The 143881-nt window shown below is 40.0% G+C and overlaps 5 protein-coding genes across 17 annotated transcripts; 2 read left to right on the top strand and 3 right to left on the bottom strand.

The window, feature by feature from the left end:
* Positions 1 to 4069: 4069 nt before the first annotated feature.
* Positions 4070 to 18566, top strand: LOC138106547 (arylsulfatase D-like). Of its 4 annotated transcripts, none has more exons than XM_069007359.1 (11): positions 4070 to 4159; positions 6476 to 6525; positions 7053 to 7202; positions 9099 to 9220; positions 10629 to 10751; positions 13810 to 14233; positions 14972 to 15108; positions 16340 to 16474; positions 16859 to 17021; positions 17310 to 17431; positions 17722 to 18566. In XM_069007359.1, exons 2-11 carry the CDS (start codon positions 6500 to 6502, stop codon positions 18090 to 18092), a joined length of 1773 nt encoding a protein of 590 aa, XP_068863460.1. In that variant the 5' UTR covers positions 4070 to 4159; positions 6476 to 6499; the 3' UTR covers positions 18093 to 18566. The 4 variants fall into 4 exon arrangements, with proteins under 4 accessions (XP_068863460.1, XP_068863433.1, XP_068863449.1 ...); XM_069007332.1 differs by having other exon boundaries at positions 6428 to 6525; XM_069007348.1 differs by lacking the exon at positions 4070 to 4159 and adding an exon at positions 4354 to 4609.
* A 4270-nt stretch (positions 18567 to 22836) lies between these two features.
* Positions 22837 to 46537, top strand: LOC138106530 (arylsulfatase D-like). 7 transcript variants are annotated; one of them, XM_069007277.1, is made up of 12 exons: positions 22837 to 23070; positions 23940 to 23987; positions 30566 to 30759; positions 31085 to 31225; positions 31993 to 32114; positions 33011 to 33133; positions 35244 to 35667; positions 36548 to 36684; positions 39232 to 39366; positions 40807 to 40969; positions 41715 to 41836; positions 45623 to 46537. In XM_069007277.1, exons 3-12 carry the CDS (start codon positions 30566 to 30568, stop codon positions 45991 to 45993), a joined length of 1932 nt encoding a protein of 643 aa, XP_068863378.1. In that variant the 5' UTR covers positions 22837 to 23070; positions 23940 to 23987; the 3' UTR covers positions 45994 to 46537. The 7 variants fall into 7 exon arrangements, with proteins under 7 accessions (XP_068863378.1, XP_068863388.1, XP_068863398.1 ...); XM_069007287.1 differs by lacking the exon at positions 23940 to 23987; XM_069007297.1 differs by lacking the exons at positions 22837 to 23070; positions 23940 to 23987 and adding an exon at positions 24512 to 24569.
* A 4512-nt stretch (positions 46538 to 51049) lies between these two features.
* GYG2 (glycogenin 2) lies at positions 51050 to 72879 on the bottom strand. Of its 3 annotated transcripts, none has more exons than XM_069007247.1 (9): positions 72601 to 72879; positions 66220 to 66361; positions 64324 to 64498; positions 62906 to 63068; positions 62243 to 62369; positions 61115 to 61337; positions 58657 to 58797; positions 56821 to 56931; positions 51050 to 54918 (listed from the first exon to the last, which is right to left on the bottom strand). In XM_069007247.1, exons 1-9 carry the CDS (start codon positions 72671 to 72673, stop codon positions 54757 to 54759), a joined length of 1317 nt encoding a protein of 438 aa, XP_068863348.1. In that variant the 5' UTR covers positions 72674 to 72879; the 3' UTR covers positions 51050 to 54756. The 3 variants fall into 3 exon arrangements, with proteins under 3 accessions (XP_068863348.1, XP_068863329.1, XP_068863339.1); XM_069007228.1 differs by lacking the exon at positions 72601 to 72879 and adding an exon at positions 71937 to 72017; XM_069007238.1 differs by lacking the exon at positions 72601 to 72879 and adding an exon at positions 71937 to 72017 and having other exon boundaries at positions 54832 to 54918; positions 56821 to 56945.
* A 2458-nt stretch (positions 72880 to 75337) lies between these two features.
* XG (Xg glycoprotein (Xg blood group)) lies at positions 75338 to 93144 on the bottom strand. Its single transcript, XM_069029283.1, has 9 exons — positions 92868 to 93144; positions 84884 to 84925; positions 84497 to 84553; positions 80797 to 80832; positions 78190 to 78255; positions 77259 to 77315; positions 76574 to 76612; positions 76173 to 76292; positions 75338 to 75975 (listed from the first exon to the last, which is right to left on the bottom strand). Exons 1-9 carry the CDS (start codon positions 92926 to 92928, stop codon positions 75959 to 75961), a joined length of 495 nt encoding a protein of 164 aa, XP_068885384.1. The 5' UTR covers positions 92929 to 93144; the 3' UTR covers positions 75338 to 75958.
* Positions 93145 to 97453: 4309 nt separating this feature from the next.
* Positions 97454 to 128908, bottom strand: CD99 (CD99 molecule (Xg blood group)). Of its 2 annotated transcripts, none has more exons than XM_069007222.1 (11): positions 128708 to 128908; positions 108358 to 108396; positions 107961 to 108011; positions 107457 to 107489; positions 106503 to 106544; positions 106319 to 106351; positions 104895 to 104966; positions 103358 to 103399; positions 102727 to 102837; positions 101850 to 101903; positions 97454 to 99262 (listed from the first exon to the last, which is right to left on the bottom strand). In XM_069007222.1, the coding sequence occupies exons 1-11, from the start codon at positions 128766 to 128768 to the stop codon at positions 99237 to 99239; spliced, it is 564 nt and encodes a 187-aa protein (XP_068863323.1). In that variant the 5' UTR covers positions 128769 to 128908; the 3' UTR covers positions 97454 to 99236. The 2 variants fall into 2 exon arrangements, with proteins under 2 accessions (XP_068863323.1, XP_068863313.1); XM_069007212.1 differs by having other exon boundaries at positions 101850 to 101906; positions 128708 to 128907.
* Positions 128909 to 143881: the final 14973 nt, after the last annotated feature.

Below are 143881 nucleotides of genomic sequence, written 5' to 3'. Positions count from 1 at the left end.
AGGAAGTGGTGTCCTGACCTTATTACAGATAATAGCCTGGTAGTTAGTGCACTTGTTGAAGCAGTAGGGCACCTGGAGTGAAGCACTGCCCAGAGCCTGGGAGGGGAATCAAATGTGTGCCTCAGGTCTCCTCTCTCATCACTCTTGCTCTGCAGGGCAAGCACAAGACAGTCCCCCACAGCTGAAGGAAAGATTTAGCTGTGAACGTGAGGACAGAAGTTGGGATGGTGAAATTCAGTCTCACCTGAATTCCAAAACAATGACATAGATAAGTGCCAAAATCCTGTTTGATAGTTCCCAAATTTATAATAATGGTGGTGAGAAAGCTTAGTGTTTACTGCTGGCTGCTGCTGGCCTCACTCTGCTGTGCCTACCTGTGTCTGTCTCAGCACTTTGTTGTGGTGATTCCAAACCTCTCTCAGTTGCAGGTGGTGAGGGGATAAGATATTTTTGGTATGAGTTGCTTTATCTTTCAACATTATAATAGAAACCTTTCCTACAATTTATTCATTCAACCAAAGTACAATTCAGAAAAGTATTTATTTTAAGGAACTTCACAGATCTCTTATCTCCAAATGCTTGTACTAGTACAGCTACCAGTGGCTAGCAGAGAAGAAATTAAGAGAGAATGTTTACATTATGTAGATGAGAAACAACTCATATCTGGTAGTAGACACATTTTTTTGCTATTGGGAATCATAATTTCATAAGTATGTTGCACTTGTGATGGGCTTTGTTTCTCCTAAAACTGATCTCCTTGTCTTTGGATAGTAAAACATCAGAGGAAGAGTATTTCCCAATTAAATCTGTTTCACGTAAATTCTAGAAACCCTTTTCACTGTAACTATTTTTGTTGATTTGTTTAGATTGGTACCCACACATTCTCACTCAGACATAGAATCACATGGTCATTTAGGGTGGAAAAGACCTCTAAGATCATCTGAGCCTAACCCATAACCCAGCCTGCCAAGTCCACCACTAAACCATGTCCCCAAGTGTCACATCTACATGTCTTTTAAATACCTCTAGAGACAGTGACTCAAGCATTTCCCTGGGCAGCCTGCTCCAATGCTTCACAACCCTTGCAAAGGAGAAATTTTTTGTAATATTTAATTTAAACCTCCCCTGGCACAACTTGAAGCATTTTCAACATTTTCTCTGACTATTTAGCTTGATACCTGGGAGAAGACCAAGTACTCCTGCCTTGCTACAGCCTCCTACCTGTCAGGTAGTTGTAAAGAGCAATAAGGTCTTCCCTGAGCCTCCTTTTCTTCAGACTAAACATCCCAAGCTCCTTAGCTGCTCCTCATCAGACTTTGCTCCAGATCCACCACCAGCTTTGTTGCCCTTCTCTGGACATGCTGCAGCACCTCAGTGTCTTTCTTGTCATGAGGGGCCCAAAACCGAACACAGGATTCGAGGTGAGGCCTCACAAGTGCTGCAGAAAAGAACAGCGAGGTTTCTCAAAGTACTCACATGGGTTTTCTGGGACCCCTTTGATCTCCCATAACATGTATATGTCACCACCTTTTTGTGCCTTGCAATTGGATGTCTTGAGAAATACACACCAAGAATGCAATACAGAGCATATCTTCCTCCTATTTTGATATTTTACGTTATGCTTTTTTCCATTCCAGTTGAAAATCTAACTAAATACTTCACTTTTAACAGCTTCAATCCCAAGAGAATAAGAAGTATACAGGTTTTAGAAATTAAATTAAATGCATCTGCATTGTTCTAATGGTAGGATTGTTTAATTCAAATCAGGTGATTTTCCTTAAACTTAAAAAATACAAACTCATCCTTCAGAACGATATTAAACATGTTGTAATAAAAATAGTTTTCATAAATTTTTTTGTATGGTAGTATTCGTTTGTTTGCTCTGTTAGTAGAATGACAAACAGTATGGTTTTGTAGCTCTTTAACCAATTTCAATCTAGCTTGAATACAGAGCCATACAAATTCTCTCTGTACAGGCATTAAAAATAGACTGGAACCTTCAAAGGATGTTTCATCTCATCCTAGAATAGCATTATAGGACAGCTGGACTGCCCTCACTGTGACTGTCTTTCACCATTAATCATGGAGTCTGGGTGGCAGGCTTAGATGTGAACAGCCAGTTTTTTGGTAGTGAAAGCCAGGTGACATGAACCATTCTGTGGTGCAGGAGAGCACAGCACTGGATTATGTCTCCTATTGGAAACCATGTGGGCAATTAATTGCATTACAGCCTTCTAAGTATATTAGTTGCATTACTTACCAGCTATTAGGTAAGTCGAGCCTTAGACAGGAATTGGGGCATCTGAATTACTGCTTTACCCCAGACCAGGAGAGCACTTTTGAAGCATCTCTCCCACTCACCCCCACCTCCTGCAGTTTGGCTCACACTGCAGAGCTGGAATAGTCCTGGAATACATGAACCAGCCTTCTTCCCAACGTTGCAAACCTGTACTGTGTGCTCCAGGACGACAGGTAAGGCTCTGCAACTGGTCCCAGCATCCAGCCCTTGAAGACCTAGTGTAAATCAGAGTTCCAAGAAATAACACCATAACATCATTGTGCAATGACTTTTAGAAAGATGGAGTGCGGATCCACTGTACTCTGAAACAAATACAAGGGAGTAGTCGCTAGAGGGAGCCCCTTAATCATCATATCCTACACCAAACCCCTCTAACTCGGGCCTTCAGCTCTCGGATGCTGAAGCAGTTTAACAGGGTCATGGAGTGTTACTGCCTACAGTACTCAGTAAAGAAAACGAGGGTAAAAAGACGGGAGTATGCAAGGCTTCTGCAAAGTTCGGCATTCATTCCACATTCTGAAAAAATACAGACTTTTTAAATATTTCCCCTCAGAAGACCAGCTAGTGCAAATTCAGTGCAGTGGTTGGGAAGAGAATTAGCTTTGTCAAGACCCTTTAAAAATGTCATCTTTAAGTAGCACCAGTGAGAGGGCATTCACCTTTCCCTCGTTCAAAGATCAAACACCAAAATGGGCACAAGTTGTCACTCTGAAAGTCTTCAGACCACAAGCACAGCCCTCCCTCCTTTAACTTCATTACATCATAAGTGTGCCCGGGGGGCAATTCCCAGCAGCCAGACTTCAACAAGTGCTACTTAGAGCAGCAAACTGGTCTGGCTCTCTCTGCCTTTAAAGAGGGCTGTGTAAAAGACAGCAAAGGCATGTTCCTGCAGTGTAACTGCAGACATGCATTCAGTTTTCTGCTGTATTCTAAATTTAGTAAATAATATAGCAGTTACAGTTTGTGGTTCTCTGTTACAAACTCTACAGAATTTGCAAGAAGTCCTGGAAAAAACACAAGCTGGATATGAGAGCTGTGGAGATGGCCCCAGCTGCAAAAGAGGCTCTCTCAGTCAGCAGGGTCCTGCAGGGATTGATTGCAGCCTGGACAGAGAAACTCAGAAGCTGCTGCTCAGAAGGTGTTTCCTTTTAGAAAAAATGCAGCAGTAGAGGGCATCAGACAACAAGAAATCCTATAGACCTTAATGAATGCTTGAAGTGCTAAAGGCTCAGTAAAGGGAATGGGAACTAGAGAGGTACAGATTGGGATTCTGTAACGCAGGTGGGGGTCAGAAGGCAGACACTGAGAGAAGTAAAACCAGACGCAGCTCTTTTTCTGCGTGTGTTGGCATAACCACTCCAGCATGATATTCTTGCGGTGGGAGGGAACAGGGAAGGGATACCCATGGTGCTGTAATTTGCCTCAGAGATACTCCACTGGCAATCCAACCTGAACATTGCAACTGATACCACCAACTCTCCCTTCTCTTACAAGATACGAAAATGCAGGGCATTCTATGTTAGTAAAGCAAGATTGCTGTTGGGTAATGCCTCATGCTGTCCCAAAACACTCAGTACAAGAGGACTCAAATAAGAAAAAAATCAAGTAAATAAGCATTAGCCAGCATGTAACCTTAATTTGTGCCTCTGAGCTAAACAGGCAGCACTCAGAAGTGAAGCTGAATGAGTCATTTTCTGAAAAAGCAAATTCAAGCCTCTTACCGGCATTTCCTCCCCACCCTAGAACTATTTCTCCCTGCATGTGCAGAGATAACCACCTCACAGCAGCGGACACTCAGGGTTGCCATAAAGTGAAGAAATTAACTCGATTTCTATTTCTACAACAAAGAACTGCTGCTCCGTAAGTACAGCTATTTTCTCTTTTCCTTGGGGGAAGTGAGGAGAGGTTTATTGGGAACTGTTATTTATAGTGCCTTTCAGGGGAGTGTCTCAGACTTGAAGGAGATCATTCCCGTCCCTCGAGAGACTGGTGGTTAGGCAGAAAGCATTTTAGCTACATCTGTGGCGTTCCCCAGCCCGACCCTTACGCATTGTGTGAATGTCAGGGTTGTGCAAACAGCAGGGGGACGTGCAGCTTGAGATTCCATGATAAGCCAGAACATCCAGCTGCTTGAAAGCTCTGCCATAACACGCTTTTCCTGTGGTGAACTGTGGGACGTGCAGCTAGGGCACATTTCAGGACTGCCTTCAGAAACGCTGCACAGTAGCAGCAGTCCTCGAGCTGAAAAGATTTGGAATGGTTTTAAGTTGCCAGCCTGTCAGCTGCCTGCTTTGAACATAACTTGACCAGGTACTGTATTCCTCCCTTACTATGCTGGGAAATACACAGGAAAATTTTAATGCCTTTTTTTTTTTTTTTTTTTTTTTTTCTTCTGTAGATAAAAATATTCCAAGGAAGTTTTTAAAATACTTTTCTTGTTACAACAACATTACTCTCATACAAGACTATGAACAAAGTGAGAGCTGCAGGCTACGTGTTTACAAGTCTGTGTTTTCTTTTATCTGTATCAAGTCAACAAAATAGGAACTTTTAAAAGAAATTTTCACAGACTGAACTGTACTGAACTGAGTGGTATTAACTGTGTGACTTTTCACTGACTGCTGCCAAATTGATGCCACAAATGCATGCTGTTCTTAAGAAGAGTGCATATGAGTATACCTAAAAATATGAATATTTTTCTTATGAAAACTGGCTTGAATTGGGATTTTAGTATCTTGTAAATATTTTGTTGGAAAGGTAAAGACTGATTGTAAACTTTGAATCAATACAGGAAAACTGTTGGTAAAATATGAAAGATATGCAAGCTATTTCCCCCAGAATTATTAAAATAGATGAAGAAAGGGACAGAAAGTAAATTAATTTGGGGGAGGGATTAACAGTGGGAGAGGGAGGAAAGAGTTTTGCTTTAAGCCCAATTCAGTTCAGATAGCAGAGGGGACTGCTTGCAGTTCCTCTGCCTGGGCTCCCATCACCTTTCACTGAGGAAATGGCTTGACAGGGATAATACCAGTCAGTATAATAAAACAGTAGCTGGTTTCTGCATATTGCCTAGTATTTTACAGGCAGCTTCTGGGGAAGCTCAGCCTCGAGCTCCAGGCTGTGCTTTAAATCAGTGTCTCTCTACTGTGAAACGCAGGTGGTTAGTGACAACCAACTGCACTGTTAAATCTGATTATTTCCAACTCCCTTTTACTTCAACTGTTTTGGAGGCTCACAGTATGCAAATGTAAAAGATGGCTGAGGTGTTCTCCAGTACTTTCCCTGTAACTACTTAGGATGTAGCAAAGGCACAAACTCAAATGCAGAAAACTGAGTGTCTAGATACCAACGCTGCATCAATTCTGGTGCTTGTAAGCATGTGTTTGGATGACAGTTTTCTAAGCACACAAATTTAATTTTTTCCATCAAAGCTTGTAGCATTGATGGATAAAATGTAAGAACTATGGATATTAACTAAACTGCCTAATACATAATTTCTAGAAAAGAAAAATAAGTATCAAACAAACATAATTTATAAAATTGAGATGCTTGGGACAGTTCAGCCAGACATGGGATAAATTTGAAAGAAGTCTATTTTAAAGCTTTTGAACCAAACTCACTTGGCCCTTACTTCAAAGTCTTTAAATAGTTTGTCTCACTGTCCTGACAGTGAAAGGAAAAGCCCTCTTCATTCCCAGAGTTAAATAACAAGAGGTCATGAATTCTTCTAAGAAATTATAATTGTTGGAAACAGATGACTAGAATTTCTACAACTAAAAATACCTCTTACAAGCCTGAGAGGAAACTTAGCACCTTATGTGAAAAAACACAATGTCTATGATTACAGAAAAATAAATTCTATTGAAGACTGGATTTTAAAAAAACTTTTATCTTTTCTGAAGAGGAAGTAATTTTTATGCAGATGATTCATGTAAGGAAATAGAATTATTTCGCTATTTTGAGATAAACTTCTTTACACAAAAAGAAAAATTCCTCTAATAAGTGAAGGGCAATAAAAATAACATTAATGCCTTTACTCTTCTTCATTTAGGGTCTGATCTGAGGTGCACTGGAGTAAATAAAATGTTAACAGGCTTTGATTAAGTTATTAATCTATTTTTATTGCAGTGACTACTGGGAAAATGTAACTATGACAAGGTACTCTTGGTTTTGCAGGATTTGAACACTCCAAATGCAGAAATGATTTGGCAACTAACATCTCATTGGTAAGAAAAATCATGAGTTTCTGTTATATCATACTTTGATCTAAAGTGAGTGAAACTTAATAATGACACAATACCATGTTACAAAAGAGTAGCATTGTTTATCTCACAATGTGATTTTTGTTTGTTTTTCTTGTTATTAACTTTTTCACAACCCAAAGATCCCCGTCCGGGCAGAAAATGTGTCAGAGGAAGTTGATCCCATTCTCAGCTTCCCAGACCAACTTTTAATAAACATCCAAAGCCATGAAGCAAAATCACTTGTATGCCATCTGCTACATGTAAATTCCCACGTGAGACTGCTTGCAGAAAACTTGGAAACAATCAGGAAAGGAGATTTTAAAGTTATGTTCCTGGCCATTTCCTCTTCATTACATCAGTTTGGGTAAATGATAAACACTTAGCACACCCTCTGCCTGGACAGCATGGTCTGATCTGCAGCCAAGCTCACATCGGAGGGTCTCTGGCCACGTGCAGGGGGAGTGATGAATGGCCAGGTCACTGGCTTCTTTCCTTCTTCTGTGTTTCAGGTCTCCTCTGGCTACACCCCTGATTTTTGGTCTGCTTCTGCAGGCACCACCCACACAGCTTTCCACCATCACACAGCCAAACTTTGTCCTGTTGCTGGCTGATGATCTCGGCATAGGGGATGTAGGTTGCTATGGGAATGATACTATCAGGTAAGGAAACTGGCCATAAGGGTGAACAGAGCTGGTGTGGTATTTAATGTAAACCTGAAATCCTCTGCCCAGGATTATTTCATAGCCTAGAGGGCATTCCCAGGGTTAGCTCTTCTATGTGGAGCTGCTTCATATTCCTTAACTGCTTAAAACTTAAAAAACAGCTATACCCAAAGATGGAAATATTGTCCCCTCTTTCAACATATAGGCCTCATTATCTCATTTTAATTCTGTGTTGCCATTTTTGCCATTCTCACATCAAAATATATTTAAATGACTGCAATGAGCAATGTTACCAGGAAATATTTCTCTTTTCAGCCTCAAGGACATAGAATTTGCCTTCTCTTTGAAAACTGTGCCACAGTATTGCCTGCTGGCTTGTAACTTGTTTGAACAAAACCAAGTTTGCTACTTTCCCTCCCCTCATGCAGCAAAGTTCTTGGAATCTCACCCTGAAAGGCTTCAGTCCGGAAGTTCCTGACAGGCAGCTGGTGATCATAGGTAGCTGATAGGGTTCTGCAAGGCCAGGCCTCCACAGCATCATCCCCAAGGCATGGATTTTCTTTTCAAGAGCTGTGAGCTGCACTCGGGGTGTACTAGGAGGATGACTGGGTACCTGGGCTCCTTTAGCAATTGGTTCTCTGCAGTGCTAAGAATGGCCGGATTTCAAAACAGCAGTTTGGGAAGCAGACCTATTGCTTCCTCATTGCTTTGAGGAGCAGTGTTTATGAGCTAACTGAGATGGCAATTGTGCTGAAGGGTGGAACTACACCAATTTCTCTGCCAAGTTACCCCAGACTGCACCTCTGGCGAAAGGCTGTAGAGAATAAGAAACCTTGTTGCACATGTTGTTTCCTAGCAGAGTGTCTTTGAGGGAGGAATCCACAAGTGTACCAAACAACAAAACATCCAGGATCTTTCAAAATCCTACTGAAGGTTTTATCTACTTGTGAACACCATTGAACTGATAATTGCAAAAACAAAATTGTAAAACTGAAGCTCAATAATTTAAAATAGAAGTAGGCACACTGGAAGAGGGGGGTATTGTATTTTGAACTGTAAGATATTATCTTGTCTGTAACTAGTGTGCTAGGCAAGCTTGTTTTTGTTGGTTGCCAGTTGCTTGCAAAATAGCCTCTTCTCACCTACTTACTCGCCTTGTGGCATAATTCATGTTGCCATGAGAGATTGCCACTACAGTGTGAAAACATGCAGGATTTCTTTCCATTTTTCTCCTTTTCCCTTCACTACAAACATCCTGAGGAGTACCTTGTTTGCTCCTTTATCTGTACGTGTAAGTCATGTAGCATCTTGTCTAGTCAAGCACTGTCACCCTGTGGCAACTAAATTACCATTACACTGATACACTGAGGCTGATACACTGCTCTTTAAGAAGCTAGTGTAGGAAATGCAGTTTTGGAGGGATGAAAGGTCTTTGATGTGAGGGTGGTGAGGCACTGGATCATGCTGTCCTGAGAAGCTGTACATGCCCCATCCTTGGAAGTGTTCAAAGCCAGGCTGGATGAGGCTCTGAGCAGCCTCATCTAGTGGAAAGTGTTCCTGCCCATGGCAGGGAGGTTGGAACTTTGTGATCTTTAAGGTCCCTTCCAGCCCAAACCATTCTACAATTCTATGATTTCTTCAAGACTCTTCATAGGACATGGGAAAAAGAAGGAATGGTTGACTTGAAACTAATCCAAATACTGATTGCTAATGAAGAAAGAAAAAGAGAAATATTTCCCCATCATATGAGAAAAATTACAATAAATTTAAAAAAAATATTTCCTGGCTATCTTCAAATAGAAGAAACTTCCAAAAATAAAGATAAGTATATAATTTCTTATTCCCTTGAAAGACTCCCTGAATGATATCTGGTGGCATTGGTTGCATTTTTAGGACCCCGAACATTGATCGCCTGGCAAAGGAAGGAGTGAAGATGACCCAACACATTGCTGCAGCTCCGCTTTGCACCCCCAGCAGAGCAGCTTTCCTCACTGGCAGATATCCCCTCCGATCAGGTTTGCCTTGCAAAGCCACACAGCCTTTAAACATTGCTTTATTGCTGGAGAGAACAATGTCATACAATGGGCACAGAAGAAATGAGGGTGTGCAAATAGGGGATTCACAGACATGCCACTCCTCACTGAGACACATGCGATGTCAGACAGCCTAAATACCCTTGAGGTGGTATTTGTATCTGTGGGCTACAGGATTGAGGGGGGAAGCAGAACAGAAAAATCAGCTCTGCAGGGCATCTTGGTCTCCCCAACTCACAATTTTGGTTATGTTTTGAAGCTCTGTTGTACAGATTGCAGTCAGAATGGAGTTAGAGCAAACTGTTACGTTCAAAAAAGTCATTACACAAAACATTAATAACAATAACAGCACTCTTACAAAGCACAAGTTAAATTAATTTCTGTCATAGGTGACTCTTCATCAGATGTCAGAGGCAGCTCAGCCCTGCAGGGAGCAGAGTAGGTCTGTGCAGATGTGTGTCCGTTCCCTTCAGTCAAGGTGCAGAACGAGTCATTCATCAGAAAGCTTCTTTATGTATCTGCCAAAATTAATCTGTCCTAGGAGATAACAGTTTGACAGCAATATTATTTTTCCCAGTTGTGTTTTTGAAGAAAAAACACTATCCTGTCAAACTGCATCCCTGAGATGAAGAGGTATGGAAAACAAATAGCTCTACATGTTCCTACCAGTAACTTGTTCTATTGCAAATTATCTTCAAAGCCTTCATTCCCGAGGCATTTTGAAGCTGATACGTCATCCTACTTTTATCATGACAGCTCCCACTGAGACTGGTAGTTTGAAAACACACATGGGCTTGTACAGACCCTTTCCCACTGTAACAACAGGGCCAGAGACGTTCAATGCTACACTGACAGATTGAACTTTACATAGCGCTGTATGATGGGGTTAAGCCAGTACAAAATGCTAAATGGTAGGGTGTAAACCTGCAGGTGAAGAGAAGATAGCTACTCTGTGGGGCTCAGAGATCAGATACCAGCCATGCCACTGAGCAAGGAAATCCTGAGCTCCCCGGCAGCCTTCAGTGAGCTGGAGTTTGAGAGTGATAGAGGGCTGAAGTCTCCCTATGCTCCTCCCTGCCCTCACATTCACACTAAGCAGGTGCATTTCGTACAGCCTAGGTGCTACTGTGACATGTAAAATCTCCTATACAACCATGCTATTCCAAATGAAATTAAATTAAAGAAAAAAAGGTCTCAGTGTGAGGTACTATGGAGAGTCTTAAGTCTTTCTTAATCTTTTCCAGGGTCCTAGATTCATTTTCCCAAACAAACAGCATTAGGATAAATATTTACCAATATCATTTCAATGAAATCAGGAAAGAAAAAGTATGTTGGATAAAAGTACTCAACCCTTTATACTTACTCAGATTGTTTCTTATTGTATTTTTAGGGATGGATGCTGTAAATGATTACCGTGTTATTTTTTGGAATGCCGGCTCAGGAGGGCTTCCTCCAAACGAAACCACTTTTGCCAAAATCCTGCAGCAGCAAGGCTACAGCACAGGCCTGATAGGTATGAGGGCACTCCTCTCCTAAAGATGTTCTGGAATGTGTTTTACCTGCACATCTCACTCAAACTATTTGTTTTAGTTAGTAACTGCTCATACTTCAGTTGTAATATTTTTATTTCCTGATCAAGAATAATATGTAAAAAGAAACTCTGACCAAAAAGCATAACTCTTAAAAGAAAAAGCATATGATAAAGAGGACAATCTTTACCATTGACTCACTTTCAAGCACAGCTGTGGCTGTTAAAATACGTAACAGAAAATGTCATTAATTCCTGAATACCAGGTATAAGATACTTATTCCAATACTATTTCATTGAAAGAAAAGTAAAAATATGGGTGCCATTTAAATACGCATGATGATGTTTTACACAGTTCAGAGCAGATTCACACAAAAGGCAACAGCTGCTACTTAAGACATTAGAGACAGTTAATAGTGTCACAAGATTGGGCCTTTCAGAAAGCAATTATTTTTTTCTTCAGTCACAGCATGCCACTGTAGTTCACCAAAATTTCCGTACAGCCCAAAAACACTGCCTTCTTCAGCATCAATGAGAATTTCATTTTACTTTATATTTTATAGGACTATTATTTTTTTTTACAGTTGTAAATTTTGGTCATGATCTTGTTTCAAATAATTATTTATCTTAGATATGTCACATAGTTCCACAGGTTGATAAAGTACAAATATTCCTGGCTGATGTTTCAGCTATTTGCCCTACCTCACCTGAGCATGTAAAATGTCAAAATCCAAAATCTGTATCTGACACATAAAAATATTAGCTTCACAAACCAACTGAATGTATTAATAGCAGTTCCTGCAGAAATAGATTTGTATTCATTCAGCAGAATAAATCTAAACCACACAGGATAAAACTAAAAGAAGCCTTCCAAGCAATTTAAATTCTGCATTACTGAAGCTTCATCTCCTGTTAGTTTTGTAGTGATATTATTTTAGTTGTTTTAATCAGCTCATAAAACAGACCATGCATGCTTCATCTTGATTTCAGCATGTTATCACTAGCAAAACAATCAGATTTGTCTTCACTCTCCCCAGGGAATTGCCCTGCAGTGGAGTTGTGCTGCTTGCCTCCTAGAAGCAAAATGGGGAGGCATTTTCCCTGTGGGCATCTCAGCTAAAATCACAGATGCCAAAAGCATCACTTGGATTAACCAGATTGACAGATCCTGATTAATTGCACCATGGGGGATGAAGGAGAGCACCAATGATAAGTGACACAAAAAAACCCACAAGAACTTTACATTCAAGTCATGAAGCAAAAAATCTTAACATAACATCTACCCATGCCACCACAGCTGAATGAGCACTAAGTAGTCTCACCTGAATTGTTTGTGATTGTTTTGCCCTGAGCACAACCAGTTTAATTGCAAAGTTAAATCCTATTAATAACCTGCAGCTTGAGGTGATAATGAGATTTTTTGTTGGGAAATGCTTTGAAGGTACTTTGTAGTCAGAAAACCAGTGCTGTATAACTAATGCCCTCAGAGATTAATTTATCTTAATTATACACTTAGTTTAGCTTCTGGAGGTTTAATCCTTTTCTAGTATGTCAGAAACCTTTATCGACCTCAGCTGGAGATATAGTGTTGGAGTGCATCTGAATTCCAAGAATACTTTAGCTGCACCTGTATTTATGACCAATACATCTACGTATTGATTACAAACCTGTTTTGTTCTACAGCTGGCTCTAAATATGTCAGGAGGTAAACTGCATAGAGATTTTAGCTGAAAGCAATTCATCCACCTACAACAGAACGTGCATTCTTTCTTTATATTCACAGCCGAGAAGCAGCAATTATTTGTTCCTCTCTGAGGGAGTTTTTCTGCTCCTATTGTAATGCACTGCAATTCTATTGAAATCTACTCTGGGTTGGCTGCTAGTACACGTACTGGTAATACAGCAAACCATTTGTTGAGGATAACATCATCCTCTAAGTGCACAGTTCCTCTATCCACAATAAGAATTAGTTTCAAATTAGTTTTCAGGTAAAATTCTTAATGTCCATTTTTATCTGGCATCTAAGATCTGCATAAAATGCAATTAAACCTCTGATGATTGTTAGATTTTGTTCACTTGATTCAGACATTCACAAACCTTAGGGTTTCAACCAAATGAGCCAACTTGCTATGTCACCATGTAAGTGTCTAACCAGTCTGAATAGATTGGAGGGGAAGCAAAAGCATGGTTTTGATGTGCCATTCATCATAATAGCTGCTATGTTGATAACAAAGAACAAATTGTGTTGCAAAAGGTCAAGAGATGTTCCTTCTGATATACAAAGACTTCAGTATTTAAAAGAGAGAGGCCTTAGCTTCTAAAAATTTGATTAAACACAAATAAACGGCAAAAATATTTGTAAAACAAAGTCTTTTATTCTCATTCAGTATATGGAGATATAATGATCATCAAAGTTACTTAAAATGTACAGCTTCATGAGAAATCCTGATCTCCTGAGCTCAAGTTTTTCTGGATCCAGGGGTTTGTCTGGCAAACAGCTACCTGAGCTCCCAGTTTGACTAGTCCATCCACATCTCCCCTTATCAATCTGGCACCAACACTGAGCGCTGCCATAGTCCTGATATCAAGCACTTCAAAACCTTCCAGGAACAGGTCTGCATAGTACTTTGAAGGTAAAGCGACAACAAAACAAGGTTATTTTGCCCGATGCTTACAAAAGGACAGCTTGCTCCTGTTTGATACTTGACAGGTCACCAAGAAGGTTGTACATTTTTGCTCAGCTCTGAATTTTTCTCAGTTTCTAGTTTCCTTTATAGTACATTTTTTTAAATGTTTGATCAAAGCTACAGGGCATGAATATATGTACAGAGCACCAATAAATGTGTTGAAAATTTATAAACTGTAGAGGTTTACTTTCATCAATCCCCTTATATAACTACATACTTGATATATTTCTGTGTAGGATGGAGAAATTGTCACAAGCAGAAAGCAACCAACCATTTTTTGAGAAATGTTTTGTATAAGGAAAAGTCCATTCTTCTAAAGTATTATCTCTTTATATTTTAATAACCTCTATTTTCAGGGAAGTGGCATCAAGGTGTTAACTGTGAATCCCGCAATGACCATTGCCATCACCCTTTGAACCATGGATTTGACTACTTCTACGGGATGCCTTTTACACTAATAAGTGACTGTCAGCCAACAGAAACACCGGAGATGGACAGAGCCTTTAGAAGGAAACTCTGGCTTTCCACTCAAATGATTGGCCTCATTACATTCACTGCTGTCCTTGGAAGACTGACTGGCTTGATTTCAGTCCAGTGGAAAACACTGAGCTGCCTTGCTGGGTTTAGTCTCCTGTTCTTCGTATCCTGGTTCTCAAGTTATGGATTTGTACGGTACTGGAACTGCATTATGATGAGAAACCATGGAATTACTGAGCAGCCAATGGTGACAGACAGAACTACGTCCCTTATCTTGCAAGAGTCCATTTCATTTATTGAAAGGTGAAGTGGGCTTCCTTTGATCACAAATTTTCTGGTTCTTGTGCATTTTGCAACTTTTAAACAGCACATTTCTGTTTCATGTCTTCATAAGTTTTTCGATTTTTTACAATATTATGTAGGATTAGAAGTACTATTATTTTTATTCATTTAAAATAATATCAATAATTATATCATATAATTAAAGAAACAGCTGCTTGTTAAGGATGCTCCTTATTCCTAGCTTCACTAAAGCTGGTAACATTTCCCAATTTCCATTGGTTTTATTGAATATTTCTAGGCTATATTTAAGAAATATGTATACCTATCAATGAGACCAACACTGCAGCTTTAGGGAATAGCAGGTGATGTCAGGAATGTGTGTGTGGGCCAGGGAAAGAGAAGCAGAGCTGTGGTGTAGCCTTATCATATGGATTGATAAGCGGGTAACAGCTGGCAGGAGATGAACTTGCTGCCTTCACGTCAGTAGCACAGTGGTGTTTTGCAACAGCAGAAAGTGGATCTTCAATCTGGAAGTTTTACATGGCTCAGGGTAGAAAAAGGTTAATTTTGTAAAGGCCCAACATTATTCTATCAGACAGATCCTAATCACTGGGTTATAATACCCTACAAAATAAGGTATTTCTGAAGGGATTGTTGAAATATCTATATGCAAATAATACCATTTTTTATTACAACTGACATCTATATGCATTGAGGACCTTCCTCCCTCATAACACAGTGTTGACTTCTGTTTTGTAGAAATAAGCACAGACCATTCCTCCTCTTTCTTTCCTTTTTACATTCCCACACCCCTCTCCTCACCACAGAGAAGTTTCTTGGGAGGAGCAGACACGGTTTATATGGAGATAACGTAGAGGAGATGGACTGGATGGTGGGTAAGTCACCACAGCACATAACAATGTCTCTAACAATGTCTCCTACCTAGGTCTAAATAAAAGGTTTTTATTAAAAGAATGAGAAAGATTATTAAAAGCATGTACAAAAAAATCCTAAGTTTTTCACAAACATTTGTCAATCTTGTGTGAGCACTGTTGATTTATAGTGTTGTTTTTTTATTTTCTCCAGTCTTGGACCAAATGTTCACTCTTCTTTTTTTTTTTGGTCACATGTTTACATTTTAACCATGTCCCCTTAGATCCTGTCAAGGAGCTCTCCTGTTCTTCTTACTAAATATGTGATAATTATTTAGTTTTCTATGATTAGTAAAGACTAGGTCATTTCAGCCTCGTACAGTCATTTCTAAGTAGGATGAATCAGAAGGTGATAAAATCAGTAAGTAAATTAATTCCAGATGAAAAACAGCAGGCTCTCTATTTGTGGCTGCTGCATTAAGCAGAGTACTGAATTTCAGCCACAACTATAAATCCAGAAATGTTCACCAATGTATACTGGTGTTGCTACCCCCCCCCCACCAAATAAGATTCAAGTTATTTTTCAGCCTGTTTTTCTGGAGGGGAAGGAGAATTATTTATCATTCGGTCATAATGGACAAAAAGTACCCACATTTGCACAAGAGAGAAAAGTCAGGTACACATACAGGAAGATTTTGGTTTCAAACCTAGCTGTCAAACACTTTAACGCCACAAATATAATTAAGAACGTCAGAAGCAGCTCAAGAATGACTTTTAAATTTAAAGGAACTTTGTTATTAATGCATATTATATCCATGCAGTAATGTAATGCAAATCCCAGTTGTGGTCTAGACAACATAAGAAAAGGGTAACCTTATGTTTTTCCCATAGTTTTCATGATGGCCACCACTGATGCAGAATCTAACTTTTTGGGGCCTTAGATTATAATTTCTTTCCATATTTTTACAGCACGTGGTAGTTTTTCCCCTTGACAATACAGGCTTCTTGTCTGTGATGGTGGTTCTTGCACTCCTTGTTAAAATACCAATAATAAAGTGGTTACAACACATCACAAATTTTTTGTGCTTTTAGAGACAATATCATAACTACAAATACCAATCTTAAAAAATATTAATGAGCAGCCTTACCTAGGTTAAAAATTACACTGGTAAATGTTTACAAGTCAGAGGTTAAAATTTATGTAATATGAGAGATATTTTTGCTTTTTAATATACACATATTCTTGTGTTTACAGGCCAGGTTCTAGATACTATTGACAAGGAAGGCTTGAAAGATACTACACTAGTTTACTTTGCCTCAGATCATGGTGGATGGCTGGAAAGACAAGAAGGCAAAAGGCAGCTGGGTGGCTGGAATGGAATATACAAAGGTAAGAGCTGTCAGGGACAGTGACTATCCAGCAACAACTAGTAAAGAACCTAGGACACCCCTAAGGCTTAGAGAAGATTGCTCACTCAAGGAGTAACACTGGTTTATTACCAATAAGCAAATATGTCTCATTCTAATTAGTCATGTAACAATGCAGTAAATTCTAACCTGGGCAGGTGTCCTTCACAAGCATAAATTCTCAAATTGTTGGGGGGCTGGTCTAGTGAATACACTTTCACTGATGCTCAGTAGGAGCTTAGCAGAAAAACCAAAAGAGTAAAGAAGACTCATCAAGGTACCATGATAATACAATAAAATTTGTGTAAAATTTCTCTATTTTAAATCAAACCTTTTTTTTTTTTTTTTTTTTTTTTTTTATTGAAAGGTGGAAAAGCTATGGGAGGCTGGGAAGGAGGAATCCGTGTTCCAGGAATATTTAGATGGCCAGGAGTGTTACCTGCAGGCACAGTTATTGATGAACCTACAAGCCTTATGGATATTTATCCTACAGTAGTTCATTTGGCTGGAGGGGCAGTGCCTCAGGACAGGTACAAACAGAAGTATCTTTATTCCTCCTTCTTTCCCAAAACAATGGAAAATCTAGATTGGAAGCACATTCTAAGAGTTTGATGCTTTTTCAGTCCTGCTGCTTTTCTAGGCACATCAATGTCTAGGAGCTCAGTCACCTCTTCCCTACATTTGAGATTCAGCCCCTACCTGCCAATCTTCTGTTATCCTTTCTTGTCCAGAGCTGCCAGTTCCAGCAGGAGGTGTGCAGAAGGAGCACAGTCCTGCCCAGCTCACCTCAGCGCTGTGCACTCTGTTTTTCCTGCCAGGGTAATCGACGGCCGGGATCTGCTGCCGTTACTGCGAGGAGCGGTGCCGCACTCGGAGCACGAGTTCCTGTTCCACTACTGCGGCGTTCACTTACATGCTGCGCGGTGGCACCAGAGGGACAGTGAGTACAGAGCTTTTTCCAATTATATTCAGTCTACAGGAGGGCACATTGTTCTAACACGTTTTGTTCTGGGATTTCATCTCTCCAAGTAGCTCCAGGCGTAACACGGTAAAGAACTTACTTAGCACTGCCTGTACTGTACAGCACCAGGAGAAATGACAATACTACATTAACTAATAAGTGTAGAGCTGAAGCGCATCCAGAAATGAACTCTAGAAAAATGTTCACTCTCCCTTGTGATAACTGACAGTGTTATAACCAGCCTTCTGTGATTCTTTCTTTCCTGCCAGCTGGAGCTGTTTGGAAGGCTCATTATGTGACTCCCATCTTCAGTCCTCCTGGAGCTGGGGCTTGTTATGATAGAGGATTTTGCCCATGCTTTGGGGAAGGTGTGACCCATCATGAGCCTCCATTGCTGTTTGAACTCTCGCAAGACCCCTCTGAAGCCAAACCTCTCTCGGCTGAGACAGAGCCCCTCTTTGACACTGTCATAAGGAAGATTGGCAGAGCCATAGAGGGGCATCGCAGGACACTGACTCCAGTCCCAGAGCAGCTCTCTGTGTCCAACGTGGTGTGGAAGCCATGGCTGCAGCCATGCTGTGGGACGTTCCCGTTCTGTTGGTGTGATAAGGAAGGTGATAATAAACTTACTGACCTATAAAGGATAGAACCTGATACTTTCTCAAAAATGTAGTAAGAGTGTTTCCTTTGGGAATGATGATCCATGGGTCATTTGTTTCTCTAAACTGAGCCTTTATAAAGTAATTGTTCCAGTGAATGGCACAGTACATAGTAAAGGTAGCTTTAAACTGGACTCTCTCAGGGAGGGATCAAGATAGAATGACCTGAAGACCACGTTTTAACTTGTATCTGCTGACAACTGAATGAGTAGTTCAAATGCACTGAAGCAGACCAAGATTAGAGCTGTACAAGTAATGATATAACTTATGTTTTGATGATTCTGAATGTATATTCAAAAGATTTGCTTTGGGTTTTTGTGCTGAATTCCCAAGTGATTCCTTAATTTCGTTATCCTTATCCCCCTACCCTTTTGTTATCCTGACAATGCATAAGGTGACCCTATAATAAATTTTTGCAAACTATTGCTTCCAAAATAATTAGAAAATAATCTTGCCTGCAGTTCTTCACAGAATCTTTCTTAGGAGAGGCTTACTTCTTTCCTTGTAGCTAGTGACTCCGGGATGGCAGCTGATTGGCCTGGGCAAGGAGTAAAGCTTGGAAACATGACAAGCTGGGCAGTGGCTGGCTGCACTTTCTGAGAAGGGTGGGACTCCTCTAATTGGAGTCAGCCTCTCTTGATGGAGAACAAAAAAAGGAAAGGATTTTCCTTTTCCAAAGCTCCCTTTGTACCCAGCACCAGCACCAGCTCCCTAAACAGCACCAGCAAGGGCCTTTTGGCATTGCCGGCCACAGTAGCACCACACTGATGTCCAGGTTCAGTGATTGGGGCACAGGACTGCAAAAGTTACCCTGCTGCCCAGATCTCAGTCATAACTGTTTCCTGCTGACAAGGAGCATGTTCAGAAAAGACTCTCTGAAAGATGCCAAACACTAATTATGAAAACAACCAATAATTTTCTATGAAAAAAAAGAAATGCAGAATTAAGGATTTTTTGCTTCACAAGTTACATTTTCACTCCACCAAAGAGCTAGAATTACTTAGGTCTACTTCTTTGCTTTAGTACTTCCTTTTGCTGCAGTTCTTTCCTGCTTTGTGTTAAAATAGTTGTTCCTAATTAAGTGGCCTTGCAGGTAATTCTTTTCCTTGTAAGGTTGTAAATACATCTGTTGACATAGACATGTTTACACTGGTATATCTGAATATGTAGGTATCTGAGAACATAATTTCCCCATTTGTTTTACTTCACTGTTTTTAACTGTTCTTCTAACTACGGTGCTAGGACCAGTTTATCTTGCTCATCTTCTTTGGTAAACATTTAGTTTATTTCGGTTTTATTTCCTCTTTTGTTTCCCAGAATTTAGTCACCAGGAAATCTGTAGACAAACAAAACCCTACAGCTTAAAAGCAAAGTTTTATTTTATGTTGTGACTTCATGCATTTCACAGACTCTTCTAATTCAACCAGATGCTCCATCAGTGCTATTGATGAGAAAGGTGCTCAGTCTTTCTGTGAAAAATTCAGGAGATTCAGTAAATCCACCACTTTCACATGTTCTGATTGCTGCTACTTCCTCCATTGATAGGAATGCCTGCTTTTTTTCCTCATCTGAGTGTATTCTATTTAACTGGTTCTTGGAGAGATTTAAAGGTCTTTTCATATTCAATATGAAGTGTTTTCTTTACCTGAAATTACTATATTCAGACTGGCAATTTCAATTTTCTCAGTCATTTTCCAATATATCACTTCCATTCTCAAGCCAGTTTAGTATCTGGGATTTTATATCCTCTTAATTTTTCAACACCTTTAGAAATGTACAGGTGTAATACCTGTGAATATCAGTGAGCCAGTTTTCCTGGCACTGAAATACTTCATAGCACTGTAGGATATCCATTAGGACTAGAGGGTACTGGAAAACATCTGAGCTAGGATTTGTCATGGATACTGGTGTTTGCACATGAAAGCACAGTGATCATCCCCTGATGATCTTCAAAGTGCCAGGGGATCAACAAACATTCAGCATTTGGTAGAATGGACATTATGCTTGGAATGATGCCAGGCAGTGATAAAGGCTGCCTTGACAATAAGATTCTTGGAAACATCCTAACTAGCAAATACTAATCAGCTTGCTCACATTTCTTTTTCTTTTTTTCCTACAAGATTGATGGGCTACTATTTCAGTGCAAATCATTCGCTAAGACTGACTTTGTCTGCTCAGTCACAACACAGTTTTCATCTCATTGATTTATGCTGGTCATAGCCTAAGATGACATAGATAGTGTTCAAGACAGGATCTCAAGAGCATCTTATAAAACTCCTAAGATCTAAACCTGGATACTGAAAGAGTTTTCAAACACAGTAGAAAGCAACATTTGAGCATGAAAATTAAGTTGTTAAAAACATAGTTACCTCTTTTCATTTAAAAATTGGACATAAAATATTTGTCTGTTTTACTGAAAGGAGATCTGTGAATCAGAAGAAGAAGAAGAAGAAGAAAAAAGGAATAATTCTCTAAGTAGTATTTGATCTTTTATGGTTTTTTGGTTTATTTGTTTTTTGGTGGGTTTTTTGCATTAGAATCAAAGGAATATTTTTAAGCTGGTTTTGAGCTCTCCCAGACACACACTGGTCAAGTGCTTCAGCTTGACTTCAGCATGTAATCATCAAAAAGATCACAGTTTTCAGTATTTCAAGCTAAGCTTCTGTGGACATCATGATAGAATATTCTGGTAATTTGTCAGGCTTCACAGATTAATAGTTTTGTCTCTGAACATGCAAGCTGGTATCTGTGATGTCTACACTTGAACACTCAAGAACTCAACGCTCACTTGAACACAACATCTCAAACAAGACCGTCTGTGCTGTTAAATAGCATCTCAGGGGCAAATCAAAATACCAGTAATCAATGGCAGTACCTGGAAACGTCAAAATCAGGATTATAAATTTTAAAACTCACACAGCATCTGTCGGTACCATGAAACTGAATGGACACAATGTGGCCTCATAATTTCCACTACATGTCATATCATCACATGATATTTTACAACTAAGTATTTGTATCCTATCTAAAAGAAGCAATTTGAAGCTTTACTGTAAATTACTAGTAATATGTGAAGAACAAGCACTTAGTTGTCCTGCTTTTCAGGATTTCACTACAGTTAGCATTGTTGTCTCACTGGGGCTTCACTGTTTTGCTCTTGCACACTTTAGTATCCTTCATGGTTTGTTGATGGTTTTTGTTATAAAGGATTTTACTAATCTCAGCAGAAGACTGGGATACTTGCAAAAGTCAAACATGTGAGCCAGTTACAGAGTTGACTTTCTGCCCCCAGGCAGTTCATTTATTTCTTACTAATTGTTACAATTAATGAATTATTTATAACACAAAATTGAAAAGTCAAAATTTCAAGTATTTTTTAAAAATACATGTTTGATCTATATAAAAGAAGTTAAGGAATCAAGAAAAAATGTTGATAATTAGGAGATAAGGAAGTTATTTCACCCTCTTTCAGTCTTTTTCTGGAGGCCAAACTAAAGATGCTGGTAACAAAGAGGGCTTTAAAAGCATCACATCACCTTACTCTGCTTCTCATTATGGCAGATGGCCAGAGACACAAGATGGAAGAGCCTTTCTAGCTGGAAAGAGTGAATTCCCACAGATATAAGAGTTGGAAGTGGTGTGATCAGACCTACACTGGAGTAAAAGGGCCAAACCCAAATCCCTACCTTTTTCCCTGTGTCTTTGCAGAGTGGATCCTTTCCTTGAGTCTTGGTTTGTAATCCAGGAATCTTCCTCTGACTCCTGAATTGTACCATTTCTACCTAATTCTCTCCAAGTCCCTCAAAAAAAGAAAAAAAAATAAAATCTTTCTCTTCATATTTCTGAAGCTTTCCTTTAATATCTTCTCCCTAATGCATGCAAGCATCCTACTCTCCTCAACAGTGTTTAACTTGAGCTGAAACCTCATTCCTTGCACTCTCATTTCTTTGCCCCACTCCATGGCCTTTTCCCAGCTCCCTATTACTTTTTGGGGCAGAAGTTTTTCAGGAAAATGTTGCAGTAACTACACTGCTATACGCTGATAACATTTAAGACCCGAATGCTCCTTTTGATTCTCATACACCACATCCACTGATGATGCTGTAAATACCATTGTAATTATCAAGGGGTAGTCAGTAAATTCTGTTTTCTCCTTCTTGCCATAGAATTTTTTATTGATATTTATTTTGGCCTTCGAGTAAGAATATGTCTACACCAAGAACCTCTCTCCTGTTTTCTGCCTTTCTCTGAATAAAGCCCTTATTCAGCATATTACAAAGCGTAATACCTTCATACTCTCTTTTAAACTAGTATAAGCACACACAGGCAGTAAAAAGAGGGGTCCAGTGCCCCCATGGGACTGGAAAGATGCATGGCAAGCCAGACTGTGCAACCACATGTGTATTAGGAGAGAACACAAAGAGAGGAACTATAATAACATACGAGGAATTAGCCAGGCTGCCAGAACTGGAGTGCACGCACCAACATGACAATACGATGGTGGATTTTCTTTGATCTCAAGGGAGCTGGTTGGCTCATTCTGCATTAGGCAGGGCTCTTCCACTTCCACCCCCAGGGTGGTTCTCCACACGGTGTGCTGTAGCCGACAGTGTCACTGCCCGAGATTTAGGAGCTTTCCCTCAGTTACTGCTAAAGCTCTTCCGTTTGCCTTGGCAGCTACAGCAGCTCTATTCCCAGCATCTGCTCCATCCAGAACAACGCTCCCTTACTCAACCCGTGTTACCCGGGGCAGGCAGGGAAGCCCTCCCCTGCAGCAGGCAGCATGAACTAAATGCCTTTGCCCACTTCCTTAAAGGAGACCGACCCCTGCCAATTACTCTTGATACGACGATATGAGCCGTGGTTTTGATAAGCCCTCCTTTGGAAGCAAAGATCAGAAAGCCTGAGGTGAAGAGGGAAGTGAGAACAAAGCTCCAGCAGTAAGTGAGCGAGCATGGAGTAAGTAAAAAATAAGGGGTCTGCTTGGGGGTGTTTTTGTGTTTTTCTTTTTTTTTTTTTTTTTGTCGTTGTTGTTGGTTTTGGGGTTTTTTTCCTTTTTTGGGTTTCTTTTTTTTCTTTTGTTTTGGTTGGGTTGTGTGTCCCCCCCAAAAAAAACAAACAAAAAAACAACCCCAAACAAAAACCACGACCACCACCACCACCAAAAAAAAAACCCTCCCCCCAAAAAAACCCCACCCTTGCCTATGCTTTCCTTTGGAGACAACCTTTTTTTTCCTTCTTTGAACAGAGCTGAGCCATCTTTGGCAAGGGCTGAATTTGCCATCAAGTGCCGCCGCGCCCTGGGACCCTGGGGCTCGCGGTGGGGGTGGCCGCCAAAGCCGGCGCTGTCCCAGGCGGATTCCACTGCGCTTCCCATGGAGGCAGCGCTGGGAAGTCGTGCTGGAACAGCGAACTCTCAGAGCTGTGCTCTCCTTGAGGGGGCGGCCGCCAGCCTCCGCTCTTACTCCCTGCAAGCCTCCCCTGGCAAGCTCTCAGCCCCCACCTGCCGGCGGAGCTGCTCCAGCAGGTCGTAAATAGTAAAAACAATGTGTGATTAGGGTTGCAGTGTGCGATAGGGGCAATCAGCAGAGCACAATAATTAACAAGCTGTGCTTTCCTTCGCTTTTAAGTGTTTAAAACCAAAATCCAGGTTTTTATTTATTTTAATATTGTTATTATTGTTATTATTACTTTATAGGGGTGAACACAAAGCATGATTTGCCCCCGGTTTGCCTCCCTGTGTTCCTCACTCTTCCTCTAGCAGACATGCCCCTAGTTGCTGCTCTTTTAATCTCATTCCTCTGCCCTCTTTCTGTCTGATTTTCCAGTTGTGTGCTGCTCTTGTCCTGGCTGGAAGGAAAGTTGTGTGCTCCTAGGTGAGTAGTTTGAAGGCAGAAGGCACAGTTAGATCATTTAGACCAGGGAGTGTTAATTGTAATGTGAAAATGCATGAGGTAATGTACAGCCTAGGGCCAGACCATCCCTTACTGCTGTTGCTCTGAAGGCAGGGTGCTGCTGTGCATAGTAAATTTAAAAAATTTGGATTACCTGCCACGAGAGTATTACTTACTGACAATGCACAAAGCTAAGTGGTAACATAATCACGGTACCAAATAGCAAGGATTGATATTTTCCAGGCCACTAAAATCTGTATCCCTTCAGTGAGCTCTGTTGAAGCTGGTTCCCTGAGAGTGCAGAATGGAAAGAAAAAATAAAAGAGGGGCTATTGATAATCTCCTGCTTTTGGCATCTTTTTTCCAAGGGCACCCCTTGTATTTTGGTTGATGAACAGCACCTGCCTCTGGCTCACCAGCTGCAAGCACTGAGAAACTGACTGTGCTCACACCAGCTGGGAGTTCTTAATTTCTTCTCTCTCTCTATCCCTACTTGTTGCCTCTCCTCTCCTGAACATCTGTATACCTAGAAGCTATGGAAGAAAGGGGTCAACAGGTGGCACAGTATGTGGCATGTGGTGTGCTGAATTTGCTTCTTCCAGAGCCATTACTGTTTACTGAGATGAAGCTGTTCTGTAGCATGCTTTTATACAAGGTGGAAAGCAAACATTTATTTTCAGCCAACAGCTAAGCAGAAAGAGACTTTTGCACATCACCACTAAATATTTCTAGATATAATAATTGTAATTCCTTTTTTAATATTTAAATAAGTGTTAAAGAATTTGGAGTTTTGCTCTGGTTTTGCAGCAGTGTGCAAATTATTTCTTTCAATATCTGAAGTTAGAAAACAAGAAGGCAAATTCTTTTGTTGTGTGTAATTACAGTTTTTTAGCTTAACTAACAAGAATTTATTCCAAATTTTTCTGTTGGAGTTGGATCGCTCTTAGCATTTTTAAGAAGGAGTGGTTCCTTTCACTCTGGTGGATTCCCAGTGAATGGTGGCATTGCCAGGCTTTTGGGGATGAGGGTGAAACATGGGATATGCCTGGTACAGTAAATATTCTGGTAATGAGGAGATATTGTTGAAGTGGAGGTTTGTATTTTTTTATTCTCAGTAAATTTAGCTCTTTTTTTTCTTCACTCCAACATATCAAGAGTGATTAATTTTAATCAAGGAATATATTCAACAAGTGAAATAGTTGGAGGATGGGGGAACTATGTTGCCATTGTTGCAGCCATTGCTGCCATTCTATTCAGGTTGGCAAGTTTCTGGCTTCCTGTACTGCTCTGTTATCTCTGTTGAGAAGCTGAACAACACCTGAGGTGGAGCAAATCTGATTTAGTGAGGGATTGTCCTCGAGTTGTGAACTTGTGATCTGAAGCTTTATCTAGGTAAAAACCTATATCACAGACAATATGAGGTATAAAATATTGATGTGGAGTATACCTCTGCAGCAGCTACAAAGGAGACAAACAATTTGCCCTTCAGAGAGGCGACCTGCTGCATACTAAATTGGCGAGAGCAATTTCATTGCATATAAGAAGCTAATAAAAATGTTTGAGTTAATAATTTGCACTATTTCAATGTCAGTTCTAAAAACACAAGGTCCATTCGAGAGTCATATTGGAGTAAAAAGTATTTGGTAGCAATATATGTATTTTTGCAAACTATGACTTTTATAAAGGGATCATGCCAATACTACTTAAAAAAATTTAAAACAAACCCAAACCTACAAAACAAAAACATGCAGTGGTGTGACCCCAGCCTGACTTTCTAAGGAGATAGGACTCTGCACTGTGTTTTGCAATGAAATTACACAGATTTTAGGGCCTTGAGCTATATTAATGGCTGTATTTTTGAAGTAGTAGATGAAGTCAGAGTTCATCCTCCTAGAACTCTAGGGAAATCGGTTGTTGAATGTAGTAAAGGGACAAAGGTTATTGTAGTTTGTTTGTTGTGTTGCTTCCCCTGTATTAAGTATCCCTGCAAGCAGTAAATCTGCTCAGCCAGTTTAGTTAATGAACACTTTTCTTCTTATCTCTTAGGGATTTTTTTTTTCCCCAAGGTCTGACATAGAAGTGATTTTATGGAATTTTGTATGTGTCATTTCAATATTTATGTTCACTACTTTAAGTGCACTCAGAAAGCTTCTCAAAGGGAGAAAGAGCTAAATGAATGCCAGTGTGTGCTTCTAGTACTCAGACGTGCAAAAAGCCAGAAAGAAAACAGCAGTATAGAACACACAGGGACTCAAAAAAAAAAAAAGCTTTTGCTGGCAGAGAATTTGCCTGTTGCAGCAGGGAGTAAAGAGCAGCTCTCTGTGCTCAGGGGCAGTGGAAACTGGTTAGCTGAAGAGGAGGAAATACTTCAGGGCTCAAACTGCAGAGATAAAAATCATCTCCCTTCTCCTTTGCTATTACTTATTTACTTTACTTATTTTGTTAGAAAAAGTGTTTGTTTAAAATGTAGTGTCTTAGTTGAAGACAGTAAGTAATCATGGCTGTTAACGCTGTATTAGGTCACTAACGTAGTGGTGAGAAACAGAATGCGAGGTCTTTGGTTCCAGATAGAATTTTGCTAGCAGGGATAAACGTAAAGGTGTGGGATTTGTTTGTTTGTTTTTTGGTTTGGTTTGTTGTTTTTTTTTTTTGTGGGGTGGGGGTGGCAGGGGCAGTGCAATTTGTCTCAGTCTGCATTTTTAAGTCATGCCAGCAGCAGCATGGGCCCATCTTCAGTAGTGAGCACTTGGTGAGAAAGATGTAAACAGTCAAAGAAAAGTTTAGTCATAATTTGGATGAAAGCCAGTGAAAGTTAATACTTACGTTATTGGCAGTTTTCAAAGATCTGCCCTTCTCAAAGAATGATGTAATTTTTGAGAAATATAATTTTTTCAAGAAATGTCTTTGTGCCAGAAGCATCACAAGCTGTTAAGCAGTCATACAAAATAGGTATTATAGTCAAATAGATATGAATAAAAGTAGCTCAATGTCAAAACATAAAAATAACTGCATATAGTCATAAGTGGAAGGAGATTAAAAAAACCAAACAACTGTCTCCCACCCTGGTTATGCCAGCCACTGGATTATATGAAACTGATAGTTTTAGCTGCTTTCTCTTTCCACCACACTGACTCCTACTGACTTCTCTAGAACACAATCTGAAATTCAGCAGTTGCTGTATTCAAGTAACACAAAGAACCAAAATGTCAGCAAATAAATAGGGCTTCTCCAAGAAACTGCTCAAGACCTTCTGAACTGTAAAATGTATTACACCATAGTTAAGATCTGAAAGAAGGGCATGGACAGTAAACACTACAAATAAACACTTATGTCTTCAGCACAGGTATGCCTGCCTTTCTAGAAAATGCAATGAAAATGGGGAGACAACACGACAGAAGAAAAGCTCTAGTCCTTTTATCTCCTCTGGAAGGCTGGAAAAGCTGTGTGGGGGAAACGAAATAATTTGTATCATACCCTGTTATTATTTACAGCATCTCTTCTGAAGCACTGAAATAGAGCAGTGGCAGACTTTGTACAAACTTTCACACAATTAACTGGATAGGGAATCTATAAAAGGCAGTAGCCCTGTTATGCTAGTATTTCAACAATAAGGACTTTGTACTCTGCCTGGAATTCATGTGAAACCTGCATAGCTGTTCCCATTTGATGGCTGTTCCAGTTTGCTGGCTGTTGCTGGCAGGGATCCCAGTGGGTCTATGCTGGAGAGAGGAGAAAGGGAGAGCAAGAACAACAGGAGCAAGTTACTGCCAGCTTTCACCCACACATGTTTTAGAGGATCAGGACTGCTCGGCACCTCCAGGAGCAAGAGGGATTTCGAACAAGAATAATTGACAAGAGGGTTTGTTTTCCACATTTTTAAAAGGGATTGGTCTTTTTTATTAGTCCTGATGATCATTCTATTGTGGCTTACTGGCTTACAGAGGGAATTACTATCTGATGTTTTCTTGGATTTCTGTAAGATATAGCTGATTTTTAGAGGCTGCTTGTTGCAGTGCTAGGTCTGGTTTAGCAAGCTGCAGCTTTCCCAGAGAGCACAGCTGGGCTGCTTAGGGCAAAGCGACTGATTTGCCTTCCCATAGTCTGTAGAAACTGATCGGGGATGGTTCGGACGGTATGGATGGAGGGACGGACGGAGATCTCTATAAGCAGGTCTTTGGAGCATGCTGTTTATTGCAAAGGGCGTGGGTACAAGGGCACTGCTTAGAGCTGCCAGCTGCAGCTCCAAGCAGGCCCAAGGTGTAAGAGGGAGAGAGTGAGTGAGAGAGCTAAGAGCAAGAGGCTAAGAGAGTTAAGAGCTAAGAGAGACGAATTAAGAGAGCGAGGTCCTTGTTACAATACAATAGATCATCTTCTGTACTGAATATTCTAATTCTCACTAGCCAATCTAATACAAGGTACAAATCCTATAGCATTTACATACAGCCTATAAGAGTTATTACATTACCATAGAGTGTTACATTTTAACTTCTAAAAACTACTCCTTGGACCCCTTCTGCTGAGCTAGTAGGGTCTGCTCTGACCCTTGGACCTGTCTGCAAGCAGAGGGTATTGTCTAATCAAGAGGGGATTACCTTCAGCCGGCTATACCATTGTTTTCTAGTTGTTCAGTAACTAAGACTTTATATCTCAAAGGTGGCCTTCATTTCGATGTCGCTTATAGTTTTCATATTCCCAAAATCTTTTGTTAGCCAATCATATTTATAAAGCTTTCCTGTTTCATCTTCCCCAACATCATCCTTTTGGACTTCCCTGAGCTCCTGCTCTGGCCAGCTGGGCTCTGTAACACAGTGACAGCAAAGGAGGCAGAGAAGGGACCCTCATGGTGGCTTCCGAAGATCTTTAATGTTACATCTTGTCCAGGTGGTTTCCTGAGGCTGAGGGACATCTTGACCACAGTGCAGGGGGGGTTTCCCAGGGGCCCTGGGGTGGTACACAGGCAGAGTTGGGGTAAGGAACCCACAGGGAGAGCCCAAGGGAGTGGCCAGGTCTAGGGGCAAGGGAAAGGGGGGGAACAATGTGGAATAAGAAAAGCAGTGGGTAAATAGACCACCACAGCTGCTGTTAGATTTATAAATTATGTTGGGTTTGTCATTTAACAGCTAAGGAAACTGGACAAGTCCTAGGGCCCAGTAGTGGGTTCATCACATCATAGTGCTGTCAGTGAGAGCTCTGCTTTCAGAAGGAATCAGACCCTTACAGAGGAATGTGAATATGCATATTTAAATTGTGGTGTGTTTTTTTCAATAAGTGTGGTCATTCATGTAGTCCTTCAGTAAGAGAAGTGCTCCTAAAATGGCTTGCAGTAAATCAGATAGTGCCACAACCAATGGTATTAAGATCTTTTTAATACCACCAGTATGCCTCCTTGGCTCAGAGCGTTCACAGTTTTGCTGAGGGGCTGTACGTAAGTTTCTGTCTAAATATTGATGTGTCTGCTGTGACCAGCTGGCTGTAGTGCAAGAACCTGTGGGGAGAAAGTGGAAGACAGCAGAACTGTTGTATGAGCTTGGAAAGCTTATCAACCCTCAGGAAGTCAAGGGGTTTCTTAGATGTTCAGGTCTGTCTCGTCCTTTTGCTCCACTACAGCTCACAAGGGCTGATCCTCAGCTACTTGGTGTAGACTGAAGATTTTCACTGTAATAGTTCTGGCTTGATCATGTACCACAAGCTCTTTAAATGTAATCCTGCCTAACAGTTGCTGGGAAGGCAGAGCTCTGCCTCTGTTGTGAAAGCACCGTGAAGATATTGCCATGATAGGTGATGACCAGAGCCATCAGTCATTCTTTGTTGTCACAGATTAATGGCTTCATGCACTTGCCACATCATTGCCCCAGCTCTGAAATGTGGGACCAGAGTTCACTGGGGCCTCTGGGGAACTGCATCCAGGCTGTGACAGTGAAACACCGCTACACTGACATCTCAGAAAGATTTGAGATCCTAGTAGTAAGTCCACCTGGAGTTACCAGCAGCTGGAAGCAGGCTAGACCTTGCAAAACTGCATGCAAAATCACCAGAACTGCTGGGCTCTGATTTCTTTTTTTTTTTTTCTTTTTCACCAGAATTTATATGACCAACTATGTAGCTGTTTCATAAAATCAAAAACTATGAAGTAGCAGGGAAAACAATGGTAAAGAGACATTCACTGAGGCTCTTTCCTAGATTTTAGGTGTTGTGCTTAAGAAAATGTAAGCAGATAATCTCACTTTTTCCCCACTACCACCACCCCAACTTAATGAGAATCTAAGAGCAGCTAATACAAATTTGGATCTATTGGTACTTCAAGACCTTTTACCCTACTTTTATAAGACATAGAGGGTTAGGAGTATATATAATACATAGTATAGTATGCTCACTGTGCATTTATCACATTGGGGTATCTATGAACTAGCAATCAGAAGATGTGTTCTAGCATATGTATTTTACATCTGTAAGCTTCCATTGCAAACACCTTGAGCAGCTAAAACATGTGCAGAGATATTCTTAGGGTCTTCTAGGAAGATAATAGAGTTTAAGCCTGTTGCTGCCCCTTGATTTTGCAGATGGTCCCATGGTTTAAGAAGCGTTTTCCAGACACTGTGTGTGGCAGTGGGTGCAGTAAATGCCACAGTCAAGCCATTGCCATAATGACCAGCGTGACTCCACACCAATCACCTTTGTGCTCCTGTCCCACTCATTCCAGGAGCCTTAACAGGAGCATCCTATACCCCCATCCAAGGGGTACCCTGAGACTCTTGTGAGTATCCAACCACTCATTCTACTGGGAATATCTGCAGAGATCAGTGCAAATGTCAATAAAGAAATGCAGACACAAAATTCCTGTGTGAATAAATAATAATAACAACAATAATAAATAAGAACAAAACCCCTAGAAAATAATACCAGTATCATAAAACTCAAGGACTTCTGTACATATTCAGGAGCTCCATCTGCTGGCACTCTTCGTTTGTTGTTTGCACCTAATACTGAGTCCCCATAAAACTTTGAGAATAGTATTTTAAAGTCTATTGTAAAACTTACAGTTGTTTTTAGCAATATTACCTCTTTTCTTTTGCTTTTAGGAGCTGCCTAAATGTTTGGCTAACCTTATGCTTGTTTCCAAGAACCTGCATATCAAATCCTTCCAAACCTAACTTTTTACTGATACTGGCTGATGATCTTGGTATTGGAGATGTGGGTTGCTATGGCAATGATACACTAAGGTATGAAATTAATTACCCCTTCTGGGTGAACCTCATTTTAAAAAAATGCTGATGATACTTAGCATTAAAATTCATTATTAATTTATTTGCTTATCTAGATATACTTCTTTTCAAACTATGTACAAAATGAATGTTCTACAATAATTCCTACTGGAGTCATAATTATACAGGCATGCTTGAGAAACTTTCTGGGACTTAGAACCTTCCAAATGTGTCTGTGCACTGTACTTGTCAGGCATGTGTATAATAATTAAATTTCCACAATTCCAGGGTGGAAATATGAAGGAATGACATTAGAATTTAATATCAGTTAACAATTCTACTAGACTTATGAAGTGACAGGTCAGTCTATGTGATGCACTTATCCCTAGTGCAGTTACCAATCTGTATATAGATTGATTGAGAGAATGATATGTCTTTGTTCTAGCCTATTATTGTCTTGGATGTTGTGTTGTGAACAGACTCTTTTTCCCTATGCTGTGTAGGATTTTGGTATGGGTTAAAGCTGAGATACCTTGTCTTTTTTTCCCTCCTTTTTTTTTTAGTTATTAATAAAAACTCATATACCTATGGAAAACTCATTTCTAAGGAGCCAAGATAGATATATCTCAAAAATATATATAAAACACAGAACTTTTCTAGCTGAGTTGTAGGTAAACAGAATTTTGTAAATTTGATGGTGATATTCTCAACAAAACTAGGAGGAGTGGTATGCCATGAATTTCTGTGCAATACACTTTCATCAGACATGGGATTTTTCTCCTTAGGACCCCTAACATTGATGGCCTGGCAAAGGAGGGAGTGAGACTTACTCAGCACATTGCTGCAGCAGCTGTCTGTACTCCAAGCAGAGCCGCTTTCCTGACTGGCAGATACCCTATCAGATCAGGTTGGGCCTCTTGCCAATGATTTGCTGCAGTTAGTCTAGTCAGTGTTGATAATAAAAATCCCCTTAAATAAACCGTTTTAAAGAACAGTTAATCTTGGGATTTGGAGTCTCAGTGAGATGGGCAAAAAATAGAGATGACTAATGATTGATTTCTATGGGAAAATCCCCATATAAAACACATTTAATGTGGCTAAATGACAACACAGAAATGGATGAAAATCTAAACAGTACAAAGCACCCAGAGGTAGAAAAATGAAGAGGAAAATTGTGTAAATGTTGTATGTTCAGTGGCACTGGGATTATATTAAATGTAATATCCTGGCAAACTTTTTCACAGTGAAATGTGTCAGACTGTAGAATAGTTCTCAGCAATTGTGTTTTAAAATAGATTTACTTCAGCCATGTAAATTTATGACAGAAGACTTCAGCCACTGCATATAGCAGTAATAATCAGTATAGTTTCAGATGTGATTCTGACTCGCTTAAGGAGAAATATAATCATTAACTGTTCATTTCAGAAGTGTGTACCCCTAACTCTGTAAGCCTTTTGTTCTAAGATAAAACTTACTTTCTTTTTTTTTTTTTAACATCATACTTAGATAGAACTTTGATTGTAAGAGGTTGCTTAATGTCCAGATGTAGGTGTCTTCCTGCCATTTTTAGACACCCCATCATAGCTGAGGCATCTGCACTGGACTAGCATATAATGACATGGAACTTGGAAAACACATCATTCTGGAGGTCAAGCAGAATATCCTAGGGCATAGGAAATGGTTTATAAAGTGGCACTAGTCTTAGGCAGCTGAGTCCCATTCATTAGAAAGCAGAGTCTGAGAAGAGTGAAAATCTGAAAACTGTTTTTTTTTTTTATTTTAAATATTATTATTCCTCTCTAGGCATGGCATCTAGCACTCAACGGCAGGTTCTCTTCTGGAACGGGGGTTCTGGGGGGCTCCCACCAAATGAAACTACTTTTGCCAGAATACTCTACCAGCAGGGTTATTCTACAGCACTTGTAGGTATGAGACAAAGAAACTCGTTGCCTTTTTCATTGTTTGTTATTCTAATTAGGTTACTTCTGTAAATATATATTTTTTGTCAAAATGTCCAAGATTGGTTAAACTAGATTTTCTTGTATGCACAGCTTTTAAAATCAGCAGGGTTTTTAGAACACAATCCACAACTCCCAGCATCAGTACAGCATATCTGGTAGATCCAAAATGAGGTATATGGAATACGTAAATACACATTGCAAATGGAAGTAAATTCATAGGAAAGAATCTCGTTTGCCCAGTACAGGTTGCTTTAGGATGAACCAACAGAGATATTCACTGATGTATTAGAGCAGAAAAATGTCATGTCCCAGTTAGCACCAAGACACCACGGTGGTCTTAATTATATAAATTTCAGCACAGTGTTCTTAATTATATTGACTTCAGCAAGGTTTTTAACACTGTCTCTCACAACATCCTCATAGGCAAACTCTGGAAGTGTGGACAGGGAAGTGGGTTGAGAGCTGGCTGAAGAGCAGATCCCAGAGGGATCAGTGGCACAAGGTCTAGTTGTCACTAGTGGTGTCCCCAAGAGTCAATACTGAGCCCAGTATTGTTTAACTTATTCATCAATAATGAAGATTATTAGGGGACTGGAGCATCTCTCTTATGAGGACAGGCTGAGGGAGATGGCCCTATTCAGCCTTGAGAAGAGATGGCTGAGAGGGGCCTTCATCAATGTCTGTCAGAATCTGAAGGGATGGTGCCAAGAAGATGAAGCCAGGCTCTTCTTGGTGGTGCCAAGCAATAGGACAAGAGGCAAGGGGCAGAAACTGATGCACAGAAAATTCCGCTTGAATATGAGGAAGAACTTTACTGTGTGTGTGACTACACACTGGAACAGATGGTCCAGAGAGCGTGTGGAGTCTCCCTCACTGGAGATATTCAAGAACTGTCTGGACACAATCCTGTGCCACGTGCTCTGGGATGACCCTCCCTGAGCAGGGAGGCTGGCCAAGATGACCCACTGTGGTCCCTTCCAACCTTACCCAGTCTGGTGGCTGTAGTTTCTGTTATTTAAGCATTCTGCTGATTATCACGGTTATGATGTCCCTTAATTTCTGCAAAAGTGTATTCTGTCAAAAAGCTGAAAGAGTCCCATTGACTTCAGTGGATCTTATGGCAAAATACATGTCCAAAAAATAAGAAAATCCTGGTAACTTATCGCTAATTTTGCCTGAACAGTGATTAAAGGCTGTGTTGTTGAAGCACCTCTTATTTTAAAACTCTTTATACTCTTTTGTAATGTGCTTAATTGTAATTACTGTGCTTTTCACACCTGTGCTCAGCTCCACACACTGAGGTGTGCATTTAGTTCCTAAAATGAAACAAGTCTCAGTGACGTACTGACTTCACACACTGCTCACTGCAGTCTGATGCAGCTTATAGTGTAAATGACATTCAAATACGCAAGTGAAGTACAGGACAGGTCAGCACTTGTCAGAAGTTATTTGTCTAGGTAATAGCCCTAAGCCCATGGCTATAGACTGTCCTTCACTGTCATGATAAGTACACTGCCCTGTAATATGACTCCAGTAAGGTTCATTATCAGTGTATAACATATTCTAATATGTCCAGTTCTACTGCATAATTGTAATAGCCTATTTCTGCTACTCATTGTAGAATGAATATGGTCACACAGAGATAATATGTGCACCTTCTTCCTGAAATTTGTTCCCGGATTGTGAAGGTCAGATAGAACTTGTGTGTAAAATAGTTCATATTTTTGCACTTAGCTCTTTCATTTGGCACAAGGCTTTCTCAGCTTCTCCCTATCAGGTTACACATTAATGCATGGCTACTTCATCATGTGAAAAATAATAAGCAACAACGTTTGCAACCATCTTTGTTCTTACTCTGGGAGGTGTCTGAGCTGGACCATTGCCCTGCATGGAATTTAAACAGATAGGTGAGGAAAAGCAGCTGTTCTAGACAAAGTGCCAATGCACTATTGCTCCCTGGGTCCATCCCTATTCCACACCAGCTCTGCCCTTGGCTTCACCTTAACTGAGAAATACAGGCAGACACACCCTAGAGTTGTAATATTGGATTTAAGATCTTTGTTTTTTATTTCCAGGGAAGTGGCATATGGGTGTGAACTGCAAAACCCACCGTGATCACTGCCACCATCCTTTAAATCATGGGTTTGATTATTTTTATGGTATGCCTTTTACCCTTGTGAATGAATGTCAAGGCACAGACAACCCTGAATTGGCCAAGTCTTTGCAAGATACATATTGGTTTTACACTCAGATGATCATCCTTGCAGTATTTACTCTTGTGATTGGAAAACTTGCCAATTTATTCCCAGTAAAATGGAAAATAATCATCTGTCTGGCTATCTGTGGTCTCCTTCATTTCATCTCCTGGTTCTCCAGCTATGGTTTCACCAAGTACTGGAACTGTATCCTGATGAGAAACCATGATATCACTGAACAACCAATGAACCTACAAAAAACTACTTCTAATATGCTGAAGGAGGCAATTACATTCATTGAAAGGTAATCATCAGAGGTGAGGAGCAGATTGGGGGGGAGGGAGTGATACTGTGCCTTCTGCCAGTAGCAACAGAAAAATGATCCTAGGGTGGTGAATGGACTATCATAGAAAGTGTCATATTAAGTTAATATTTTACAAAAGGGAGAGTGATAGTGAGTTTTGTTTAGTTTTGTGGTTTTGTTTCTTTTGTTTTCCCCAAAGGTGCCTTTCATTTACTATCAGTAACCTCAACTGGAATTGAAAAAAACCACTAAGTCTTTAAAAGTATTCATATGTTAAGTCGGCATATCCATATTTCTGTCAGGGTTCAAGGGTTGTGTGTTTGATTTTTAAAGGAAATTTGAGGTATACAGATTTCTTCTCTAAAACTTTGAGCATAGGTAATGTCAGATTCCTAGGATATCCTACCTGGCTTGATGTTGAAGGGATACAGTTTCACTGTGGGTGAAACCTACTGATATCACCCACTGCAAGTGATATCTGCGTCCTCCACGAGGGCACCTCGGATGCTCAGTGACATATATCCATGTTTAAGCTTAGGCAAGTGAGTCCTATTCTCCTTGCTTCCAAGAATGTGTCAATCTTTTGTCTATGACCTCTTCTAGTTCTTTATTTAATGTTCTACACCTGTCTAATTTGGAACTGGAAAAAGAAAGGGCCCATTACTGTTTTGGTCTTAATACAGAACAGACAGAGGGATATGTTTTAATCCCCTCTATCTCCTACAACCTCAACACTGAAAAGATGTCAAAAAACAAAAATCTTTTTGGTTAGATCACAACAATAATCATATTAATTGAGATAGAAACTGCAATACCACTGTTATATTTTGGGTTGTGTGACAGTTTGAAGAGAAATGACTATTGTTTTCTTTTATTTCAGAAACAAGCATAGACCATTTCTTCTCTTTGTTTCCCTTTTACATGTTCACACCCCTCTCATTACCACAGAGAAGTTTCAGGGAAGAAGCAGGCATGGCCTGTATGGTGATAACGTAGAGGAGATGGACTGGATGGTGGGTAAGTGTTGGTCTTGAAGGAAATTCTTCATTCAGTTGAATGAGGAAAAGATATTAAAGGGGTGATCACCAAACTCCCTTTTGGCGTCTGTAAAAATCAGTGAACTCACCTTGGTTACACAGTTGGTTTCAGGGTTTGCCATACCATAACCATACAATACCTCTTTTTTATTTTCTTAAGATGAAAGCTTAAACTGTCCTTATAAGGGTTTGTTCTTTATCTTTTTTTAAATGAGATGCTTCTATGCTGAAGTGTTACATGCAGTCAAATAACCAGATGTATCCCTGATCATGTTGTTAATCAAAATGTATGACATTTCTCCAGCTCTGGTCTTAGAAGATGTAAAGAGTGTTGCTGCTGAGTATTACTTTATATGGTGGTTGTTTTGTGTACTTAGTCATTTTCATCAAAGAAATAACAGATCAGAACCCTCTCCTAGCCAGAAGTCCAAGTTAGAAAGCTATGGAGTTTCACTTAATAAATTGTGTGAAGTCAGTGACGACTTACTTAGGTATAATCTAGGCTCTTGAGTACCAATCAGGTTAAATTTCTGATTGGCTTAATTAGGTTTAAAAACCTAAACTTAGTTTTTCCTTTTCTATGAGAGGGCAAGAGATAGCTACTGTTTGTATTTAGTCGAAAGTGAAGACCCTATTAACAAATTAATTGCCTCCTGTCAAGGTCATGATTCCATCCCTGAACCTTTTTTCCCCCCAATAACCACGTCTACAAAACTGTAATTTGAGAGGAGCCTGGCTGCTTTCAATAGGCAGGCTGAAAACTCCTGCAAGATCCAGTTGAACCAGAGGACTCAGCTGTGCTCCTCTTTCCTCTTTTGGCACTAGTCATCTTCAGACACAGGCTGTGTAAGCAGAGCTGGATAGCAGAAGTCAAGATGTAAGGAACATGTAGTTGAAACTGGATAGCAGCTAGTGAGGACAGAATTCTCCAGAGTTGGATAGCTCTTGATTTGGGATCTAATTCAGAATCAATATGCCTAGACTCAATCTAAGCACTTTCTGGGAGAAGGTTTTGTAGATAAGGTCAATAACTAGTTTCAACAAGGAGAGACAGGAAGTCTGTAAAGGAAAAGAGATTGAGCTGATCACTGGCTTGTGGTTTTTTCTTGTGCAGTTCAGCTTTTGCTGCTGCTTCTGTAGGTATGGAAGATGTTCTTGGCAAATATCTTTGATGCAGAAGATGATGAAGAGAATTAATTGAAGATAAATCACATTCTATATAAACATTTGATGCAATCAGTACTGAAAAGATTCCTTATGAAGTTAGGTTTGAATTACAGTCTGTGAAGCTCTTACCACTGACATCAGGAAATTATTTTGTTTGATAGGATGCAGCCTGGTCTCAGTTCTTGTTCAGTTACTGGTGAGACACAGAAGATTTCTGTGGTTAGTAATCAGAGCAGAACTATTATTTAAGCTTTTCAAGATGATTGAGGCTACATAGTGAAGACAATTCTTGAGGCAGAATCTACGGAATAAAGCTGACAGAGTATTTTGAGTAGCTTGACTAAAAGTATCACTCATATATTTTCCAATTGGTTTTATAAAAAGTTTTGTAAACGTTCATCAGCTTTCTCTTGGGCTATTATTATTTCATGGAATCATAGAATATGCTGAGTTGGAAGGGACCAATCAGGATCATTAAAGTCCAACTCCTACCCTGCAGGACACCCCAGGAATGACAGCATGTGCCTGAGTATTGTCCAAACAGTTCTTAAACTCTGTCAGGCTGGTGCTGTGACCACTTCCCTGGGGAGCTGTTCCAGTGCAGAACCACCCTCTGGGTGAAAAACTTTTTCCTGATATGTTACTCAAACCTCCCTGAACACAGCTTCTTGTCGTTTCCTTGGGTCCTGCCACCAGTCCTGAGAGTGAAGAGAACTTGCCCCTACGTTACCCCCTCATAAGGATGTTCAAAAGTGCTAACAGGTCTCCCCTCAGTCTCCCCTTCTCCAGGCTGAACAGACCAAGTGACCTCAGCTGCTCCTCATACAGCCTCCCCTCAGAGCCCTTCATCATCCTCATGGCCTTCCTTTGGATGCTCTCTTTTTCATATTGTGGTGCCCAAAATTGCCCCCAGGACTTGAAGTGAGGCCGCCCCAGTGCAGAGCAGAGCAGGAAAATCCCCCCCCTTGCCTTGTTGGATATGCTGATGCCCCCCAGGATATGGTTGGCCCTTCTGGCTGCCAGGGCACTGCTGACTCATGTTCAACTTGCCATCGACCAGGACCCCCAGGTGCCTTTCTGCAGTGCTGCTTTCCTGCATCTCCTTCCCCAGTGTACACAAGTAACAAGGGCTGCCGTCTCCCAGGGGCAGAATCCAGCAGTTTCACTTTTTAAACCTCGCATGGCTGGTGATTGCCCATCTCTCTAATTTGTCAAGCTCTCTTTGCATTGAATATGGTAGATCATAACAGAACTTATTCAGGCACATGGAAGGTCTCAGTCTTCAGTGTATTTGGAGTCAAGACCTAAAAAGTCTGACTGCATCTCCTGGTGTAATTATGATGTTTTGCTTTGTTTATAGGCAGGCTTCTGGATGTTATTGACAAAGAGGACTTGAAGAATACCACATTCATTTATTTTGGATCTGATCATGGAGGATTCTTAGAGGCTCACAGAGGAAATTCTCAGTTGGGTGGATGGAATGGGATATATAAAGGTAACATTTTATAAGTGTGTACGTGCATAAGACTTCCTCTTAAAAAAAAAAAAAAAATTATAGAGAAAAATATAGCCAAACAGACTATATTTAATAAACTATATGATAGGATTATAATCTTGGACTGTAGGGCTGAAAAGAAATCAGGGCATCTGCTATTCATAGGGCTGGGGCTGAGTAGGGAGGCAGGATCAGTTCCCTCGACCTGCTGCCAATGCTCTTACTAATGCACACCAGGGTTCCCCTTGGCCTTCTTGGCCCCAAGGGCACTGCTGGCTCATGGAGAGCTCGTTGTCCACCAGAATACCCAGGTCCTTCTCTGCAGAGTTGCTTTCCAGCAGGTCTGCACCCAGCCTGTAATGGGACATGGGGTTATTCTTCCCAAGGTACAGGACCCTGCATTTGCCTTTACTGAATTTCAAAATGTTCCTCTCTACAGACTATCTATGTCAACACTGGCAGGTCTCTTGATGTTTATTTTCTTAATATAGTGTTCCAGTTTCTCACCTACTATATAGAAGTTTCTTCTAGACTCTCTATGGCTGGCTTGCAACACAAGCTCTAGGGAAATGAAGATCTGTGGTATCTCTTGTATATGCTCCCTCCAGATTACTAAGCCTTTAAAAGCCACTCTGGCATTTACTGTATAATGAAGTCTGAAAGCTGCATCCATCATGTTTCCCTGTAGAAGAAGAGTCATGTGCACCTTGATCTTCTCAGCACCACAGTGCACATTGTCTAGCACTAAGTTACTTGATGAGCCACACAAGCAATGTTTGATACAGCTGGGATCCACCCCTACACAGTCCTAAATGCAAAATTAGCCTTTAGTTCTTGTTATGAAATTTCCATGCCAGTAACAAATGCAAAAAGGCCCAAGAGGCTCACTTGAGTAGCTTAGAATCTGATCTAAGGAATTCACTTCCACTAGCTGAACAGAAGTATATTAGTAACAGGAGAGTCCAGAGGGGAAAGAGAAATGTGATCAGGGAGGGAATTCAGTATCAGAGGACGAAATGATGATGATGAAATGATGCCTGCTTAGAAAGAAGGCAAGAGGGGATACAATATCAATTTAGATATCAATAATAGAAAAACATAACTATTTAAATCCACATACAGCAGAACAGGGGATATCCCAGTGAAACTAACTAGCAAGATTAAAAAATACAGTTTAATTAATAAATATCTGTAAAACTCACTCTTGCTATTGGAAACTGCATATTAAAAAAAACAAGCAGATAAATAAGCAGCACATACAAATAATGAGAAGAGCCACTACTGAATGACAATCTACTGTTTTCCAGGATTTAGAGTGTTTTCATTAAAGTTACATGAATATTCTAAAAGTTTTAAAACCGTTTATTATACATGTGCAATAAACATGTGATATCTTTTATTCTTTTAGCTTTTTTGACACTTCTACCCCTTCTCTAACAGGTGGAAAAGGAATGGGAGGCTGGGAAGGAGGAATCCGTGTTCCAGGTATAGTTAGATGGCCAGGAGTGTTGCCTGCAGGCACAGTTATTGATGAACCTACAAGCCTTATGGACATCTATCCTACACTAGTGCAACTGGCTGGAGGGGCTGTGCCTCAGGACAGGTACAGAGGTGGCTTCATAAACCATATTGCATCTCTTTCTTTATTTAGACAGAAGCTGTGTCATGCATCCTAACAGCCACAGGTTAAATTTTTTTTGTTCCCAAACCAGGCTTTCTTTCTGCACAGGTTTCCCCATCTCATCTGCTTATGTAGAAAAGGCAAAGAAAAAAGCATAGGTGTTATCAAGGGTCATTTAGCTAACTCAGCCCTTCTGTCACTGAAGGCAACTTGGTTAATTTGGGTCACGAGGATGACTGTGGAAAAAAAAGAGACTTCTCAAAAGGACACATGAAAGTGTGGGCAGCTAAGCCATTTCAGCAAAAAGCATAAAAGTAGAGTGTAACTAAACCAACTACTAGACAGTTCAGTAAGTGGCTTCTTTTTTTAATATTTTTACAAAGCCTGCAGCTCGCAGAGCTGTCAGCAATTTCCATTTCAGGTAGCAGAATTAAAACCTGTGAACTGTGCCTTCACTATTGTTATCACTTCCAGGAAAATTACAGTAATGGTGACTGATCTCCCCAGGGAGGATGTGTGAACTAGCTGTAAATGCAAAAACTTCTAGTAACTGCTAATTATTGGTGTCCACCCAATTAAAAATCTCTGGGCTCATTAGCTAAACAGTACCTTGGTTTAGTGATGACACTTGAAATCCAAATGCTGCACACATACAGAGTGAGTACTGCTCATGCTCCAGCTGCAGACTTAAAATTCTTAAACTGGTGACTCTGGTCCTCTCTGTCAGGGTGGTGGATGGGCACAGCTTGCTGCCCCTGCTGCAGGGGACAGTGCAGCACTCTAGGCACGAGTTCCTGTTCCACTACTGCGGTGTGTTTCTGCATGCAGTGCGCTGGCACCAGAAGGACAGTGAGTATAAACATCCCCCTCCTGCAGGTCAGAAATGATGTCATGTCCTCTAGCTTCCCATAGAGTGTCATGTAAAAATGTACATACACACATATACACACACACCCCTCCCCCTATATATGTATATGTATATGTATATGTATACACACACATATATTTATATATGGAATAAGTTCATTGTTTCAAACTCTCAGTTCTTCTGCAAGGCCTCCATTGTTAGCTGTCCTGCCTTGCCTGAGATGAAGGGGTTTGCTTCCTGGGATGTAGAGCTTCAAGAATCTCTCAGTATTCTTAGAGATCTGTATTGCTCTGTGATGCACACTGTTTGTTGTGAACACTGAAAGTTTCTGGGGAGAGAAAGCTGTGTCTGACTGCCCCAACTCCTAAAAAATACTCCTGTTGAGGAGTCATGCCACACTTCCTTACTGAAAGGCTAAATACATACTTGAGTCAAGTGGGGCATTTGAAGAATTGCTTTTCAGGTTGTCCTGCTGTTCTCCTCACCTAACTTACATTGCTTGTTCTTTTAAGCTATGTAAGTTCTACTTAAGTAGCTGTGCATACAGTATGCAGATGCAGGGTAAATTTTGTGGCATTTCATGTTTCTATGAAGCCATGTGCACATCTAGATTTCTTATGCATGCCTTTCTACAATTTTTCCCATTGAACCTCAACTGTTCATGGTAAGGGGCCTAAAAACAATGCCATGTTCTGCATATAAAAGACCAGCTAACCAAATATGTAGCTCAGCTCTTAGCCAGGCCAAAAATTTTGATTCTTTGCTCCAACTGCAGTTTCTTCTCACTGGGCTGATAAGACTTTTTAGAGTCCATTTTAGCTCGTTTACAAGTATGTCACACTCACATTACATATTTATTATCTGTTTATACCTGTCTGTTGATCAGCCTAGATATGAAGCCATTGTGTCTTGATGTCACCCAGGCAGGACCCATCCTTTAAGGCCTTCACTGACGCCAAAAGAATCCTTTCCTTTACCTCTGCACCATAAGTCTTATTAGTGACAGTCCATTTCTTTCTGCTCATTAAACTGATTGATTGTTATGAGATGGGTTTGAGAGATGTTTGCATTGAAGCAGCAGGTTTTCTTTCCCTGGAATATATTAAATTAACACACTGCCCTAACATGCACCCTTCAGATTCTGTCAGAGCTACTTCAGTAGCAAATTGTATATCCCTCTTTGCCTCTTGGATATGAGTGAAGTCCCCACTGCTTTATCAGCACTGATTTCTACTACCTTTTTTTTTTCTTTTATCCTTCTGTGACCCAGCTGTCTGCTCAGCTCACCAGCACAGGTTAATTAAAATCAGCCTCACTCTATCCTTCAAAGTGAACTAACAAGGACCTGGCTGTCTCCCACTCTGCAACTCCAGTAATTATCTGCAGCTGTGAAAAGTGAATGCTAAAATTTAGCAGAATCAGAACAATTCTCCCCAGACATTCTACACTCACTACCCCAAATTGCCATACAATATATAAGGTCTAAAGAATTCAGCTCAATTATTTATGGAAAAGAATGACTATGTACTTCAGTTTTTCTGAACACTGATCACAAATTCCTATGTACATCTAGATAAGTCCATCTGTCCATCTCATATTTTATTTTAGTAATATCACAACAGCACTCCAACTAGAGTCACATACTCAGAGAGTGCTTGTTTAACTCCTTGTAACAAGTATCTATGTATGCTACCTGACCAACAGATGTAAGAAGCAAATCCCATGCTCTGGGCACCCTGATATCACAGAGGATGCTTGCAGTTCTGTCACAAGACAAACATCTTTTTAGTAACAAGACAGGGATAAGCTTAAGGATGCAGAGCACATCCAGCCAGCAGCAAAGCAAATACTCAAACAGACCTAAGGAGTATCCATCTGTCCTTAGTAAGCTGTCAGAAAGTTGAAAGATTTCAGCTTTATTTCCAGATCCATGATATTCTGAGCTGGAAGGGACCCATAAGGATCATCAAGTTCAACTCTTAAGGAAATGACCCATCCAGGGATTGAACCCACAAGCTTGGCATTATCACCACCCTGCTCTAACCCTTTTTCTTTCAGAAATCCACATTCTTTATCCTTTCTTTCACAATTTCAGAAATGGAGATATCTAACATTTATCTTCATTTTCTTACACCAAAACATTTCAGAACCATTGAGACAGCATCCCTCCATAAAAGTGCAGAAGCAGGATGTGGAAACTATGGGGTGAAAATAAAGAGACACAGAGCTAGCCAGCAACTGGATATTTTAAGCTAAGATATTACCTAAACCTTAATATCTTTTATGTGCTCCCCTTCACCTTCTAAGAAGTTTTAAAATTTTATTTATTCACAAAATACTGTTCTAGCAGTAGTGACAAGACAGAGAGTGAACCATAAAGCTGCAGGCTCCAGACATAAAGAACAGCTCTGGACACAAGAGAAGAAAGGGAGAAAAGTTCAGCTGACTCCATTGAACCAAAAAGAATATTCCATGTAGGAACAATGGAGTTGTCAGCTCTTTAATGCTTTGAGCACGGAAGTGACTCCAAGTGCTGAATGTCCTCTTTCTTCTTGTCTCCTTTGTCAGACATAGTATCTAATTGCTGTCTTCTTGCTGGGCACATCTTCGCCTCTGAGTTCAGTGTAGTGCTTTCTAAATGTGGGGTAAGGAATAGGAGAGAAAAGAGGAGGGAGGGAGAAGTAAAATGTCCTGATGAACTGCATTCAGATGTAGTCCTAGTAATTTACCACTTTTTCACTACAAGTTACAAACCTGTGCTTATCCCATGATGAAGTACAAGCTCTAAAGCTGCGAACTATTTGCCTTCTTCATGTAAACTTAAAAACGAGACTCCAGATTATACTGTTTTAAAGGCCTGCAATTACCACCCTATTTGGAAGCGTACTGGAACATGAGCAGAGAAATAAGCTGTGGTCCGTTTCTGCATAAATAATAAAAAAAAAGAACCATCTACCTATACTTACACCCAGAAACTGGGGACTACATTCTCCATTTCCCCCCCCCCCCCCCCCCAAGAGGCATGAAAAGTTTTAAAGGGGAACAAGAAAGTGGCAGACTCCGTCTGTACCGAAAATATTGGGCTAACCATCCATATACTGCACATGGTACCCAGAGCCAAGGTGCACCCATGAGCCACAAAAAGCCATCTGAATCCCTGCCAGCTTCCACAACACCTTTTCCCTGTATGCGACAGGGATGGTCCTGTCTTCGCCTTTGTTGTTCCAAGCTGTTGCGTTGCTTGGTTTCCTGCGCTGGTTTAGCAAGCCGCAAACCTTCCCGGAGAGCGCAGCGGGGCTGCTTCGGGGAGAGCGGCTGCTCCGCTGCCCGCAGCCCCTCCGCACGGCCCCGCGCTCCTGCTCCGGCCAGCTGGGCTCCGCAACACGAGATCATAAAGGAGGCCACAAGGGTCCCTGCACGGCGACCTCGGAGGAATGTTTATTCACATGATGACAGGCCGGCTCCCAGAGGCAGAGGTCAGGGAGCCGGGGCTTTTCTCAGGGCGCAGGGGCGAGACATGGGCGGACACGGGTACTGGAACCAATAGGGAGGACCCGAGGGTGTGGCCAGGGCTAGGGGCAGGGAAGTGAGGACCATCTGGGAAAGGCAGAGAGTTTAATAAGAAAAGGAATGGGGAAGTAGAGCACGACACCAAGCTTCCCCTCGGAACAACAAAGCAGATCACTTCAACATGAACCAACCTTTCAAGGACCATTCCCCAGCTCCTAATGACATCAGGCTGCTCAAGTGTGCTTCTTCTCTGACAGGTGGCACTGTATGGAAAGCTCACTATGCTACGCCAGTATTTCAACCAGAAGGCTCCGGGGCCTGTTTCAGAAGAGGAATTTGTCCATGTTTTGGGGATGGTGTATCCAATCATGACCCTCCACTGCTGTTCAATCTCTCGCAAGATCCGTCTGAGGCAAATCCTCTATCAGCTGACACTGAGCCCTTGTTTGATGCTGTAACGAGGAGAATAAGAAGAGCTGTGGAAGAGCATCGCAAGACTCTGACTCCAGTCCCACAACAGCTGTCTCCTTACAATAATATATGGAAGCCATGGCTGCAGCCATGCTGTGGGATGTTCCCATTCTGTTGGTGCCATGAAGAAAATAACAAAGAAGATAGCATAGTTTAACACCACAATCAAAATATGGTTAGCTTTAAAGAAATCGATAATTTTTCACATTCACATGACTACAGTCATAGAGAAATTAAAGGTGAAATTACACTGGAATAACTAAAAGGGACATCAGTGATTGGTTTTGTTCAACCTTTTCTCTTACTCATGGTAATTTAGTAAGCCTGTGGTTTAAAAAAAAAAATCGGGTCATCTGTATAATCTACCCCTCAAGTGAATAATTCAGGATTAAATACCAAATAAATGAAAGAATATTTCTTTCCTTACTGATTTTCAATTCAAACAAATGATGACTGATAAGAAAGCAAATTTTTAATAGCAGATCTTTGTATGTGAAATATGCTTGTTAAGACAACAGGACTGAGCCCAAGAGCGTATCCCTATTCAAGCCTTATCTTTTTTAATGAAAAAAACTTTTTGCACAAAAATGAAAGGATGATGACAATGCAAAAATAATGAAAAATAAAATTGCACATTTAATTTGGAAATATACCAAAATTCATTGGCCTCTCAGAAATAAACACCTACTAATTTACAGAAATTTTTTGCTTCATTATCTGTACATTCATCTATTATGTAAGAATTCTCAGGGAAAACTGAACTGATAAGTATGTTTTAAAAATTAGATAGCCAAAGTTATCATCTCAGGATCAGTAGCAAAGTACCTAGCTATTCTGAAATGTGAAACCACAACACTTCCTACAGACATGTTTTCCATGCAGTTAAGTCGTCTCACTTGTGAGAGCATTGAAAATCATCACCCCGCTGCCTTGTGAGGATTGCGAAATGTGACCTGTCTGAGAGACCAATTCATAAACCTGCAGGTCCCACCTGAATGACAGTGCCTCTGATTTCATAGGAGTGCCATTATGCCTGCTGAAAAACGTGCTTTGTTTTGTGAAAAAGCACATTGTTTTCAGTTGGAGGTGTTAAAAAAAAATTCACCTCACAAACTAATCGCTTCTGTGTTCAGGTTATCTTCTCCAAGATAACCTGTCAGCACTCTCTACAGTCATTAGGGAAAGACAGGGAATTAAAATATCTAATCCTCTCTTGCTGCCCTTAGATTAAATAAATTAATCTCTCAAAATACAATCCTAACCATGCTCTTGCAGGGTTTTTGTGTCAAATCAGATTTTCAAATGGAGGCTTCTGTAATTTTTCCTCACCAAAAAAGTGTATTGTGGGCATGAGACTCAGATTCAAACTACTCAGTCTTCCTGAACACGGTATATTCAATTCCTGCTATACAGCTAAAGGTCACCCAGGTTTTAAAAAGTAACAAGGGATGGTAAGAGCTGCAGAGCAGGGACTTCAGGTGACTTGTTTACTTAAAGCTTGCTGTCTCGTGGAGCCGCACCACTGCAGCTCTATTCAGTACCAAGGCTGCCTGTGTGTCATTTTTTTGCCTTTTAGAAGCAGGAAGAGACAAGAAGGCCCATAGCAGGTCACTCTCTCTTCTCCTGAGGTGCCACAAGCAGATCCCCTTCACCAGCTTCAGGACAGAGGAGAGTGTATGCCTGGACTATGCACCCATTGCAGTGTTTCAGAGAACCTCCTGACTGACACCTCCAGTGTGCTAGGTCAGGGCTGTGGTGAGTCGCTGCTGTTTAAACAGCATGGGTGGTGACCATGATGCAGGCCCAAGTGCAAGTCTCCAAAAAGCTGACCAGGCATTTCTTCAGGTTACTTCCCATTTCACCTTTTCTCCTAAAGGTCACCAAGAAAGTTAATGTGGAAAACATTCCACATAAATCAAAGGACACATATGACAATGAACTGCTTGGATGCCTCAATGTCACATTTGACAGAAGTATCTAAAAATATGTTTGTTCTCACTTCTTGACAGCATTTAAATCCACACCATCATTGATACAAACTTGCCAGATTTGACATTTTTCTATGGGGGGATTGAAACCAGAGCAGCTGCATTTCACTGGATTTGTGCAGGGAGAAAAGAGCATAGGAGAGTAGGACAAATCATACTGCTCAGTGGGGAACAAAGCCAAAAGCTGTCAAGCCAGTCAGTTCAGTAGCATCTACATTATCAGTTAAGTACAAGGATAAGTTTTTTCTCAGTTCACTTCACTGGCTTCCCCACTCACCCCCTCCACTCATTAGGTTAGATAGCAGGAAAAAGTTTTTCACACAGAAAGTAGTTGAGCACTGGAACAGGCTCCCCATGGAAGTGGTCACAGCATGAAGCTTGCCTGAGTTCAAAAGAATTTGGATAATACTCTCAGGCACATGGCACGATTCTTGGGATGTCCTGCTCAGGGCCAGGAGGTAGACTCAGTGATCCTACTGGGTCCCTTCCAACTCAGCATGTTGTATGACTTACACACAAGACCATGCCCAGTCCCACACTAGACCATGATGAAAGCATTTGCCAGGGGATGGGAAAGGTGTTCAAGCACCCACTCAGCATGCAAGCATAGATCCAAACTTCAGGAAGCCAGACTAGGAAGGCCGGTACATCAGCAAGACCCTGAACTCCATCTCAAAACACAATGTGAAAAAATCACCCTACATGTAAACATTTGTCTCACACTTCATTCCTCTGAAAGTTAATTTTGCTGAACTGCTGTAGAGAGTCAGATGCTAAGGAGTCAAATATCCACGTTGCTTTTCTGACATCTAAACACAGATAATTTTATCTTGGCTGGCATCTGTGGAAAACCAGAGGGGCTTTCAGGCATGATGAGGAAAAATTAGGGCTGGCAGCATGGAGAACCAGCTTTTGTCAACTGTTAAGAGACCTCAACCAGGCACAGGGAAATGTGCTTTTCCCACACTGAGAGGGAGAGGGCAGACACTGCACACAGAGGATCTGCAGGTGACAAGAAGAGCAAAGTAATGGGAAATTTCTGACTAAGATGCACATCACTTCAAAAAACAGGGGGTCAGGAGAGATGACTGTTTGTGGTCCTAAGTTCCTTTCACTGTCTAAAGCTAAGTATATCTTAAAAGGTACAAATTTTCAGGGGAGAGTGGTAAGCATGAAAAGGAGGTTAATTGTTTTACCTGTTTCATGCAGATCCTAGCCATGGAGTTGTTGCAGATCTTTGTATACACTTTAATTGAGAACATGTAAGCTCTGCACAAGCTGTTCTTCTGATCTTCTGGCAACTGTATATTCCCCATAAAGCACATGAACCCAACATCACACTCGAGTTGTCCTCATGAATCCTTTCACATAAAATGCATTAATAGGCAAAAATGCTGTCACAGAACCTTCTTGGAGTAAGAAACTCTTATTAGAGTTCCATCAGTTTCCTTGAAAAATCATCTATAATGATTTGAAAAATATATTAATATAAGAATAAAGCCTAAATCGTATGCTTTCTCCCTTCTTTTCTCATGGTTTCTCCCTTTGAAGCAAGGCACAAAACTACATGAAATGGCCTTTTGGGAAAACCTTAGACAACTGGCCAATCTCCAAGCCATTGTTAGCCATACCAGAATGTGCCTACAAATGGATTAATATAGATACCATAGAGAGGGAACTATTACTCTGTAACAAATGAAGTTTGTTTTACTGGAAGAGCTGTGGTTGCACTGTGTAAATGTTTGACATTCATGTTGTATGAAGCCAGCTTCCACTTAACTCATTTGATCATTATTAAATGACATTTGGAATTGTTGTGTTAGGCTGACTCAACAGAGTAATTGTCAAGTCTCACAGGAGTGAGACAATCAGCTTCTATGAAGCCTCACTTCACCATGTTTAAATATTAGACACATTGCTTTGCTCCCTGCTGGGACTCAAGGGAGTGCCAGCACACAGATCACAAGATCCTGTCATTTAAGGATGCAAAATAACTGTGTAGCAAATAAACTGAGAAAAGTAATTTGAGCTCAAAATTTATCCAGCTTGAAATTCCCAAGAACTCTAAAAATATTTAAGAGGTGTTTACATAAATGACCAAGAAGGAGTAACTAAAAACCTTTTTCTCATGACAGGTTGTAGGTTAAAATACACACAGAGAGGCATATATATAGTGTTGAACTCAATAAGACACTGGAAGATTTTTGTAGGATGTTTTGATTGTAATGTTACATCTAATCAACTCCATAAAAAAAAAAAATCTGATTTATTCAAAACCTAGTTTCTTATTGAATTACCATACTACTGCACTACTAAGATTTTTTGAAAGCAAGAAAAGAAAATATATATTTTAAAAATTGTAACTGCCTATGTTGAGATAAATGGGGTTTAAAACTACAGGATCCAAACAACCCTGGCTTCTGCTCTGCCATTTGTCTAAAAGCTGTAACTAAAAGGTTTGGAAACAGAAAGAATTTATGGAGGTTTGAAAAGAAAAAAAAAAGCCTCTCAACTAAACAAAACATAAAAGAGGTACCCATCCATCACATGCAGTTAGTTCTGTTCCAAGTACTTGATTCTATGAGAAGGCTCTGAAAATCCTACTGCTCTAAAATAAGCAAATTACCTGTTTCATGTATTTATCATTGTTCAGAATGCTGTACAGTGCCTTAAAATTGAACAAACACTTTTCCAAAGCAGTTAATGTCATGCCATCCTGAAAAGTATTAAAATAATCACAAGTCAGAGGCTGGCTGTCTTGGAATTTTAGGGTTTTTATCCCTCCAATTTGTTTGAGTTGAAAGGGTTCTGACAACAATCAGTAAAATTCAAGAAAAAAAAATCTTGCAAATGTATTTTTTCCCCTTATTAATATAATTGTCACTTTTCTAGCAATTATTGTAAGTTTAAGTCAATTATATATTACTGGATTTTTTAGCTACCTTTGCTATAATTATGGTATGATGTTATTACAAACAAAAAGTTTATACCAGGATGCAAAATATAACTGAAGTGTTGCAGCTTTTAATTTTTAGCACAAAAGAAACTATTTATGAGCCATCCAACTTAGGATGAACAGAATTTTGGCTGAAACATTTTGCAACCAATATACTGACAATACAGACTACTTCAATGAGCAGTATTAGCTGACACATATTTCTGGAGGCTATTTAAGAATTTACTACAATGCATTTAATATCATATATTGGGTTGATAAAAAGTAAACAAACAATCAAAAAGACCCAAACCAACAAAAATTCAAACCACAGAAATAGAATCCCAAAATAATGAAAAGAAAACTGGGGGGAAATTGGAATGTGAGATTTGAATTCATGAGATATGAATTAAGAAAACAGGCCTATTTAATTTCATGTTCAGAGTCATAGGAATCAAAACAGTTTAGATTAGGAAAGCAACAGAATCAGATCCTTAAGGAATAAACAGGCATACTGCAAACTTACTGGGGAACAATGAGATGTTTAGAGGAGTACACAGAAGTATCAAGCACCTGCTACTAACCCAGCCTCCCATTCATGGACAGAAAAATCAAGGTGAAGAAAACCAAACAAAACAAAGCATTTTTTCAAGTACCTGCTTTAGAAAAACCATTGCTGTGAGCTGACTGATATAGAGAGACAAAGAAAACTTTTTCCCCAAGAAAAACCGAGCTGGAAAAGTCCTCAGAAAACACTAGGCAGTAAGTAAAGTGATATTTCAAGAACACCAGTCTCCTTTTCCTGTAGGTTAGGAAAGTGCATTAACCCACATGTCTAAAATTTTCAAGAATTTTCCTTGTGGCACACCCACACTACCTCCTCCTTATACATGAAGAGCACCCAATAAAATCGTTGTATGGCAAATAAAAGTACCCTCTAAGTCAAGCTATTAATAACTCCAAGCACATGACAGAAGAATCAGCATGTTTTGTTTTAAGCACAAGCTGTCCTCTCTAAATACAGAGTCTGCCACACAACAGTAGGTCACAGTCCAGCCTTGTTCAAAGATGAATAGTGCCACCAAAAAGCTTACATTTCTTGACTTCCTTTACCTCAAAAATACTTGAGGCTATACCACAGCTTAATGTGGGGAAAAATTCCAGGTGAAGCATGGTAAGTTTTTTTCCCAAGACACATTTTGACTCAGCAAACCTCAGTGCTGTGGTTCATGGCCTCATGCAGCCTGTAACACCCATCAGACCTGCCTGTGACCCCAGGATTTCAGAATGATGGCTATAAAAACCCAGAATGCTGCCTCAAGCACAGCACTGGATTCATACACAGAATTCTCCCTTTTCACACCCAGGTTGCAACAGTTGTGTGCTAAAAGCCACTACAACACTACATTATATGAAACTCGTTCAATTTTTTGTGTGTGAAGCCAGGACACAAAAATTAGGGCAGGGCTTTTAACAGCTATACTTTTCCATGAAATACAGTAAACTAACTACTGTTTGCTAATTCAAGAGATCCTAAACATTATCATTATGTATGTCTGTAGAAATAATTATAACTCTCAAGTTTTAATTCTGCTCAGCAGGTAATGCTAATGTCTCAAAAGCAATTAAATAAAATGAGAAAAGAAATTAAAGTAACTAGTCAGTTGCAAGTAATATTCCCTGGCACAACATAAACAACTTATAGCTCTTCATCATCTGATAAGCACGACTTCGTATGTCTTTTCCATTTCTTTTATTGCCATTACATTAATGTACTACAATTCTTTTTAAAACATTGTAAAAGCCACACAGAGTACCATTATACATATTAACAGTTTGAAATGTGCTCAATGACACATTTTACTACATTCATATTCCTAGTTTTAAAACCTTTCGGTTACTGATTTCACACCAGTAATTTTTTTCCCAAAATCTAATCAATGTACCAAATAAGATCTAGCAGTTAATGTAAAAAGTACAGCTGCATGAACCATGAGTTCACATTGCTGACTACAGCTTTATATACTCTTCAAAAGCAGTTAGAATTATATTAGCAACAATGTTTATGAAACAGAGGACTTTCTCAGAAGTGCATAAGGATCACTAAGAAGCAGGGATAATCAGAAGATCCAATGCCATGTGAGTAAGGGTACACTGCAGCTGCTGTCATCTCCACGCTGCTGCACTGGGCCACAGCACCAAGAGGTAGAACACACCTACCTGTGTTGATGTGTGAAGGTCACCTACCCAGGAACACAGGCTGTGGAGGGTGCCAAGGTTAGCCAGAGAGAGAGATGCACAGAAGACTGTTCTCAATTCTCTGTTGACCCTAAACACCTAACTGGACCTAGAAGCCTGTATTCAACAGACACACCAATAGCATTCCCACTTTAAGAATTTAAGGAGAAATGAGAACTAGATAAAATCAGAAATATCCTACAAAACTGAAAGCAAATTCACTAATGTGAATATTAGGAAGTAATTCTAAGATATGCAAAGATACTTTTTTCTTCTTTTAAGGGACCTTTTGACTCTTTCATTCCTTTCCTGATTTGTACATTTATTCCCTGCCCCACCCTCCCATTATTTTCGGGGAGAAAAAAAAAAAAATTTTTCTTCTTTCCTCCTGCTATCCTTTTTTTCCTGCTAGCATCTGTGCATAATGGTACATCATTGCTTTTAGACAGAATTCCCAAGATATTTCGTTAGGTATCTCTCTGCTAAAATTTGTGATGTATTTAGACCAAAACATTTCAAGTCCTGCAACATCACTGCAGAATTCTTATTCCAATACTGAGTGAGGTTACAAATAATGGTCAAATCTGTTATTATATTAGCACAATTGCCAAGACTCTTTGAAAGTTTTTTTGCTTTGAAAGAAAGTATTTTACTTGTTTGTTAAAACAAACTCACTGAGATGAGTCAAATTTAAGTACCCAAATACAGCAAATGATCCCCTGTAAGTATCCTTAATATAATGCAGTCACATCAGTAGATTTTTTTTGGGAATTATCCTCAGAGATTTATTGGTTCCCACACACAGCTATTGTTTAAAAGGTCTTCAAAGGCCTGTTTACTAACACAAGTGCCAATTTTGTTTTCAGTTGCACTCAAATTGCCTGCAGTATGGGGCAACAATGCTAAGCCAAAAAAGGCCTTTATCAGCTGCAGTTTGATGTACTGTAAACAAATTGATATAAAGCACCAGAAGGTTTACACCATGCTGTCAGCATTTCTTCTGACCACACAAATCAGAATATGTAACTAAAGCTCACAATATTTTAAAAAGCATCAGTATCCTCTAGCAACAATATAAAAGGTTAACATGCGTTATCAGTGTGTCTTAAAGAGTTTTAGACCACACTTTCTCACATTAGTTATGGAGCTGAGCAGCTTCCTATAAATAGGTAGAGCATCCACTAGTGATCTTGGATGAAGTCTGAAGTTCCTCTAATCCTAAACATGCTTAAATTAAAAAGTTTTGTTGCAGACTTCTATGAGGTCAGGATTTCATCTCTTCCCTTCTTTCTTGTATTGAAGTCTACGTCATGGTCACCCTTGAGGGTGTTAATTTGGTTTCAAGAATAAGTTGGGTTTTTTTTACTTAAATACTTTATACCTGAAAGTACTTTGGGAATAATCTCAGTTTTGGAAAAGCTCATCTTCAAAAATAATCTCAATTTCCAACATGTTTCCTACTCGTGACTGTTTCTGCAGAATGCTACGGGGTGCATCAGGGAAGAGTGGTAAGTACATGAAAGTTCATACTCAGAGAGGTACCATTCATTATTCTTTAGAAGGCACTATGGGAGAACAATGAAGATGAGGCACATTTATCAGTTAAAAACCAAGGGTTTCTATCTGTTAAGATAGAGAATGTATGAGGATCCATAATAACCTCTAACTGGCCTCAGGTGAACTGGTTAAGACACCCAAGTATTCAAGAATTGCATTTATAAAGAAATGTATCATGATGGGCATAACAGTACATTCTGTCTTAGTGTAAAAATGCATCCAATTTCTTTTTGATATGTTCAAAAGCATCTTTCCCCATGTAGTCCATGCGCCCTTCCTCCCATTTTCTCCGCTCATCTTCTAGAATTGGTTTTGCTGGTTTGAAGTGAATAGACAGCTCTGAAACAGAATGTGCAACCTCGTTCTGTGGGAAGAAGCAGAACAGTGGGAAAACAGTCATTTAATTGTTCTTATTTCAATTTTGTGAAGTTAAACCTTAAATGACAAACGTCTGCACTGTACACTTCCAGTTAAAACAATTAAAAAAACCAATATTCACATGCTCATTCCTGTTTTGATAATGTGACCTCATTTTCCCATGCTCTTACTGCTTTCCATGGCATCTTTGGGCATACCAAACATTTATTTTACTGATCTTAACTCGGGTCTTGGCGTACTCAGCAACAATACAATGAAAATATTACAAATACGGCCTGGTTAGAGTAGAATATCAGCCACAATAAAGAATTTATAATTTATCTGTTCAAATCTTGTCTCCAACAGTCTTTCATGGGAACATACATTTCTAGAATTTTTGGTAATTTGTTTTATTTGAACTCCAGTGAGATCAGTATTATTTAGCAGATGTGAGACACATTGTTCATTAAATTAATTCAAAAGATGGACACTGTTCATTATACCAACAGCTAGTTCATTTTGACTGACAGTCTGAAATTGTAAATGCTTGTTCAAAGTCAAGTCATCATAGGTGCACAAATGAAAGACACATTATTAGTGATAATTTTTACCACATAAAAGAAAAACTGTGTCCACAGTTGACCAATGCCAGCAAAAAGGGGACATCCCAACAATTATAACCTGTAATAAAGATTAAATATAACAAGGACTAATCAAGGCAGCCACTGAAAATCTGCTTTCAGCACTACCTGAAGAGGCTCATAGAAAAACAACTCATCTCATGTTATAAACAAAACTGTAATCAACTAGAACGGCTTCCCAGTGAAGCCCCCACAAATTCAAGGTAAAAACGTTTCAGAATAGAACTTAATGGGCAGGAATCAATGTCTTAAACTGCCTAAATGTCCTGAAATATCCATTACATCTGCCAGTTTGGGGCAGATAAGGCATGGGACTTGTGCAAGACAAGGTAAGGTATTTCAAACAGCCAACATGATGCTAAATGCTTGGGTAACTGCATCCTTCCATATGTGTCATCCCTACCTGCATCCCACTCTGTACATGATTCTAAACCTGGCAGAATACTCTGAGAAGAGTGCTTGCTTCCTATATATGCAGACATGCAACAGTACTTGGTATTTAATTTTCAGCCTGCAGTAATGTGTGAAGATTTCTTTCTTTATCATTGGCAAGTTTTATCAACAGCTTTGGAAGCCATTAACAAGATGACTGGAATCATCATGTTCTTAGAAATTAGGAATTTCAGCTAGGGCCTAAACACCCCTGGCTGCACAGGAGCTACAGGGTTTTTTCTCAGTCTTGAAGTATTTCACCACAGTGCCTCACAATTATACAAAAGCCCTCATTAGGAAAATGGCTGTGTTTTGTACCTTAAAAACCTTGACACCCTGTCAAGCTCATCAACACCAAGTCTGCCCCTGTTGTCACATTGCCCACATGTGCTAGTGCCCATAAATGCAGTGCAAAGTCAGAAAGGAAAGCCTCATCACTCAGGCCCCTGCATGTTCCCTTTCCACCTGCTTGGAAACATCACCTCAGCAGGTAAAAAAAACCCACAACAGAACAAAACAAAACATAACAAATAAACGTGAAATACCCAAACAGCTTTGCTTGTATTAGTATTGGAGAACTAAAATTAACACCATGCACTGATTACTTGGGGGTTAGCACAGGAAAATACACATTTAAAAACTCAAAGTTTTGAAAAGAAAACTAGAAAGGGATCACACCCCACTATTGGAAACAGTTAAGGAATTACATAGCTAAAAGATTAAGGAATTTATTTGCAAATTGCATTATAATTAATTGAGCTTTCCCAAAATTACATTGGCAGCAAAGACACACATGCAGTTATCAATAGATGTTCAATGCACAAAGCTACATGTACCATTTCTGAGGTTTCCTGAAACACAGGTTCAAGTACAGGTTGTTCTGAAGGTCTGTCAGGCTCAGAGAGACGGACATTAGGATCTCTTGGTTCGACTTCATATACAGGTTGCTAAAATAAAGCCACTGAGGTTTTATTAGGAGAATATTTTTTTCAAAATTTCCTTATCGTGAGAATTCATACAGTACAGTACAATACAATCACTTTCAGTCTTGGGGTAGGGTAAAGCAATGGATGGGAGGAAAGCAAGGAAGCACATTATCACCAAGGAGAAAATTCATATCACCCAGCTTTAGCTATCAAAAATGGCTTTCAATCAATGCCTACTACTATAATCAATCTAGGATAAGTATCTCCAGAGGGCAGCTCATCTTGTCCGAAAATAGGTTCAAAGTGGCTGTCATTCTTCAGTGACTACACATACAGCCTGAGAAGGGAGCTTACAGTAGATTCCTACCATTCATGGGGCCAAACTTCAACAAGAAAAATCTCATTTTAGGATAACAGCTTGCTTCACATAAGCTTTTTATATGCATGAAATAAAAACAGAACAATGCATTCCAAAACAGAGTTAAAATAGATTGCCCAAAAAATATTGTCCCAAATATTTGCTTTCGACAGATATCAAAACATAAATGAGCAGACAGACCCCATTCTAAAGTCTTTTCCCCCAAAACAATCCCACAAGTCTATTGAAACTGAGCAACAAAAAATGGAACAATGGTATTCCTACGTAAGGAGAGAAGCAAGCTATTACTTTCCAATTAATATGGTCTTCTGATAAACCAATCCTAGTTATCAAAATACTAATAGAAATTTAAATTTTAATGAAACTACTTTAGGTGAGCATTAGGACTTTTTTACCCCAAACAAACATCTTGCTAATGTGTCCCTATTTGGTTTGAGCCTTTCCAGTGGAGTCAGATGCATAAGGCACACAAGAAAATACATCCTTTGCAAATAAATTATTCTTAAGTTATGTAACTGGAAGGTTTGCAATTTTCCTTCAGCCCCTTCACACTTGAAGGGGAAAGGACGGGAGGCAAGGGGAAAAGGAAATTACAGTTTTACTTTATAGAGTTACTGTAGTCTAAAGAAACTAAGGAAAGAACATCTTAAAAGTTGTCTTCATCGTTGTAGAGGGTAGTTCACAAGTTTCAATAGCAGATGACATTAGAACACTAATTTAATTTTCTTGCAGTTATACCATGGGGTAATATGGTGTATCATCCAATATCTAATGACTTACACCTGCAGAGGCATTGTGCTATTATGTCCAACTTAATGCCTGCATAAAATAAGGAGATTCAGTGCAACAGAAACACACAAATAGAAGAAAAGTGACAAAAGAAGCAGAAAGACTGCAATATTTATTAGTGGATTCTTTAAGGACTCTCCTTGTTGCTGAAGTCACAGAAATTTGAGGAACAGTTTTCTGGGTCAACACTTATGGGGAAAAAAACTTCTACAGAGGAATGATAGAAAGGATTCTAGTTCTAAATATATTAATTCACAAAAGAATTAATATTCAAAATACTACTTTGGTAGCAGATTTTTTTATATTACATTTGATTAAGTACTTAACAACTTTGAATAAATAACCTCTTCCTAAAATGCAAAGCAAACTCTTTCAACTTCCAGACACATCATACATGCATTACTAAAGATTAAAGAAAATAAATAGGCTTTAGACTATTTTTAATGCTAGTGAGAAAATTCAATAGCTACAGCTAAATTGAAGAGACAGTCTTCCAGATCAGAAGAATAATGAAAGAATCTCCTTTTAGCATATAATTTGACTTTGTTACTGCATATAACAATATACAACAGACTCACAGCTTTGAAGGCGAGTTCCTCGGATGAGCATGCTTTGGGATTTACTTCATTTGTCTGCTCTGGGAGCTCAGGCATTGGCAGTGAACTGGCCACACAAGGACTCATCTTCTTCAATGTAACTTCAACTCCATTGAAAGCATGCTAATGAAAACAAGAACATCCCACCACTGAAATACAATTTTTCAGGGAAGTAATAATTTATTTGCAACAGTTGCACTTCCTTACAGGGATTTTAATCATTAAAGGAATAACTTAATAAATGCAAGAAAGGTGTATGGACCTAGATTCAGATAATGTTGCAGTTTAGGTTTTTGTGTTTTTGCAATCATGAGTATACCAGCATCACCAGGAGGTAAATCTAACAGGTATTTCCACCTTCATTTACCATAGCTGAAATATTTCTTTAATACTCAATGCCTTAACAATTAAAGCATGTTAAAGCATAAGATCAAAAACTACCCATTCCTTCCTCTGCTTTCCAATTTGTCATGAAGTTAACAAGCCAAATTATTCTCTGAGGCTTTGATGGTAAATATTCAATTGATCTTATGGGACTATGCAATTAGTTCAAGTATGCTAATAATTTAATATTATAGAACATTAAGAAAATATTTACATATGCATAAATATCTAATTTGTCATGTCTGGATACAAAATTAAAAATTGTACTTCTACACATTTCTTTATGCTACTGGTCTCTAAGAAATCATCTATTTATCAACAGGTTTTTTTTATTCTATTAATGAAAAGCACACATTGCTGCATTTCCTTTGGAAAAAAAAAAAGGCATGAAGAGATCAGTAAATGTTTGATGGCATAAGAGTACTGTATTTAACATCCTAAATGCAATTAACACTACTTTTGCCAGCCTGATCTATTTGTTATGACCCTCATAGAACAAGTTATAATGTAGTTCTGAAAAGGTAAATTTTATTACGGTTCAAGAGCTAGTTTGATGGTCTATATCAACTTAGCTTCAAGAAAAACAAAAGTCTATTTTTTTCATCTCCAGGTTATCCCTTCCCTGGCTAATTTGTATCATACTTTTGTGTGCACATACATTACCATAAAAACTTTATCAATTAAGAAGATGGCTGCAGGATATCTTGGGAAAGCAAATAGTACTACAAATCCTTCCTAAATGACTACTTTGGACACTTCTATAAGCAATCAGTGCTACCACCAACCAGCAGATACTAAGTTTTCCCACGTATATTGGGATTGCATGGCAAGGTTTTGGTAGCAGGGTGATTACAGGAGTAGCTCCTGTGAGAAGCTGCCAGAAGCTTCCCCTAAGTGCAATGGAGCCAATGCCAGCTGGCTCCAAAATGCACCTGCCACTGGCCAAGTCCAAGCCCATCAGTTATGGTGGTAGCACCTTTGAGATAACAGATTTAAGAAGGAGGAAAATCTTCTTCTTTTAAGAAGGAGGAAGGAGTTGCCTTGCAACTGGACAACTGCAGGCAGAGGAGTGAGAATATGCGCGAGCAACAGCCCTGCAGACACCAGGATCCCTGACGAAGAAAGGGGAGGAGGTGCTCCAGGTGCCAGAGCAGAAATACCCCTGCAGCCCATGGTGAATCAGGATGTCCTTCTGAAGCCCATGGAGGTCCATGGTGGAGCATAGATCCACCTGCACCCTGTGGTGGACCCCACACCACAGCTGGTTGATGTGTGAAGGAAGCTGTGACCCCATGGGAAGCCTATGATGGAGCAGGCTCCTGGCAGGACCACCAGACGCATGAAGAGAGGAGCCTGCACTGGAGCAGGTTTGTCAGCAGGACTTGTGACCCCATGGGAGACCCACATCTGGGGCAGGCTGCTCCTGAAGGACTGCATCCTACAGAAGGGAAGTCTGCACTGGAGCAGTTCATGAAGAACTGCAGCTCATGGGAAGGACTCATGTTGGAAAAGTCCGTGGAGGACTGTCTCCCATGGGAGGGACTCCACACCAGAGCAGGGAAAGAGTGTGAGGAATACAACCCCTGAGGAGGAATGAACAGCAGAGACAACGTGTGATGAACTGACCACAGTCCCCATTCCTCATCCCTATGTGCCATTTGGGGGAGGAGTTAAAGAAAATAGGGAGTAAAGTTGAACCCAGGAAGAAGTGAGGGATGAGGGTAGGTGTTCCAAATTTGGGGTTATTTCTCATTACTCTACTCTGATTTGATTGGTAATAAATTTGATTAATTTCCCGAAGCTGAACCTGTTTCACCTTTGATGGTACCTGGTCATAGATCTCTCCCTGTCCTTATCCAGACCCATGAGCCTTTCCTTACATTTTCTCTTCCCTGTCCAGCTTAGGAGGAGAGTGATAGAGTGGCTTTGGTGGGCACTTGGAATTGAGCCAGGGTCAGTCCACCAAACCATGTAATTTCTTCCTCTAGCAAACACAGAATTTTAAGAATTTTTCATTTTGATTCCAACATATTCCCACTAACCCCTTATCAGTTACCTTGCATTCCTCAGATTCTGTGTCTTCCATCTTTTGATGTTTTTCCAACAAAGGCAATATACTAGCACTGTATATATTCCACCAGAGGGCAAGAAATGACAGTTGATGAAAAGATCCAGAGGTGGTGCCATCCTGCATAACTCTCCTTGTTTGAAGGTTGTATTTGTAGTTCCAGGGCTTTGTTGCTCCCAAGAAGTGAACAACTTTGGCATCTCTACCAAAACTGTAGAGATCAAACATACAGGTCTACACATAAAATATTTTTTTAAGCTTATATAAACTCCTAGAAGAAACATGCTTACTTGCAGGTGAGATAATTAAACATTTTGCAACAGCAACCCATTTGAAATTATATATATTGATTTTTTTTCTATCTTTCTGGTTTAATTCATCTTGTTTAACATACGAAAAACAGAAAGTTGTGCTGCCATTTGCTTCCAGTTACTGATTCCAGTAGAAAAGTTCATGAAGAAAACTGACCGGCTCATGCAGTACTATTTCCAGTCCTCCTTCATGCTCTATTCACAAACAAATATATATAACTTCAAATATTTAATCACCAAAATTGGTTATTACTGATCCCGTATTAAAAATTACTAATAAATACATCAGCCTAAGCTCATCTTCCGGTTAGAGTGTATTATGCAACTGGAACAGAAATTCATTACACCCTCAATCCAACTTGCCTTTTACCAGAAAAGTTTCTCAATGGCATTGTCTGGAGTCATATAATTAATAGCACAAATTTCATTTCATAGAAGAACCTAAGGAACGGCTCAAAAAAATTTAAGCAATGCCAACTGTTTCTCTAAGAAATTACTCGAGAACAAAGGAACAACCTTAAAAGCAAACCTGTCAGAACCTAATGCCAAAATAATTACATTTTGCCAAAAATGAAAGAAGCTTCTTTGAAAGAACATAAAAGACAGTGTAGCCAACTCTGGGACTCTCCCTGTGTCCATACATTCACCTTATATTTAAGCTTCTACTGCATGGTTTCTACATGAGATCATTTGTGATACTGTAATTTATTATCAACCAAATATGCCATTATTACTCTCTCCTACGAAAGGATGTTCGTTAACAAACTCCAGAGGTTTACAGTCAGTCAGAAGTGTTATTACTTACTGATTGAAAGCAGGAACATAGGTGTATACAGAGCTGCTGCTTAAGTTATAGAGGAAGGGCAAGTGTTTGCCAATATCTGCTGTTGCCCAGTTGCTGAAGAAGCTGTTCAACAAGCCTTGATCACCTCCTAAAGAATACATAGAACAATATTACCCTAACGTGTGTACACTCAAACTTGTACCAAAATTTCACATCCAAGGATGGCAGTGAGACTGGAGAATGAGATTGATGTGTTCATGGGACTGCAACTTACACTTGAAATATGGCCCTGTGAGCATGTAGAAGTGAATAATACCTGATTCACTCCAATGCAAGTTCAGTGTAAATGAAGTTCTATTGTAATATATGAAGAAAAGAGTAGTGTTTGGTGTCCCTCAGAGCAGAAGACTGAAGATCAGCTGTGTTTCTCTCTCCTAAGCCAGACAGCAGAATTAAAACTTACCTAGCAAGACTCAGACACCATGTCCCTTCACTGCTCTTTTCTAGGAAGAACAGTCCATAGTAAGACAACAGGTCTTAAACACAGTGTAAGAGGCAAAGTTCTGCACCTTGAATTCTTGTAGGGTACAATTTGATAAATCCTAGAGAACTCCTGCCTTCCTCTATTCTGCCTGATAGCATGGAAACTTCCTTGCACTTCATTCCTTGAGCCTTGCCCCTTACCATCAAAGCTGCCATGTTCAGCAGCAAACTGGAGCAGGAGGTTGTAAGTCCTCAAGGAGGGCCGGAACACAAATACGCCACTATTGAAGCAGTCGGGCCAGCCAGAATCAGGAGCTGCCGAAAGCTCTTCTCGATCAAACAACTCATCCACATTGCAAAGTACCTTAGGGAGAGTAGGAAAAGAGAAAAAAATGTTAGAGCAAATGTTTGTCTAGAACATGCATTGTCAAATTAGTACCAATGGAGTAAATTGCTAGTTTGGCCTCATATATGGCTTCCAGAGCATAAAAGGAGGGGCATTGTAAAATATGCTAGGGGTCAGAACCTCTATTTTTAATATAATAAGGCAGCATAAATTGTGGTTCTCCATGTTTTCTCTGATAAAATGCAAAGCCTGTGAAATTATTTCATGAACCTTGGAGACCATCCAAGGCCCCTTTAAATGTTATACCATGGAAACACACAATTTACTTCTTTCTTAACTCACATTTCCATAGTCTATTATTCTTGGTAACTACAACAGAACTGGATGAAAATTGGGAATCTAAATCATTTTAGTAAGCAACAGACTGACTAAAGGGGTAGTAGAAAAACTGTGTCTTGCTACCAGTTTTCTAATGTAACTTAAGTTCATAGATTTGTTTTTCTTTTTTCTTTTAAGCTACACAAGGAAGTGGGAAAATCAATCAGGTTAAGGTCCAGATAACTTTTAAAGTTTGTGGAAAGACAGCTGTGCAGTCACTGAAAGTCAGGACCCCACCTACAACTGAGCCACTGTGAAAACCAAAAGAAAATTTTTTAGAAGATTACTTAATTGAATTTAAAACAAAGACAAAAATTTGCCTTCCTCCTTTAACTTTAATGTAAAGCAAGAAATCATAAGCCTTCCTCCTCAAGAAGAATTAGTTAATTTGGTTCCTAGTTCAAATAAAATCCTGTTAAATTAAAATGCATCCCAGTCTTTCAAAGTGAGCGATGAAAGCGCAAGGGAAGGCTGACATGACTGTTCTTGCCAAAATTATGGCCATTTTTACCTCTGTACATCTAAAAACTTTAAAAAAAATAATTAATGTGTCTGGGATTTTTTTTTTTCCATTTTAAAACCATCCTGCCTTCCTGACCAGAATAATTCCAAACAAATGTATGTGAGAGAGATCTATTTTAAACTTCTGTCAGAAGACCCAGTGCATAGAGTTGGTGATCTCTCTTGAGGACAGTCCTGAGGCTGCTCTCCAAACTGAATTTATTTTTATGCAGCCAGCACAACTGTGAGAATTGCTAAAACGTGCCAGGATGGAGCTCCTGCGACCTTGTGACCACCAGCAAATCTGGTCACTTCACAGGCCAGTGGGCTGCCTGACAAGGAAGCATCCCACAGACACAGACACAAATGTTTCCATGGCTCCCACTCCACTCACCAAAGTATCTGCATCCATGAAGACACATTTGCTGTAATGAGTAAGAGTCCAACAATGAAGTTTAGTGAAGGTTACACCCAGTTCTGGCCTCTGCATCAGAGCCAAATGGACTGAGTCAGCACTGTCAAGCACATCCACCTCAATCACTTCATCAAATACACTGCTGAGGACTGACCTACCAGAGTGAGCAGTGGAGAGAAAGAAGGGAATTTAGATAAGTTCATCAAAGTTCGCTTCAGGCATGAAAACAGTGACACACAGCACCATATTAATTATGGCAATAACCAAAGCTAGATTGATTGGCTAGAGTAAGAAGTCAGAAACTAAAAGTCTTTGCAAACACCATACAGCAGTGGCAGCTATCAAGCCATAAAACAGGGTCTCCTCCACTATGGGGACCAGCACATCTCAAAAGTGACAGCTGCTCTATGAAGGAGAAAACAATCCTTATTTTAGTCACTTCTCTCCTACAGAAACACCAATAGAAATTAAAGCAGCTTTCATCCTGCACAACTGATTCTAAAGAACAGCACCATACTGTTCCCTCTGCATTTTACAGGGTGAGACAAGCACTGCCAGCACACTCATTTATACCTATTGTGCCCAAGTACACACAGCTTCAAAACTGAAACTTTTATAAGGTGCATATATACTTGCTCACCACATATAGTTCCTCACTACTATGTAGCATCTCAAATAAGACTTTTAGCTAAACATCTTTTTTCTATGCATGCATTTCGTGAGAATTTTATAGGTAACACCAAAGTAGGTAATTTTCCTTCAAGAAGTAAGAAAAAAAAGTCTTCTAAACACATCCTATTTATTTACACTATACTATTATAATCAAAGTCCTCTTTGTCTCACAAATACAGAAAAAGAAAAGCCTGTGCTGGTTGAAATCCAGATTTCAGGCTCTTTAGTTTTTGCCTGATTGATCTTCAAGGAACAGGAATTAACTGGGAAACAACTAGGTACAGTACAGATTTTTAGAATTATATTTCAGTGATCTACTTTTTTTTTAAAAAATGCTGTCCTTTATTTAAAACCTATATTATAAAGGTTCTTCTTCCCACGGAATGGGCATGAAAAGAATTACAGACTTAGTATTGACATGTGCATCAAATGGATACTGTATTCCCTGAGGAAGGTTACAGTGTTCTGGCAATGTCCATACTTCAAAAGTCTGTAAAAACAGATTTTTGTGCATCCAGTCACAGCAAAAATATGTTTCTTGAGCCAGATGCATTGCAAATACATTCACGTGGCATACAGCAAACAGGAGCTTGCACATTTCCTAAGACATAGCAGAACTAAGAGTTTAAGTTGCTGTGGCATGGCATGTGCCTTTTAACAAGTGTCACAGTCCTCCAAATAACAGGGTTTGAGTTCAGACTCAATAAGATTTCTGTAAATGCTATTCTGCAGTGCCTATAGAATCACAACACAAATTGCGAAGTTATTTATAGATAAAAGCAAAAAAAAAATTTCTTATCATGATAAGTGTCCACCAATATTTTAAGATTAGTCATGTGATACTGAGCTCTTAGGTGTAAGAAGAGTTCTGATGTCACAGGTGGTTATGTATCTTGCTCTTTCTAAGAGAGAAAAATTGGAGGAAAAAACAGGAGTGCAAGACACTAAAACCTTAGTTCCAAATTTTCAGCTTGTGTTCTCAATTACGAGACAAATTCCAGCCACAAGCTCTACTTCTGCAACTGAATTCTTATTAGGCCTAGGAGCTTACAACAGATTTTATTTGAGACTCCTCTTAGAAATTACTAGCCAAGGGGAAGTTTTAGGTATAATGCGGTGAAATCCACAGAAACCTATTCAAATCTTTCATGCTGTTGCTTATTCTTCCACTATTTAAATCTCCAAATACACATTAACATTTACCTCATCCCACTGGAAACCTCTGGGGTAACTAGAACTGCCAGTTTTCTGGATGTCTTATGGTTCCTCAATGACTGTCCGAGAACGAGAGCGCCTTGACAGTACACATCATCAGCAGCAAGGGTCACAAAGGCTTGATCTGTTACTGAAAAAAAATATTCAGAAGAGTCACTTTACAGTTTTAACATAAGCCCTTTTAGCAGGCTCCCTGCTCTTCTAGATAAACAACAATCTGTGGCTTATAACAACCTGCAGCTCCTGTGATGAGCTCTCTTCTCTCACAGACTCCCCCCAAAAGACACAATTGAATAGAAAATCCAGTCAGAGCAGAATGTATGTTTCTAATTTTTATTATTTTTGTTTGCCTGATTTTCACAATTGCAGGTTTTGGGTTAGCCTTAAACAAATAATTCCCTAAGTCTTATTGCCTAAACATAATACCAATGAAAATAGCTGATCTGTGCATATTTAGATTTTATATTTCACAAATGTAGTATAATAAAACCAATAAAGAAAATGTTCTTGTTTATATAGTGCCAAAAGCTGAGGAAAAGAACAAGATGTTGAGTACTAGCCAGAAATGTTGTTTCCATAACACCGCTGAATCAACCCAACATTATTTTTGCTCTGCCTTCTTTGTACTGGGGTACAGTACCTGGTGCTGTCTGAACAAGTACAGAGAAACTCCTACCAAGATCAGTACACCTCCCAGAAGCTGAGGATCCCTACGTCAAGTAACTTCAGGAAATTTAGGAGTGTTCCTCATTATCAAGAAACACATGAGAAAAGAAGTTACAATAAAAAAGAAAGTGACCAAACTCCTGCATGACAGGAGGCAATGTATTTAGGAGAGATACCAGGCCAGTGGCAGGATCACGAGGGGCTGCTTCTTCAGCTCTGCCCCGTGCCAGAACCAAACAAAGCTCTCCTGGGGAGAACCTGTAACTCAGCAAGGTGAACAGCCTCCTCGGAAAAGAAGGACGATACATTCTAGGCTGCAAAATTAACCAGAACAAGATGAGCAGGTCACACAGATGAGGGGAACTCCACTGAGCTCTACAGAACTTGAATAAACACTTGTGTTGAAATACTTGTTTAGAACCACCATCATCTTAAGGGACAGGCAATTGCATTAAATAAATTAAAACAACCAAACAATACCAACATAAACAACCTGTCATACAGTTTCCAGGGTCTGTGAGAAACACTAGGAAAGAATCTCACAGAACAAGTTGCAGAGAACTCAACAAATTACCTCATGGCTGCCTCAGCCAGAGGCTGCCAAAATGAATGAATTCTAAGCCCGAACCTTAATCAAGGTATGCAATAAAGTATGGTTGATGCCTGTGATAAGCTAACAGATACTAAGTATTTTTATTTTTCACATCCTCCAAATCCAGAGCAAAACACATACCTACTGGTGTGCTGCCTTTTCCCCCCACTTTTTGCCCTCTTTCACTCATCTCCAGCCAGCCAGCTTTATTTCAAGCATACATACCTTACATCTGCTGACATTGCCACACATCCCTGCACCCCAGGAGAATCCCAGTAAGCATCAAACTTGGCCAAAAAAAACCCAAATCATCCATCCAAACTTATAATCGTTTGCAAAGCCCACAGCTAAGCAAACTCCAGTAACATTTCTGATCACAATTTCCAGACGAAGAAAAGGAAAAAATGAGTTTTCAAATCTGCCATCATAATAACAGCTCAAGCAAGTTATGTGTTTTCCAGAAAACAATGAATAAGGAGTAGCTTTAAAATGACAGGAGTGAAGTAAACTGCTCCTACTTCAATTTTCCAGAAGGTTAAAGGAATAAATATAAGCATCCATAAAAATCAATGTAAACCAGAAAAGCACTGAGGGCTACTTCAGCAATAAAATTACTCTGAAAAGATGCAAAAAGTCAGGAAAGAAAAGCAGTTTTGTATTAGGCAACAAGCATCTTCAGCCAAAGAAAAGTAACAAAACAAGTACTGAGAGGAATGTGGGAGTTAGGTTAATATGAAAAACAAATTGCAAAATGAGTGGGAGTTCCAATCTTAAAATACTCTTTTAAACAACAACCACAAAACTGAAGACAATCTTCACATGGCTTTTGCAAATTCTTTTAGCTACAGAAGCTGAATCTTCACTTAAGTAATACATATAGAAATACACAAACTACTCATTAAATAGTTCAGAAAGCTCGTATGGAAAATTACCACATCCTCCAAATGCTTTCATGCCCTGTACCCCCGTGGTCAGAACCACAAGGAAGCAAAGTGCCAAACAACTGCTGCTTCGAAGAAACTCTCGCTGATAGCTCACAAAGAAAAAAAAAAACTGTCTGTTTTGAGAATCAGATGTGGGATACATGTTATGGCCTTCTTAATAAGTGAATCATCATAGAGATAATTAAATAGATAATAAAACTATTGACTGAAAATATTTAGCATTAAAATACTTCTGGTGCAAGGAGAGAAGCATATCCTAGCAATTTGAAAACCATACAGGGGCATCACTAATTCATTAAAGATCCATAGGGGGTTTAAAATCAAATATTTTATCATTACTTTTTCTTTCATCTAATCCTTGCTTTCAAGGAAGAAGTGTTACTTGACTTGCCTTGTTTATAAAATTCTTTGGAATATAGCCTATAAGTAAACATTTTATTTTTATAACTGAGGATCAGGTTTTCATATACATTCTTGGAAGTAAATTGTTTACCTGAAAACTTCCATTTAGCTGAAATCAAGGACAATGCATTAAATCTAGTGTACACAGGGTTTCACTCACTGACTTTAAAAGATCAAATCTTCTTTAAGTTTGAAAGACAGAGGTGTAGGTATTTAAATTCATTGCAACTGTTTTTTGTTTCATTCTTTGTTTTGGGGTTTTTTTAAGTGTCAAGAAACCATTAAGCACAACATTAATTCTTTGTGCTGAATGACAATAAGATTTTTAATGGACAACACCCACTGTTAGGGGTATTAAGTTTTCAAGCAAATTGTTTTCAAGCTGTAGATCCTTATGGCTAATACAATACCACTTATGATCAGCGAACTATGAGTAAAGTAAGTGTACGACTAGAATCCCATTAAAACCCTGTCATATGAATTCATAAATCTGCTCATTTCTCTTGTCTGGATTACCACACAGCACATGATGGTGCAAATTAAGAAATTATCATCAGTAGTAGCTTCTCAGTTTTATTACCTAACAATAAGTTTCTTAGAACAAACCAGGGATTTTCAAGGAAGTAACTTGTTGAGTTATTCTAGAACCTGCTCTGCAGCTACACAGAGAAGACAGCAACAGTAATGTGAATCAGTACAGTCAGGGTGATCTTATGTGGAACTCGTTACAGCTTTTTTAGCCAAGATCACCAACTTTTTATGCTACTTACTCATAGAAGTAGCACCTCTGACACTGCCAGAGGCAAAATTCTTCGACAGGCATGAAAACTAATTCTAGGGCACCTAAAAGCTTTATTTAGAATACAAACAGAGCAAACAGACAGGGTGGTGCTCACTTTGATGTTCAAAGAGAAAAAGAGAATTAACAAACACCAGGTATCCATTTTGAGAAGCAGGAGTGACTGATAATAACAAGCTCTGAGTGACTCAAGTGCACCTGCCAAATTCAAGACAAATTTAGGAAGAGTAGGGAGGTTTTCTTCATAATCCACTAGACATAGCTTTTAAATCATATTTTTATATTTCTTCAGATAGACAAAGGATAGATGTGCTCCAGCTGTAGCTCCTAGAGTAACAATTCAACTTTTCCAAGCTGCCCACTGCAAAATGGCAACAGGAGACCAGACTCTCATACATTATGATTTTTCTGTGAGAACGTTCTAAGTAACACATTGTCATCTTATGCACAAAAACAAGAGCAGATAAATCAATAACTGAAAGCCTCCAGCAGGCTGGTTAGGTCCTCAGTGCCTACTGCCATTCATACTAACCAACATTGTACAACTGCTTGCTTAAACCCCTCCCCGATACATCTATTGCTCTTTTGTCACCTCCCCCCTGCTACTCCAGAGACAATCTGCAGGATGAGCAGGCTGCAGCCTGGACCTGTGCCCACTGAGGCAAAGCACCCCACTCAAATCCCAAGTGACAGTGATATAACACAGCTCCAACTCACAGCACGTTCCCTGACAACAATTTTATTACTCCATCTCCCACACAAAGGTCTCTATGGATCTTCCCCCAGAAGCATGTCTCAGTGAAGATGTGTTAGACTACCCAAAAGATAACGCAAGCTATAGGCTTCTCACTTCTCTGACCTAGCACAACCATATCCTGGAACAGAAAGGTTTGCTCCTGCTGACACCCACGACCTTATAAGCAGTCAAGAAATGTTTTGTTGTAAGTAGATAAAATGAACAATGGTGTCAGACAATAACCTGAGTCAGACACCTACCAAAAATTATTATGCAAGTTTCCAGCAGAGAGACAGTTCTTGCCCTAGTAAACAAATGACAGCTGGCAGTTTTAATTCCCATGCTTTCTTAGGTCGAATAGTAGAAACATTTATGTTACTAGTGAAGATAAACAACAAACACTTTACACAGACCTTTTTATTACAGAATTTAAATTAACATTCAATGGCATACAATATTTCTCTTGCCCTAATGAAGTTCTGCCTCATCCAGAACCAGACTCTCTCTTATCTTTTATTAAAACATTACTGAATTTTAGTAGACAGGATTACTGCTGTTGTGTTGGAAGAGCACTTGATTCCAATTCTGTGTAGCTTTTATTATGTGTCTTTCAGTTAAGAACTGTTACATTCTGCTTCAAGACCCTGCAATGTTGATATTCAATGGATAGTAAATGATGCTCATGAAAACTCAAATGCAACAATATCGTAAGATGCAAATAAGCGTAACACCCAAAACAGTAATATAGGCGTTTGAAAAATGGAAATAATTTGTAATAATTATTAGTAATAATCGCTTAAGCAATCCAGAGTTAGTTAGATGTTTCCACTCTTTCCACACCTTCCTTCCAACCAGAAAAAAAAAAAAAGGAAAAAACCCAAAAACCAAAGACCAAAACCAAAGAAAACCCTCAAACAAACAAAACCACAATTCTCTAATCTTTTCATTTGCAGATTTGCTTTCTGCGTCCTCCTGGTGCTGAAGTGCCACATACATGAATTCAAACTTGGGATCCATTAGTCCAGATGCCTGACACCCTTCAAACGGTTCCATAAACCAAGGTTTGTGGGAGCTGCTGCTCTCAAAACCAAGGAAAAAGTTGAGTAAGTTCAAGAAACAGAACGGTACCTGCACCCACCCCATGTGATTAGCCCTAAAACTTCATGGCTTTAAGGATAACTGATTAAGACCAATACCAATGCTGTATAGGAAGGGGCATGAGAAAGGTTTCTCTGAACCTGCCTTAGACTGAGGCAACCAACCCCAGCCTGTCACCCTGGGGATCCACCAGGAAAGCACGCCGAGACCCAAGCAGGCCAAGCTGTACGTACAAGAATACATAAATGAGTTCAGCTATTTCACCCCATCACCCAGACAGTTAAAATCCTCTTCTGAAGCTGCTAATTACAGCACAGCACTCTGCTGATAAGAAAACAGCAGAGACCCTCGCCCGCACCGGGATGAAAGAAGGGCAAAAGCCCCGGGGGTGCAGCCTGGGCTGCCGATCGGCCCCATCAGCCCCGGGAAGCTGCTCACGGCAAGCCGGGCGGGGGCTGCGGTACTCACCGGACATGCTGGGCAGGCGGGGGCCGGCCGGGCAGGGCTCGGTGCGCGGCGCCCACCTCTCCCGCCGCCTCACCTGCAGGCGGGGGGGCCGCTAAACCGCGCAATGGGATTAGCCTCCTTCCTGCTGGAGGCACCGGCAGGTGAATTACATTCGCAGGGACTCCTGCGCAGCAGCAGAGAAAAGGCATTAGCGGCGGAGACCGTGGCGGGGGGGCTGGCACGACCCACTCCGCCCCCACTGCGGGCGCTGGCTTTACTGCGAGGGGCGCACCCTCCTGCCGCCCGCTCCCGTGCCCCGCACGCCCCGCTCCCGAGGCGGCCACGGCCCGCAGCTCGGCCCGCAGCTCGGCCCGGAGCTCGGCTCGGCCCGGCCCGGCACCTGCCCCCCTCCAGGCGCGGCTCCTCCGGCGGGCGCAGCGCTCCCGCTCCATTGCCTCCATTGCCCGCCGCCCGGCTGAGCCCACCCCGGGCTGGGAGAGACTCTCGCCTCGCCTCCCCTTCCTTCTGCTCCTTCCCGTCCCGTATCCTGCCCGATGCTCTGGGCGCCCTCCGGGTTTCAGCCGCTGCGACAAAGCCTCCCCAGCACACACACGTATGTGCAGAAACCCAGAGGGACGTAGCTCGGGGAGGCTCCGTCGCGCAGCGCCCAGAGGGAAACACCAACCTCTGTGATGGGGAAGGTGGCAGAGCGTGGGAAAAGCTCTCGGAGCATGAGTAGGGTGACTGCAGCGTGGCATGTGGTCACCCAGATACACGGGATTCTCCGTGAGCGAAGAGAGTCTACCCCTAACTCTCGGAGGCCATCGTATTCCCTACAGATAACACGCGGTCTGATAACTTGTCACCCAGATAAGCAAGTAGATGTTTTCAGGGAGCTTATGCTATTCAGAGGGCTATAAATATTTCCACAAATGCATAAATAAATGCACATTTATTCACACAGCATGCTTTTGCCACTAGCTTAGAAGCCATGTAATTGTGACGTAATTCAGCCGTGCAATGTCTCTGCAAGGTAATTTTAGGCTGTTGTGGTTCATCCGAGGCATTTTTGTGTCAGAATGTGCTGTGAACATCAGTATCTATGTAGCAGAGGTCAAAAAATTCAGTGTACCACTGGAAAAAAATGCCCAATGGTACCACTCAACTATTTAAAACTTTTTTTTCCAACAATTTGCAAGGCATCTCTGTTGCCACTCGAAGCTGCAGCATCTGTTTCCTCACACCCTGGGAGAATCCTAAAGGTGCACTGGAGAAGAGGTTGTCATTGCTCTGTAGTAGTGGTGAGATGTTTAAAGGAAGGAAGGACATAAACACACAGGAAATGAAGTTTTATTTATCCCACAGAAACAGAATTCTCCGGGATCTGTGTTCACCTTTGGCTTATATTGACAAGTTAAATAAACAGCATGTTAATGAGTAGCAAGATTGCTGTTGTAGATAATTTAACTGGCAGCTGTATTTCAGTTGGGGGACTAAAAAACGCTTTTCCTTGGTAATAAAAGTGAAGTCTATATTTAGATGATTTTCTGTTTTACTTGTGTGCCAGTAAATTTTTTTACACTATAGAATAGATTTTAAATATGTGAGCCAGTAAAACAAGCTAGAATTCTGATGTTCTAACAGCTGGGTTATATTCCTTCCTTCCTTCCTTCCCCTCCAGACTTAAATACACTAGAGCTTCCCTACATAACCCCTCAATTACCTGAAATAATAATAATAGAAATAGTTATTTCAATAACTATAAATTTATTGTTATCATCTCATCATTCTAGTTAAAATGGAAATTAACACCTAAAAGTGTGCACACTGCTGCACACTGGTATATTGGTATATTGGTATATTGGGTGTATGCTGACATAATTAGACCAAAGATTTTCAGAGGGTTAAACACTTGGGTAGCCAGGGTTTATCCATTCAGATTCATGTGTTTTGCTCAAATTCTCCATAATAAATCTTCTTGGGGGCTAACATCAACACAAGTAATAAATTATTTTGAAAATATTATGAACAATTTTAAATAAATTTTCATAGCATAGCAAAAGCAAAAAATTTGCCCATAGATCCTTCTCCAGACACTTAAAAAAAAAAAAAAAGAATAGATAATTAAGCTGTTTTGGTTTTTTTGGGTTTGCTTGGTTGAAGCATTTCCTTCTTTTTCCTAATGGGACATAGTTGAACTTGTATATAGAACATATCAGTCCTCATATGTCCCAGAAAGCAGCAAACGAAACAAACAAAACCTAGATCATCTTAGATAAAACACAGGAGGTGTTTATTGAAAATTTTGAAGAGAAAGAAGCAAAATATGTATTTTCATGGCTGAACAAACCACTGAAGTTGTAACAGCAAAACACTTATCATTTCATTAATCAAATCTTTACTCCTACCTGACAAAATACATATCAATCTGTTTTAACTATTAACATGGAAAATTATTACTTTAAAAGAAATATTAAATGTCCTTGAAAACCATATTAACCACACCATATTAAAAATATTTTCTCATTCATAAATTAAAAGTGATAGCCACAAAGGTGTTCATTTGTTTGTATATTGTCAAGATGTTTCTATGTTTAAACTGATGTACATTATAATTTCTTTCAGAATAAAAAAACAAAATCGTGGTCACCTAAGCAAGATACTGATATATACCCATTTAAAATATAATTTAGACAAATAGTATTTTATTTCATGAAAAAGTACATGTTTACTATATGTATTCCTCTAAACACAAAATCATATTTACCTCCATCTAAAAGGAATTTTGGTAACAAAAAACATGCTTTGCATATAAAATGAAGATAAAGCCACACTTATTTCCTTATGCTTTAAAAAGTTAGCTAAAATGGCTGTATTGCAGGTTTGTCAGTAAACTGCTAGTTTTGCCAGCTTTCAACTGTATTTCATTCATTTGCTGTTTTTTTGATTCAGTTAGCTAAATGAAGGCAGGGAGACAGGAAAAGTGTCAGTTTTTGTGGTAGGTTTGTCTGCATGAGGACACTTGTTAGCCCAGCAAGGTTGATCAGGAATGAGGGAAAGACATGAAATAGTCTTGCTAGAAAAACTATGTAACCACACCTCCACATAGCATGAAGCTTAAAAGTTGTTGTTACTTGGAGCTTAGAGAATGAAGCATCACAAACTCATTCTAAATGAATCAGAAGAAGCTTTTTACCCATTTTCCCTTTTCAGAAGTTACAAATAAGAAGTATTTTTTTAAAAACCCATCTTGCTAGATGAATGCCTTCAAAGGTTCTTGGAGTAGGGCCTAAGTTTTCAAGAAGAGAAATTAAACTTATGTGAAATTCTAGTTCCTAAGAAGAGCTAAATACCATTTCAGTAATTAATCAATTAAATAAATAAATAAATAAAATTACCATGTGTTCCTCTCTATTTTAAACAGTGGTTTGTCAATATACATAATCTTTTCAATATATTATAAAGTTAAAAATGAATTTTCTAGCTATAGTTCCTTTCACTTTGCTAAAATTCAGACATAAATACAAAGTAAAGGCATTCAAATTTTTAATCCTTTATACAACTACAAATTTTCTTTAAACATAGTAATCATTACAGAAATATACTGGAGAAACCCAACAAGTGTTAAGGGAAATGGCAAACTCCTTATTTTTATTCTATCAGAAGGATGAAGTTTTTTGGCTTATTTTGAAAACAGAAAAAAAATTTATTTGGTGACTTGAATCCTCACAAACCCAAATCTTTCCCTTTTTAGCTTATATCAAACTTGATTTCTTTATTGTTTAAGATAACTTCTGAGTCAAAATCTGTATCCAACCCTTATGAATGCAGGTCAGAGAGTGCAACCCAACCTCTGGATGTTTTAAGCATATCTTTGATGACATAAAGCTCGAGGTGCAAAAGTGACATCAGGTTAGAGAGAGCAGGATTGCAATGTCTCAAGAAAATGTTCGTTAAAGGAAGATTTTCTTCTGTCCAAATGGCAATGTAGAATGTCACCAACGAAAGGAACCTGTGATGAGAGCAATTCTCCTTTCAGTGGTTTACACTGCAGCCCCACCTGAAAAATGAAAATTGACCATTCAGTATTTCCACTGTGGGTGTTCTTTTCCAGCTTTTCTGAGGCTGATCTGGGCCACCGGGGCTGGTTTCCACACACAGGGCCACAAGAGTCAGGCACCTCTGTGGTGGCAGAGACAGTTATTTGTCAAATTCCCATCTACTTTAGCACTAAATCAGTGGAAAACTGGGCCTTACCACGTGGTTTGAAACAAAGTTTCTTATTCTTGTAAGCAGTGTAGGCTGCTATTGATCCAACAACCAGTATTACAAAAGCGGAAATTACAGGAGATGTAACTCCAGCTATTAATCCTGAATCTGTGGAAAAAGAAAGAGAAGGGTTTTTTTCAGAGGCACTTAGATGGTTTGTCTTAAGCATATTGTCTACTAAAGTGTGCTTTTCCCAAATTATGAAAATAGTTTTGTGAAACAATAAAATTAAGCAGATGAATAGAAATTGTGTTACATTACAGCTGATGTGAAAATGGTGTCTTAAAGCCTAATTTAGTATATGTGCTACTTTTAGAGGGCCAACATGATTTTAATATTTCATGAAGATCAGAAATCAATTGTAGAAGAATGTAAATTATTTACTATACCTGTGTTCCCTCCATGATTGAAAGGATGCTCCTCTTCTCCTGGAATAGAGGGTGACGTTTAATCAAAGAAATATTTGTCATCATGTTTTGAGAACTAAGTCTTTATTCAGCAAAGTGTGACATACAAAGGGCAAAAGGGGTGGCCCAACAGGACTGCAAGAGAGGAGTTCCCCTTCCACTCCTCACTGATAGCTGTGCTGGCCAGAGGAATAACTGGTCCTCCTCTTGACACTTATTTTTGGTGATGAATATTATCATCTAATAGAAGGATCATATGTAACACTCTACATCAAGCTGATTTCACAGGGAGGCCAGTATACTCTGTCTCTTCTCTACTTCCAGACAATCAGATCTTTCATCAGTAGTTTACATCAAGATCTTAGTCTTGGTCCATCGACTTCAGCAAGCCCCTTGCTTTGGGACTTTCCTTGCTGAATTCAAAGGGATAAAACCTGCAGGCTTCTGGCATATGCCAGAATGCTACAAACATGTTTTGGAACGTGTTTCAAGATTTAGCTTCAGGCTCCAAACCATACTTTTTCATGAAGGATAACTAACCTAAATAAAAATAGCAGAGTCTTGTCCTATTCCTTCAGAGACAAGCAGATCACCACTAAAGCAAAACCAACCAGCTCCACTTTACAGGTGTTAGGAAGCTGTTGCAAGGGAAATTGGCAAAGGCTACCTGTTATAACTGGTGGTAAAGGCTTCCCATCGAGGAGATCTGAGTCATCAAAACCTCCTGCAAGATAAAGATTCCAGATGCAAAATTATCTACAATGGTAACCCCCTCAGCTCCCTTGTCCACTCCTTTTGTAGTGTTCTAGGGAGAGGTGAGGAACCTTTGAAATCCCAGCTTTGACATGGTGGCTGGGTCACATGTCTTGCACTGAATGATCACCTACCAAAATTCACCTGAAAGCTGAAGTACTGGCACTGCTGGTGTCTACAAATTCTATGTCTGTTTTGGGCAGTTGTGAGATATGTGGTCTTGGGTGCTCAGTAATACAAATCCTTATTTGTGGACATCTTGAGTCCCAGTGATCCCTGAAGCAGAGAGTCAGTGGGTTCTTTCCAGGAAGGACTCCAGAAGGACCTGTCCATGGCTCACCAGTACAGCCACACCCAAAGTAAGTAGAGGTACAGGGTGGAAGCCAGAGTAGATATGCCACATTTACTTTATTTGAGTGTCTGGAACCAAACTCAAAAGCAATACAGGCTGCCCATCCCCATCTGCTGTACGCCCCAGGGCCATCTCAGATGCACATCTCAAATGGATTTGAATACAGGTTTATCCCTGCCCTGTGGCTAGATGTCAAATTTGAACCTTCACATAGTTCAGTGTATACACACCCAAAATGAAAATGCAAACAAGATTAAATGTTAGTCTCGTGCCACTTAGGACAGTGCCCCACATTTTGAGCAGGCAGAAAAACTTTATGGTACCAACACTAAAACTCAGAAATAAGCTTTCCAAACACTGGGTCATAAACAGGGACTACCAAAGCAAGATGTAGGGAAAGGATGATAAAAGCTATTACTACAGAAATAAGAGAATAAAGTATTCAAAATGTCTGCTCATAGCACTGCATTTTCTTAAGAACAAATAGTCTTACCAGAATTACCATAACTTCCTGGGCGTGGTGGTAGAGGTGGGTATAAAGGTTTTCTTGAGATGTCACCTATTGATAATTAATATTGTTAGATGGTTGAACAGGCAAAACTGGGAACTGTAAATAAAGAGTAGGATAATTTGACATTTTATACCTATTTCTAACTTGTCTTCCCATGAATTAATAAAAGGACCTTCTCAGTAATTTAAAAGACTTAAGCACTATATGAACAAATATCTAGCAACAAAAACTGACTTGGAAGTGAACAGGAAATATTTTCAAAAGAGGAGAATAATTCACAAAAACATTGAAGGAAAATATTTCATGTATTTCTGGCAAGTGCTAACATTGCTTAAAGCTGGCAGCTGGGAGGCACCATGTGTCACTGTGGGTGTCAGTGGTGCAGTTACTCAGAGCCAAGAGAGAAGCTGGTGTTCTAGGCTGCACAGGAGGCAACAGGTTATCTCATTGCCATCAGCAGGTATTAATAAGGCCTGCAGATAGGTTTCATCTAGCAGATGCTGAATTTATCTAATGCATAATGAATTTTCTGCTCTTGATCTGTGCAAAATGAACTCAGACTTCAGCTTTGTTGTTGTTTAGGACTTTGTGTTAGCAGTTAGCCTTAATTTTTTCCAAAGGATTAGAACGAGATGCATTGGATAGAGCAGGAGATCTGATGAATAAAAGCACTTTCCAAACTGGATATACAGTGTTGGAGTATCAAGGGCTGCCAGATTTAATATCTAGGGCTGCTGCTCTGCATGTATAGAGTAGGTCCTCTCTTGCCATCCTTTTTTCAACCAATTCAATCACATATTTAACTGTTCTCATAGCCAGGCAGTGAATTTAGTTCTGCACAAATTAAAATTAGGTCACAGAAATAAATAGCAATTTCCTTCCCTGTCCTTATATCTTTCACCTTCCAAACATGCCAGATGCCCTTTTGCTGTGTTTTATTCTTGCCTAGCTGCTAAATACAATGCTAAATATGCTTCTGTTTCTGAGCATCATTTAGGTTCTGATCCAGAAAATTATTTAGGTATATGCTTAACTTCAAGTGAGTGTAGCCTACAGTCAATGGATTTTAGGTAGAGTCGTAAAGCTTTGCTGAATCAGACTTTGCCCAGTTAATTACATTCATTAGAGGAAGAGCTTGATCTCTTCCAGCTCTGTGTGTCATGAACTAAGACTCACTGTGGCACAAAAGCAGAAAACCCCCAATCCCATTTTTCATTTCTATTGTGATGCTGCACTTAGTCTTCTCTAAGCATAAGAAGACATATTGTATGGCATAGGTGGTGAAAAAATAATGTCTTCAGATGTACTGATAACGAGAGATGTAACTTTAACCTCATTATACCATGTCTGAAGGTCAATTAAGAACCTGAACTGAAAATAGAACAAATAAATAAAAACCAAGGGAAACACGATTTGCTGTCCTTGGAATGAAAAGATTTGGTTAATGAAGATACTTAAGCTATTAATTAATTATTTACTCAATATATTTAACCTATCCTCTCATAACAGTACTCATTAAAAAATTGCAGGAATGGAACAATTAGTACAGGAAGGAATAAAGGACAGTATAAACATAGGAATTATTAACAAAATTAGATTCAGCTTTGTAAAGTGTGGACTTATATGTCATTCAAACAAAGGCTTGAAGTACCACAGGGGAACATGGAAATGGGAAAAAAAAAAAAAAAAAAACAATATAAAAGGTTTCATTCTCTAAGACTGAAACATAAGTAAACCAGACCTCTGCAGCTGATTCAGAGGTTCTGTGCTGAAGTAACTGATCTGTGCTGAGAAGTAATTGATCTTTTGTGTGGCTGTGATTAAAGTGGAATTCTAGGCTAGTTGCATTTTGGGTAACTTCAGTATTTAAGAACCTTTCTAGAGTACTTCACATTCTTGGTACATCTCTAAACACACTAAATAAACTTTGGTGTACAAATTCCCAACCTCAAGGATTTTACATGTCTGCACAGCTCAGTACAGTACTGTGAATATTTCCTAGGTCAGATCTGGGTGTTATGGGAATATCTGGAAGTTAACAGCATGTTACAACAGCTTGGCTGCTTCAAACTTAGGCTGTATCACCAGTGCTCATCTCTGAAACATTCCTTCCTGAATTTCTAATTTGCCATCAGCAGAGCCACAAGTAGCTCAAACCTCTCCATCCAGTCTTACCTCTGATTCCTAATTCTTAGGCAGGCAGATTCTTTTTGGCAGCTGAAGAAACTACAGCCATCACCATCATCAAGCCTCTGTCAGAGGACTCCACCCTGAGCCACCACAAGTGAATGGGCCGTGCCTGCTCTCCCCTCCCAGCCGTGCCTGGGGTGGTCTGCTATGGCACAGGAAGCCCCAGTTAACTTCAGTGCATGCAAGGTAGGGCAGCTGGAAGCTCTCAAAGGTAGCTGGTGACACTCTGCGTGACAGCCTCAGGCAGAAGGGCTGCATGTACATGAGCTGTAATGACTCACATGACCATAGCACCTCCTGCAGTACTGAAATCTCTTTTTTTCAAATTAGGCAGAGTTCAGAAAAAGACTGTGAAAGAAAAAAATCCCCTTATAGTCAAGGAAATAAGAGAGTACTCACCCCCACCAAGAGCATCTCCTAAATGTAGATCATTGTCTAAAAATGAATAGGAGAAAGATGTAGAAAAGTGAGTTACACACAATTCTCGAGGGAAATGAAATGTTATTTTCATTAGAATGTGTACAACTGAATGTTTGACAAGCACGTTTTTCAGATCAGTCCCACAAATTCAAATAACTTACCACACTTTTCTCGAAAACTCTAATAGAATCTAATATTTCCCCACACACTAATTGACAAACAGTACAGTATTTTCTACTCAAAATATGAAGGTTTTTTTCCTGATTTAAATGATGTCAAAATAAATCTTACAGTTGAATCAAGATCAATACCTCTTTAATATACCTGCAAGTAAAAAAATAAAATTATCTTTGCTAAAATATGTAACTGTATACATTTTTTAAATACACTTAATTTTTAACATTTATGTCTGTGTTTAAAATTGGTGTATGTATGTTTGGCTTAAGTGTAATTTACTGAACTGCAAAAACTGAATACCCATTTCAAGAACAAATACCAGGGAACAATAAACCTACTTGGGGAAAGATTGAATCACCTAATCTACGTAAGGGTCATGGTGACCCCTTGCTTCAGGCAATCATATGCACCTGTCTGAGGTTGGGAGACAGTCTGTTTTTCTTTGCCTGAGCTATAAAGGTTTTTAGATAGAATTAAATGTCTGTATGTGCATGTTACCCAGTAAATCAACAAGCTGTGACCATTGCCCTGCTCTGTATATGTGTTGTGCTGAACCTGGGATGGAATCTTTCCATCCAATAAAATGTTTTCCATGAGCTGCAGGTGCATAAAGAGGAACTCTGTTTCTAACATGCAGGTGTGGATATGAATATGTGGGTGGTATTTTAAGGTGTATATGGAATGATGGTGAGTTCTGAAAGAAATATATTAGATGGATGTCATAACTCCAAGAATCCCTTTCTTGATGCTTACAAATGTGGAGTGATGCAGTGAATCAGAAGAAAAGGGACAGCAAAACCTCTCTAAATTTTGGTAACAGTGCTTATTGCCACAGACAATTAGACTCTCAATTAAACATGGTTTTTTTCATTACAAATGTGTCAGAATTTGCAAAACACAAGAAAATCACCATGCAGAAGTCTGTTTTCTTCACTATCCAGGAGGAGTGGGAAGCTGCTTTTGCACAGTATCTAGTCTCATTTGCGTAACAACTCAGAAATGTTTTGATGTCACCAGGAAATCTGGCAGGAAAATAATCAAATTCATAATACATGACTTGGTTTGCTCTTGTCAGGTGTTGAACCTCCCTGTGTCTGCCCAGCAGAGAGTTGCATTTCAAAAATACCTTTACCTGTCAAATGCTAACACTGTAAGAAGCAATAAATTGAAAATTGGATTCAATTTATTATTGGGATGAAAAATTCAGGGAAACTGCAAGTTCCACTCTGGAGGGTTCATGCAGAGATTTGTTGCAGAAATGCTAAGGTTGATATGAATGTAATAAAAATGGAAATGCATGTGTCTGTAGGGACCAGAAAAAACAGTGAAGTGTTACAAGAACAGACAATAAAGGTCACTGTTCCCAGCAGTAAAACTGAGGAATGTGTTGTTTCTGTCAAAACCAGCAGGCCTGTGCTCTGATGACAGCACAGATGACTTGTCAGCAGAGGAAAAGCAGAAAGGTATTCTAACACCAAAGGCTGCAGTATATTACTTTTCCTGATTGTCCACCTAGAAAATAAATCTGTGCACATAGCCTGTGTACTCTGAACAAGCAAGAAATAAAAAAGATAGTGGGCAGCAACCTGACCAAGGGTTCAGAGACACTGGAGTGAGAAATATTATGGCCTCTAATAAAGGACCTCTCTATAATACCTGATTACTCCTAAAGGATATAAAAGATCTGTGGATTCTACTTGTCATTTCCGATCAAGAAGAAGCACAGAGACAGCGTAAGAGCTCAGTAGCTGGCAAGCTTTGTCTCATGTTGCACACAATGCTCACCAGACACATCTTGGTGCTCATGAGCATGTGGGTGTGAGGATATGGCTGAATTAAATAGAATGCAGGAACAATGTGAGTGGGTAAACATCAACTTACTTTGAGATTTTGTAAATAAACATAACCTTCCATTAAATTTTGTGATGAATTTTGTTACACTAGGGAGGGGCCTACAGGAGACCTTCAACTGGGCAGAGGTGCATGGGATGCCCAGAGGACATTGCCTGTAACTGGCCTCAGCTGAACAAAAATCTCAGCTGGCCTCACTTCTGAATGAGACATAGAGGACACCCTGAAGTTAAGATGAAGCATTATGCAGATGCCAGAACATACTTTTGTACCATCTTTCTGCACTTTCCAACTCCAATAATTGATTTGTAACACCGTGGGCTTGGGTTTTCTTAATAAGTTTTAATTTCTTTTTTTAAACTCTCTGCAGTCCTCTGTAGTGCTGAAAGAGACTCTGAAAGAGTCTGGAAAACATGGAGTTCTTCCTGCCCAAAAATTAGTGAAGTGGATTTGGTTAGGGAAAATATTTATTTGATGTTTGTATCTCTAACAGATTTAGGGGTCCCTAAAAATAAAAATTCCTTTCACCTGACTTAGGCAGCTTCAATGTCGATATTGGCATCTCTAAGCTACCTTTAAGCATGACCAAGGATAAAGTATCTTAGGGCACAATTCAAATAACTTACTTGAAATGTTTGCATTAGGATAGGAACAAATACACATTGAGTGCAATATTTTAAATTAGACAAACACTTCTAATCTAGGCCAGACACAAACTTTGTTTGCCAAATGAAGCTGGAAGGAAGAATGCAGCCCTTAAAGTATATAATAGCTACCACTTTCACAAAATATTGCCCCTGTTTGTTCAAAGAGGGAGCCAGAGAATTGCATGGAAAATGTATCTACTTTAATGCACCTAAAGTCTTATTGCCAAGTTTGTCCAGAAAAAGACCTAACGTTGTTGTGTCGGCTAATGTTATCCAGCATTTTCCAATTCAAGCATTTTGTTTGATAGACAGAAATTTATTGCAGTGTACTTTAGATGAAAAAAAATCTATGTTGTCATAAATTGTTCCATCACAAATCCAATTTTGTTCTTGTTTGGAGTTTGGGTTTTTTCAACATTAACAAGTGTTCATTGGAATTTGTTGTTTTGCATTCTCAGGACTACAGCTCTTCACTGTTCAGAACCTTTTTTCCTTTCTGACACAGGTGATTGTAGCAATCAGTACTAGGTAATATGAATCAAATACATGGTGAGAAGAAAGAATACCCCCAACTTGCTTCTGGATCTTTTCCATGTCTGTTATCAGGCTTCATGAATAAATATACAGAAAAGTAAGGATAATAGGGAAAAATGTAGAGGAACAGTTAGCCATTTTTATACTCCCCAGTTACCCATTTATACAACTTCATACAAGTTACCCATTGTTATACTCCCCAGGGAGTTCAGAACAATCTAGAAAAGCATGAAGAAGATCTTCAGGAAATAAAATAACATGACTGGCCAGCCATGCTCTAACACCTTACTGGAAGAGCTGAAGACAGGTAATGGTTAACTGTCAAAAGAGCACTTATTTTACATAAAGCAGACAGCTATTATCCACACATTATCTCAGCTAAAGCACAAGGGGAAATATGATGAAGAACCTCATGTGAAAGCTTCTGACATATACAAAATCAGTTTTATGACCCATTACTTATTACTCACTGAGCACAGGTCTTGTTGGTCTTCTGATCACTGTAGGCTTCCTGGTAATTATGTCATCTGTTGGACACAATGACAAGTCAATAAACAATAACAGCTTCAACTTAACAAAAGCAGGTATCTGCAAATGTAGAGAGCTGCTTTCAATAAATCTTTCTGTATCACAGCAGAAGCCAAAAATGAAGGGATGTGTTTTCAAAGCTATTTTTTGTTTGGTTTTGTTTAAAGAAAATTTTCATTTCATGATAGAAACTTTGAAATCTAGCATTTTCCAGTTCTGTATATCTTTAAGTAGTAAACACTTCATATTCTATTCCTCAAGGAAAAAGACTTAAGAGTTATTATTGGGTGCAAACGCCATAGTAAAATAAAGATAGAAAATTTACATACCAGGATGATCAAGGGCATCAGCTAAATCAAAATCACCTTGACCTAGAACGAGTGTGACAGAAGAAAAGACAGTCAGTCAGCAGGCAGGCTTCCATGACCTCCAGACCTGAGGGCTCTGTATGGAGCCAGAACACCAGGAAGAGGCAAAAGAAAGACCCATCCAAACAGCAGCAGACAGAGAACAAGCTGTCAGCTGTCATCCCTGTGCAGCACAGTCCTGAATGGCTGTGAGACATGGGTCCATTTAATTCAAACAAGTTGTTTGTTCAGATAGGCCAAGGAGAAGCTGCTCTCTCGTGTTATCATATTCACCTGCTGTGCAAACACCACCAGCCCTTCCTTACTGGGCCCTGAGCTGCTGCCCGTGGGCTGTCACCCCAGCCATGGAACACTTTGATCTTCATGCAGACACACTACCCACAGGCTGACATCCTGCCTTGACTTATATGGTCAAATTCTATTTTTCTGAAGCATTTCTTCAGTGCCATCAGTAAAAGGAACTTAATCCCAACTGTCCTTTGATTTTGTCTTTGGGTAAAATCTTCATTTTTGATCAGCATCCAGAGTACTGGAGGAGGCTGTCTGACCTGAACCCCATTGCCTCAGGATACCACCATCATCAGTGCCTTAGACCATTTCTTGTTGGAGTGAGTCATCAGGAATAATTCTGTAACCATAATCAGAACTAGGGTCATCAGAAATAATTTTGTAATACTGAAGAGCTGTTGGACAAACCAGCTGCTTTGTTACAGGTCATGACATGCAGGAACTAACAATATAGAAAGCAACTACTGAGGTCCTACTGCTGTAAAGAGAACGTGACAAAATCATCTTGTGAAGGAAGACTGTGGAAAAGTTTCAGGTGTAATACTTCTTTGAAGTTAACGAAAAATAAAAATAGAAAGTGGAATCTAATCAGAATATGAAATTCAAGAAAGATGATGTAGATGCTTTCAACTGCATGAGAACTAAAGTAAAACAACAGACTGAAACAGTTACTAACACCTTCTGTCCCTTCTGGACAATACCAACATTTCCCTCTCCTATTGTATGTCTGTTCTGTTATAGAAAAGGTGGGAAAAGGCAAAAAGTGTTGTTTTGAAACTTCAAGGGAGAAACAGAAGAAAGCTACAGAAATTTTAAGAAGAGAAAAAAGAAGACTGAAAATCTCCTGCAGAAATTATTCGTATTGATTTTTTTAAAACATTTTTTCTAACGATAAACCAAGCAATGAAAAGAAAAGGGCACCAACACAGAATGACTGCTTGAGAGTAAGACAGGAATCCACAGTGAAATCTCTGACTATGCAAACATAACCCTTGACAGATGGGCAGTTTGTATGAGGACATCTGTACAGCATGGTAAATTATATTGCAATAAACCAAAATACTGCTTGGACTTCCTTACCAACTTCCTCTGATAATAACATCAAATGACCACAAGGAGTAAGAAGATTCTGTTGAGCAGAATTTTAAATGCTCATTACCATTCCTGAGACAGTACCTAGATGCTTTTAAGAATCTAATTTTGGAGGATAACAGTTGGTTAAATAGCTGAACAGCTCAGACTTCATCCACATAATGGTGGGTCTAAAAACAAAACCACATTAGATTCTCAGAGGATATGTAGCTCAATAGGAACTGCAGTCACTTCAGAGAACTCTGAAGATAAATGACAAGGGAAATAAATTAGTGAAGCTCTCCACAGAACAAAAGGACTGAAAGAAATTAATTTTACACATAATCCCTTTTTTTTGGGATCAGCTTCCATAATAGAGTTGGAAATATACTGAAGAAAATGAGAATGAAAGAAATTTTAGTGGGGCAGAAACAGCTTTGTTCCATTGGGGGTTTTTAATTGGTTGGGGTTTTTGTGTTGCTGTTGGCCTTGGTTTTTTTTGTTTTGTTTTAATGTGGATAAAGTTACAAAGAGATTTAGCTCTGCAGGTGGTATTATCTCCCAGTTATCTCTGCTATTGCTGCTTTTCAGCTAGTATGCTATTTCTTGGCATTACTTCTAACCTTTTTTTATGGGAGTATCCCTGTTTTGACATAGAAATAAAATGACTGTAGTAATGGTTTTTTTGTTGGGTGGTCCTCAATGACTCATAACAGAGAATTTGAGAAAATGCCTATAAGCTCCTGCTGAACACCACAAAACCGTCCTTGCAAAGTCATGTCCTCAGGCACATGTGCATTTGGTGTTCACAAATTTTGAATATTAGTTTTCTGAACTATCTAGTCACAAATGTAGACAGTAGCATCTTTTGTCTATGGCTTAATTTGTTATCTAAATGTTGAATGGATCCACCACCCTTTAACCATGTATCTGTTTGATCACAAGGGTCTGAGGTCCCACAGCGTTTGAGTAGAATTTACGAGGAGCAAGGCTGTATTCCGCAGGTGTCTTATCAGTTGGTCATGACAACAGCAGTCAGAAGTTTTCTGACAAAAGGCCACCACGACATCACTGTGCAATTTTTAATCTCCATAAGTAGGCTCAGTCCTGGACTAGATCCATATGAACACAGCTTGTGGCCCTTAAAGTGATGCAGGTTTAAATAAAGCAGTAATGAATATTGCTAAGTGAGGATCAGGTTGTGTGACAAATGAAATTAACTTCTCAGGCTTTTAATATGCATAATCTAGTAATTAAAAAGGAAGTTAAAATCCATGAGAAAATGTGTTTGTATGTGTTTTACATGTTTCTGGACACACATCTAAAATGCATATATGTGCATGTGTGTTAGATAAATAATTTTGTCATTAAGATGATTAAATTCATTGGTTTTGGGTGCATTGCTAGTAGTCATAGGGATGAGATTACCTGTGTGACAAATAAATTCGAAGTAACTAACTTCTAATTGTGAACAAGATAGAAAGGAAGAATAAGTTGATTTTACAGTATTTAAAGGCATGAATGAGTATGATTTCTTCATTGTAATTAAATAGGAATTGTTTCATGAATACAATGAGCTTAAAACACTATGAAGCTGGCAGAGACCAAGAAAGAAGTCAGTGACTCAAAAATGAGAACAAAAATTTTCTAGAAGGGAATAATATGTTACCAAAATCACTAGTGAGACTCATTTTATGGTTTTTATTTTAGCTGAAATTGTGAGTTATTCTTTGCACAGACCATTTCTGATTTTAATACAATCAAGAAACTTATTTCCTTCATAATGAGAAAATGGGATGTATTTTCCCATGTATGTGATTTGGAACATACCTGTGTACTGGTCCAACTTTATTCCGTAAGCAATTATGTTTGTTTAAAGGAAATTACTCACTTCTGGGAGAACATAAGGGTTTACGCCCCAGAGTGGACACTGTGGACAAAATCTCAATGAGTAGGTACTATTTCTTTCATGTAATAGCCTCATGATCCATATTTGCTGATGAGGTTACTGTAGCTTGTTTTTCCTTCAAGGACCTTTAGTTTCCATAAACAACGTTTGCCATTACAACCCCTTAATGCTGGGGTGGAAAATGAGTATGCTTTAAAATCTATAATTAAGATCCAAGGTCCAGTATATAGACCACAATATGTGGACCTGACTATTGACTTCATTATTTTTGCTAGGCCACTTCTGGTTTTAGTTTAAATGCAAGGGACATGAAAAGGACTTATTCATACAAGAACACATTTAAATAATCAGCAGCAACTAAGATGCATTAATAAAGTAGGAGTGGCAGTACTGCTTTAGCTCTGTGCAACATAGCCTCACTAAACACAAAAGAAAATCTTCTAGTTCTATGATATTTGCCTTGCTGTTCAAAGGTAATTGATGTTCTTTATGATCTGGTATGTCCTGCAAACCTAAAATAAAACAGATATAATTTTCTGTATTTTGCTTCAGCGTGAGTTCAGAAGCTGGTGTGTGCTGTAAAATTGCAGGCAGAGCAAAAGAAATGGGATCTTCCATGAAGGAACACCATACATGTTCCTGTGCACCTCAGATTTTCAGCTTTGTGTCATGAGGCAGCAGAGCTTAGCCCATGGTGTGGGCTCTTAATCCAAAGCTTCTCTTTGTCACTACAGGTTCATGAAACTGCCAGCCCTTTTCAGCCACTTGGTCTGAGAGTCTCAGGCTTAATGATGGTCACATTACATGAGAACTGTACTCAAACAAGAGACCTATATGAGTATTCCTACTGAAATCCTTAGTGTGGCACAGGCAACAGCTGTGTTGGGCTCTCTGAGTGACAACTCGCTGCCTAAGTACCAGCTGGCTAATCCCCACTTTCTCTGGTGGGTAGCTTGGAGACAACAGAGGGAACCAAATATTTAGGTGGTCAGGGAGATGCCAGGCTTTGCTGTTTCTCTTGCTCACAGAGTGTCTTGTAATGTTCCTCGTCCCACTTTCATGCCAAGTACACTGGAAAAATGCATGCAAAACACCTCTTGACCATCAATATGGATAGCCCCTGGTTCCTTCACCACTGCTATAATAAAACCAGGGATGTAAGGAAGGATTTTAACTTGCCTGCTAATCTTAATGCTTACTCTGGCCTTTGCTATCATTTAATCTGTAGCATTGTTGCCCTTTGAAAATATATTGCTGTGATTTAACTTTTGCATAAATTCTTCAGGAATTAAAAATCTACTGGTAACAGGCAAAGCTTATTCAGTGGAAGTGGGACTGTTATATTTTCATAACCCATCCAAGCCCTTTCTTTCAGATAGGCTGGTGTGCTTGCCTCCATAAGATATTGTACTACAGGTCATATTTAAGTATTTTTAGTATTTTCCCATAACGTTCATAGATGTCAGCCTGTGGAAAGGAAGGAAGACTCTAATCAAAACAAACTGAATCTCTCTCCTCCTACTATGAGGCAAAATGCCACAGAAAGGTCTATTTTTATTGATTTTTAATCTTGAAAGAATTCTGACATTTATTTGTTATTTTTTATCCTCAATGGGATGGAAAGGAGTTGGCAATTGCTGGTGCAAATAAGCTAAAAATACATACTCAGTCAGGTTGGGCACTGCTACCAGGCTTGCAGTGTGGCAGCAATGTTTAAAAAGTGAACCTGAGAAGCTGAGTAACTACACTAGTTGTTTTCTCTTCCCAAGCTTTCATGTTGCAACAGCTCTGCCATTGTTAGTGCTTCAACCAGTTCAGGTATGTCGATTTTTCAAACTGCAATCACACCCTTAGCTGATAGCACTGACATGCCTGTGGATAATTGCAGTTCAGGTCTTGGGAGTGAAATAGTTTTGGCAGCCAGCAGAAGAGAATTTGTTACCTGCTGAATCCATAAATGCTTCAGCACGTCCACAGAGACCTCACACGGAACAACAGTGAGGACTGCAGCTACATGGAGCAGTGTTAGAAAAACAGGACTGTGTTTTTCATCTCTCCTGCTCTGTCTTTTAACTCCAGTGAAAACTACATTATTCATAGAACTAAGCTACATAGGGTCTCAAATCCAAACAAGTCCACAATTTTTTCCCCATAAAGTGTACAGCTAATTAACTGAGACTACAATTGATTTTAAGTCAAAACTTTGTAAGCCTTAGCTGAACAGAGATGTGCTGTTTACTGACTAGCAATAAATGCTGCTCCCTTTACCTATGTAGCATTCAATATCTGATGAAGTAAATGTAAACCATCTCAGACATCATCAGTCTTTGCACTGTCTTTGTCACCAGCTAAACATGTGATCAATCAGTCAGCATTAAAGACCATGGATATATAGATTATATCTATATTGGGAACCTAAGGAGCATTCTGAGCAGTCAGGTCTGAGTGAGAGTCTCAGTTGCTTTCCAGGTCCATAGACGGGGGAGCCCCCAGGTTGCACAGGTTCCCCACTGCAGGTGTGCACACAGGTTTGTGACCCACATGTGACCAGTGTTTCAAACAGATGCATGATCTCTGTTAACAGGGAGCAACGTGAGTTGTGTCTGAGCACACCTTAAATGGGCAGTGTAGACAGAGCCAAACCTGAATTACCAGAGATCAGCCAAGCTGCAGGAACTGATGAGGGATGTTACCATGAAATTCAGCGGAAGAAGTTTCTGTGAAGTTTATTTCATTCAGATTGGGCTAAAAGCCTCTCAAGACAATACGTTGTTGAAGCTCAAATATATAGGAGCATTCATGTAACCTATCTAAGTCTGGAAATTACAAAAGCTATAGAGTGTAGCTAAAAATGGAATACTGCAGTGAGCTCATATGTTTCTGAACTGTATCAGATTTCACTTTCCTTGTGCAATACAGTTCTTGGTTCTGCTATGCTTCTGTTGAGATGTGTCCATCAAGGTAGTCTAGCCAACTAACTCAAGGTAGTTGGACATAAAGGAAATGCTGGATGGGGAGGAATGATGTCATCTGGTCTGGCTGTGGTGGCCCAGTAGTTTATAGATACTATGACAGAGGATTACAATTTAGAAAATAATTAAGCTGCCTAGAAAAGGGTGAATCATGCCCTATCATTCCTATCATAAGAACTTAGACCAGCTTTTCACCAGCATGGTCAAGCCTTTCTTGTATCATGTCTTGATTGGGACTGCAAAGATGTTCTTGTGAATATCCTCTGAAATATGGGGAATACTTTGATGATAAAATTCAGTGTCTGTTGCCACAGAGTTAAAATAATTAATTTTGCTTGTCAGAGTGGATTAAATAGTTTCCAGAGTCATGAGACTGTGCCCAAAAAGCCCACAGGAACTTTCTGCAATGACTTCTTCCCCAAAGCAGAGCCTGAACTGGCTGTAAATTAGCACATGTATAAATGAAGAATGATGAGGCTGACTATCCTTGTAATTAAAATAGTAGAGTATATGCAAATTGGCTTGCTCAGCCTCAGATTGTCTGAACTGAGCTATTCAACATAAGACAGTTACAGAACAAGAAAGTTTGCATGCCAGAGGTCAGAGACTGCATGAATCATCACTGCTCACAACACAATTTGCAGGCCAGCACAGTCCTACTGCTCTGCTCTTTCTATGCCATGCTAATTGCTGAAGACCTCTAAATAATTCCTCATTTGTTAAAATCAAACCATCGAACTAAGTTAAGACAAGGTTTTTTCCACTGGCCATCACTGCAAGATCTCCTAGGGACTTCATTTAAATACAGGGTGGTGGGAGGATCAGCAGCAGCTGCTATTTTGGAGCTATTGGTTAATGACTTATTTCTTCCTGCAGCCAACACTGCACTAAAAGTTTCTGCAGTATTGCTAGTACACAAAAAAGAAAAGGTTACAACTACACCACATGGCTGATGCACACAAAGATAATTCTATTTGGTTTGACATCAAGAAAAGTTTGAAAGAATATTTTGCTGAAAGAAATTATGTTTGAATATAGTAAAATCACTCAGTACAAAAAGGCTACATTTTCCCTATTGCTATTTATTCATAAAAAAATATATACAAAATGTATTCAATTCTTAATTAGTCCTGAATACATTGACTAAGGTTAATAAACTATTAGTTTATAATTATTAAAGCATATGCACCAATATAAAAGCATGATCTTTAAACTGAATCAGAATTTGTATTTACAATAAAACTCATAGGTTTCAAAATATCAATAACTAAGAAAAGCTTTAAAACATGAAGTCAGTATTTGATTAAGGATGTCTTTGGAAACTGCAAGCTCCCCTGGAAACTCTCATTTTACAGCTTCCATTTAAAAATGTTTGTACTCAAGCCTAAGCTTGTGAATCATTTTAGGGAAGCAACACTAGGGAGAAAATAAGAAATTATAATAAACAAACTTCAACTAGCATAGCTCTTACTAGCAATCATCCAAGAGATATGTATCTCTTTAGAAACTCAGTGAAGTACATATAAACACTTTTGAATGCTGCTCATGAAACAGTAGCAACAAAAAAAAATGCTAGCAAGCATTTCTAAATAAACAAGCATCCCTTTGAGGGGCTGGGGGTTTAAGTTTCTTGGGGTTTTTTTTGTCTTTTTTTTTTTTTTTAATAATCTAGCCCTTTAAATAAGCCTAGGTAAAGCTCACTTACCTCTTACATGGACTAGAAGGAAGCCAAGGCACAAAAGAAAAATATTTCTGAATTTCTTCATGCTCTTCTATGCAGTGCCTTGATTGCTCTGGTTGGTTTTTTCCAAGCAATGATGGTAGATATTGCAACTGCAGGGCCAAGGTTTGAGGGAGACACTTGGAATCAGCAGCTCTGTCCAAAGAGGTTTCTTACCACCACACACAAGCTCTGCAAGAGAGAGAGAAACCTTTTTGTGTACCAGACAGGTAACAAAAGCAAGCAACCCCGCTAGAGCCAAGCTGTGAGCAGCATACGAGGTGCCACCTGTGCTCAAAGAAACTTATTTATTGCCCAGGCAGGAAGCATGGAGCTGGGGAAGCAGCGGCAGCACCCAATGAGGAGGGTGCCAGAACACTCTGGATCCACCTCCTTTCCAGAGGGGAAAGCAAACCTGTTTGACATCCTCACCTTCAAAGCAGGGTGTGGTGCTGTGGGAGCTCAAGCAGCTTGTAAGGGGAGACTCTCCTTCTCTGAAGGTTGCTTGAAAGAGTCACTCAGACATACTCTGTCCTCAAAGCATCACTTCCCTGCTTGTTTCTTGGCTCAGCAATAAAAGCTGATAAAGGCAATCCTTTCAGTTTTAACCTTCATCCAATTCATTAATTTGGTGGCTCGAGTAAGGGGTTAAGAATCTGCTTTGCAGCAACTTGGATTGGGCTACAGAGGGATGACAAAAAAATCTAGTTTTATAAACTTAAAATGTGATGTTGGACTACTGAACTGAAGCATGCTTAGCTCCCCAGTGGATGCTTATCTTCACAGGTAAACATTGCCTATTATTACTGTTTCTATTGATCTAGTTTGGGGTTTTTTTAATATAAATATCCATGCATATCCTACCTGGAGATATGTCAGATGGTGTTGAGTGTGATGATACAAAGCTTTGGAAAATGAACAAAAATCATGCATCTATCTGTACATGGACATACTTTTAAATTACTGATGTGATTTTAATCCAGTTTTGTCATAGCATCTCTCTAGCAAACACATGTGCCAACATGCTTGTCCTTTGAACTGGATTGCAGCCATCACCCTGGTGCCCTGCACCAGCAGGGTGACTGGTGTGCATCCTCCCTTGTGCTGGGGGGTAAGCTGCAGGGGACTTTGTCAGGGCTGTTCTGTCCAGGGCAGCAAACAGCTCAGGACTCTGCTCCCATGGGTGGCCAATCTGAACACTCGTGCTGTTGCTGGGTGATTCAGTCTGATGTGGGGCACAGGCTGCCCCCAGCTGCATTTCTGTTGAGTTACCCAGAACATAGAACCGAACTCTTGCTTTTATGCTAAATACAAAAAACAGATGCAGCAACGTAAGATGGACTGATAGAACTTGGTGATACTGGATCCTCAAGAAGCTTGATGTTCTAGTAGGTCAACTCCCTCCCTCTCCCCTGCCCAAATTTGAAACAGCAGAATGGTTTATAAAGGTCTGGCTTATAGCTACTAATAGAAGCTCTAAAGTTCAATTTGGGTATCATCATTCTCCACGTCAGGGCCAATTGCTCAGTCTCAGAAGAATTAAGGACATTTAGGCTGAAAAGGTGACTTCTCCAGCCAGTTAAAACAAGAACTATACCATGAAAGGAGCAATCCCATGAATCCACTGTTTATTTTTTTTTTTTCCAGAATACCAAAAGCACGCCCACATGCTGATCTTCATGTAAGCGATGAATTTGACTGAAGGGAATGGGAATGTTGGCAAGGTTAGGTAACAGTCCCAGGAAAGTCCAAACAGCTCACATATGTTCAGTAGCTTTAGTTTAAAACAGTTGCTCCTGCAAGTGAAGTCTTCCCAAAATGCATGGTCTCACTGCATGTATCATCTGCTGATACAACTTCATTGTGGTATTGAACATTCTCAGAGGGAGTTTGAAGATGACGGACTTCTTGTTCAATTCTTCTGAAGCCAACTATTGCCCCATCTAGCTAAATAAAAACAATATGAAGGTGGGCACTGGAAGGAGTGGATCTAGCGTAGGAGTCAGGATGTCTTGAATGCTTATCCCACTCCTGTTCTTGGGGGCATTGCAGGAACTTCTTGATCTCAGTGCTGTCAAAAATATGCAACAGCTTGCCCAGGATAGCAAGTAAAAAATATTGTATATTGAAAAGAAATATATGGGCTAACACCTTACCATAAATTGCAGTTTTAGCACTTGAAAAATCATTGATCCATTGTTTTCTGTGTACAGGAAAACAAAGATCTGCCTACTATTCACCTGATAAGGTGGATGAATAGCCTATATTTTTTTACTTGTCTTTCAAGGAAAACCCCAATATTTTGGAAATGCAAGTGGAGGTAGAAAAGGAGCCAGTATGTATGTCTGTTCTCTACACCACATACTTTTAGCCCATCAGGCCTCTTTTAGATGAGACAAGCTAAAAGGGAAAAAGAGTTCAGTCACAACTCATCACAGTGGCAGTCCCATCTTCCTGTGGGCAGAGGTTAGACACTACCCTCTTTGGAATGGGTAACCTGCTGTATGTGTCTACTGGAGATGAAAGAACTGAATTACACACTAGAACTACTTGGGAATGCCACTTACATCCTACACTACTCATCTTTTGTCATAAAACCAGCAGTATTTTAATTAAAATATTGAACCATCCAGTAATACAAACCATTAATTTAAATGTAAGTCAAACACACAAGTGAAATGGTGATACAATTTCTTGACAACAGAAGAATACAATTACTATGTACTAGCTACCGATTCAATGATTTTTCACAAGCAGATGGAGGAACCTGTATTTTATTCTTGTGGTTCTTAAAGTACTCCTAATGCAGGGATTTGGGAAAACTGTGGGTTTGCTCCATTTAAGCTCTTTTCCTATTCTTAGTAATCTCTTCATTTTATATCTGTGTAACAGAAAAGAGCAAAAAGTAATATTTTCAACTTGTGAAAAGGTTAGGGCTTGCTTCATAATCTTCTCAAGTGAAAAACACATATAGAACAGTGTGTTTGAGGTGGTCTCCAAAAGGAGTAAGTGAAAAAAAACCAATACAACAGAGAAAAGCAGCATTGGAAGTGTAATTCAGTCCAAGATGCATTGAAAACTAAGTTGACTAAAATGTTTTTCTTAGCATTCAAAATTTTGCAGAGATACTGAAATATGCACAAATAAGAGCTACAGCAAAAAGCTGCCAAATGTTATGCTTAAGAATTCCTTGTTTTCATTTGCACAGCCCAATGAATTCATTTGGATAAATCTGGATAAGTATTTGAAATTAACATTGCCTTTGAAAACTGTCAAAACATTTTTCAAGCAGTCTTTTCCACCAACAGGATGAACTAAACTGCCGCTGCAGCTACCTTGTAAAAGCTAAAGTGACATATTATTCTACAACAAGATCCTGCTTTGATTATTCTTCCTCCTATAATTGATGGTAACTCCTCCTCATCCTCAAAGGCGGTAAACTGAAATAAGAAACAGAAGTGAAGAGGATGTGTTACAGGAACAGGACAGCGCTCTTTGTTGCTATCGATGTTAACTCAGTTTAATGGTAAAGGTACCTCCCTGGGGTGAACTTGCAGTTTGGACCTAAAAAGGACAGTATTTTTTCATTCCACTGCACAGTGTCATTGAAACATGTATAGAAACCACATTAATTCCCAAATCTGAAAGTCAATGGCAGCTCGAAAGGCCATGATGGGCAGCAGCTGATCTGTGGGAGATGACTGCAGAACTACTTCAGTAGAGTGATGAATAATTGTTAACTGATAATATTTCCTGTCCCAATGAATGGGAGAAACAATGAATTAGGATATTTAGCTCTGTAAGGCAATGCCAGTTGTGCAAGAAAGAAACAAGATCAGTATTTCCATGGCAAATAGCAACACAGCAAATATCACCCCAAATAACTGCAAGTGAACTGCTATGTTTTATCCACCAGTAAGTAACAGAAACCCATAAACTGGCACCTTCTCACAACAAGAGAAGAGACTGAAATTTCAACCCTTCTGTTTAACCTTTCATATCCAGGCAGCAGCAGCCAGTCTTTCTTCCATCTTCCACAACTCCAGACTGTGGAGCCATAACTGCACAAACCAGTAAATAGGAAAAATCAGTAAATTTGTTACTATTTAGGCACCTGGCTACCCCTGCCTTGCCCTCTAATTCAGTTACGGTCCTCTCACATCAGAAGGTGAGACAGCACATGGCCCTGCAAAGTGTCTACTGCTAAAGGATCTGATGATAACTGGATGAAGAACATTGAACACTTAAGTTTGCCCATACTAAGACTTCTAAGTGCATATTTTCAGTAAATTCTGGGTTACCAAATCTTCTTCAAAAGCCATGCCTGTCCTTCACACAGACAGATGCCTTCTCTGCATTTCACACCAGTGAGCATCTCCTGAAAGCAGCTCAAAGCTTTGTTGATTCTGGTCAACTTCTATCTAAAATGATTAAAATGTCTGCATGAAATAAACCTGAGCTGCTGATGGAGCAGCAAGACAAACTATTTAAAGGATCCTTCCCTAGATGTGTGAGCACCAAGGTTTTATTTTCAGAACTACTACAAAGAAGAACACATAAATCTTTTTTTGTTTTATTAATTTATTTTTAGAAAAATTGCAACGTTGATAGAAGGTTTTAATAATTTTTAGGCTCACAAAAGCTGAAAAAGGATTCAAGAGTCTTGGTTAGCTAAAAGCAAGTTTGAGCTCCTCCTGCCACTAACAAACACTGACTGACTTCTGTTTTCTCTATGCTTGGCATTCATGTATCTGGTTATATAGACATCAGTTTGCACTCTCAAACACACTCGAAGATTTTAGCACTTTTATACTAAAAGCAGATGTGGGGCAAAAAGAGACAAATTAATTCCATAAGAAAATACTAAAATTTGTTTAAGGCTTTGTTGCAAGCTAAGAAACGTACAAGAAATTCTTAAATGAATTATCCTTGGCATACACTCATTTTGAATGTACAGATATATTTACAGGTTTAATATCCAAATTCATCAATGAGTTCTAAGATGTTCCATGAAATGTCATCTTCCTGTAAAACTTTGTCAGGTGGCTGAAGCCCATTAATAAGACACATATGGTAAAATTGCATGAAAATTTAAAACAATTAGAATGAAAGCCAACAAAACTGGTCAGACAATTCCTTCCAGACAGAACTAGTTATTATTCCAGATTTAGTCCTTTAGCTGTTATGAGCTGTAGTTTTCCACATTTCCACAGATCCTTGAAACCTTCCTGTCGCTTTCAAGAACCACAGCATGGGTCACAAGTGCTTTCAGAGGAGGTTGCAACCAAAGGTCATCATCCTAGGGGAATCCTTCACAAGTCCAAAAGCACTTCTCACATGTTTGCTATTTCTACTGTTCAGTGGATGTCTGTGGAGTGAGGTTGGCTTGTTCTGGTCAGTCTTGCTGTTGGTACTTTGGAACCATAGTACTGTTTCTGTCCCTTACACATATATGATAAGCCTTCTGAATTCAGCACTATTTTCTCTTAAGCTTTTGGCTATGGAAGTCTGAAGATGTTAATCCCCACTCCCAAGTACTTAATCCACAACTGTTTAGAAAATGCCAAACATCAATGTTGCCAGAAATACAAAGTCCAATTATGGTTCTGATCTGCAAAACAGGCTTTTCCACAACTGACCAGCTCAGTACTTGCTAAGCAGGAAGAGCCAGAAAGGTTGACGGCTCTGTGTGCATTAACTTTGGGTTTTCTCAATCTGTACCAGACAGATGCAACAAAAAAAAATCTAAAAACAAAACAGAATTTTTGTCTCCTGAATGCTCATGCACAAGTATCTCTTCCCTGGCAGCTGGCCAGGCAGCTACACAGATTGGATCAGCAGGACCCACACCCAGATCCACCATCCATACACAGCGAGCCATTTGCTCTCAGGTGCCCACAAAATACACCAAGTTGGTTGGTTGGTCCACTCACTGAGTACAGGTTATTTGAAAAAAATGCTTTTACTGCCTGAGAGCAGTAACATAACAAAAACCGTAATTGTATATTGTTTTTGGAAAGGTAAGGAAAAGTTAAACACACTGCATGCACTTGAGACACACCCATTTGTCAGAGGAGTCAAGGAAAGAATGTGAAGGCACAACATACTTCTACACTCTTGTCATTAAGGCCATGTATTGGTGTGCAACAATGCTTCACAGGGCTAACCATACAGAAGTACTCAGCTCTAAGTCACAGTCCCAGAGGTGTTTCAAACAAGAACTGTTTTCTCATGAAACTTCAGACTCTGCTGTTTATGTTATGCTTTTTCTGTTTCCTTTTTTTTATTTTTCAGGCAGAATGCAGGTTGTTTATCCAGTTCCAAAGATATGTTCTTCATCGCTCTTTCTTTAATTTAGTTCTCCAGAAGTGTGCGCTGAACTGAAAAGTGAAAAACAATTCAAGATTAGTGCACTAAGTTAACATACAATCTAAGTTCTGCATTACTATGTAATAGTTTATGCAGTCAACAAACTTTCAGTAGATGTTTGACACTGTGTGATAAATTCAGGTAAGCAGAGGCTTGATTCTGTGAAGCCAATAGGCTGCATAGCAAGGGATATTACATCCCAGATTTCTCACTCAAATAACCACATCCTACTACATCAGGGAAGCTATCTACAGTTGCAGTGTAACCCAGCACTGAGCTCAGGCTTGCAGTTCTTGCAGATTCGAACAGGCTGCATAACTCATACAAAAAATAAGTTACTGAAAGGAAGTTCCTAGGTTAACTACATTTTCAGGAAGTCAAAGATAGGTCTACACAAAATTTTAAAAACATACACCTATTCTGCCATGCCATTTGACCTGCAAGACTGCTTCTAACTGGAAGCCATGCAGGTACATCTATAACCAGAAGCAAAACTAACATCTGCTGACTCTCAGAATTTAGATCAGGAGTAGCACCATACTGACCATGGCTGCCCAGTCTCTTAGCTCAACACATGGTCATGCTTGGCTGCAAAATATAATAGAGGTATGAAATTTGGGACATAATATGACATCAGTATGTAGGTAGAACCATGTATGATAACATCCCAAGTGTGACTTTATTGGTTAAAATAAAGTATGCATCCCCTGATGCATTTCACATTTGAGTTCTGGTGAATCTTGGCCAGAATTTTAGCATAACCCAATTACAGCTCATATTTTAACTGCCTTTGGTAGAGGTCTTTGAGTGGTACTACTTGCTTCACTAATGCACAGCTGAATTGAGGATACCTGAGTCTCTTCAGTCCTTACAGCCAGTCACAAGAAAATGTTTTGTACTGGAGAGTTTTATATATTTAACAGCTTAAAGTGTTTATAAAGAAGATATTGAACCAGATGGAAGCTTATAGAAAACTGATGCAATACCTGAGAGAAATAAGGTATAATTATTTTTTTAATTATATAAAAGAACCCCAGAAATAGTTCTGCAGGTTTTAGATTAAACTCACAGAAGAACATACTGCAAATAAACACTTCCTTGAGATTTTAATAATCAGTATTTCAAAACCATCTAATGAACTTCAGCATTGGTTATAGGTTATAGTGCTTCTTCCCTTGTTGACCAGTTACACGGGCTAGAAGGCCAAGTTTTCACCTACACCATTTCCTCCAGTTCTACCCACAGAATCCTGGAGCCAATTGCCTGTTCCATCAGCCAAGTCCCCTACACAACCATACACGGAAGGGTGAGGTTGTCAGTGTTTGTTGTTTAAAAGAGATCCTTCCACAGCTCTCACCTTTGTAGAAAGATTAATTATGTGATGGTTCTTTCATACAAGAATCATTCTCTGTTCACAACAGAGAACGCTTTAATTACAACATGCTAGTGAGTTCATTCCTCCTTGCCTCAAGTGTAGTTTCATCTCTGTCCAAATATCATAAATTTTTTAATATGCATTCTTGCAGTGCTCTGTATCAGTTTATAATTAGAAAACTTTTCAGATTCCAATCAGAAATAATACACTAATAAACGTCCAACTGCAGTTATCTATCACACTGAAGGAGCAGGCTTTTGTTTTCACAATTGCCTCTGATAACACTTTTGCAGAGAAAATTCAATTATTCACTTTCTCTAAGTTCCTACATTTCAACGACTTGTCAAGGCAATAAACCAATCTATTCAATAAAAAACTAGAGAAGAGTGGCCATATTGTCAGAACTTAATGTTTGATTCAGTTCTAAGTTTGTTGTAATGGTAAAATCATAGAATTACAGAACTGTTAATGTAGGAAAAGACCTTTTAGATTAGTCATTTTAACTCTTACCCTAGGACTGCCAAGCCCACCACTAAACCATGTCCCTATGTGCCACATCTATACATCTTTTAAATACCTCCAGGGATGACAACTCCTCTGCTTTCCCGAGCACCTATTCCAATGCTTGACAACCCTCTTAAAGAAGAAATTTTTCCAAATATCCAATCTAAACCTCCTCTGGCACAGTTGAGGCCATTTCCTCTTGTCCTATCACATGTTAGCTGGGAGAAGTGACTGACACACACCTGGCTGCAACCTCCTTACAGGTGGTTGTAGAGAGTGAAAAGATGAGCCTCGAGCCTCCTTTTCTCCAGCCTAAACATCTCCAACTCCCCCAGACGCTCCTCACAACACTTGTGCTCCAGATCCTTCCCCAGCTCCATCACCCTTCTCTGGACATGCTGCAGCACCTCAGTGTCTTTGATGAAGTGAGGGGCCCAGAATTGGACACAGCACTTGAGATGTGGCCTCATCAGCGATGAGTACAAGGGGACAATCACAGCCTTGGTCCTGCTGGCCACACTATTGCTGATACAGGGCAAGATGGCACTGGCCTTCTTGGCTACCTATACTGTTAGCTCATATTCTGCCAAAATTGCTAATTTTTTTTTTTTTAAACAGAACAGCACAATTCATTTTATCCAGTATGTTAGATGTCAATAAAGTGCATTTAATAGGATCCCCACCAAAGAGCTGATCTTTCATCTAGATTCTTGTCTTACCAGGTGGCTCAGATTGCGCTCCCCTATGGCTTTCCATATTCACATTCTCTTCATCTGCTGGGAAAAAACCAGATGTTTAGCATTCAAATTCTCTTACATCTGAGGTTCTTGATAAATAGAGATAATCTGAGAGAAGAAACAGCAGTGAAGAAAATGGGCTACTGATAGTGGTTGAGTTGCCCTTGTTTTTTCTGCACATTAATTTTAACATGCATGGTACAGATGTTACTCTGTAAGGTTTCCAAACTTCCCAGATTACAAAACAGCAGTGCCTGGCTGAATGGCTGCTCTATCCCTCCACTAAACAGTCAGAAAGACTGAAACAGACAAAACCAAAGTTTTGGACCCTCCTATCACCCACAGTACTCCCAAAGTTCTCTGATCCAAATTATATCTTATTTAGGTGGAAAGGAAGCAAGCAATAGGTGACTGCAGAAGAATCATTTGGGGATGAACTTTGGGGTAAGTTGTCATTAAACTGGTAAGTAGGGAAGCATCTTGTGAAGACACAAAGGCAAAACTTACAAAATTAGAAATTACGAAGTATTTTTCAGCAAGAAAAGGTCTCTAATCCCCAACCTCCACTTGATTCTCCTTAAAAAGTATATTTTGCAGTCTCTCCTGCTTATTTTTTAGCAAGAAGTGCTTTTATGTTAAGAAATGTAAAGCTTCAAGTCCTCCTTGTTTTGAAACTCTAATTTTTGGGCAAGGAATTGTTCAGTCTGAGATAACTAGGAAGAAAGGTTACTCTCTGTGAACACAAATTCACTGGGCTATTACAACTACCTTATGCATAGGATCAGTTTATAGTCCACATATAAATACAAAACTGCCTCTCTTTAGACAGTAGGAAACAAAACCAATTTGGAATTCTTACCACTTTGCTTGAAACAGAGTTTCTTCTTCTGGTAAGCAATGAAACTAGATACTGCTCCAATCACAGTAGCAGCCACAGCACTTACAATTCCAGCTATTGCTCCCTGAGAAGCTGAGAAAAACAGAGACATTTGTATACACTTTTCAGAACTGAAAGCCATGTCAAACTTGTATTGTCTCAAAGTAAACCCTGTGAACACTTCCAAAAACCATTAAACTGAAATTACATGAAAATGTAATAATCAACTCTGTGCATAATGAAAAGTGAACCCTCTCATTTTATAAACACTGATTTCTTAGCAATGCCCATTGTTAGGGAACTTAAGCATGCCTGTTTTAAGTTCCACTAATTAAAAAAGCTACCCTTTCATAGCCATATCTACTTTGTATGCATGCAATCACTGTACCAGCATCTCTGAGACCTTAACACTTAGGAATCATTTGCAACATAGAAACTTTAAAGGATTATGGAAGCAGAGCCTGAAAGTAAGAATTCCAGATTACACAAAAGCTTTTTAATTGCAACCCTCCCAGTAGTGACCATTCTAGCAGAAGATTAGCAATACAGAAACCCCAAGAAAACAAGCTTCGTACATCCAAACACCATCATTCACACAAATTCATGTATTTACCCTCATTTTCTTGGCCACTTTTTGGAGTTGGGTCCTTTCGTTCTGTAAAAATGAAGGGAGAGTTTACATTTTATATGTATAAAGAACACTCATTTATTAATTGACAAACCTTTTGTTATATTAATTATGCAAAATTACAAACCATCTATTATATCCATAGGTGCTAAACTAGCACTGAAACTTTCTGTTTTCAAAGCATGACTTAGAGCAGGGCCAACTCCAGCCTCACAGAACATATGTGAAATCTGGTTTAATAAGCTTGTGCACCACTGCAGAGCACTCATATAATTTCAGAGTAACATTCAGCTGTATTTCCATGGAATCAACTATCTTTCCCAAAATCCCAGCCTCATCCACTAAATACCTCTGCAATTCTCTCCACAAGCAAGCCAGAAGTTCTGTAAATACTAAGTATATTTGTCACTATGCAACCTGTACCACTGAGGCAGGAACTTGTGCAGATGAAACCACCACACAAAGTCTCCACTGATGTTTCTTGCCCCTTCCAATTTTCCAAGTACTGCCCCAAAGGAACCTTGGAAGGGGAAAGCTACCCAAAAAAGAAGCATAAGTATATCTAGGACAACTCTCCAGAGAAGTTAGTAACCATTAGCACGTTTCAAACCCCATTAAGATAGTTAAACTAACTCTGATCTGGAAATAGTAAAATTGCAGTAATGCACACAGGGATGACCAGCCCCATCCTAAGGACAACCATCCTAAGGATGCCCATTACTGCAGCTTGGTTCCAATGACCATCTTTGTACTCAGATGCACCATAGCAATTAGAAAATCACCAAAAAAGGTTTGGCAAGCTATGAAATGGTTTTACACTGCTTAGAGTAGATACACCCTACACAGAATCATACGGTGGTGAAGGGATCTTAGCGATTTCAAACCCTCTGCCACAGGAAGGGTACACCTTCTACTAAACCAGGTTGCTCAGAGCTACATCCAAGCTGGCCTTGAACACTTTCAGGGGTGGGGCATCCACAACTTCTCGCCTCCTCACCTCTCACCTGCCTCACCACCACCACAGTAAAGAAGTGAAGACTAAGGATCACTTGGAAGTGTAAAGATCAGTTCATCCCGTGGGACAAAGGAAATCTTTGAGAACACAAGGTGGACCCTCTTCTGGCCCACTCCTAGACTTCCTGACTACAAGAACTAAAAGAAACTGAGAGTATGTCACAGAAGATTAAAAATAGCACTTGGATGACCTTTAAAACTATATTCATGGTGAATTTTAAAATAAGTACCACATTCATATTTCAGTTTTAGAAGCCATCTTTCTTATTGTAACAGTAAAAATCACTGAAAGTTTTTGCTCTAGACCAGTTTTACCCCTTAAATATTTGGGGGTATTTTTGGCAGAGACAGAACACATTACTTTTGAACTTGAAGGTATGCTCTTAAGTTTCAGATACCAGAACCAAAGGTACTACAAATTAGAGCATGTTTAACCAGCTTGTGGGCAAGCCTTTATCAAAGCCCAGGTAGCCATTGAAACAATAGGAAGCACAACCTGCTATCTTACCGTTGCCGCCACTGCCATCACTTCCTCCTCTTGGTAAATTGCCATCCAACAGATCAAAATCACTTAATGTGTCTATAAAAAAATGCAAATAACATTACCATGTTTTAAGTTCAGTGAATAAGACACACCAAGGCATACTGTAACATGGAAATTTTCTCAAGACCATTTGACTGAATTTGTGGTGGTTTTAGGCTCAGCACCAGAGTCACAACATTTAACCTTCTAAAAGCCCTCACAATGTCAAGTCCCTTCAGCTCAGCACTTCACAGTTTGACAGCAGCACTTCTTTCTCTGGACTTCCTAAACAACTGAGGGAAGTCAGGTCCAAGAGCAGGTAGTACTGCACAAATCTGGTTAAGCAAGCAAGGAGCTCTATAAGCTGCTTAACGCTAATAGCCCAAATCTCACTATCCTGAGAAAGCAAAGAAAGAACATGGACAGAAAATGACCATTTATTTTCAAGGCTGCAGCTGTGAATGATTCTTCAGAGTTGGGTCTTTAAGTCACAAACAGTCCAAATGTAATTCCCTTCTCTGATTTATTGCAGGATACTGAAGTAGTGCCTCTCCATTTCCACTAAGCCCTACCTCATGGAGCCTTCCTGTCTCCCTCATGGTACCTTCTCCTCCTTCCCTCTACTGCCAAATGAATATTTAGTTTACACAAAGCACATGTGTTTCAAGCAGAAAAACTACAAGTATTGCATCAGAGGATGTTTTAGTTGGGTACCAAAAGCACTGTACTGAGGCATGCAAGACTCAAATTCAAGTATCTGCTGCAAATCAGGCAGGTAAAAGAACAAGAACTGAGGCTTGCATTTCAGGGCTCTTTACCACCATGTTTGTGAATAATGGCATCATCATGCCTGCATCTGATTCTGTTTTGTGCTGGGTTAGGCAAAGACAAAGAGAACAGGCAGGGAAGGACATGTATTTTAAACCTATCTTTCAAACACAAATAATTGTATTTCTTAACTGGGCCTTTAAATAAAAAAAAAAAGAAGCAGCCCTTTAACTTGGAGCTTTACCTTTAATTTAGGTCCTTTAAGAATAAAGATCATAGGCAGTTCCTACTCACTTTTTAGCATGACTAGAAGAGATTCAGTTTGTAAAGAAGAAAGAACTCAGTCCAATAGATGGGTGCTCTACCACAGGCAGCCAAGAACAGCATTGCCCCAAGCACACACACACACTGTCCCATCCTGCCTCTTCCCCACACCATCTTGTTTTTAAGTGAAAGCGACTCAACAGGTCTGTTACAGAATTTCAAGACTGGTGCAAAGCTTATTTTCAAGGCAACTTTTTCTCAGTCTTCAGTGTTTGATGTATGCCACACCTGACATACATAGCAGGCAATTAACAAGGATCAATTATTAGAAGTGTAACTGAGACAGTAAAACCAGAAGTTTGTGATAGAAGCCTTACCAGAGCCTTTAGGGTGATCTCGCTTGGGGTTATCTAATCACGGAAGAGAGATTTAGGAAAAAAAAAATAGAAGAAAATGTTAAGATAACAAAACCGGACTATAGTACAGCAATGTTCAAAGGGACTAGAAGAGATTAACAAATACTCTTCTACAGTTCAGAAATTCCTGTTAGATCAGTCTTACCAGTGTCTCTAGGATTTGTAGGAGGAGGTGGCTTGGGATCATCTATAGACAAATAAGAGTTAGAATAAATTGAGCAAAACTACTAGTGTGAAGAAACCAAAAGCAGAGCATGCTATGACCTTGAAAGATGATCTGACCTAAAACATTGTATCAAAACTTCCCCATGTCAATTTCTCTCATTAGCTAATGCTGTATTTCTTTGATTATTTTAGCTAAACACGGTTTTGATGCAACTAAAGAGTGTTCCTGCTACATGTTAACCAGCATGTCAGATCCTTGCTAGGATGGAACATACACAGAAAAACTCATTCAATGTTATGCAGCATTTTAGCTTGCACATCTGATTTCAAAGGCTAAACTTCTTTAAAATTTTCTACCAGATTACTTGGCTGTTTTCTCTTTTAAAATTACCAGGTTTAAACCAAATATAAAGCTTGGTACCTCACTTGAAAAATAGGCAAGATACACAGAATAGAACTAGACATATGGTCCCCACAATGACACTTCATTTGGCTTGCCACAAAATAGGAAAATAAGAGATCTTAGAAATAATCTCTGTACTGTTTCATCACAGCCTTCACATTTGAATTTCCTTCAAATTATTTCTAACAGATCAAGGTTTCCTTGTGCTACTAAAAATACTTCCTGAAATGGGAGAGATTAGTTTGGATTTAACATTTACTTCCATAAGTAATAGTTTATGGAATTAGTGCCATCTAGTGAAAACACAGCAATGAAACAAGTAGAAGCTGGCTACACTTATTGAAATTCCTACAGTTTTTGTGATCCAGAACCTTAAAATTAGGATTAACAAACATAACTAGACTGCATTTATTTTTATCTACAGTCTGCTACCTTAATCAACTCAGTGCCTTATTATATTTAGGTCATAAAGGATGGATAGACATTGCACCAGGTACATTTGAGCAGTATCCAGGAAAATACGATACTTACCAGGACCAAGAGCATGGACCAAGTCAAAATCATCTACAAAGAAAGAAGGGAAGTTTTACATGTAATGCAAAAACTGAAGTAGTCAGACTATTTTTTATACAAAATGAACCTCACAATGTTTTCTCCACAAATGGAATGACATGCTCACTCATCAGTGACTCACAGGAAAGCTCCACAGAGTTACCAGGCATTCCCTGCCAAGTGACTTACTGCTTTTGGAGATATGGGACCTGCCAAGGGCCAGCTCAAGGTGAGCAAGTTCCAAACATGCAAACTGAAAGCCAACAGAAGGGATTCTCGCAGGGTCTTTTGTGAAATCACAAAATACATTTCTGAAAGCAGATTCCAAAATGAAGAAATCCTTTTGCTGTTAGGGAACCGCTTTCTATTATAGAAATATCACAACCCTGTGCACCACTGAATTGAAAAGTTCAGGATCTCAAATTAGTAGGTACACTACACTTGATTTTACAGTAAAAGGCATTACAGGCCAATAGATCTCACCTAAATCTGATGATGGTGTCTTCTGAGTTATAAGAGGCTTCTTTGTAGATCCTGTCAGGTATGGTTAGGGAAATTAAAAAAAAAAAAAAATTAAATACTATTTAACACACTGTTCAGAGGCTACATGAAGGAGAAAGGACAAATGTAAGTACATGTCTATACAACAAAAGGCACAAGATCAAATCTATACAGCAAGACAGCTTTGCCTCTAAGAGAAATCTTTAAGTGCTCCAAACACAAATTTGAGTTCAATGTGGTCAACATCTTGACAAACACATGGTTGAACTGTTCCACTGAGGTTTGAACAAAACATACGTGGCCAAGTTGTTGTGCTTGGTCATGCAGTAATACTTGGAAATAAACAAGTCAAAAGAGCAGCCACAATTTTCCTGCCTACCTTCCAAAAGTGCATCTCCTAAGGAGAAGTCATCTTGGCCTGTAGAAGATAAAAGAAACACTTACTCAAACCCAACATTTAATAAAGTCATAAACATGTCTCTGATCAATCTTGAGGTATGTTTTCTGCTTGCTGAGTCAATCTAGAAGAATATTTCGAGGCAGGCTTGAACACATACATCTTCTCTATTTCTCCAGGTAACTATCATTATGTTTTTTCAGAAAAAAAAAAGAACCACACTAAAAATTGGCTCTATAGAAATGACCTGAAGGGTTGGAACATACATTCCTGCAGTCAATAACGCACTTTATTCTTGCCACTGCTATTGCATGCTTTCTTAGTGCCATCCACAGCATGTTCTTTCCCACCCTTCTTTCCACTGAACCACAAAATAAGCCAGGGGACAGCTCCAATGTGTGAGGACATACAAGATTCAAGTGTGAAGAAGAGCCTTGGAGCACAAAGGCCATTATGAAAGTTATGTAATGGATTTAATATCTTGGCATTAAAAATTAATTTTCATGTGTTTATAGGACTTACCTTTCCCCCTAACTAGGGTTAGCAGTATGAAGGTAGTTAAGATATTAGCACATATGATCTTGAGCAGTCTTCTCCACTTCCTAAAACACAGCTAAATGCAGCTGGCAACACTATGGGGTCTCCACTCCAGGAAGATTAGATTCTATTTTCAGTCCTTAGGAAAAGAACACTGTCTCTTGCTGTATTAAATCAGTTGCTAGAGTTACTGCTGCTTACCCAGCCAACTGCAAACACACCAACTCAATACATACAGGACACAAAGTGGCTTCACAGCACGAATACAGTGGTGTGATCTCAGCAGCAGAGGCTTCTAAGACAAGTGGATAGCTAAAACAACTACTTGGGTTGTTTCTGATTTTTCATCGTCCCTACTTTCACTACAGCATGGAATAAGAAAAAGGCCTGAAAGTAGGTATCAGCTATTCAAGAAAAAGATATCTGAATACACCGCTTCAGCCCCATAGAAGCTGGAAGACTTCTTCTACCTACTGAGTGTCAAGCCAGCCAGAGAAAAAATTATTTCCAGACTGAAACTGCCTTAATTCAGAAGATACCTGCAATAAAGAATTGATGTGTCTGGCTTTTCCTCTAAGAATGTAACTACCAAAGAGGCATCAGAACTGACGACTGCAAAGCCTGAAGAAAGGAATAAAAAATAAACATCAAAATCAAACCAGAAGCAGAATGCTACTTTCACTTACATGATAGACCAAGTTAAGACAAATCATGAGTCTAAACCAGGAATGATGTATGCTCATATACCGGGTGACATCTTTTATCATAACTGAGGTAAAAATTGAAATCCCTTTTCCTTCTCAGATAACTGCACTAATAATGCCTTTTTTTTCTCAGAAAAGAAAGGAGAGTAAGATTTTTTTTTTCCTGTAATAGGGAAGCAACTGGAATGGAATAAAAAAAGTGTGCAGTCTGGCCAACTGAGCTGCTACAGCAGAAACTGAAATCTGAAGTCTAAGAAGTGATTCCCATACTGTACCATTTGAACTGAAAACCACCTTGCTCACAGCCAAGTAAAGGAGACAGCCCTGCCTGGTCTGTGACAAGCCCTTTCATGGAAACAGAGGCAATTGATGGCTTTATTGTGGTGCATGAGCAAAGCACATTTAAAATCTCATGGATAAAATAAGTAGGTAGAGATCTTGAATAGAAAGCAAGAAGATACTTTACTTGGTGTTCTTTATTTCAGATGGAGACCACAAGCTCTTTTAGATACTTAGCTCATGAGAAACTACTTCAAAAAATGCAAAATATTTGCAGGCCATTTATCTGAAATCTACATCAACTTGCAATACAATTTTTTAAACCTCCGTAAAATTAGCAGGTGCTAAGACACAAATGCCACTCACTTCTGAAGTTACTCCTTTGGTTAGACTACACCAAGAAACCTCCATATCAACAGGCAAAAAAAGGTCAAAGCACTCATAAGAAATTTTAAGAGGTATTTGCATAGTTGTTCCTCAAACCTGAATTCTAGTTTGCTTGTTTTCTCAAGTACATACACCTCTCAGGCTACAGTCCTCTGGGATGTATGCCTAAGACAGGACCTGATCAGAATTTGGTAGTCCAACTCCAAGAGGGCAGGCAGAGGAATCTGTTAAAGATGCACACTAGTCAAAACACCCCACCAGAGTAGCACCCAGAGGAGGGACCATCACAAACTGTTAACACCATCAGTCTCAAAGTCAAAGGTGTTATCGCTAAGACAATGAACATTACTCTGGTTTGTGTGTGTTTCAGGAGCCCTGTTTCTGTTCAGGCAGATGGAAAAACAAGCACATACACTCAACTTTATGCTTTGGTGCAGCTGAAATTTTACCTGGAGCAGAAAAGAGGCCCTATGAAGAGTTTCCCATTGCCAACACAAAACTTAGTCCAAGAACTCTGAATGGCTTAAGCTGCAGCAGTTTCCCTCAAGAGGAAGAAACCTTTGTAAAAGAGGGTGCTTTCAGTGACATTGCTATTTTAAGGGATTTTGCACATGAGCCTCACAGAGAAATAATTTAGGATGAGATTGCTGACTGCCAAGCTCATATAAAAAAATGCTATGACAGAGGAATAAACAAATTTGAGAGTCGATTAAAAAAAATCATGCTTTATTGACTGAAATTACTATTCTGAAACCAAAATTCTGCTTTCCAAGCATGCAGCAAGATATCAGGCTCCTCATATACATTACTTTTCGAGATAAAGTAGCAAAAGATGTCAAAAGTTAGCTTATAGAACTCATTACAATAATCTGCACTCTAAGGTGCTGGAAGCTGGCTTTCCCAGCAAAGAAACGTGTTTCTCCACTGTTCATGACAAACCTTCCTATGTCTTTAAAGAAGTTGCTTTTATAAATGTACTCACTCCACTTTTGGTATGGGTGGGTCCAACTGAAGTAAAAGTTCAGTGACTTAGCCTAAAAGGAGAAAAGCTCAGTAATGATTCAGCTGGTTCCAGGAAATAAGCAATTAGAAAATAAGAGATAAAGCTAAGGAATGAGAATAAAGGACTATCAGGGTCCAAGAAGGAAAAGTCAGCAAGAATATGCTGCACTCCCTACAGATTTAAGGAACATCCAGACCAACTAAGCTTATGAACATTTTATTAGTCTACACAAAGATATTTACAAGTAAAGTATGTATTATACTGCATATAAAACACAATACAGCAGGTATTTCTAGCTCCTAGGGGCATGAGCAGATTCAAGAATGCTTCAGAAGTGTCTACACTATTTTCTTTTCATGTCTGTAGCTCAAATACCTGGATCTCAAGAGACAGATCTCCAGCAGGCTGTCTCTAGTAACCAACATAGTTTGTGTCAGTTGGGGGGAAAACAGTAGGTAAAACAAAAAGAGCAAACATATAGGTTTTGATTAGCTGAAGAACTAGAGGGTATTCAAGAGATCCAAGTAAGCAAATAAGAGTGCAAAGACCTTTTGCAAAGACCTGTTGCTGCTCTCAGATACTTCCTGCTACAGTATTAGGTAAGTCACACTTACATTCCGTTGCAGAAGGCAACGGGAGCTTTGGAAAGTTCCTCTCTTAGTCATGTGCATGGTGACACATCAGGAAAGGAGACTTGTGATGAATCACCACAAACATAACTTTCTGACTTGAGAAATAGATTGCTTCAATTTTGTTTTCCTAAAAATGCCAGTGCTCTTCTGCTGCCTTCCCTCCTTCTCTCCCTAGGGCCGTGCACACCACAGGGTGCCCACAGAGTCTGCATGTTGCAACTGGTGTTCCAGTTGTAGGCCTATGAACCCGGTGACAGTGGTCATCTTGTCTCCATCCCACAGCTGGACATTACCAGCTGCTTTTCCCATCAGTGGCTGACTTACACTCAAAGAGTATCTCCAGGTGGAAGGGACCCGTAAGAATCACCAAGTCCAACACCCTGCTCCTCACAGGACTAACTATAAATAAACCAGATAATTAAGAGCCTCATTCAGACATTCCTTGAACTGTCAGGCTTGGTTCCATGCCCAATTCCTTCCCACCTGTTCCAGTGACCAACCATCCTCTCAGGTAAGGACTCTCTCCTAATGTCCAGTCTGAATTTCCCCTGAGGCAGCTTCCTTCCATTTCCTTATGTCCTTTTGGAGGTAATCAGGGAGAGGAGAACAGCATGGGCCCCTCTGCTGCCCACCTTGAAGAAGCTGTAGGCTGTTTTGTGGTCATCCCTCAGCCTTCTCTTCTCCAGGCTGAGCAAACCAAGTGACCTCAGACACTCCTAGTACGTTTTGCCCTTGAGGCCTTTCACCATCTTGGTCACTCTCTTCTGGACACTCTCTAGTAGTTTTGACTTGTTTATTGCATTAAGGCACCTAAAACTGCACACAAGGACTTGAGCAGAATAAAGTGGGACAACCACCTCCCTCGAGCAGCCATCACTGCTGTTCTTGATGCACCCTAGGGCACAAGTGGCCCTTTTGGCTGCCAGACTGCTGACTGCTGATGTTCAACTTGCCATCAACCCAAACCCCCAGATCTCCTTCTGCAGGTTGCTTTCCAGCTTCCCATCCTCCAGTTTGTACAGAGAACCAGGGTTATTGGATCCCAGACATGGAACCTGGCACTTGGTCTGGTTAAATTTCATATATGGTCTGTGACTGCCCAACTTCTGTCTGCTCTGCTCCTTAGACCCTTCTTTTCATGACCTATGCAAAAATCTTGAGCTCAAAGAGGCCTTTCATCTCTGTAGAGTATACATGAGGTCTGGCAGCCCTCTCGCAGGACAAGGATCTTGGTAGCCACAAAGGCATAAACTCAGGCAAAAAGCAAATTCTCCAGCTTCCAGAACAAAAACTGGCTAACTGGATTTTATACTCCCATGTCTTGTGGTCTTTCCTCTCAGGGGACTGAAAACACAAGGAATAGAAATATGCAACACCTAACCATAACAGAACCTGTAGAAAATACAAAAAGGCCAACACATTGGAACGTGTTCAAGAAACACTTCAAGTAAGAGAACATAGACATCACACCCCTTCCAATTGTTTTTTAAGCTTACCAGCACTTGATTTCAATACAGGTTTTGCCCTATCATCATTAGTTACCTACAGTAGAAGACTTTTACTGCTCAGCTCACATTCAGACAATTATTTGCTTCAATGTCCTATGCAGACAAAACCAGGGGTAGTTTAATTATAAAAAATCTCGGAGAAGGGTGAATTGGTTCTCCGTATCTTACTATAAGGACTGTATCTCTAAGGCTTTAAATGGAGAACCTGGAACATGAAAAGCACACACAGGTAGGCAGCTAGTGGAAGTACTTAAAACCGTACTCCTTCCTCTCAGCCAGTGCACAGGTTTGCAGGCAAGATATCTGTGCCAGGCAATGCTGATGAGATGTTTACTCCCACTGCTAAGCAGCAGTTTATAATTAGCCCTGCCCAAAGTCTCATGAAATTAAATCCCACTGTTTGTTTCAAACTCTGTACCCACGTATCAATGCTGCTTTTCAGGTTTGGTTTCTCTGCAGAGCAGAAGAAAACAAAAAACTTTGCATAAATATCTGTTTAGCAAATGAAGCCCCTTCCTACCTAAAATAAATGTGCCCCAAACTTGGATAACAGCTATAAATCAGCCAAAAAAAGCAAAGATCATTTTTTTACATCTGGGGGAGTGTCTGCTTTCCGCACATCTGGAACATTCACTAATGTAACCAATGGGATTAAAGTCAGCTAGATCTCTGCTGTAACCAATAAAAGGATTTATTTCTTCTTCAAAGAGATGTGTAAGATTAACCTAATAATGATCATATTTATTTTTTGTACAGTGATCCAAAAGCTGCTTCCCTGAAAAGTTACTTTTTTTGCACCTATCCTGAAAACACAATACGTAAGAAGTTAGGCAATTACGTGGCCTAATATTTTCCTGATCTGACTGCTAGTAAAGGGTTTTTAGACTTCTTTGTGATTTATTTTAATACTTGAATTACTGTTTCTTCTGTCCAAAATTGGAAATTTCATATTTTTAAAAAGCCTACAAGGACATATTTTGACTCAAAATTATTTACTTAAATAACTAGTAATGCGAGAGTTTTTAAACAAAACAGGGTAAAATAAGACATTTGGAGAAGAAAAAAACCTCACATTTTGAAGCACAGTTTGGGGGATTTTGTTTGCTTAAAAATTTCCTGTGGACTGGGTAACTTTTGTTGCCACTTTAAGCTATAGAAAGTAGGAAAATACAATGGAGCTCCCAGAGATCTTATGCACTACAAGCAGAGTTTTCCGGGGCAGGATTTGACATAGGAATAAGAGGACAGAATAAATAGCTCTAAATCAGCAGAAAGCACACAGAAGAACTGAGTCACTTGCAAAGCTAGAGAATTAACATGATGTCAACAGTCCTGCCAAATGCTGAGCTGCTTGTGAGAAGGGGTAAAAGAGAGCTATGCAAAACTAACAACTCCTGTGAATCCCTTCAATCAGATATCGAGAATAAAAGCAAATATTTGACATGTTAATCACAACCAAACCAGGGATGAGTTGTCTACTGCAGTCTGATTTCTTACAGTTTTTAACTCTTCATGCCCATAATGGACGTGACCACTTTCACTCTGAACTACATCTGGGATGTTTGGTGATGGCACTCAGTGGCCAAACAACATCAAACAGAAAAGCCACAATCCCAGAGCTTCTCCTTAAGATCAAAAGTGCTTCCAAGACACTGGGACTAACAGCAGCTTGGAAAGAGCTGAAGTATTATTTCATGCTGTCAGAGACTGAATGTTATAATTTATGGCTTAAACATCTTCATGAAAGACCAAACATAAATGCATTACTAAAATAAGTGAGCGTTTTAATTAATACTAAGTTACCTCTTGTGTCAATTCAGGGACTAAAGCAAAATACAACTGGCAGACAGAAGCATGGGCTTGTCTGCATCTGTGTGCAGCATACCCTTGACAAAGGCCACAGATGTTTGACTAAATCGCCTTGCCTAAGTTATTTAAAGCTTGTTTAGTTCTTGCTCCTGCATGCTGAAATTTTCACCCTTCTAGGTAACTGGTCTTGACTTCATGGCACCTTCCTCATAGCAACCCTAAACCATGCTGATTTCACTCTGTGCATTAAACATGAAGTTACTTGATGTCATCAAGGCCAGCCCGAGAGCCACTGCCTTCTCTTGCATCAACAGAGCACCTGCTGAATCCAGCCCAGTCCTTCACCTCCTGGAGAGGCAAGGAGTACCCCTGCCCCACTCCCCATGTCTCAGTGTAACCACTGTTTCTCTAGGGAGGCTCATAATGGGCCAAGACCCCCTCAGATCTGCACCACTGCCTCTGTGGTCATGGGGTTGGATCAGGAGCTCTGAAGCAGTCTTAGAAAACCTGTTCTCAAATCTCACCAAGATCAAGCAGGCACTACGCACCTGCTTTGCATTCAGACACTTTTGAAGTTCTGTCTTGGCGTAAGAAATGTCCGTAGTTCATTTTTTGTAAGCCTAAGATACCAAAATTCTTTAATTATATGTTGCTTACAGTCTACAGCTTCAAAGCTGCTCAACAGACAGGACTTTAGGCTTTCACAAAGCTGACAAGCCTTGCAGCTACTACTCACATAGCCTAAATTTTCATAACCAGGTGCATTCTGACCACAAGGCTCACATTTACTCTTGTTGTATAAGTTCCCTTCCCCAGCTATTATATCAGTCTTTGTAAGATGAAAGTATATTAATTTGTTAATGTATATTAGTTCACATTTTAAATTATAACACAATGTGGTAGTGGAATTTTACTGGACACTTTGGTATTGATGATGCTTAAGTAAAGGAAACCAAAGGACAGCTTGATGCTGTAAATACTAACTTTATTTCTTAGAAGCTTAGAGTTAATAAAATATATGCCTGGGCAACCAACATAATGTCAGCACCCTAACCCCTCTAACACCTCTTTAAAACCCTCCCAGTATTGGCTGGCATCATAGATAATTAACTGAAGTGAATCTGATTCCAAGAATGTCTGGATTAGTTGAAAAGCAGCAAGAAATATCGGTGCTTTCCAAGTTTTAGTATGATTAGTATACAGTACTGTGGGTGTCTAGCAATTAGTCAAATTGTCTTATATTCAACATTTGAAAGCTAAAAGAACCATGTGTAAAACCAAATTCAGGACAGCCCAATTTGGCTAGAATACCTCATGCATACAAGTATTTACTGTTGTGATTCTGCATTTTGCATCCTAGCCCCCCTCCTCAGTTAGCAAGGGCATGTTGCCAATTTTCATAACATCCTCCAAAGGTCAAAGCCAGTATGTCAGCACCTGTCCCTCTTCCAGTCTCAAAGAATCTTGTTACTACTTGAGGTTTTCTGCCCTTATATCTAGCAACAGCTTCAGCAGTTCCTGACAAGAATCTTTCTGACTGACATCCATGAAACCTCTTGGCCTGAAGTGTGTACTTCAAAACAGTGGCCACATCACAAGCAGTCAAACCTCTACACGCATTTCTACAGCTCAGTACCCTGCCCAGTCTAGTGCAGAGCAAGGGAGAAGTGTTTTCAGGGCAATCGTGTGATGTCTGGGGCATGACTTCAAGGGCTGCATGCTTTCTCTGCTCATCCCAAACCAGCAAAACACTTTATACAGCGATGAAATGTGTAACATGATAGACTAAAGGCTTCACTCCACAACAGTCGGGAAACACCAGCATTTTGTTGGGTCTGCATCCTCACACTCTGCGTCTCTGGTAACCTCTTGGATTGGGGCAAGGAGGAATGGAAGAAAGAGTAATCCCGGTGTGGTGGGGGGCTCAGAGGAAAAAAAAGAAAGTGCAGCAGCAAGGTTCAGGGGGCAAAAGATCAGGGCAACCTGCATTAGATGAAACATTGTAAAATTTTACCACAAGAAATGAAGAAGTACTAAGAAACCAAAATTTGTGATCTAGCAGACTCTGGGTAATAATTGGTACAGGCATTGGGCCCAAAATCTCAACTGCTGGACTGGTAAATAATCCTCACTCTGATCAAGGCAAAAAGTTAAATTTTAATTTATGCTGAACAAATTAATAGACAAATTAACCAACTAACACATTTATATATTCCTTCTTTAAAATAAAGTTTATTTGAAATATACACTTGCAATGCGTACAGAGCCAGATCAAGAATACTGTTATTTTTATAGCAGCACATTGATGTGAGGATTCACAGTAAGCAGAACTCTTATGCCTGCTGATACTCCTAAGCTGACAACTTCACAGCTTGCTTCTTTTACCTTCCTTACTGTAGGAACCCAGAGTGCCAAGAATATTTCTCTGCCTGTTTTTAAGGGTTCTTACCCCCCTGAACAACACTGTTTTAGCCTCAAACCTTGGAAAAAGTTACCCACAATCAGGCAAGAACTAGAAAATACAGTGGTGTGAATCAGGTGATAGATTACTATGTAAGATTGTCACAGGGTGAAAAATTTTAGAGGTTTTGGGCTTCTCTTTGTAGTAAATAGATAAGAGTAAAAAATATCAAAATGGAGGATTGTTGCTGTTCTCCAAACTTTCTTCTCCTTCTTCTACTACTCCATGTTCTGTAGTAAAAGTAGTGTGGAATTATTGGATAGAAAATTCCACAGTTCCTGCCCATGTTACTGAATAATTGGTAGGAAAGTGAAAATAATCTATGTTTTCAGTAACTATTGGTTAAATTATCTTTAAAAGGCTGTGTAAATCTTGATAATTAGACTTCACTCCTACTTTTCTGTGCTCTGTGTTATGCCTGGGTCACACTAGTGGCTCTGTTCCTCTGGTAAGACTTAATAAACAACTATCCGGCAGCATTGAAACTCCAGGAAAAGTCTCTGTTTATCTTTGAAACTCCTTGCAAGGACTTTTAGAAAATTCTCTCCCATCAGGAGGGATTTGATTTATGGCATGGTTCAGTGTCACCTTACCAATTCAATACAGTTTGTATACTAATAGTAAAGTCCAAACAAAATCTGTAATCTAACCAGAAACATTAACTGAACAGTAAAATTGACTTTGTTTTTCCAGACTCTTTATTTTCATTGTGGCTTGTTCAGTTATGGCTAAAAAGACTCTTCAGGCTTTTCAATCTGTGTACTTGACATAAGCTACTACCTCTTGTGCTAAAATGAAGAGGAAGACTTTGGGTTTTATGACAAGGGTTTCCTGTGGGGAAGGTGTGGGTTGAGGAAACCAGACTCAGCACAGTGTTTGCAATGATTCAAACCCTAGGAGTTGGCACAAATATATGGCAAGCTAGAAACATGGTGTAAGTTTTGTTTCTTAAAAGAAGGTCAAGACGTTTTCTTTTAACTTCCTATCCTTCAGTACTTGAGGAAAAAGGCAAATCTTCCCTTTTGTACCAAGGCTATGTTCTTAGTAGTTTCAGCGTGTTCATGAGCTCAGAAAAACAGCTGGAATGCGTTCACAGTGGAACTGTAAGCATTTCCAGTTCAAGTGCATCTTGTGAAAGTACTACTGTTATATTTAGACAAAACCTTTAACAAGAATTCTCCATGTCCACTCTAAGAATTAATTTCATCATCTTCACTTTGATTCTGTATCACTAAAATCAAATTACATTCTATGTTCCAGTGTTAATCACTTGCAGGCTGCCATTACACACGCCAGACTTCAGTTTGCACTATAAATTTGCTCATTTATTAGAAATTTAATCATTTCATAGAACACCACAGGAAAGCAATAGGAATGGATGCAGGACAGGTAAGAATTGCAAGCTGCAGGAGCTGTACCAGGATATAGGACTGGCAATGGAGCCAGTGACAAAGATACAATGGCCACGTCCAAGGGATAGAGTAGAAGCAACAGCAGGCAGGGAAGAGGAAGGAGAGAGAGAGAGGGAGAAGTCTGGATGCAGAGGAGTTGTCAGCTCACTACAGCCACACAAGAATCACAAGTCTTGCCTGAAGTTCGGGGAAAAAGTTCCACATCTCTGCTTAGTATACGAAGAAAAGAGCTGACCTTTACAGATGTCCAAATTAGAAAAAAGGAAAGCTGAAAAGTTTTTGTGAGAACAGAGGAGAAGAAGAATATTGTAAATCAGATTGCAAACTTGCTGGCTAAGACAAGCAGCGACAGCTCTGAGGTGAAGAAGAGATATCTCTATAACCATTTGCAACTTGGGTTGGGAGAGAGCAGGGAATAGAGGGTGAAGCAACTAATGAATTTGGGATCCAATTGCAAGATGCCTGGCATCCCGGATGGAATGAGAAACACAGACTAGGCAGGAAGGCATTTCTGGTGTTGAGGAGAAAAAATACAGACAGGTATGGATAGCTGGAGGTGAGGGAAGAATGAGCAGATGGAAGGATAATGATATAAAATGTAAAAAAAAAAGACAGCCTTATCTAAAAGCTTTCTGCATAGGTTTCTCCAAGCCCCTCCCCCAAAGCTGATCCTGAAATTTCTTGTTTCTAAATTTAACAAGGACTTGTGTGACTCTAGAGCTGTCTGGTTTGTCCAACAATAGCATCAGCTGTACTAAACACTGTATACTACCCAACACATTCGCCTCACTTTTTACTCACCACATCTCACTTCTACTACCCCTACTATCACCACTAACTCCTTTCCTCTTCACCTAAGTTCAGTCTTTTCCTCCAAATCACAGGGAACAAACACGCATTGGTAAAATATAAGTCTAAACATTCCAACTGCACTTCTTCCAAACACGGAAGGTTTAGAGCGTAGTATTTTTATGTCAGTTGTAAGATCAGTAGTCCTCCCAATATTGCTTGGATTTGCTTTCCTGGAAATATCAGAGGTGAAAAAATTTTCACTTTATGTTTTCCTCGGAATATTGGACTTCTTCACAAACAGAAAATCTACAAGCAACATTTTTCTGTGGTTAAGCAAAAAAGTATACAAAGACAGCTTTATAATTAAAACCAGATTTTTATCAATTAAATTGATGAGTGTTTAATCAAAAAGAACTTCTATTTCATGGAAAGATTAATTTGTATACTGAGTTATTACTTTTAACTGATGAAAGAACAACTGCTATCCTAAAACCAAAGTTTTTATTTTACCATGATTAAAACTCTTTGGCTCAGACTGAAATGAGCTTTCTGGATACTTCACACACATCAAGAAATGGATACCATTTCCTGTGAAAAATTTGGAAGCAAGAAGAGATCCAATGGGAGTTTTACAGGATGCAAGCTATGAGAAAAGTAGAGCAGAATTAACATCTGCATTTAACAAACTGTTGTCCCAGTCAAGAGGCCTTCATTTTACAAGTATGGTTAAAGACGCCATTTCTTAGATGTTTATAGTATGTGGATGCTTCACAAGTGACTGAAATGTGCACAAAGTACACCAAATGCATTTGTTATAAAGCCAATGATGTTGTGTGATCAGACCTGACTTAAAATGTAAATGTTTTCTTTCAAAATGGTATTTTTCCCAAAACACATCTGAATGACTCCTGCATTTGACATGTCAACTACATATTTTAAAGGAACTGTCCTATATTTAAAAAACCTGTTCAATATTTAGAAAAACTATTGTAAACAGGCCTTACACCACAAAGAAATAAGTTCTTGGACTTTCACAGGAATTTGCCTTATGACTTCTTGGAATTCTTTGTAAAAACAATCTTGTGCATCTTCTTATTCTGGGCTTCACAGTCACATCAAATGCAGAGACTAAACCAGCTTAAAAGGAGTTTATGATGACTATCACTGCATTTATTTTCAGGCGAAAACTGTACCTGTGGAAGGAGCAACAAATTTTCTGCAGCAAGCTGGGAAATCCTTCCCACACTAGAATTTACAAACATATAGAGAAACAATTCTTCCTTTTTCAGTGAAAAGTAAACTAAAACTACCTTGCATGATACCAAGCAACCTTCCAAACACTAGCTTTTGAAATATGGGTCCTGAGTCTGCAGAAAAGCTGTCTCAATGCTGCTGTTGCTGCCTCTCTATGCTTTTGCAAGGTGGCACAGAGACCTTCTGCAGCAGCTGATAAAATAACAGACAGACAGGCAAAGGGCAAGATACACAAGCTGGAACACTGCTTCACTGTGTGGGGAATAACTTGCAGGGTGCATGCTGTAGCATTAGCAGCAAGTCCGGGGGTAATACCAAGTTCCCATCAGTGCTGTGGGAAATGGGAATTCTGTACGCCCCTGTCATGGATGCTGGGACTTACTCTTCCATACAGATGCTCCTGAATGGAAAAAGAGAGGGTATGACCAAACTGAATGGAAGGTCCTCCAGGGATGCAGCATTGCTGGCTGGAGTTGTGTCAGGGTAACAGAGTTGTGAGTAGAGGGCTGAGCTGGCACTGAGTTCAACCACTGCCTTCTCCTGCCCCAGCCTCTGGGCCACATTTGTTCTGACAATCCATGTGAATTTAGTGCACCAGCAGGTGCAGACAACTGAATTTATTGGGCTGTCTCGGTAAGGTGGCCACGCACTTGGCTCTATCTACACCATGTCCTAAAGGATACCGATGCTCAGTGCACCTTATTGCCCTGTAGCAGTGATGAATGAGTAGTTACTCATAGAGTAAGTGGGGAAGATACCTGCCTACCTCTAGTGCAAGGGAGCCTCAGTTTGAAGAGACAAGGTTGGTAGTCCCTACCTGTTGCCACTGCCCCTACTCTCCTTGGGCTTGACTTTCTTGACCACTGCTGATGGACAGATGAGGCATGAAGGCATTATAGGTACAGGCAGTGTGCTTTGTCCTGGAGGGAACCAGCTACAGGACTCCTACTGAGTCACCCCAGCAATGTTGCAGGTACTCAGACTCAGTTGCTCTTACCTTAGCTATGCAAATAATCTGCTGAAAGAGGTACTGAACTGATTAAGGGGACATGGAAGAGATTTAAAAAGTAATTAGCAGCTGACTCTCTGGAAAAACAAGGGAAGGGAGACTCTAAAAATGCATTTACCTTATGACAGTGCTGTTCAGCCTGTCCAGAAGCACACTGGAGAGTGGCAGAAAACAGCAGATGTCAGAGGTTAGAATGATGGAGTTCCAGGCCCACTACAGCTCTTACATGCACCAGAAGCCAAAACATATACCTGGTATATTGCAACTGGTGTTGTAAAAGCGTTCTTTTCAATCCTTCTTGCTGAAGAAACAAGACCCCAACCGCCTTCACCTGGAATGGTGTTCAATACATCTGGAACTGGCTGTTACAAGGGGTAGAAACGCAGCCCTACCATCTTCCATGGCATCATCCACAAAGCTTCAAGGCAACATCTCTGGAGAATTTTTCCACAGTATTGATGACATATTGATTAAAGGAAAAACCTTCAAGACAGTACTAAGCAATGGGCACCAGGTAATCTCTGTCTTTCCCCAACCTGATTAATCTGAAGCCAGCAAATCAACACAAAGAAGGCTGAACTCTGGCTACAAAATGCCCCCGCATACGACAAGTTATATGCTGAAGAGGCTGCCATGAATTTGCAGAAGCAATAGCCTTTGTTCCCCTTAGAACATGCTTGGGAGCCCCAGTGGCCCTGAGAATACATGTACACAGCCTCCTGAGTGATAAGTAATGCAGTGCAGAGATGGCTCAAAACTGGAGTCGTGTTAACCAGCAGCAGTGAGAAAAACCACGTTCAACATCAGGAGAATGAAAGTAATAAAACAGCTACTCAGAAAAACATTTACTTGAACACATGGCGTGAATAAGAATATCTGAAATTCAAAGGCAATTTAAGAAACATAGTAGCCAAGCTGACCAGTTAGCCAGACTTGACAGCAGAGGCTTATGGTGTGGGCACAAAAAGCCACTATTTTTAGCCAGGTAGGTTTGTGAAAGTTCTGCTTGTGTACTGAGGCAGAAAACACAGCTTGGACTTGTCTCAGGAAGCCATAGTGCAAGCAGTCAGGCTGTGTGAGATCAGTGGAATAATAGGACATGCATGAAAAGTACAAATGTTGAAGCAGTAGACGTGATGGGAGAAAAGGAAATTTGAAGAAGCCTGGCAAGTAGATCAGCCCCCTTTATCTTCACAACACCAGTAGGAGGTGTGTCCATGCAGCAGCAAACTCAGACAAGTGCTGCTAGAAGATTTTCTTCTTGGAAAGGTAACATAGGTGGCACCCTAGATGCAACAAACATATGTGTGTGTTGGCATGACAGAATGCAGCCCTGACTAGTCTCAGCAGTAATCATTTCGAAACCACAGCTGTCAAAGAAAGAGGGGAAGACTGCAGAGCAGAGCGGGTGTATCATATTCCTTCTAATCCCCTGGCATCTGGCAAGGTAGACCTGTACAATGTCTCACTCAAAACTGCACTCCAGGAAGAGGGAACCTCAACTCTATGAAGCTGGGGGGGAGCCAGTTAACAAAAATGCAGGAACCCATCATAGCAGTCCTGCAGAAAGGCATTTATCCCAATTTCAACTGGGTGACAGAGTACCAGCCAGCCCCTGGGACACCAGAATTGAGACACGAGGTTGTGTCTATCCTTCTGCAGCAATTGAAATCTCTAAGGAAGAAGTCCTTATCACTTGAGGACCAGGAATTACCTACTAGGTGGCCTTTGAGAAAATGAAAAAGAAATTAGTTATGTGCTGTTATGTACCATAAATAATTTACTTCAAAACCATGCCATGTGTTTTGGAGACACAAGATATAAGTATTTTAAGATTTATGTCCAAACAATTCTTGGGTACATGCTGCTCAAGAGCATGTTGAATGGATGCTCCATCTCCAGAAGTATTCATGGCATGGCTGGAAGGGGCTTTGAGCAACCTGGTCTAGTGGAAGGTGTCCAGGCCCATGGCAGGGGATTGGAACGACATGATCTTTAAGGTCCCTTCCAACCCAAACCATCCTGTGATTCTATTGTATGGTTCAATGAAGTACAGGACATGGGCTTGGCAGGATTTCAGCAGCAGGCTGCCCTGTCTGGGAAGAGGCCATGAACAGCCCTGTGCCACTTACAATCGTGTCACCGTGGCACTGACACTGCCAGTGCACACCAAACCTTCAATGGGTCATGGGAGCACAGAGTACTCCTGCTTGAGCAGACAGAAAGAGTCAACCAGCAGGGACAGGAGACACACGAAGACATGGTTTGAGAGACTCACAGAGGGAGACTGCAGAGGGAATATGTGGCTGTCGATGTGCTCTGGGCAGTAGTGGTTCCACGCCAATAGGAGACTTCCTGGAGGTACCGTGGCAAAGACACCCCTGAGGGAGTGCGGCCACTCATGCCAGGGCCACCCACACCAGAACAGTGACAGCCCTGAGGGACCACAAGTGACCCTCATAGAGGGTGGGACACCGAAAAGCAAAGAGGAGCAGAGGAAGATCAGCATGAAGGAGCAGCAGGAAGACACCATTAAGCTCATTACAACCCTCTTGCTCTGCATTTAACCCCAGCAAAGGAGCAGAAGATGGGCTGAGCACAACCTGCAATGAAAAGCAGGGAAGCTGATACAGAGTGGGTAGGGTTGTTTGGGCTTAAAATAAAAGCAGGGAAGAGGGAGGGCCTTTAGGGTTTGATGCATCACTTTTTTTCTCTCCATTCCCAAATCCATGAATAGACATTTGTATTAACTGACAGAAAGCTAAATTAAGTAAAAGTTCCATGAGCTGAGACTGGTTTGTTTGTAACATTCTCTCAAAACATTTTTACTAGACTCCGAAGAGCAGGTTCCTGTGCCAGAGGATGCAAAAGCAGTTTGCAAAAGGCTAGAAGAAAGAGGAACACTCCTGTCAAAATGATCTTAACCAGAGAGTACTATTATTATTGCATTTTACTAACACAGATGACACCTGATGAAATACAAGGTGATTGCAGTGAGAAGTTCAAGACAGCAAGAGTTAAAGCAGGCAAGAGTCTCAAGCACAGGCAACCCAATCATATGAACCAGAGTAACATCAGGAAAATATTGAAATTGGTCTTGGCTGGATGGCAGTAGGCTGAGTCACACTTAACTCTTGCCAAATTAAATCACTGTAACCAGCAGTTACAGCCTAAGGAAAGCTTAAGGGTTGCTGCAGTGACGTAACAGTGCAGCAGCCATTTTATATAACACCACATAAAATAATTATTAGCTATTTCACATTAGAGAATATAGAAAGATGGAGAAACATGTGCTGCACTTTTAAAGTTCATGCTGCCATGTATGCACTCTAGCACCGCTACTGAAATTGTTCCAATGAAAACTATGTGGTGATTTGTGGTGGTTTTGTTTGGGTTTATAAAATCAGATTTCAAAGGCAAACAACTCCAGAGCCCACAAAGCAGAGCTCAGTCTCCAGGAGTCCTCGCAGCACCTCCCTGTTCCCGCTGAAAGCTCCATCTACTGCATTACAGACAGGGATCATTTCACTATCTTTCATCCAACTAGTCATTTCTCTCAACACCGACTTGCCTCATCAAGAAGTTAGGAGCACAAGTGCTCCTTCCCTTGCTCAGGGCCCTCTAATTACAGAGGTCTCAGAAAGAAGGGATCTCCACCTACATTTCACCCCAGGCTACTGATCTTACAACATGGGTACCTCATTTTCCAGCCTGTATTTTGCTCACCTCCGGGCGTCCTTTTGGCAAATGTGTTTCAAGCAACAAGCTCTACCCAATTCTTGCAACAGATACTTAAACCATATATCCCAGAGCCCAAACTCCAGGTCCTCAGTATGCAGACAGCTTTACATGCCTTGATCTTTCTCCAGTAGATATGGGAGACTTTTCAGCCTTGTGTCTGAATGCAGCAGTTTTTTTGCTGCTCATCATGCACAAAATCACAGAGAATCACTGAGGTTGGTTTAGACCTCTAAGATCATCAAATCCATACATGGAGTATCATGTAAGGCTTTTTTTTGTTTGATTCTTCATCTGCTGTGGTCTTCATATACATTGTACAGAAGTCATGCTGCCTAATGCTTTTTCGTGCACTGCATTTTGAAAACCACATGCCTCAAATCAGACAGTGGGCTAACCTGATGATTTTGCAGGTGTAAGATGGCTGAGTTGGTCTCCTACCTCACAGCCAGCCACAGCAGGAAGCCTCCTACCCTTTCCTCCCCTGTCCCCACCTCATTTCCACTCTCCCATGCTAGGCCCTGCCACTCCCTTGTGCTGGCAAGAACATCCATCAAACACTCCGCAGAGCAAACTCAATGCAGATTAGTCATCTGCTGACTTACCAAGATGAATCATCTCAGTGCAGGCCTCGATGGGCACCAGACCAAACAAAGGAGGAAGAGAAACAGAGAGATACCACTCCTCAGGCAGGGGCAAGATGTCAGACTGCCTATAGAAACTGGTGATAGAAAAACTCGCATTCAACCTCCCTATGGATACAGCCCCAATGGTACCTAAGCTCCAGCTCTGCCAGACTGGCAGTGTTCATACTTGGCACATGAGACAACACTTGAATACCAGCTTTGAGGTTAAAACCGTGAGCTCTTTCTCCAAGCAAGTTCAAATTACACCGCTCACCCTTGCTTAATAATGCATTCAAATCCTTGTTGATATGTTGAATATTGGTTTCACTATTATTCACACTAACAACTTTCCTGTGCCTAAAGTGGATGATCCAATATGAAGTTATCAGTCTGGAGCACAGATTCTTCTGCTTGAATCGTGAAAGCAGGCAGTGCCAGTGAAACCACTCACCTCCACACAGTTGCACGACACCTGAACAGCTGGTAAAGCAAGACACTTAACTTTCTACATGAGTTCTGCAAATTCAGGCTACAGACAGCCCACCAACAGTAAAATTAAGATTTTCAAAAGCATGAAATTCAGGTTTTGCCTTTGTCATTTAAGATTGCACAAGCACAAATCTGAAATTCCCCTGGAGGGCCCCACCCTCCCCAGGCTGACATTCTCAGCAGTTCTCAAATTCTTACATGTTTGGTTTAAGGAAAAAGTGTCCAAACTAATTATAACCTATCTACTCAGTTGCATTATTGACATTAACCAGTGCTCATATAAATTAACTAGCTTTCTAAAATAATCTGTTTAAAATGTAGTATCGTTTTCCTCAGAATTCAAAACAAGACCCCTAGAGGCAGTTGTTGTGCACCTTCCCTCCAGTAAAGCAGAATCCAGACATCTCTTTACATCTCCATACTTCTCGGCAAAAAGTTTAGGAAGACTATTTCTCAGTGGCCCAAAATACTTCCATTTATTAAGAGCATCACAGCAAAGATCTTGCTGTCCATGACTGTGAGAACTGCTTGCATTAGTAAGGAGGAACTTTTCCACACAAGTACTAAGATGATAAATATAAGCAGCCTGAGTCCTCTGTCAGTTTTAAAGGTGGTTTCTGTAAAAATGGTACTATTTTTCCAAGAACTCAGCTTTGCTAACCTACAAGTCAAGACCACAACAGGGCCACAGCAGAACTGAATTCAAGCAGGCTTGCTGTCAAACTGCTTATCTGGCATCACATGTGCACTATCTACAGCTTCCAATCAATGTTAGGAACATGTATTTTTCCTTCTCTTCTACAGTGAAAAGGTAGATATTTAAGATTACAAGTGTTGGTTTTATGAAGTACCCGAAAGAAAATACCATAAACATAGCAGCAAATGTGCTTACTAACACAGCAAAAGAAGAAACAGATGTCTTAGAAACAAGTCATATAAATGGGAAATGACAGTATGGGCTGCATATTCCAGTTCAGCAGTCCTCCGCCTGGAAAAAAAAACTTCGTACTTTGCTACTTTCCCCACCTCCAAATGTTTCTTTTTACCAAATACCAATGTGCTATTACATATACACTTTTCTGATCAGGGTTCAGGAAAATCGTCCCTGATAAATACTGAAGGAACGTGAAGTTTCTCAGGGAAACTACCAGCGTGTTTTACCCTGCGGTTTTACCATATTTATTTTTTAAAAGGCTGTCGTGTGACGGCAGACTTTCTGGTGAGTAACTCTCCGATGCCCTGGGACTGCCGTAACTCCGCTTTCTTTCCTAAAATGGAAGCCGCACTCCAGCCGAGCTCCCCACGACCTGAAACCCACTTCAAGGACCCCCCTGCATCCTACTGGGGCGAGGACGACGTATTGACCGCAGATGCTAAACCAGCCAGTTTCCAGTGTGGAAGGGGGCGGAAAGCTCAGGAATACTTTTCCAGCGAGTTAAATGAGAAGAAACTTACCAAAAAAAAAAAAAAAAAAAAAAAAGGGCTGGAGAGAGAGAGCGCCGTTTCCCTGCTCTGGACACACGGGCAGACACGGCCAAGCGGGGACCCGCCCGCCTCCGTCCCGGGACCGCGTCGCCGGCCCGCACCGTGCGGAGCGGCAGCGCTCGGCCCCCGCCCCAGGGACTCGGGGCAGGGGAGCGCTCCCTTCCCGAGCCGCGGCAGGACCGCTCCTCAACTCCCACCTCTCCTCACCTCTGACGGAGACCAGGACGGCGAGGAGCACCGGGAAGAGAAGGAGCCTCCAGCGCCGCATGGCTGTCCGCCCCACAAACACACTGACACACAGACACACACACACCGCCCGCTGCCCGACAGCCGCTCCCGGTACCGCCGCAGCTGCTCCAGCGGCGCCGAGGGCGGCACCGCCCCGGGGCCGGGACACCGCCCCACCGCGCTCCCGCCGCCGCGCCCCGGGGCTCCTCCTTCCGGCTGCGGAGCTGGGACAGCCCCAGGCCCCGCCGGCTGAGGCCGGGAGCTGGGTGTCACTGAGGGCCGAGATGGGGAAGGAGTGGGGTACCGTGGTGCTGCTCAGCCCTGACCGCTGCCGCGCAGCCTGCCCGCGAACCGAGCGGGGCTTCGAAAGGAGCCTTTTTGTACCATGTGTGCATTGAATGCCTTCAGTTGAGCACTGGTGCGTCCAAACGTTGTGGCAGCAGCCTGAAGCGCTGCTTCTGCTGCAGGTCATGGTCAGAAACCATATGGACACTTGTGCTGCGCTGTGTTGAGGGGCATGTATGAAAAATACTCTGCCCCCAAATCCTGGTTTTTCACTTGCCAGGTATGCACTGGTTATTGACTGGATGATAAACAGTACAGCGACACACACACTATGATTTAGAAGGTAGCTGGTGATATGCAGCTGACTTGGGTTCAGTGGTCATAGGCCGGTACTTTCCTCAGAGAGGTCCATACCTGTTACTTAGCATTTGTATGACCTTGCCAGCTGGAAAAGTGGAATGTCAAGTCATTGTCACCAGTTCATAAATTGATGGGGGCTTCTTTTTTTTCTTTGACAGTGCCTAGTCAGGACATTTTTAGATTTACCCTAAGGCATAAGAGTTTAACTGTAGTAATAAAAACACTTTAAATTATACAGTGTTCTAAATTAACCTTTTTCATTAAAATATCTTAGTTTTGCAGGAGTAGTACTGAAGTTGGCGTTATGTTGTGGTTAGCAGCTACCATTTTTGCCAGACTCCAAGCCTAGAAGGTAAGATTGATATGTGCACATGCACTGTGTAATCCATCAGTATGGATCTTGCCATCAATGCTATGTGCACATACACAGGAAATTATTAGTGTCCTTTAACAGAGTGTTTATGGTTGTTGTTAAGTATCACCTAAGATGTTGGTCCCTTGCCAAAAAGAACAAGAATTGGTACTCCTCAGACTACTGCACACTTCTTTAATCACATCATCCCAAAACATACCTCCTGCCCAAGAACTGCAGTGCTGACAGAGAAAACCTAGCTATCCCGTGGATATTACCATGTCAGGTCAGGGCCCTCCATGTAGCTTCCTGTTGCTAAAATCACTCTTCATCAAAGCTGCCATCTTCAGATGAAACAAAAGCAATTTCCTGTCAGAGCAGGCATGAAATAACTCTGCCTTGTACTAGAGCTTGTGTTTTCCACTTGGTTCAATCCTTTAGAAGGGGCACAACTAGCTGGTACTAGCCACTTTATGGCTAATAAATTTTCCAGATTTATAAATATCTGGTATTTTTTTTTTCTGTCTTACTAATCTTGTGATCTGAAAATTTCACTGGTATTTTGTGAAAATGAGGTTCCTGATTTGTTGTTACCAGCTCTTCTATGTGGTTTGTTGTTTCACATCTAAAGCCAACTCATCTGTAAAAATCAAAATAATTTAGTAATAAGGCAGGTTTTCTTATTGTCTGAGTAATAGTCATAATCTGAGACCCACTTCTTCCAATACCAAGTATCCTTTTCTTGCCCAGCCTGCAATGGTTGTCCTAGCAGGTCTTTTACTTTGTCTCTGTCCTGTCCATAGCCTCTACCTGGAAGTCTGCAGAGAGCTTGGGCATTTTCCCAATCTGAAGATGCCGTGGGAGGAGACAAGATTGACTTATGGCTTTTTTTCTAAAAAACAGGAACTTAAAAAGACATGCGTGGTCTGTGGTTTCACCTGAAGAAAAAATGTGTCTTATACAGCATCACAATGAAGGCTGTAGGTTGTAAACCCAGGTGAAACTGTTCAAACTTGAACACAATCTGTGGTGTGCACAGCTGAAGAGCAATCTCTGAGCTATGAAGGTAAATGTTCTTCTCAGTTTGCCCCAATTCCTCTTCTGAAATAAGATCCTTGTAGCTCTTTTACTGCCTCACCCTAACTTTTTTCCCCTTTTACCTATAAGTTTTCAACCTTGCCAGAAACATCATAACTCTCCAGATGTCCAAAGAAGCAAAGGAAAGACAAATAGATTTTTAATTGCTAAAAAACAGATCTTCATGGTGCAGTGATAACCTTCCTGCTCTATCCCCCAGGGACACCTTTTGCCATCAGAGGGCCACAGCTACTGTCTGTGGATGGTGAAGCAGACAAAGGCAGCACTGGGGAAAAAAGAAAGGAGATGAGCAGGATTGGCAAACCATGTTTTGATTCACACTTGTGTTCACTTACTAGTATAAAATTGGTATGAAAATAACCCTGGAAATTATTTTGCCTTTTTTTCTTTTACAATTCACCAGATTTTGGCAGTACTCTGTAATGACTATATTTCAGGTGCAATTTTTCTGAGGCCAAGAACACACACATCCAAGGAGCGTATTTGGGTCTGTTAATGCTGTTGCTCCATCTAACAGTACATACTAGAAGAGTATTTGCCATAACTATCTCATGTTTTTTACTCATTTGGAAATCAAATTGAAGGGCAGGGTTTCAACTCTGGTTTCTGTCATGGCATCTACTAAAGCATGAGCTCTGATCTTTAGGTTTTTTCTTGCTGTGATGATATAAATGTTTACATTTGTATGTATTTTTAACTAAAAGTCAAATGTAACACTTTATTTTCTCCCAATGTTTTCATCTTGAGCTGTGAGAAGGGGCTAGTTCCACCAGCAAAGTTTCCTGTAATTTTATCAGTAAATGGAGTATAAGAGCCACAAACAAACCAATATGTTATAGTTAGTCAATACAATCATGGTTATTTTTAAAAAGGGTTAAGTATAAAGAATGTATTAAAAACATAATTAAGCCCTATTTGATCTTTGGTCACAAATTATAAAAATTATATCAGGTTTGTTTGGTTTTTGTTTGGTTGGGTTTTGTTTTTTAAAGTGACAGTAGTATTTCCAATTCTAAGGATATATTCAGAATAAAAAAGAATCCAAAGAGGCTCCAGAATATCTTCTGGCTCCCCTCTTGGTTGCTATTTTCCGATGCTCTCTGCCTTGCAGGACAGGAGAGACATTAAGATACTGTAGCCTAAGTGTTTATTCCCAAGGAAGCAAACTTGATTCCTCTACAACCAGCTGCTTGATAACAAATACTGCTTCAGAAAGGACTTTCTGCAGGTGATCCTGAATAACTTCTACAAAGGCTAATTACCTGATCTTTGCCACCTCAGCTTTTCCTGCAGTAAATGTCCTCTTTCTGTTGGTACCTCTTGTTCCCTCCAATAGCAGCAGTAATTGCAGTGTGCTTACATGACTTTCAGCACTGGCTTTCATAGTTTGGCACCAAGGTCTGTGGCAACTGAGAGCCCATCTCCTTTAAAGCTCAGCCCATTTCTCCTACTATAAATACCAGCTGGGTGTTGTTTCCTTTTCAGATTCTCCCCACATATTTTTGTACTTTGTTTTGTTGGTCTTTGTCTTTCAGTAACTATCCAAATACCTTCCTATGTCCAAAGTATATTACACTTTTTTTTCATAACAGTTCATAAAAAGAAATATGATTTTATAGACCATTTCTCTGCATACTTATCTGCATTTGAAGAGACATTAGGCAAAAAGTTGTTTATAAAATAACCATTATTTTATGACATGGATGCCATCAAAGATTAGTTCCATAAGAGAAATAATTTATTTATCTTAAAAGGATTTTTAAAGTAATATTTTATTTTATCTGAAACAGAGAGATACTGTTTTTCATGCACAACCCCTTTCAAAAAAAGTAAGTCCTCTGCATTTTACCATGAAGCTTTGTGTGGGAGTGTGTTTGCTTTGGTTCAGTCCGGGTCTCCCCTCTGTGTTCCTTAAGTTTGGTGTACCCCAGTTGGTGCCCCCCCTGTTTTATTAAAATCACCCTATATGACATTTTTATCTCCTCCCAGGACCCTGTCTGTCACTCTGCCACCCCTCCCAGGCTTCTGGAAAGTTCTAGCCAGGGGGCCAGGTGATTAGTCCTGGGAAAGGAGTCCCTCCCTTCCCCTGTTATAGTTGGTGCCCTTATGTGTCCCTCGTTCTGCTTGCCGCACCCTTCCCTTCCCTGCTTGGTTGTTCTGTACAACCCCCCCATTCCCCCCCCGCCATAAAATGCCCCGGTGCGCGATCTGCAGGTGCTCTGGGTTGGGCACCCCTGGTGGTTGAGGTCCCCCTGTTTGGAGGACCAATAAACTTTCTGGATTTAACCCAACTCTGAGCCTGCCCCCTTTCCTCCGCCGTCTGCCTGCATCGCCACGGTCCCTTGGAAGGACCCACGAGCCAGACCTCTGATCCCTCCGATCCCTCCGATATCAGAGGCTGGCCCCCGTTGCCTGCTGTGTCCCGAGCTGACCGGGCTGAGGGGGAACTGTTCCTAGGGGACACAAAGGCAGCTTTGTTTTGAATATTTTAAGCAACTTTTATTTAAATGTAAATATTTAACTTACTGAAAAGAAAATCTGTAATACCTTTCCTCTCTTTTTGGCAAAGTGACATTTTAGTAATGAAATGTTTGTTCCTTTTGAAAAAACCTCTGATGTCCAATTTTTTTTCTTTTTTTTTTTGTTTTAAGAACAAAATAACTAGATTTTAAGATGATAACTAAGATGATAACTTTATGCTTTGTATGTTATTTCTCCTGATGCTATGTTCTGCTTGTCTCTGGTCTTCAGAGAGAAAGGAAAGAGAAAACTGACTGAAGTTTACATTCAGTTTACACTGTTTGATTGATCTGCATCCTTCCAAGTCTAAATGAATGTGATTTTGGCACTCCTGACATATATTAGGGGTGTTTTATTCTATAAAACAGAAACATGTGAGTATATGTTTTAGTTGCTCAGGTACTGTTGCCATTTGCCATATTATCGAAACATTTCCTATGTAAGACTTCTGTTCCTATTTGCATTTTCTCCTCAAAGGAAAAATAGCTCACTGTCATAAACTGTTATATTCACAAGAAGTGAAACAGAGTTGGAATGCCTTCATATTCAGTAACAGAGCAATGCTTGTGGTATTCCCAATACTGACATTGTCTAGACAGTAAAAAAAAGGAGAAGGTTCCTTTATTCTTGAAAATCTTCCATTCAAGATCAAGGCTGCACGTCTCATTGTTTCAGAATCAAGTTTCCTAAAACATCTTTCCTGTAAGAATGGAAGGAAGCAGTCATACATGTCAGTGCCTGTGCTCCACTTCTCGCCTCAGGGATGCAGCACTGTGTAACCAGGGCTTATTAGGGCTTTCTTTCCTGCATGGCCTCTGATCCATTCAGCTGAAGCCTCCTGCAGTGTGGGCTACAAGGCCACCTGCATCAGGGATGTGAGCTGGATCAGTGGCCTTTGGGGGGCTGTTAGTTTGGTACCAACTGCGTGAACATTGAAATGACCAGGATTTAGGAATGTCCATTGAGATAATCCCAGATAATGTGCTGTGCTGATGACTCGGGTAAGAAAGAACTGATTTAGAACAGGGGATAAAGCTAAGGTTTAATGACAGCTAATTATTGTTCCCTGGTTTGTTGCCTTCTGTATCTCCACCTCTGTTATGTAGGATGGGTTATGTGACTGCTCAGTTTCGTAAACGCGGTGAGGGTGTAGCTGTGTTCTTGAAAGAGGCCAGCAGATCTGACAATCATGGCAAGAATTTAGCAGCCATTTGTGAAGGCATTTTGTTCATAATGACTTTTGTAAAGCATGCAAGATGCATCACATCAGGGCAAAATCTTTTGAGCTCCACTGATAAAACAAAAACCTCTCTGTATTCCTTGCTTAGATCGCCTTCATTAAGATGCTGTGGCAAATGCTGTTGGCAACTTCAGCCACCTACAGCCTGACAGGAATAAACTATTTTATTCCTGTGTTGCAGCTGCTCCAGTATGTTATGAAGTGTACAGTTGTTGCCTTAGCCTTAAAGGGGCTATAGGAAAGAGGGGGAGGAACTCTTCATCAGGGAGTGTAGTGAGAGGATAGGGGAACCTGATTTAGCACGTGTCCCTGACCATGGCAAGTGGTTGGAACTAGATGATCTTTAAGATACTTCCAATCTAAGCCATTCTATGATTAAAGCTTTTAAATTTATGCTTCAAGCCCTTGCACAGTTTGAAAGACAGTGGTCTTTGTCATTGTGCAGCCTGGCTATGGACTCAGTGACCAAAAGAAGCTCAAGTCATGCATGTGTTGGGAAAGATGCTCAGTTTAGTGCCTGTTCATGAAGACAGGAAGACACTGTTCTAGAAAAGACATAGCTATAAACATGAATGAAAAATCATGGCTGTGAGAAACTTGCAGTGCTTTAAATATGGGAATTCCCAGAATCTATCTGATCTCACACACAAGAGAACTAAACACATTGCTAGTCATGCATGGTGTGAGGAACAAATGAATCCAAATAGTCAAATGTCCCCCTAATGGGGTGAATGCTTCAAAAGATGGCTAGGAAACCATTATTCTTATTTCCCTTTGAAAACTTTAAATTCTCATTTAGAAAATCATTTTCAGCATCGGAGTGGATTTCCTGCTTTAAGATCTTTCTTGTGGTTTATCTCATCACCTGTTTAGGAGCAAATGACAGTCTGTGTCTTTGTGCTCCATGATGCCGATCAGCCAGCTCATGAGGTTCCCTCCTCAGCCCAGAGAGCTTTTTTTTTGGGGTCGTGACACAGAAATACATGGCTCTTCCTGTGCACTTTGTTCGTGAAAATAAGTTAATTTCCTGAGTTTGGCTCCCAGAGGAGGGCTGTTAGTATCCTTTCCCTTGCAGTCTGTACCACAGTGGTGGAAAGAAGGGCGTAATGATAAGGAAGTCTAGATGTTTGTCTGTGTGGAGAAAGCAGAGAGTCGAGGAGTTACTGATAATGATATTGTGGTCCAACTGAGAAGAAGTTAAAAGCAGTTAAAATTATTACATGATTTAATTTGCAAGGAGCAGTAATATGTTTCACTAATTAATCAGTTGATTCATATTTAGACTTTTTTTTTTTTTTGGAAACTAGTAATTTAAATTTAGTTGAAGGCCAAGAGTAAAACTGTAGGTTAGGGGTTTCCTCCAGACTACAGAGGGTAATAGTCTTTCCCCAATTCTCTACTAATTATTTGCTTCCTTTTCATTTCTGCCCTTCTCCCTTTGAACAGCCACAAAAAAAAAAAAAAAAAAAAAAAGGCATATATATAACAGAAAGGCACTTATTAAGCCTAAACAATTCAAGTTCTTTTTCTTTTTCCCCTTAAAGGATATCTTATGAATAAATATATACATATTTATATGTAGTTTTGTTGCTAATGCTGAGATCTGGGGAGGCAGATCTACACTTTAATTCTTATCAAGAACATTCACAACAGGTTTTTTTATAATATTTTCCTCTTATTATCTAAAGAAAAAAAGGAAGTGCAGCTTTCTAAAGTAAAATGATAATGTTCTTGATTGTCTACATTTTACTGCATTGCAAAATTAAAAACAAAAAAAAGAAGATAAATACAAGGCAAAATGGCAAAATGGTATGCATGTGAAATACAAACCACACAGCTGGAACACCCCCTTTTCCTGCCTGTGTAATTTAGGAAAAGCTGTTAAGTCAAACAATACAGCATTTTCCATTTGAACACATAAAATTTGAGTTCACAAAACAAGTTAGAATAACTGTTCCTGCCTTGGGAACACTAGCTGTGAATAACTTCTGCGCAGAATTTAAGAAATGTGGAAAGAAGGCATCACTTGAGAAAAATAAATAGCTCATGCATTTGTCATTCTCACATCCATTTTTGTGACTCATTTATTTTTATGCTGCTGTTTTCCTAAGTGCCCAGAGTGCTATCAGAAAGCTTAAACAAATGACAGCAAATCCTCTTGCCTTTTTTTTGGGGAGTGGAGTGGGGAATTGGAATGAGGTCTTACTGGTACTGATAGAGCCAGATTTTTGCTTATGGGGCTTGTTTTTTCCAAGTTAAAAAATCTTAATTATTATTCTTTGCCATTCTTATCATTGCTTTACCTTCTTTTCCCCATATACTGCTTCATTTTGTTGCCTTGTCTCCTTCTTCTGCATCTGGGTAATTGGAAAAGTCAATTAGACTTTCTCTTGCTGTCAGCTGAAAGCACTAGACAGGAGCCAGCAAAGGAATTCACCCCAGCTTTAATGTTAAGCACCCCCAGCTATGTCTGGTGCTATGAAGTCAGAGAGGAGAACATGCTGGGAGAGAGATTAACTGCAGACCCTTCCCCTGCAGCCTTCTAATGTAAAATCTGAAGCTATATGCTTGCCAAGATTTTAAAAAAGCTAAAACTACATAGTGATATCAGATGTGGAGGAGGGATCAAAAGCACAAATGCGTATTGATGAGGTCTTGCATTGCTACTGACTACATTGCATCTCATTTGTTGCCAAACCCTAATGACTAGAATGGTTTGTTATGCTTCAGCCTGGACTGTGTTGAGTGAAGTGACAGACTTCAGCACTTCAAAACCAGAAAAGAAAGTGGAACACATCAGTTGATCATACCTTATATGTCAGAAGGGCAGTAAAGTTTAGGCATCTGTGAAGGGCATTTCTGCCATAATTGTATATTTTATTATAGATGGTCCCCAGTTCTAGTCAGCATCTGGTGATATATGTGCCAGGGAGAATCTTTTCAAAGGTGCAAAATATTACAGAAGTCTATAATTACTTTCTTCCTGCACATTAGTAAGAACTAAATGTGTGTTCACATCTGTGCTTTGTGTGCCAAATATATATTTTTACCACCTCAGTCCCTTCCCTCCATATGCATCCTGTTAGCATGGGTTCCTATAGGAAACTACCATGTAATGGGACACTGGGGACAGCTGTGGCCTGTGGTTTAGATGAGCACTGCAGAGAGGTAGAGAAAGGTGCCCTTAGCCTCTCTTTGTGAATATTCTGTGAGGCAATGTGATTATGGGGGATGAGCTGTCTTTTTATAATTAAACTAGCCCAGTCTTGCAGACCTCCACTGCCTTTATATTAGAGTACAGAATATACAAAATTATTTTTGGTTTGTATAAAGGTTCAAAGAGGACTTTCCACATTTTGAGCAAAGACAGTGATTGTTTAGTGATGCAAATTCGGAGATTACGAATTGAGATTTCTGTTTCTATTCCTGGTTTGTGATCTTGAAACACTAGAATCTCGTCTTCTAATTTCTTTTCTACAAGCTCTACAAGTGGACTGACACCCTTGAAACTTCCAAAATTTAGCTCTGATTTTTTAAACAAGATAAAATGTGTCTGGTGCAGCCCTTGGAAACACCCAATGCAGATGCATTGGATGACTTGAACAAACCACAGGTAGCATAAACATAATTTCTCTCTTCCTGGATACAGAAGCAGGAAGGATACGTTTCAGCCTGCGCAGCTGAAATTAGCACAGCTGAAAAACTGACCAAAGCTTTATTGCAACGTCTTTGCAGAGGTTGTGTGAGCAGGAGCATGCAGCACACTGAGCCTCAGCTGTGTTACCTTCTGGTGCTGGGGGGATTTGGCACCACAAAACTGATGCCACCAGGAAAAAGCAGATGTTTAGAATGTTTTGTTCCTCTGACATAGCAATAACAACCCATGGATTTCCAGGGACTTAACTTTGTACAAAGGTCTCCTCCCTGCTCTGCCAGCCATTCTCTACAATAGATTCCTGGCCCACTTTCTGAAGACAGTGCTGAGAAGGAGGTAGAAGAATCTCTTCTTTACTGTCTTGTGTACAGCTGAAAATATTTTGAAACACCTTCAGGTTCACAGCATTTTTCTGTGTTGAATTAACTCTGCTCACTGGCCTTAGTGTTCACATCTTAAAACTGGCTAATGAGAAGGAAAATCAAGATTTGCTTATCTATTTGTCTCCTGGTAATGAATTTTCTGCTTCAGAAGTAATGCTGGGCAGGAGAGGATGCATTAAGAGGGTGAAGCAATGGACAAACATGCATCTGACCTGACAAGTTCTGTTCTCACCCAGTGCTTTTGCAGTGAACTTTTTAAACTCAACACAATGGGATTTAAGAAAAACATCAGCTCAGCACACCAGTTTTGGCAACAGCTGAATGTCAAGTTTATGCTGTTCTTGCACATGCCTCTTTGCCTTTATTTACAAATAATAATTTATATAACTTTTAATTTTTTTTATGCAACTCTAAGTTTCCTGTAAGTTTCCAAGTATGTTTAATTACCAGTGTAATTCGCAATATTCCATAAATTGTCTTCTCCCCTGTGCTCAGCATTTATTCAGTGAGGCATTTGTACAATGGTATAAAGGATTTTACAAGTATAAAAGATGAGATTGATACAAATAATTTGCTATATAACAAAATCTAATACTAATACTAATACTAATAAGTTTACTTAGATTAAGTTTATATCACTTAAGTTTTTACATCCTTTTTCAAGTGTTCTATTTTATCATATGGAAGGTAAAAATCAACACTTGATCACTTGATCAAATTCTCAGGTGTCTGGCTTTCAGACCCTTCATTATTTCAACAGCATTCATTTTTGTGTGGAGTTATTTTAGAGCTCAGGAACATTCCTTAGTAGACAGTGGAAGAGTGGAAGAAAATAATTAGCTATACATGCTCAGAAGTATGTTCCTTCAGAAGTTGGACTTTTTTTTTTTTTTTGCACTGAGAGGAGGATGCACTTTTATGTTGCTATGAGACCTTTACTGATTGTGTTTTTGAGCTTGTTTTCAAGAAAAAAGGTTCATTCATTTATGCTGCCATCCTCAAACACTATTTGGGGAATGTCTCAGAAATGCCTGCTCTTGCTGGAGACATCAAGAGGAGTAGCCGTGATCTGATACCTGATTTCCTCCAGACTGTGCAGGAACTGTTCTTTTTCCATAGGAAGGTGATTTCTGTGAACAAAAACCCACCACAACTTATTTCCCAACCTCAATCACTGTATTGGTGATCCAACAAAGCAACACTGGTGCTAGGTTTAGTTACTTCCTTTGTTAGATACAGCTGCCTACACTGTATGTTAAAAAGCAAGCTACCAAAGGCCTGCTCAGCTAATTCCTTTTTTTTGCAAAGGCTGGGAAAAGAGGAATGGGAGTTCCAGCGGGCACAATGAATGAGCAATAGGATCTATTGGAAGCACAGCTCCGTAGTTCACGTTATGGGATTTCCTGCTTGAGGTTTTTCAGCTGATTTCAGCTGCAGCAATGTGGTGTAAAGGAAAATGGTCTTTTGGGTAGGGCACATGCACTCTGCCAGAGAGAGCTCACACACAAGTTGAAACTTTATACAAAGCACATTCTCCACCCTCAGTAGAGGAAACAGTCAGCAAAGTGCACGGAACAAAGATGCTTATGACTCATGAAACAGATGAATGGGGTTTTACTGGCATGCCTAGTTTGAGTTGAGTATAAAGGATAAAAAATGCCTCAGACCATCCCTGGTGAATTGAGCAAATGCTGGATTCAGCTGTGATTATGCTTGCTGCTCATATTTGGAAGTTGATTTCTTTTGGAATTTGTCATATCTGTTGTTTTTCTTCATAAAATCTTCTTTTGTGTAGCCAGTAACTGTGGGTCAAAAAGAAGGCATGCACACATACAAAAGCTGTGGGTTGTATTTTAATAGGGATCCCTACTGCTTATCATTGCTGGTTTATGTAATTGTCTGGAAAAGGTCAGCATAGTTTGTGCTGTGAGCAACTGAAGCTGAAAATTTTTGTCCTTTTTTTTTTTTTTCTCCTCTGCAATGGTCTTGTAATCTTTTGACTAAATGCAAAAGGAACTGTAGGAAAAAAAATTGCTGATTTCCAGCCTCAGGCTATTGCACCTTTCTCCTTAAATTGTTGTGAATCTTACTAACAAAGCTGGTCCCAAATAACTGTTGGTCACAAAATGTTTAGTTTAAAGACCAAGCATTTTCAGATCTTTAGCTCGGAGGCAAGTCCCACACTGCTTGGCTGGATTGTTTCTGTGTCTCTCTTATAAATTCTATGCTAGAATATATATAATTTTGATTTTGCTTTCCCTAGTGCATACTCAAACAGTCATATTCAGTGTGATTTTTTAATGTTGATTATACTTCTATAATTATTTCTATAGGCTTAGCATAGAATTTAAAATATTTTCTTTGCTTTCAATGTTGCGTAGCTGTTCAAAGCAGCTGACTGGTTGCTTAAATACATCTCAGATTAGGATAGGGCTAAGGGAGTGATCCTGCTATTGGCTGAGTGAAGTTAGCCTGTGCTGACAAGCGGAAGATCAGGAAGAAGAATTCAATGTCAGCTTTTATTTGGATTTCAGAGCACTCTAGAAGAAGGCTCTGAGAGATTTGGGCATGGTGCTTGGTGCTTGAGGTTCTGGGGAAGGAAGCCATCCCTTGTGTTGTATTGAGAAGAAAAGCTGACGTGTCACCTGTGAAGCCAAGGCAACCTTTTGTCTTTCTTTAGAAATGGGGAACTGGAAGAGATCACTGGCAGTGGCACTTTATGGAGCTGCAGTCTGAGGAAACTTTGAGCAATGGCAACAGGATGGAAGTGAAAATAGTCCAGGGAAGGCACTGGGAGAGAACGTTGAGGTTCTTAAGCATTTTTTTCCTTTACTGTTTAATATGTAATGGATGGAGTGCAAAAGATTTTGTTCCAGTATTCCTGGAAAAGGCAGTATTAATTTCTCAAGTTCAGATTACAAGGCTATATGTTGTTACTCTTGCTGTCTGTCTTTGGGAAAGCAGGGAGATAGAGAGATACACACAACAGAGAGATAGTTGAATTGTGGTGAAAACATGCTCTTTCTTCTCAAGCAGATGAAAAGGTTCCATCAACAGTTGCACAAGCTGTGTTCCTACCAGGGGAACCTGGGAATGATTCCCACACCTTGGCTTTAGATGTACCACTTTGCACCATTTCTGTACTGAGTAAGGTGGCGACCCAAATACACATCTCTCCTGAAAAGTTAAGCATGAGAGATAGTTGCAGGATTTTTAGGAAATCCCATAATCAGGGTGACTGGGAATCAGAATTTGTTGTGATCCTGCTGTGGAGTATGTCTGTCCTTTGATGTAAATATAGTCACAGATGCTCAGAAATTGAAGGCATGTTTATTACATAAGGAGTTCATCTACCCAAGTAAAGAGAAAATAGAATCTAGGAGACTTGCTTCATAATTGCAGAAGCAGTCATAAGGAGTGCCTTTTGACACACCTGATGTCGCTTTCATTAAATATTTAAAGAAACATGTGAGTAATGAGCTGTAACCAAAATAAGTTTTGCTTCTGAAAGCAATACTCTGTCAGTGAAGAAATCTGCCAGATTTACTCAGAGAAGCAGAAGTTGCAAGACAGCTGTCCCATCAGAATTAAACTAGAAGTGAAGTCTTTGTTTCAGTAGGGACTATGTATTATTTTTTCTTTTATTTCCTCTTTGTAGCCTTGTTTTGCCCCAAATTGGACACAATAAAATAAGTTAATTTTTCATATTTGAATTTGGGAACAGGACACCTGTGTGTACATTTGTTTCATTTAGAGAATAAATAAACCTATAAATAGGGCAGGCAATCATACTTTCCCTTTACCTCCTCTTATATTTTTCTTGCCAGTATCAGGCATTTGCATGTATGAGGCTACAGCAGTGCAAAGGCCAGATAAAATTCTGTAACAACCTCTGTTGTGCTTGTGAAGAGGAATATCCTTCCACAGAGGTTAGTCAGGACCACTGTATGTACCAGAGCTGTACAGTTACTCACCTGACATGGGTGTTGCTTCTCTTCCAAAGCAGAACGTGTGGGGGAACACAGAAAGCTAAAATTTCAGTGTGGGCAGGAGAGTGCAATCTACAGTTTGTCCTAGCAGGACACTTTTCTCGGGAAAAGGAAAAAAAAAGAGGGCCATTGACCTAGGGTGCAGTTATGTGAAGAAGGTTGGCTCCTGTAGTCCTGCAGTGCCAGGGACAGTCATGCACTGAAATGCGAGGGAGTCTTGCAGGGTGGGTAGCAAGTGCTGTTGGTGTTGCCTTTCTATTGCCTCCTGAGCTTGTCTGATTGTTCTGAATAAGTTTGTGTCTCAGAGGAGAAGCCAGAAGGAAATGCAGGCATAGAATTTAATTCTCTGTTCGTGAAGGAACAAGGCTGGAATCTGCATAAGGAACAGGGAGGATCTGAAATTAGTCATGACACAAAAAGGCTTTTGTGTGATATAACCAGCTCATCTGTGATTGTTAAGACAGCACTTCAGCTGTCCTAAAACTGCCTGCTGGGGACCAAATGCTGACTTTTGTCAAAAGATCAAATGCTAAATAACAAAAATCAATGTGTCAGATACATTACCCACTGGAAGTGACTGAGAGTATGGCAAGACAAAATATCAGGAAAGGGCAGTCTTGTCTAAGTCAAACGAAGTAATGCAAGGGTATGAGTGGCAAATGTTAGTCATCGGTATTTTCTGTGCTCCTTCTATGCTGGCAGATCCCAGCTGCCTGCTTAGGCCAGATGCAGCTGTGCAGGGCGGTGTATAGCCCCCAGCTGCATCTGTGGAGGGGTCTGAACTTTCTGGCTGAACAAAGATTGAACTTTCTTCCCTTCCTCCAGAGAGCTTCACTCAGCAATAGAGCAGCTTCTTAGGGAATATGTTCTCCTGACAGTGTGGAGGACCTCACTTCTCACAGAAATTCTGCATGCTCTGGATTTGGTAAAATACTTCAGAGGAAAACCTCAAAACCTCAGTCAAGAGTGACTGTTTTCTGAGTCCTAGCTGGTACTGACTAAATGTCTGCTGAGTGGCACCATACCAAACACTACAGTTTATCTTATCATCCCCTCCAAAGGAGATTTGCTCCATTGTGAAACTTTAAGACTTTTAATTTCTATCAGTTAAGACTCTGAGAGCCTTTTAACCAGCAGAAACCTGGAGTACTACACTGGTTGACTGGATTCTGACTTATCAACAGTGAGAAAACACTGCTAATCTTTTCATAGGTTGTGATTTATTTATTCATAGAGGATAAAAAAACAGGTAAGAGGAGTTCATGCGCTAT

Source organism: Aphelocoma coerulescens, chromosome 1, assembly GCF_041296385.1.
Source record: "Aphelocoma coerulescens isolate FSJ_1873_10779 chromosome 1, UR_Acoe_1.0, whole genome shotgun sequence".
Lineage (NCBI taxonomy): Eukaryota > Metazoa > Chordata > Aves > Passeriformes > Corvidae > Aphelocoma > Aphelocoma coerulescens.
The sequence above is the reverse complement of the archived record's forward strand: the minus strand, read 5'-3'. Positions and strand labels throughout refer to the sequence as shown.

Excerpts from the sequence above, each read along its gene's own strand:
- LOC138106547 (XM_069007359.1), top strand. The coding sequence starts at position 6,500 with ATGATTTGGCAACTAACATCTCATTG. Across the intron at positions 7,203-9,098 it reads TATGGGAATGATACTATCAG|GACCCCGAACATTGATCGCC; the intron begins GTAAGGAAACTG and ends TTGCATTTTTAG. Across the intron at positions 17,022-17,309 it reads GGGGCAGTGCCTCAGGACAG|GGTAATCGACGGCCGGGATC; the intron begins GTACAAACAGAA and ends TTTTCCTGCCAG.
- LOC138106530 (XM_069007259.1), top strand. The coding sequence starts at position 24,628 with ATGAAGCTGTTCTGTAGCATGCTTTTATACAAG. Across the intron at positions 36,685-39,231 it reads GGAGATGGACTGGATGGTGG|GCAGGCTTCTGGATGTTATT; the intron begins GTAAGTGTTGGT and ends CTTTGTTTATAG. Across the intron at positions 39,367-40,806 it reads ATGGAATGGGATATATAAAG|GTGGAAAAGGAATGGGAGGC; the intron begins GTAACATTTTAT and ends CTTCTCTAACAG.
- GYG2 (XM_069007247.1), bottom strand. The coding sequence starts at position 72,673 with ATGCCACGCTGCAGTCACCCTACTCATGCTCCGAGAGCTTTTCCCACG. Across the intron at positions 64,499-66,219 it reads GAGGTTTCCAGTGGGATGAG|GTCAGTCCTCAGCAGTGTAT; the intron begins GTAAATGTTAAT and ends TCACTCTGGTAG. Across the intron at positions 62,370-62,905 it reads TGAACATGGCAGCTTTGATG|GAGGTGATCAAGGCTTGTTG; the intron begins GTAAGGGGCAAG and ends TGTATTCTTTAG.
- XG (XM_069029283.1), bottom strand. The coding sequence starts at position 92,928 with ATGAAGAAATTCAGAAATATTTTTCTTTTGTGCCTTGGCTTCCTTCTA. Across the intron at positions 84,926-92,867 it reads CCTTCTAGTCCATGTAAGAG|GTCAAGGTGATTTTGATTTA; the intron begins GTAAGTGAGCTT and ends CACTCGTTCTAG. Across the intron at positions 84,554-84,883 it reads TGATGCCCTTGATCATCCTG|ATGACATAATTACCAGGAAG; the intron begins GTATGTAAATTT and ends TGTGTCCAACAG.
- CD99 (XM_069007212.1), bottom strand. The coding sequence starts at position 128,768 with ATGCGGCGCTGGAGGCTCCTTCTCTTCCCGGTGCTCCTCGCCGTCCTG. Across the intron at positions 108,397-128,707 it reads CGTCCTGGTCTCCGTCAGAG|GCCAAGATGACTTCTCCTTA; the intron begins GTGAGGAGAGGT and ends TATCTTCTACAG. Across the intron at positions 106,352-106,502 it reads TACAAATCCTAGAGACACTG|ATAACCCCAAGCGAGATCAC; the intron begins GTAAGACTGATC and ends TTCCGTGATTAG.